Source organism: Lagopus leucura, unplaced genomic scaffold (genome assembly GCF_019238085.1).
Source record: "Lagopus leucura isolate 7727_CA_CO unplaced genomic scaffold, USGS_WTPT01 Super-Scaffold_100019, whole genome shotgun sequence".
Lineage (NCBI taxonomy): Eukaryota > Metazoa > Chordata > Aves > Galliformes > Phasianidae > Lagopus > Lagopus leucura.
The window spans coordinates 6971807-7112360 of NW_024962273.1; the positions used below are offsets into that span (position 1 = coordinate 6971807).

Sequence of the window (140554 nt, forward strand, 5' to 3'; positions counted from 1 at the left end):
GCCCATCATTTATGGCACCGTCTTGCCTGTCTGATTACTGAAAGGCAATCCACAGTTCAAGCAGAGCACTTCACAATTTTTAACCTAACTCACATACCTACTCTGTTTGCCCCTTTCCCTTGCACACACACTGCCTTCCTGAGGAAGCATATCTTAAAAGACAGTCACGGTCCTTAACTTAAGCACAGTGCAATTGTAGCAGTTCTTTAGTATTCATAATTATTTTTGAGGAAAAAAAAAAATCATTCTACTATAGAGGTACACAGAAGAGTAAAACCTGTAATATGAATGAGGACACAGCACATTAAAAATGTAAATTAAGAATTAAGTAGCAAAACAATGGAGTCCTGCCAATATTTTTATAACCATACAAATTGCGCATCAGTATCCAGTGTCATGTTGGCAGCCGTGTTCAACAGGGAGCACAAAGCTGAGACAAGATGACACATTATCCTTTGTAAAGTGGGGACTCAGTGCTGTCCCCACTGCTATGCACTCTCACAGATTAAAGCACAGAGGTGAACACACTTGTGGCACCAGCAGTGTGTCATAAAAAAGAGCTTTTATTTTTTTTTACCATGTTGTGAAACATTAGACTCCTCTGCTTCACATACATTCATCTGTAAGCTTCTGTCACCAAAAATGCAACAGTTCTGGTTATAAAGCCTCCCCACAAGCACTTATGTCAAAACATTACTACCTGCTCAAAGTCCCTTTCATTTCAAACAATGTGGCATGTGGTGAACACATTATTTTCAGGCCAGCACCATTGCACACAGCACTGAAGTTCCTACAGCAGAAGAGCAGAGTTCACCAAAACCTGTATATGGTGTATTCCTCAACAAATAAGTGGATGTATGGGACTTTGGCACTGCGAGTGAATGGAAAGTAGGCAATGGAGATGTGAGCCTGACACCCCAGGCTCCCCAGCACGTTGATACTGGATGTGGTCACTGCCACGGTGGGGGAACAGTGGGAAATGCCATTTGGAAATTGTAAGGAATCCAAAGAGAAAAAATGCAGCCTTCACATCTACAGATGACTATTTACAAAGCAGAAATTGATTTCTCCCTCTGATATCCCTTGTCCCCACAGCAGTGATACGATAGAAGACACAACTTCTTGGACAGTTGAAAGCTGGGTTATTTAGCTGTGCAACCGAAGTCCTCACCTTGCCCGACTGCACACATGTGCTCTTCTCCCTTTATTTCACATAGAAATGAACAGCAGATATTAGGAAAAATTACCATGAGGGTGGTCAGACTCTGCAACAAGCTTCTGAGCATGACCATCAGCGGTCAAGAGGTAATGCCCTCATTGATGTGCTCTAATTTTGGGTTAGTCTGAAGCGGTCATGCATCTGGACCTGATGATCTTCAAAGATCCCCTCCATTTGAACTATTCTATTCCATTCCATTCTGTTCCATTCCCCCCCATTCTATGAGCCAGAAACTTTCTGCATCCGTGTACTTTATCCAAAAGGGTCAGGTGAATGTCATCAGTCAGTCAGGGGCCATGTGTATCATTGCCACAATGATCATACATCCTCATTACACTGGGAAAAGCTGCTCTGATTTAATAAATTAAAATGTGAACTACAGCACTTATCCAGGTGCTGGGTATAGACTTCACATTTTTAGTACTGATTTTTGCCAGCTCACTGAGCAAGCCATGTGTTCCCAAATAAAGCGATGGCCACAGGGAGGAAAAAAAATGAGCTGGATTCCATTACTCTGCATCCATCTCCCTTCAAAGAGTAATTCTCTTTGCCCAGCTGTTTGGCTGCGGGGATCTTTGAGCAGACATCCAAAGGACTACTTCTTCCACTTGTGTCACCATTCCTACCCTCTCCCTAATAGCACCTGGAGACAAACACTCATTAATGACAGAATCATGTGTCAGCCCAAGAGACTAGGAATGAGGAGGAGCAAATCATCTCCTTGCCTATGCAAAGTCAAACACCAATCTGGCAATCAAGGACAGGGTCCCTAAAAGCAAAAGTCATGAACCCCAACCACATCATTGGACTATCTATGCACGGGCCAGGAGGGTGTTACTTCCTGAGCGTGTAAAGCGACCTCCTGTCCTTCCCTGGTGTCCCTCCTATCCCCACAGCCTCCCACCAACCCAGTCAGAAGTCTGAAAAAAAAAGTTCATAACGCACAAGTGCTAAACAATTCTTAGAGATATACACTGATGACATTTTAAACCCCAATGCAAACACTACATAATTCATGATACTCACTATATCAAGGCACGCTGGAAAATGGATGTGCTGCTTTTCTCTCAGGAACTTGACTTTCTATATTATTAGAACAGTTTGGGAGGTGGGAGGAGGAACCTGATAGATTTAAGGTTTATACTTTTCTCCAAGTACATTGCCAGGAAGATAAAATATTTAGTGGTTTCATATTCCCTAACCATATTTTTGACAATATGCTTCATGCTCTATTTGCCACAAAAGTTGTGACACTGCAGTCAGTCTTCAAAGAATAAAGTATGCATTTTTCATGGCAAAAGATCAAAAAAAAAAAATCTCACTTTTTATTATCCTGCCATTGGTTAAGCCAAGCTCTGATAATTAGGATACTGGATATTTATGAGGTGCTATTCTGCCTTTATTACTGCTTTAGGTGCCTGTTGACAGATGCAGCAAGACAATTTACATTGATGTGCGAATTTGCCAGTATTTCAGTAATAATATCCAGGTCTAAGTCTATTAGAAAAAGGGTCTATATTTCAGTCTTGGAATATATATTTTCAATTAATTCTAGTTTTGTAGCACTTCCTCTGGCATGCTGTCATCCAAAGTTCTTATCATTTCCTTGCGCTCCGATAGAATAGTAGCTCAAATTAAAGTCCAGAGGACAACTGGATAAAAGCAGGTTATGAGATTAGGAAGGCAGTGCTAACCACTAAAATCTCCTAGTCTGACCTGCTCAACAAACACGGGCCATTGGACTTTCCTGCAGCATCGATTCCTGCTGTAGCTGATGCACAGAGGAAGGAGAGAGAGCAATGCCATCCCCACACCGTGCTGCAGGCAGGCTCGGGGTGCTGGGCAGTTAGCAGCACCTGGGCACGGAGGGCAGAACGTGCGGATCAGCACAAGCCTCTTTGCCCTGTGTGTCCCCAGTGGGTTTTTGTGCTTCTTAAATTTCACTTAAACTAGGACTGAGGTCTGCTTTCAAATCTTTCTTTCCATTTAGAGGACAGAACGTGCAGTGCATCTCACGCCATGCTCTCTCAAGCTGTCACTCATCTCCTTGCAACTGAAAACAATTTTGGTTTTAGCCCAAAGAAATTTTCAGCTACGCTACTGATGCTACGTGATAAAAGCGCGCTGATCCATTCCCAGTTAATCTATGTCTATTCCACAAATAAATGGTTCAATACTTCCTCTAATGATCTGTATGCTTCAGATTTACTTATGCCTGAAAAAGCTCCAGCAGAAGTTTATGTGTGCAGATCCATAAAATCAAGCATGGAGCAATATATAATTGTGACGGACTCTATGCCTGAGACCACTGATTTAAGCAGAGCTGGGTAAAACCTTAATGCCTTCAATTACAGACACTTGAGACGTCTTGCTTGTCTTGAGTATTTCCAGGGAAGAACAAGACAGGAAGAAAGCTATATCATTACAGCTTTGGCATTTACTCCTGTCAACATCACACACCTTTCCTGCTCGTTGCCAACAACAGTTCAGTGCCTTCCAGAAGTGCTGTATGCCTAGAGACTAAAGGGGAACTCGACTCTCATGGCTGAGATGCCTCAGGGCTTGTGGATCATGCAGAAAGTGCAAAAAGCAGCTCAGCCAGAAGGGTGAGCCCTCGTGAGCCTCTAGTGCTGGGGAGAAAAGGGGAAGAGGAAGGAGAAGAGCAGCAGTACTTCAAGTGGGAAGCTAGGAGTGATTTATGCCAGCAGAAGCCTCTCTCACCACTTCTCCCCTTCACCGTCTCATCATTAATCATCCAGACCCTCCTCACTCAAGATGACAGGAAAAAGTTTTGTATCACATATCTTTCATGCAGCATGGCAAATTACGGCTAACCACCCTAAATAATGTGTTTTATTAATAGGGCATTTACAGCATCTAATGATGCTTTGACATTTTGCTGTAATGGTCAACACATTCTTCCTCAGAGAGACTTAAATTAAGCCACATTTTTTTTGTTTTGCCCTGGCTTACACTGGAAATGCTTACTCTTCTGAGATATTTACAATCTGTACAGTTAGGAAAAGAGCTTAGAAGGAACAGCTGAGTGAAGAATAACACTGCTTCTTACTTGACCTTTAATAGTTTTTCAGAGGGCTTTAATGCATCCTCCCAGGTTTGACAGTGACTGTGCTTCTTTGGCCTCACGGATGCAGAGCTCTGTCACTGGATTAGTAGTGAAGGGGAACATATACTTGAGCTAAGCAAAGAGCAGTATTTAACGCTGCTGTACAGATTACATCTGAATAAGCGTTCTTCACCTCTCCTGATCTCTGTCAAGTTCATAAAGATCTTCCAAAAAAACAAAAAAGCCGGAGACCAGACAGGAAGGGATGACTTACCAGGGAAATATCTGCATTTAAATAATTTGATTTTTTTCATAATGGCCAGCCCTATAAGAGCCATACAAATGACAGTGCAAGAGGTCTGTTATCACTGCTCCTCCGTAACACATTTACTTTGCATGAATTTGCCCGATCATAAAAGAAAAGCAGATTTTTCTCTTGTGCTCCTCTTTTCCTTCACTTGCCAGCAATAATATGAGCAGGATGGAAGCTATGGCAGATGTTAAAAGGTTCAGTTATACCCAGGTAAATGTTTAATTGAGCAAGCATCATAAAAATAGTAAAAAAAGATTTAATGTGTGAATTCTTGGAACTCAGTAACATTGCATCAAATGGATTTCAAAGATCAATAGGGAACAGACAAAGGTATCACAGAAAAAAGCATCACCACTATTACCCATGTAGTTTCCTCAGGACTTGATGCATCCTTTAGATACAGGCATCAGGAAGATGCCTGATAATACTGGAGAGAGTTACTGCCCTGAGTCCACAGTACTACACGTTACATGTCCAGATTGAAGGCAGTTTAGAATGAGATTAAAGCTTTCAGGCTCCAAAGACACCAGAAAGTCTACCCAAAACTCTGGAGGAAGACAAAACATTAAGAGTTATTTTCTATGAGTTTCCCACTTGCAAAAGTATCTGAGGAAGATGAAGAGGCACAGGCATTTTCTACTGCAGAGACAAGAATTTTTTTCTAGTGTGAGAGCAGCCAGTGTATGACATGTTTTTAAATAAAGTAATTGATTAACATTAGCTTTGCTTTTCTAACTGCTTAGGCTAGAGAAGCCACATCTGAAAGAGGTTTGACAGCACTCACATCCCGCTACTGCATCAATTGCTGCATATTAAGGAGATGTTTAAATTAACAAAATATAGACAAGACTGAAGTTCTGAGATGAGAACAGTGAGGATCAGGGCTGCCATGACATTGGTACAGGACAGCAGCCCATGGGGACCACAGCACCATGCTGGTGGCAGATCTGAGGCCTGGGGAGCAGCAGGAGGGTTATGCTGTACTGAGCTAAAGCTACAGTGCCTCTCAGCAGCTTTTGTGCACACACACACAGCATTAGTAGCTAGAGATTAGTATCATTTCTCAGAATGTCAAGATCCCTGCGCCTTGCAGCTCCCAGGCCCAGCTTTCAGAGAGAGACTCATCCCACAGCCATGAACTATGTCTTAAGGCTCTGATCACACTCCTCCGTATTCAGGCACAGTGCAGTGATGTCTCTTATCTAGTGGCTTTATCATCTTTTATTGTAAATCTTAGCTTCTACTCAGGCAGTATATTCTGTTGGTCAGTCCGTGAACAGTGTGAGCCCACCTGATGAGCATTAAACACACCGTAAGCCCCAAATAGCTTGTGCCTGGAGGCAGCTTAAGCCAGCAGCAGCATCTGCGGACAGCTTCGGTTCTGATGGTGACGCATGAAGGGCCTCCACCACCAGAGCCTGTGGTATCTCTAGGGCAAGCTAAACATCCAACCATTCCTTTAAAAATGCAATTTGAAATCTACCCTTCAAGGTACGGGGTAAAAAATGCTTTATTCTGCAAAGAGAATCGCTACAGCTCAGGCCTGAGAGATGCAATCTTCAGGCTGGTGCTGAGAGCAGCCATGAGCACCATGGCAGCCCCTGACTGCACATGGCACTGTGCAGAGAGCTGGAATCCCAGCAAAAGCTTTGCGTGGGGATAAAGTTTGCATCTGCGTTTAACCTCCTTCCGACCTCTGTGAATATGAAGGTGCTTGGAAGCAAAGCAGAAACAGTAATGAAACAGTCTGTCGCTCAGTTCCCAGTAAGCAAGGACATGAGAAACTTTCATTACAGAAAGCAGCAGCTACAGTAAGATCAGTCTATTTGATGTTTGAATTAGAGGTTAAGGGCGGAGGAAAAGGAGAGTTTCACTGTTTGTGATAAAACTCATCCCTCTCTCTGGATATTGCTAAGCCATCCCTGGCAGGGATGGACTTTTATCCCTGGCTCAGACTTCTGAAGAAGAAATCTTTTTGCATTTTGAATGCACCAGATGGTACGCCTTTACAAAACTGGCCTCCGGGGAAGATACCTCTAAAATCCCTGCCTGCAAGGACTTCATTCCCTCTCCCCTCCAAATGACTCCGTTCAGACACTGACGAATGCAGGACAGAAGCATATGTCTTTCCTTTGGCAATTGCATTGTGTTATGCTATTAAGAAATGTGCCAATCTGCCTTCTTTTCAGTTTATTGTACTCCTCCTGGACTGATGCATACCTCAGACCAAATAGTTCTGCATGGCCTAGATTGGGGTAATTGGATTACGTTTATGTGAAACCCAGAGTGCTAGATGTTCTCAGGGGTGATTCTCTTTTTCAGACTGCCATTAGAGCCCCAAAGAAACCAAGTAGAAAAGCCTAAACTAATCTCATATTAAACAGGATATTTTTTTCAATCAAGTTGCACAGAGAGGTTGACTCTTAATGGGAGTTGTGCAGCTGAGGGACTGTCACAGAGAAAATTCCCAATTCTGAACCCCGAGAGAACAACTTCAAAACAAGTGAGGAAACTTGTCTTAATGCCTATAGATGTGCTCGCCCTACTGTGTCCATGGCTGCTGGAAATGGGTAATTCAGGCAAAGGCAGAAGCCAGGACAATTGGACTCTACATTGTATTTTATTTGCTAGTATGAAGAGGTCAAAAATCATTTTCCCTATGGCATGGAAGTGTCTGAGGCACAGGGAGACCATATGGCTTGAAGAAGGTCACACAGCAGAACCAGAGGGGAGCTGGAAATGGGGGCTGGGTCTCAAGACCTTACAGCCAAGGGACAAGGGCATTTAGGGTTGGCAGGACTGGGAAGATGAACTGTTTTAACTTTGCTGTCACAGTGGACAAGGAACCATCCTCCACCTGGAATATAACAAAGGGAGATACTTGTGATGTTATTTGAGTTCCCAAGACATCTGTGAAGTGTTTCAAGTGGCTACCAGGCAAGGCACGTCGATGCATTTAGATTTCCCCACTCATTCCCTGAGCAGGAGCACGCTCACGGTGCCTGGATTCACACCCTGGGGCTGGCCCAGGGCCAAGGCAATTCCTTTGAACTGTATGATTCCCAAACTTCAAATCACTATTTTGGACTGTGACGGGATTTTGTTATATTTCTAAAGGGAAAAGATATTCTTGTTTGGTGATACAATACAGAAAACTCTTTCCAGACTACTTTGAAGCAGTGGGGAGAGCTTTTTTTTTTTCCCTCAGACAGGGGCATTAACTATTTTCCATTATCTTACTAATTGCCTCATAACATCCCCGAAGCATTTATTTTTCTTAGTGTAACACAACTGAATTACATCTGAATGGGGAGTAATTAAACTAGTTTGTGTTTTTATTTTGTCTCTTTCACAGACACAGTCCTAATTTGGGTTCATCATTATTCTCCTTTAAAAGCTTGAATGCTACTGCTGTGGTACGTACCCTATTTAGGTCTGAACGACAGGGAATATGGACTATTAGTACAACCTGCAGGGCAATCTGAAGAGTGACGAGACGTATATCTGTTTCACAGAGTGCAAGACTCCCAGCAGGGAAAGCATGTGTTGTGTGTCAGAAATCATCTAGTTTGTACAGTTTTACATAGGCTCAAAACCCAAACCAGATTCAAAGGAAGAGCCTGCAAAGGCATGGAGTGTTTAGGGATAAATGAACCAAGAAACAGATGCAGAGATCCCACTGAAATCTCACAAGCAGCAGGCATATCCAACTCAGCACTGTGCAAGCATTCTGGGTAGGAACTTCACGGGCTGCTTGTGAAGCACTGTGTGCGCAGTGTGCAGTGCCCATACATAAACTTGGCTTTCAAGCAGACAAATCTGCATGGATCAGAGAACCAGGCCTTGCAATGCAGTGTCCAAGAAGTCACACCATTCAGCTCCTGGCTCCAGGAACGCTCAGTGGGAAGGGAGCAGCAGCTGTCCCTTTTCTCACCCCCACACCAAAGCACAGCAGGGGGCTCCCAGGCACTGTGATGCAGAGACAGTCCTGAACTTCCTGCACCCTCCCTGACTTTTCCTCCAAGGACATCTTTCAGCTCGAATGTCTTCTTCCTATTAGCACCTAGTTTGTCTTTCAGTCCATGGCTGATGTCATTTTTTATGTTTCCAAAGGATATTAGTCATAGCTTGAAGATAACAATAATTGTCAATACCAGCTGACACCTCCGGGCTTGCAAGTGTGAGAAGCAACATCATTGTGCATTAGCAGGAACTGGGGAGTATCACTGTGTGTGAGAGACAAGCTGGAAGTGGCAAGTGTCACCATGCACATTAATACAAGTGGGAAATGGGAGTGTCACCATGCAGGTCATATAGGCTGGAGAGCCCCCACCTGGGCTGTGCCCTCAGTTCTTCCTCTCCTGTGACTACAGATAGGGTGGGAGAAACAGGTGACATTTCAGCTGTTGATTTTGCAGATCCAAATCACCAAGGCGATGCCTTTTGGGTTTATCATCTTGATATATCAGGAGCTTCATATTCCTAGGTGTCAAGCTAAGGAGACCAACAATTTTTATCTTTTAATAAGAAAAAACCAAGTTCACAACAAATTTTGGTCTGAACACCTCCAGCTGAATGAGAAAAAAAGAATAAAAAAGGGGGAAAAAAATCTCAAGGGGAGAAGAAAAAGCCTAGCACTGGAAGCCATGGAAAGAAGCTTATTGAATCATGCATATGCTATTAAAAACACAATGTAGAAAGTAACTCAGTAAACTACCTTTGGTTTAAATGTTGTTTTTTAAAACTTGTTCCAAACTAGGGAAAAAAAAAAAAACTCTGATAATTTAACATCTCCCTCTAAAACCAAGCAACCCAATTAACTCAGACCTACACAGAAAGGATATTCAACGGGGTAGAGGTATCACTGAGAATACTTTCTGCAGGAAATACAGCAATATGACAGTGGATGCAGCGCTGACAAATTTACTTGTAGATATGTGTTATGACAAGCATAAAAATCTATCTACACCACAATACAACTCTTCATAATAGGTTTTGATAGTTGGATATGTAGAAGCTGTCATGAATACAAACGGAGGGAAACCCTTTTCCAGCTATTCTGCAACACAAATCTTTGCGTGTCATTGAAATAATTTCTGCTGCTTTTCAAAAGAAAAGAAAAAGATACAGGAAAGGAGGTAAAACAGATTCTTCATCTACCACCTACACCACTGGAAGTTCTTGTCCAATTTTTTTACAGCAAAAACACAGAGGACCTGAAGGCACAGTCCCTGACTGCAAGGTTTACAAATTTAGCAAAGTTACTGCTAGTAAGCATGCTTATTTCAAAAGGAGTAAATAACAAAACTCCCTAAATAAAATCACAGTAACGGTGCCATTGAGCCGGAACGACTTAAGACAGGGGCTGGAGGGATGAAATTAAAACCTATTTACTTTCGATTTGGGGGAAAGAGTAGAGAGAATGAGGGAGAAAGATTGCTCTAACTGAGCACTGAGAACATTGCTCTCTGCTCTGAAACTCTGACGGGGTAAAAGTAGTTTCATTCTGAGCACCCTAATTGCAAGCAGGTTAAATAATAAATAACCTTGGCCAGGCTATAAGCAAAGTATTGGGTCTTGAGGCAAAGAAATGGTGTCTTAAAATGAAAAGCCCTAAGTGGCTCTGCAAAAGAAAGAAGGAGGCAGCTGGACAGTAGGATAAAAACTTACAGCCATAAAAGCTTTTGGGTGAAGTCAGGATCCTGACTTATGAAAGGAATAAAACCCTTAGTATGCTGCGGATGAGCAATTTCACATATAGAAAATCTTCCTCTGCCCAGTACTTTCTGTTATTAATAGTTCCTGTGTTTCAGATTATCTTCATCTGTAACAGTTAGCAAGTAATGTGGCTTTACGAAGCTGCCACCTCCCTCTGTAAGTGGAGAATTAAAAAGCCTTGCTAGGCTAGGTTCCAAAACAGGAGAGCAGATGACACGAGCTCCTTCTCAATCAGACTATGTAGATTCGGTGCTTGTTTTAGGGTGACTGTCCTGTCTGCTTGAGGAAGTCCACAAGAGCCATAAAAAACCTATTATGGCTAGGATGCAGAAGGGAGCTATAGATTTTATGAACGTGAGACATTACTGGCTTATGGGATTTTATAAGCTACAAAGAGGAAGTTGTCTTCCAAGCATAAAGCAGTAGTCACTCGACAATCACTTCTGGTCTTAGGGGCATTCAAGGGGAAAATACCCTCTGTCAAATCATAGCCTATATAATCATATTTTCCACATACAAACTACCAAATTAAAGGCAGAAGAGAGACTTCTAGCTTCAACGCAATTTCTTCACAGGCAGCTGTTGAGCCAGCTGAGGAGAAAGGGATTGCAAGTAGGGCAAAAAGATGACCAGTCTGCAAAAAACTGGTTAACTGCTCACATGAGGTTTCAAACTGAATGCCAGAAGTAAACAGCACGCATTTATCCCTCTTAGAGAGCCTCTCTATTTGTTCATTGCTGACTGACGTACAGCAGGCGTGCTGGTGGAGAGAAGAGGGAAAAAAGGAGAAGCTTCAGCTTCATTTCTTCACATGTTGGTAAGAAGGACTCAGAAAGCCTGCACTATTACCATGAGATGCTACTCCTCTGAAATGTCCAAAATCTTTGGCTGCCCAGCCAGCCTTACAGTGACACCCAATCAATCACACACATGGCTGTTCCTGTGGAGTGATAAGCACCTGAATTAAACTCCACAGTTCCACTACTTTTGATTTTTCTACACTCCATATAATTCTTTTGTACATGAAACTATGTTTATTAGAAATCTAAGCCCACATCCTACACATTATGGGAGGTCTGCCACCCTAAATGCATGAAGCACAGACCCTTAATGTACCAGTGCTCCTGAATGCACAGAACTATAAACAAACAAGCCTGCAAGCTTCTCCCTTTGTTACTCCAAGATTCAGTCCAAAGAGACTCGCCCCAGAGAGCTGGGATCAGTCCAATTGGAAATACAGCTGTCCATCAGCGAAAAACCAGACAAGTTGGACTACTGCACAGACTCAAAGGAAAAAAACCTCCCTGTATCCCCATGCTCAAAGGAGACAGAGATTAAGTGTTGAAAGCAGAGAAACCCCTTATCTAAGAGACAGAAACCAAGAGGGTTCAAACGCAGATCACGGAGAGATGAGGTTTGCAAACACTACCATAAGAGAAATAGAAACAAGCTGCACCTCAGAGCCTCACTGCAAATTCAGGCATTTGTTTCAGAGACAGAAAGCTAACGTCTAGCCTAATCTGCAAGGCCACAGAAGTTACTTTTCCTCTGAGCAGCTTCTTGCTGATGCAATAAACCACCTCATCTTCACGCAGCAGCATCACCTGGCCATTAAGGTCTACAAGGTGTTTCCTGCTGCTCAAATCCTTCTCCCTAGGACAGCTGACTGTAGTGCATTTTCATCATGCTTGCTCATGATGAGTACCTTGAAAAGCGCAACACACTGGGGCTCTTGATAACAGCAAACTCTCCAAAGAAAAAGATTTGCTTTTAAAGCAGTTTCTTGCATATGCACCTTCAGAAAATACAAAACAAACCAGAAACTGAACATACTATGCAGTTGATGCATGGTTGTCTGGACTTCTCAGAAGTTACTGGGCCAATCTTCTTCAGTAACTAAACGTTCATCTTCTAGTTTCAACCTATTAAAGACACATGCACTAAATATACAATAACTGCATTGTTAAAAGCTAGAGAAGTTCAACTGTACGTGCAGAGTATTCATTTCACCATTCTTTTTGGTTTAACTATACAGATTGCATAGTTTTTCACAGATGCAGATGCTTGCTTTCTTCTTGCCTGCACACTGCACAGCACAACAGACCCCTGGTATCAGATTGGGCTCCAAAATGCTGTCATGTAAGAGAGAAATCAAAGTATGTAACTTAAGTGCCTGTATGTGTACAATCAGTACTGCCTCTAGGTCAGGATAGCTACTCAATACCATTAATTTCTTAGAAGTTGGTGATTACAAGTAAGCAGCATCCAGTTGATTTGGGGTTGTTGGTTTGTTTGTTTTTTTTTTTTTAAATCTTTTTATAGCTACAAATAGGTTAGTTTCAGAATTACATTTTATTCATTAGTTGACTGCACATCTGCAGGATGTGTCAGATTTATTTTAAATTGCCTTTTTACAACTGGTCTGAGGATGAAATTCAACTTTGCGATGAAGTTCATCAGCTGCAGAACTTCTTCCTGTTCCATAATACTTCTTAGACGAGGCTCAAGTGCTTTGGTGGGGAAATTTCCACTATAGATTCTTTTCTATTTTTCCCCAGCTTGTTTTCACGTGGTGCATGTCCCTCTATGGGCACATACACAGAACTTGCACATATTACTGAGAGCTATGCATGTGTTCCTGTGGGATGCAGACCTAACACCAAAACTCTCAGCTCTCACAGTGCTCACACTGACAGCTTATTTTGGCTAGAAGTGCCTACGATTTAGTCTTTAAACTTCTCCTGTGGTTAACCTGGCAAAGCACCACACAGTCGTTCGCTCACTCCCCCCCTTCCCAGTGGGATAGGAGAGAGAATCAGGAATAAAAAACAGTAGAACTCATGGGTTGAGATAAAACTTCTTCCTAAGAGATAAAAAGAAAACAGTCATGACTATATGTATATATACACACGTGACTGTGTATAACAAGTGATGCACAAGGAACTGCTCACCACCCCATGACCAACGTGCAGCTAGCTCCCCGAGCAGCAGCAGAGAGATGAACTCCCACTCCCTTCAAAATTCCTTCCACATGATGTCATATGGTGTAAAACATTCCTTTGGCCAGTTCGTCAGCTATCCTAATTCTGTCCCCTCCCAGATCCCTGGGTTCTTTGTGAGAATGGCCTTGGCCCTGTACAACTCTGCTCAGCAGCAAGAGTAAACATCAGCATGTTATCAACACTGTTATTCTCCTAGGACCAAAAACACAGCATCATACCAGACACTCTGAAGAAAACAATCCTATCCCAGCTGGAATTAAGACAACCTCCAAGTTTTCATAGCAAAGTGGTAGTTAATACAAAGTGCTATTATTATATTTAAAATAATACTGTGTTTAAGAATCATAGTGTTTCTTTTCCTCCTTGCATAGATGTATGTGTCCTTACAGATGATTACCAAGCACGGGGAACTAGAGCAACTTTTAACCAGGTTAAAGGGATTTTTTGCTCAATGCCAACTTACACAAGTTAACAGGAGGAGCAACAAGGAACAAGCCTGCACAAAGGAACAAAGCCTCCACAACTGTACAGCTACTGGCCACCTCCAACCCATGTGGCATCTGTTCCCTTCTTCCCTTTCTCAGTGACAAGGATGGATGGATGGATGGATGGATGGATGGATGGATGGATGGATGGACGGACGGATGGAGAGAAGGGAAGGTGCAGTTCTAGCAAAGACAGATCGAAACAGAGTAACCTACCCTGCCTGGCACAGCTAGCAACATCAGAGAGCCTATGGCAGCTTTGGGCAGCAAGCAAAGAATGAACTGTCATTGGGCAAACATAAAAAGAAGGGCTGACACATAGAAATGACTTTATGGTGATCTGCTAGAAAATAACTCTTGATCCACATAGCATAAGGATAAAAGACAGCAGATTCACCTGTTATGGATCTTATATGAAGAACTGTTTTGTTTTGCTAAAGCTATCAATATCTAATTTAATTATGCTGAATATTGAATTCTACTTGTGTAACCCCAACTTGTCAATACATTATTTCATTCCTGAGCATTTCAGGTCCTTTCCTTCAAGACAATTCATCACAGTTCATTGAATTTCAATGCACTGTCCAATTTTTCTTCTTTGCTTCTATACCAAAATTACTTATTGTAAAATACTTATTTTAAAACAGTGATGATGACAAATATATAACCCCAATGTGATTTCAAGGATACACTTAATAAAAAAAACCTCAGTAATAAATAAGTTGCGTGTTTGTGGGGTAGGAACCAGAATAATTACTCAACTGCTTTAAATAAATTGTGGTACCTAATGTTAATCAGGTTTAGTAACCTCAAAAAAAAAAAAAAAGGAAGTGAATGTACATTCATTTATATTCATTAACTATGCAGGTTTTCTATTTTAGGAATGTAAAAGGGTTATCATGAGATTTTATTTTTTTTTTATTTCACCTACAGAACATCAATCCTTGGATCAAAAGCCTGATGTTTCACTTTAGACATTTTTTCATGTCTTCAAATTTTTTCCTCAAAAATGTATTGAGCAAAAATTATCTGAACTATTGATATATTAAAATAATAGGAATATTAAATAAAGAAGATTTGAACCTTGGGAATGCTGACCTTCTCTACATTGCTTCAAAGGATAAAAGACTTGAAAGCAGTGATGTAAAGTGGTGATTATTCCTGACCTGGAATGACTTGAAAATCAGAGTCCAGGGACTTGTCAACAAGGTTTTTGATACAAAAAAAAAAAAAAAAAGGCTTTTAAAGTTCAAGTTCAAGATACACAAAGACAAAACCTAAGACTAAAACATTGTTTAAGGCTCTATTATGTTGGGCTTCCAAAATGTAACACGCTGCCAATCAATAGTTCTCTGGTGTGTTGTACCTCCCAAGCGTGAGCAAGCGGCCTGAAACCTGATGGATCCAATACTGGAAGGTAAGGGGAAGACAAAGACAAAGACATGTTATCAAGGGCCTTTGCAAATGAATTTCTGTACAAGTGGAGAACATTTCAACATTCCCTACTGTCAGAAAACCCAACCTTCTGGTGTCACACAAAGCCCCAGAAACAGGGCACCTCCTGATCTACTGCTTCTGCCTATCAGCAGATATATCCCTGCCTATCAGCCCCTGTGTGCCCAGCAGCACAGGAACTCGGAGGCTTTAAGGGGCAGTGCAGAGTTTAACGAAACAAAACAGCCAAGTCAGGCTGATCAAGGAACCAAAGTGCTGAGCTCTTAAACTTGCTCAAGAAAGGCAGCTAATGTCTGAGGTAGGAATTGTAAATGCTCTGTGGAACTTGCAAGAGCCTGTTGTGGCTCCTTGACTCTGTCCACGTGTCACAGAGAAGCTGCTTTCCTCCTAACATCTTAACTGATTTGGGAGCAATTTCTCACCTTGATTGTTAAGGGCTAAAACCAAAATAAATGTAATCAATTACGACATTTGAGGCCCAGGAGAAATTTTAAAAGCAGCTTTCAGGGTCAGGCTTTCAGTAAAAATAGATCCTTGCTGACAATAGGCAGAGCTTCTTTGAGCTTAGCAGAGCTGACAGCTACATTTGCAGGACAACTGCACCATGTACATTTTGAGTGTGTCGTAGAACAGGAACTCATTTGGCTGATTCTTGGCACGCAGAAGGGTTAGCCTGACATTTCATGGCAGAAGTTAACCCAAATAAGGTCCATGCTATTCAGTCTGAAGGGAAAATAAATCAAACCTGGTTCCCATGGGCAGAACTTCACCACTTGATTAGAGAAAGAAATGAATCTTTAAAGTATACTTACAAGAAAGGTATTTGCCATTTGCATGAGAGATGGGAATGGCTGCACCCCAAGTTAATGAAATCAAGTCTTCTGTGCCTGTTTGAGGATTTCATCTATTTGAATTATGCAAATATCAAATATAACTTCATTGTATAAAAATTCAAAATGATACTGCTATCCATACATCCAGTGAGGACAAAATAATATCCCCACTCCCCTAGCTTAACAGTGATTGAAAGCCAACAAGAGGTTATGATTTGGTCCTACCGCACTGTGTTCATGCCTTGACAGTCAATTTAGAGGACATTCTTGCCTGTCAGTAAATAAACATTAAGTCATTTTAAATTGCACTTCCATTTGATAAGGTTAAAGCAATTCTCTCTTGCAGAAAGGCACTCAGAGGCAAGTTTCTGAATGCTAGTCATCAGACACGCAGCGACTAATGGCCGTGTCTACTGTGGAAAAGAGTATCAAGGCAGACTGGCATAGTGAGCCTGTGGCAGCAAGGGGAAGATCAACACAGGTGACAGCTTGCCCTCAACTCAGAGATTCTAAAATGCTGGAAATCAATCCTTCATTTACAGACAGGGAGCCACATGTGCAGCAAGTTCTGTGGTCTCAAACAAGATTTCTGAAAGTCCTCTTTTACCAGCAGGTATTTGCCAAGACAAATGTTCTCCTCGGGTAAGCTTGCTGGACCTTCTTTGCAAGTCCAGCACCCTCCTAGAAGAGATACACAGCAAAAAGTGATAAATAGAACCTCCTCCTTTCCACCCAGTGAGGCTGGGGCTTCAGGATCAGGGACATCCCTCCACTCCTGGCATGTCCATTGCAATCACAGACCTGCAGAAACCATCATGCTCTCTACCTCAGAAACCAAATTAGTTTGGTCCATACCTGCACTTGCAAGGTTGTCCCTGAACATGCCTTTCTCATGATTGGAAATTTTCTCATTTCTGTCTGTACTCATTCACGGCCCCTATAGACCTATTAGTTCTTGTGCCAACGCCATCATTTATATCGATGCAGAGAACATGGTAATATTCTGTAATATCAGAGCATTTGTACTGCAGTACAACATTCCTAAATTGTCAATATGCTCTTTGTAATAGAAAATAATTCATTTAAACGTTGGCTTGGACCAGAAGACAAATAGAAAAGGGACATCTGAATTTCAAGTTGCTATCAGAAGGCTTCTTAGAATTCAGCAGACATGCCTATGAGCAAGGAATTGGAAAAGCAAAGGGAATCACAACAGTGGAAAGTTCCTGTCTCTAGATATCAACTTCTAACAACCACCTCCCATGGCTGCCTCCACGTACAGGACACAGGGAACAGACATGAAATACACAGTCAAACATCTCCAGAGGGAAACAGAGATGAGGACTAACCTGGCTTTGCTCAGAAATCACTCTGACTGAAGGGTGATGGTCCCTTGTACTCACCAGATGAACAGATAGCTACTTGAGAAAAGCATCTCTTTTAGCTAAAAGAAAAAGCTGTTCTGTTGCTGGTTGCTCTTTTTATAGAACAAATTAGCAAATCCATACTCAGTATAGATTTAAAGCTCTATATATTCGAAGTAAATCAGGGGTGCTAAGACTTTCAACTAGTTTCTAAGCTGAAGGGGAAGATTCATGCATGTTGGAGGGAAGGTCCCAGGTTACACAACTGAAAAAACAGCAACTGCAAACTCATTGACATAAGGTCTAACTTTAATAGGTTGGGGAGCTCTGGGCTACTTCTAAAGATGCACAGCAAGGCTTTAAGCTTAATTCATCCTACAATGAGATTGGATTGATTGCACCCAGTCACTCCACATACGGCTGTTACTGGATCAGTTCTGCAAGATTTTCAAGTCAGAGTACAAACCAGATTTTCCTCTTTCTCGGTACTCACTGCCCCAGTGTGCTTACATATGACTCAAAGCCAGACATATTCATAGTTTCGCTACATCAAACAAGGTAACCTCATTTTAGTTTTCATTAAAGGTTTGTTCCCCCGTTCTCCAATCAGCCTAGTAACCCTCTTCCATTAAATAAATGTGGTTGTTATGTATCACATTCTTTCAAAAGTTCAAGTTTAAAAAAGGATATACTTTAAGCCTTTATGCTTTAGTAGCAAAGTTACTGCCCTAAAATCAACAATCAGAGTTTCCAAGGGTATGTGTATATCTGCAAATAACAAGAATGCTTTTACAAATCTAGGAGTTGATGCCATCATTGCTACCACTAGAATTTAGGTATTTAGACTTTCAAGACAAAAAGATTACTGAAATATCATCTTTTGAACATCTCTGACACAACCCAATCCAGTCATGGTAGACCTGTGTTCCGTTCAACAGATCTTTATGATTTGCTGAATAAGCTTGTGACAGAATGTCAAAAGGATTTTAGCAATATTTCACTATCTGAAGGGCAAAAGCAAACAATTCCATTTGAACAGCACATTTTCTTTTGCCTTTGTCCTTCACCATACAACAATTGTTCTTATCTGCTGGCTAAAAACATGACATGGTAAAGTTGTACATACAGCAAAGACTGTTTGGGTCTCCCCATACATTACTGCTAAGGGAACACAAGCTTTTGTTACCATGAAGGTTTAAATCCTGATTGTTGCACCAGGCATAGAAACTTCAAGAGCTTTTATTCTCTAGCTAACCTCAAGCATTCCCTTGAGATTCCATTCTTGAACATCTTCATTCTTAATGCCTTTAAGGGATAAATTTAAGTTCAGTTTTCTTTTCAAAATCAGGGAACCCAACACTTTTCTTTACTGCAAAGACAGAATGTGAGGCATGGGAAGAAAAGGTTCAGCAAATACTGAAGGCTGTCAAAAGCAACACATCCTGTGTCTCCCCCTAGATTAAAAAAAAAATACACCCAGGAATGTAAAAATTTTTTTTTTTAAAGTTTATGACTGGGGTAGGCGGTGTAGGAAAAATGACCTGTCAGGGAGAGCATTTTAATTGACATCTTTTTGTTCCACCGTCTTACAAAGCACATGTTCCTCTGTCTGTCTGAAGGCAAATCCCAATTACTAGCCTGTTGTATGGGAACTGCTGAATCACGGCCTGAACCTCTGATTGACCACCTGAGACGAGCAAAGAGGCAGTTCTAGGAGCACAGCTGAAGGCAATTCACCCGTGCTGCCGGGAGGTGTGGAGCCTGGCTGCACCTCTCCTGGACCCATTTAAGAGCTGACTGCCAGTAGGGAAGGATCTCTTCTAGAGATCCCTTCTCCAGAGTTTTGCAGTGAGCCCAGGACGTGGGTAAGCTTTCTATCTATTCTCTTTTTGTTATTACAATCTGCTTTGCCAAACTCTCTTGTTTATTTCGTAATTGTAACATCTTTATATTCATTGACTGTATGCCTGTTTTGACATATACAGCAATATTCAGAGCAGATGTAGTGGGATAAACCTAGCGCTCTTCTCTTTGTAATAATTCCACATAGACGACTGTGGGAGAAGGAGCAATCATAGAGGGATTTTCCTGTGCTATTCACATCAAGTTTCTAGTGCTCAGCAATATGAGGACTTTCTGAAGTAGAGACTGTATCCTTATCTTGACAGCGCTATCCTTTAAGGTTATATTTCATCCCCTTTGGTGCCCACTTCTTTCACATCTTGGTTCCACAATTCAAATATTACACTTCATGGAAAAGCTATGAAACCCACAGATTTTTCTCGGAAGGAACAACCAGGACAGTTCCAAGATGTTCCTCCAAATCAAAAGCACCCTCAGCAGCACCCAGCTAGCTATGAAAAATAAAAGACAAGAACAGAAAGTCATTTATGCTGAGTGAGGACTAGTACAGACAGGTAAACAATACTGTCTACTACACCTCTGTGCCTGGGGTTCTTTACATGAGTATAGGTGAGTTTCCAGGGAATAATTATGTATGTGCACCTGTCTGCAGATGGTCAAGTCAAGTATTTTCTGCGTGCCAACAGAACTGTCTTGCTCTGTAAGTTTCCCTAAGCATACAGCTGATTTCAGAGAGACACTCAACTCTAACCCCATAAGCTATAATTTCAACTTAAATATCTTCTTTAAAAAAAATCACAGAAATAAACAGGGCGAGTACTTTTAAGATAATTAAATGTAGCAAACTGCTTGGAAACAACTTAAGGAGAAGTAAGGGAAAATTAGCTCATAACAATACTAGAGCTGTTCTTCAGTTTCACCTTTTCACTACAAGTTAGTATCTATATGATTAAGAGGATCTCAGCAAACTCATTTAATCCATAATGGTTTGACCTTCATATTACTCATGCATCCGCAACAGGGATCAGAGGCTAACAGCTTCCTCACTTAAGTGTAAGGCTGACACTCAGCAGTACAAACATGCTTACAATGCCCTGAGGAAAGGCTAAGAAGATGCTACATGTCACGCCAACCATCAGCGGAAATCTTAACTGTTTATTTTCTCTAGAAATTCCTTCTTAATGGTTTTTGTGCATGTGGTTTTTTACTATTATTATTATTTAAATCTGCTACCTATCTATTAAATTACATGCTTAGCAACTCACATGTAACAGCAAAAGAGACAAGAATAATCTTTAACCTGTTGGTTGGCAGTTCATCTCAGCTTCTAGCACAAATTTTGCCTCTAGGAAATCAAGAAGTTATTGAGGATAAAATCAAAAGCTTCATATTACTAATAAGTACTCAGATATTAAAGGTCTCTTCCATTAAAATGCAGAGGCTGGCAATCATTGTTTAAAGATAATGGTTTTAACATCAGCTAGGAAAATAAGATTTCGTTTAGTGAAATTTGATATAATTGGAATATGAAACAATAGAGGAATAGATAATGCATTTAATTTTCACAGGTGAAGACTTCAATAAATCATCTGTGAACTTGCCACAAATGAGTCCTGTTTACTAAACTGGGAAGTTGTAAGAGCAATTTGTGCTTGAGTCGGTGTCTGGTTCAGAAGAGACATCAAGACAAAGTGGGAAATTAATGGTGAAGAGAATTGACCAAAGAATAAGGCAGTAGACAAAAATCAGTAGGATGTGGTTTCCCAATGCAGGGTGCTGATTTTTAGCTAAGGACAATCTACTATTTCATATCTGGAGCAACATCTGTATTTCTCCACTTTGGCAGAAACAAAACTTCCTGGTTTTTTTACTCATTCTTCGGAGAACAAGGCAGTTCCCAATGTCTCTGCTTGTGAGCAAACATCCTAGAGAGGCACTGCTGTGACCTGGAGTGGATTTTTCAGAAGATAAGACTATTAGAACTTAGCTCCCCAAATGCAGAAATCCCCCCCCCCAATCCACTTTCCTTCTCCTGTGCATAGCAGGGTGTGCCAGGAGACTCCTCAACCAAAGTATGAGGAGAAGATATACAAATGTATTATCTACAGTTCATGAAGGAGACAGAAGAGAGATAATAAGAGAAAATAATGAATACGTTTAGGGCCAAGTAGCTGTCTTTAATGAGGTTAATACCTTTAAAGACTTTAGGCAAAGGCAAGTGCAGCACAGAAGTACTTAAGAAAACTCAGCTATTCACTTAGCCCCAGGACAACACAGATGGCAGAGCATAAAGATGCTCATGCTGTGCGTGCCACGGGATGAGCTGGGCTGAAGCAGGGCTCCAACACCTACAGCTCATTGTCAGACCAGGTGAAATACCTGTTACCTTGCAGGCATCAGCTGAAAGACAGAAGTATGGCTGTAGTTTTTCACTAAGCACCACAAAAGCATGCGTTGTCCTCACAGGTTTCTCATTCACAGAAGCAAAGACAGCAGTTGCATGCCCACAGAGACTGAGAGGGTATCACATATGGAGAATCATGAGGATTACACTAGTGATGAACTTGATTCTCTGAGTACAGTGTTTTCAGGTTAGGTTGTGTTTAAAGCTGCAGACTTCACTTTGAAGTAATTTTTAAGTACTCTGAAGCAAACTGTAATCGCATATTGATTTTTTCCATTAAAACTACAAAAAGTCCTAGATACGCTGGGGGTTTTGGCCTCAATTAGTCCCCATTCTTATATTCCTTTTCTTTCTGTTGCATTTTGCCATCCCTCAGTGTAAGAGGAGAAGACTGTCTATTTAAATCAAAAGCACAGTCTTCTGGTACATGAGTCCAGTCAAAAGCAGCAGTATATAAATTGCTTTCTCTACAACAGGGAGGAAAGTTAAGCTGGTTTCTGCTTGTGTTCATTTTTAAATTAGTGTGGGAAAATTGAAAATATCCAACTATCTTGACTGGAGATTTTCCTTGAGTGTATTTTCCTGTGGCTGTGTTTGTGTTTTGTTGTAATTTTCTTTAAATCTCACAGATTGTCAGAGTAGGTTGTACCGAATTGGCCCAAGAAGCTGTTATCCCTCAATGCAGCCTTTCCACTGCCACCTGTTGAACTGCTGAGCCTTGGTTTTATGCTACCAGTATGCGTTAGCATCCATTAGTTTTGCTGTTGACATCAGGTTAATACCTTTGCAGAAAAGGAAAGCAAATGTTCCTGAACACCACTAAGAAAATCCCTTGCTTTGATCTCCTTCCTAGAAAGCAATGCTTAAAGCAAAAAATCTTGCTTGCAGAAGAGGGTGGGTGTCTCATTCAGCTGAATAGCCAGACCCCGGTCCTTTGGTCCTAGTGCCTCATGTTGCCTGCTTCATTTTAGAGCACACAGACTCCTGCTTGTTTTATGTATTTTGAAACCCTGCTCAGGGGGAGTATATGGATGAAGACACCACATAAAGCACAAAGATGAAAATCATATGCAGCCTACAATGTATTTATCTTCAGGCACCACTCCAACAAAGCCTCTGAAGAAAGGCAGCTGAGTGGAATGACTAAAGAAATGAACTGAGAGGAGTCAATGAAGCTGAGCTTAAAGAACACGAGCTGGAGCTGTGTTCTTCTGGAATCTAATCAATTATGTTATTCTTTCTATTTTATTCTATCCCCAAGTTTTACCTTTCTCAGTAATGGAAAAAAAAAAAAGAAAAAACAAACAAACAAAAAAGCAGCCAATTTCCAGCCTATGAAGAAGCGTCTAATTTTCCTGTACCAGAAGTCCCACCATTGTCAAGTTATACTGTGGCAACCATGTATTTTTTGCAGAGTATTTGAAGTAATTTGTCCTCCTGAAAATCCAATTGCCAAGTGCCTTGTGAAATAAATTTCCATAGTCATCTTCAGAAAGGTTATTTCTACACACAATACCTTTTTTTCTGAGCAAAACATTAATCTGCCTAGAACTAGAATATAGGGGAAAATTGTGCTCCAGTTCATGTTCTAAGAGATCTTTTAAGTTTTTGACTCTGAGTTTCATCTAGTTTTAGCTTATGGGCAGGTTCAGCTGTGGTCTCCAGTTAAGTAGCTCCAGCTGAGCTCCTGCTGACTGCATCTACGGCAACCATTTCAGAGCAGTTGGATTTCTTTGGTACTTCTCTCTCCTGAAAGAAGCTCAAGATGGACAGCTGTCTCTCTGAATGGCCAGGAGACAGAAAAGCACTGCTCAGCTGCACAGCTGCTGGCTGGCAAGTGGCAAAGTACCCATAGCACCTAGCAGCACATGTAGCAGGACCCCTCTGCTGTGCTAGCAGAGAAGAGCACTGTTCCAGAAGGGAAACTGGATGCATACACAAAGAAAAGCAGTGGCTATAGCAACACTGAAGGACTGTTCTATTTCAGTTTATTTACTGTGGTAGGCCTGAAGCTGCCTCATACAATATAGCTTAGGCCTTCAGCAGAAGCAAAAACTAAAGCTGGCAAGAGAGATACCACAGGAGCTTCAGAAGCAATAAATTTTTCATTTGAGACAGTCGAAGCTTGCTTTTTCACAGAGTACGAGTCCAGGTCAGTCAGATCTAGTCTGATGACAAGCTGCTGTTGTATGAAGACTCTGTAGTAGTGAACAGGTTAGGAAGGAATTAGGTGACACCAGTGCCAGCAGGCAGTGTTGGCACACAGTAGCTGGTGCCAAAGCAAAGCCTGCTGGGGGACTTTGGGGGGTGGAGGGGGGAGCACAGAGGCTTGTCCTGTCCCATCCCATCCCCCTTCCCAGCAAGCAGCCACCTGATAGTGACTCTTCGAGAGTTTTAACTTGTACTGTTTCAGCTAAGAACCAACACTGCTAATTATTGCAGTAGCTGCCTCTGTCTTTTACAGGCTGCCTTAACTCACCCAGTGCCCAGTCAGAATTGCTCCATTCACAGGGATGGGCTGACCCACTGCAGGCAGAGGGGTTCTGGCACCTCATGAGTAAAAAAAATCACAGACATAGGCTACAGGAAGTGTGCCCTGGTATAGCCAAAAGCATGCAATGCATAATTTCAGGAGCAGGAATATTATGTAGAGACTTGCACATGCTATTGTATTTACAATACATTACTGCCAACAGCAGTAGTGAGAAAGAAGCTGGAAACAAGAGCACTGCACAGCCTATTTTATAAAAGCAAAAGTGATCTTCTCCAAAACAGTGGCACAATTTTGCATTCCTCCAGTGGAGGGAATCTACCAAAATTTGAGCTGAACTGCCTCTGGAAGTACTTCCTCTACAGCAATGGGTGTAAAGTTCTTGAACCAATGCCTCCTCTCTACCATGAGCATAGCTAAAAAACACTTCAAATCCTCAACCAGCCTCTTCAGGCTTTAAGCCCAAGGACTTGACCTTCACAAGCCCTTCCCCAGGTGAGCACAGCCTGCCCATCACCTTGCTGCTCCCCTTGCTTGGCCCCTTGTCACCCTCATTCACCACAGCTGTGTCAGCCCATCTGCAGCTGGTCCTGCAAGCCTCAGTATCACCCAGGGCAAGCAGTCTTTCACTTTCAACATTTCCAATTCATTTTCATGAATTTTCTAATGTACCAAACAATAACATGACAATAAAAAAGCACCAGTTCCATCTCGTGTCTCTTCCTGCTTGGCTTTTTCTCATCGTAAGGAGATTTATGAGTTTAATCTCTGTTTTGTTGAACTTACCACTTTTAACAACTAGAAAATGCTAAACTGTTTTTATTGCTGTTAAATGTTCAAAGACATCTTGCTATATGCTGTCATTCACATTTCACATTAAAAGTGAAATATGTTGTAAATGAGCAAATATTTGTTTTAATTTGACCCATCTGTTAAATGAAAAACAAAGAGGATTTCTAAATCACTATATTTAAATTCAGCGATTTGTAAACAATTTATATGTTCATTTATTCTGGGTTAAAACTGCCCTACAGCATCACTCTTATGAGATCTCCAAATTAAATTGCTTTGCATTGTTCTCAGGGATACAGGCTAGAGTTTCTTCCTCTTCAGTTTATTAATTTATTTCCCAACAGAAGTTAATTAGCAAGACTCATATTAAAAGCCATTTGAAAGATGCCTGAAATAGTTTTGGGGAATTCACAGAAGTATCTACTTGTTCCAAAAAGCTGAGAAAGCATCAGATATTGGTGTCGAATTCCCTCGAGACAGAGGACAAGCTGGTTGCTTTCATTTAGCTTCTTAACAGTTCTGCAAGCAGCGATGGATCTGCTCCATTCCACACTGGACTGTCACCAAGCAAGAACAACAGCCAAGGAGAGGAAGAAAAGCCTCAGTAACTTACCTTCACCTCTCAACCTGGCCAGAACTTCTACAGAGTTGGGATCTTAGACTTTGATGTAGCTGTGGATGGTAATTTACAAGAGCAGCCAGATCCACAGACATTTAAGGATCCCACAGTAGCACTTAACTTAAAGAGCAAAGCCTTATCTCTTTTTCATCTGTGTAACATACTGTATTTAGCTGCAGCTTTAAGCTGCTACCCCAGCAGTCAGTACTTCCAGGGGAGTAAGGATATCAAGATTCCTTTCAATCATCGTGACATGGGGTCTCTTGTCCACAGCTCACAGACACCTGGCACAAGATGACTGCTTCTCTAAGTGAACCCTAGGCATGAGGAAGAGCTCTGTGCAGCCTTAAGTGTCACATCTCCCAGGCAGACAGTGAGAGGACAAAGGGGAATGGCTTCAAACTTATAGAGGGGAGATATAATTAGATATTAGGAGGATTTTTTTTTACTCAGAGTGAAATGAGACTCTGAAACAGGCTGCCCAAAGAAATTATGGATGCCCCATCCCTGCCGGTGTTCATGGTCAGGTTGGATCTAGTGGGTGGCATCCCTGTCAACCCAGGACAGGGGGGAAGGAAGTAGGAGATCTTTAAGATTATTTCCAACCCAAGCCATTCCATGATCTCCTATATGAAGCCCTCATCACACTCAGCGCCAGCACAGCTCCATCCTTTCCCCACAACCTCAAGTTACCAGCCCTATCAAAAAACAAAACACTAACAAAAAAGCTAATCTACACAAAGCTCTAGAAGAGGACAGACCCACGAGTTTTAACCCCCCCCTCTCAACATCAAGCAGAGCACCAAAAAGCAGTATAGAAATTCTGGGTCTGTGCGTTTGCACACAAGATGGCTCATTTATTATAGCCAGTATCTTACTGAGCAACTCAACAAAACAAGAACTACCCGTGATTCAGCCAAGGCATGATAAAGCGTGCCTCTAAGAGCATCAACATGGAGAATGCATGGATCACAGCCCGGAAAGATTCCAAGTTGCTGAAATGACAGCTTGATTAGTTTTTGTCTGACAAATGCAGCAAAAGAGATCAGAATCAAATAATTCCAAGGCTACAGACCTTCAAATAAAACCATGAAAAAAAAACCCAAAACCCAAAGAGGGCAATAGCTATTTGCAAGACCAAATCAGCTCTCCAGCCCAGCCTTCTTAATGTTCAAATGCAACACAGCCACAAGAGCCCCAGCTAGGTAAGTGCCCTCCTGAGAGCAACCCGAGTTAGTAAGTAATTGCCTTCAGTGTGGGACAAACTCTAGATGTTGCACAGCAGTCCTCCTTCTTATCAAGAGTCTTACTAAATATGCACGTATTTGTAATTTAATGGGAGGACATGCAAATAGAGCTGCTTTATATCCTGGCAACTGTGCCTACTGCTACCCCACAGGTCAAGCATCAATACCCTGTTACTGCTTCTGCATCACACAGGCATACATTATTATCAGACAACATACCTATTAGACAGTAAATGGATTTTTCTTTCCATGTTCCCTCCCAGTTCTTCTAGCAACACAGTCAAAAACACATAGGGAAATCAGGTTTCTTAAAACATATCACTGTAAACAATAGTATTCCTTTCCCCCTTGAGCCATAGATCCCTCATGCGGAAAAACTTTCTAAGATAGAAGCTCCTGGGTTTCCTTCCCTTCTTTGGAAAGAGGGCAGGGGTGAGGAGTCTCTTACCCAGGAATAAAATGATCTGTCTCCTGGAGTTCTTGCCCTCTGAGCTCTCGCTTTTCCTTAGGTACTGCTCTTGTTGTCCAGGCTCACCCTTCACTGCCACAGTTCCTTTCTTGTAGATCATCAGGGTTTTCATCATGCTGCGGCACATGAAGGCAACTGAGCCCAGCACTATGATGTACACTACAAAGGCACTGAAGATACTGGCCTGGAAGATGGCCCACTTGGAGGAGAGGCTGGTACAGATTGTCATGTTTTTCTTTAGTTCAGGATTGTGGTGTCTGGCAGCTGACTTGGCACAGGCAGTCGCACCTTGATAGTCCTCAATGATTTCCAGTGGATACTCTGTGCCCATGGCAAAGAGGAGGGGCAGAGCCACCATGACAGATGTCCCCCAGACAAAAGCGATGAGGATCTTCACTTTACGGGGCCCAGAGACTGCCTTGAACTTGAAAGGGTGGCAGATAGCCACATACCTCTCAAAACTGAGGGTGCCCACATGCAGCACAGTTGCATAACTGCAGGCTTCGAAGAGGAAATAGTAGAGCTTGCAAGCCACATTGCCATTTGGGGTGGCAAAGGGCTTCCAAATGGCACTGAAGAACTCCATGGGCATGCCCAGCAGGATGACCAACAGGTCAGAGCAGGCTAGGCTCACCATGTGGTCCGTGACCTCCTTCTGCAGGTAGCCTTTCTTCTGCAGGATCCTGGTAGCCTTGATGGTGATGCTGTTGCCCAAGATGCCTGCTATAAAGATGCAGATGTCGAGCAAGGCCAAAGTGATCTTGATCCAAGGAGATACCTCAAACTCAGGGATGTGGCTGTGGTCAATGAGATGAGAACAGTCTGAAGAGGGTGTCTGTTCAGCCATCAGCAACCTCTAGGAGGAGGAAAAGGGAGGAAAAGCCACTCTGATGTTCGATACCACCGCAAATCAATCTTTTCTCACCTTGCTCCCTACACAAATACACACAAGTCCAAGCAGTCAGGTACGATGAAACCGTCTCAACTAGCCACACCTATGGGTTTTGTTAGCAACAACTGTTGAGTCAGTAATCTAAGTGAGAAAGAAAGTATCTTGTTTCTTACCAATCTTTACAGCAAACAGTTCTTGCTCTTTTCGGATTTTCCTCCTCTTTTCTCTATTGCGTGAAGCTACTGCTCCCCAGTCCCTCTGTGATGTGAACTGCTCAGCTCTCGTCTCTTCCTCTGCGAGCAGAGGCAGTTTTCTGTCCTGACCTCAGTAGGAGGAAGTCAGAGTTTCTGTGTGGCCCTGTTAACCATTAACTTAAATCTTGCCTGCTCCCAGTCACTGATAGCAAAGGAGAGTTAGGGGAAGGAAAAAAAAAAAAAAGAAAAAAAAAAAGCCCAAGTCTGAAATCACTTCCTGTAATAAGAATTCCTTCTCAGGGACAAAAAAAAGGTGCTTCTCCTAAACCTGTTAGATTGGTGGGGTGAGGCTGAGTGCGTGAACAAGCACTGAGGGGAAAATATCTGCTCATAAGTTTAACATTAACTGGGCTGCAAACTTTACTTCTCTATGCAGTGACACCAACGCGCCTCACTACTTTACATATCCTTTAATGAAGACCTCAGCATCTGTGCTGTGGTGTCTGTTATGCAGCTTCTGTGGCCATGGACCAATTTACTTCAACAGAAGGTTCTGGTTTTTAGTTCCTGCTGATGAATCTTCTCACAAGTTATAAATTGAACTCCAGATTTAGACACATTGATTGTCTGCCTTTAAACTTCCATCTTCTCACATCAGATAACAAAAAGAGTGAAGTTAGTAGTCCCAATTATGCTCATACTTTCTACTAATCAGAAGTAGCAGGGGATGAAAACGTACTTCCCTCTCGTGTCTCACCCCAGGGAGAATGAATTTAATGCGCTCTTTAGTTTTAGTTTCAAACCATAGCACTGAAGGCTCCCAAGGTAACCCCTGGAAACATTTAATTAGAGGGTGTGTATATGGATTAGGAAACCTTTAAATTACAATGCAAAACAGCAGAATAACTTTTGCAGCTATAATCAAAAGAATGGCCCAGTACAGCAATCTTCTCCAGCACCAAATCTAAGAACAGTGGGTTCACAAAGTGATTTTTATTAACTAGACGAGCTCGTGTGACACTTTCAGCTCATGATAAAAGAGAAACATTAGAAAGCTGTTATTAAGCAGTCTCCTCACATTCACTGGTTATCACTGTACCTCAGCAGCCCAAGTACATAAGGAACAAAAGATGCCCAAAACAGGATAATCAGCACCTGTTTCTATGCATTATTTATGCAGCTCTGTTTTAGAAAAATCACCTCAAACCTTGCACAACTTCAAGCCCTGTAGTCCCAGTCATCTTTCCTTATGTTTGATAATTCACATTTGTTCTGCTCAGACAAGCTTTCTATTATTACCCAATTTCTTTCACTTAATTTTACTTTATAAAAGTGTGAACAAAGATTACATATGCATGACTGAATTGTGGAAATGAAGCTAATTAAAATTTGCTGCTTACCATCAAAGGGGAAAAAGGGAGAGAGAGAGCAATAGAGAGCAAAGAAGGCCCAATAGGATTAGATCTCCTCCTTTTTTCCACACCAATTATAAAATGCAGAACACAATTTTGCAGTTTTCAATATTATCTTTAGAACATACACAAAGTTTATTAACTTTCTAATAAAAAGCTGGTGCCTCAACGGGAATAGGAAGGAAAGAGACAATTGTGGATATTCATAAAGTAAGACCAGAAAAATCCTACTTGATTCAGTGGACTAGATAAACTAGCAGTGAGCGTTCTAGAAATAGGTAAAAAATCCCTATCATGAACAATTATAAAAAAATTATCTTCCTGGAGGGAGACATTCCTGCCCAACTAAATGTGCCTAATGCCTCTATGTGGCATGGAGCCTGCAAGCACATAATCTTTATTCTGGCAAATACTGCACCAGTTTATAATCTTATGATTTGTAGAATAATCTAATTTGAAGGATTCTGCTAAGTTTTCCTTGAGATTTTGTAGCAGTGAGTACAAGTTAATTTTTGTGTTGCTGTCTTTCCTTAGCAGTCTTGGAAGAGCATGCAGCCTGTGTAGCTGTACCTGTAGCTGTACCTGATCCTAACCTGATCTGTTGCAGTTGGACTCTGCAACTTCAGCCCCCAACATCAAAGTCAGGAGAATTAAGGACAGGCATCATAGTGTATCTTTCTAAAATCACCATATGTGGCCGCTGCACACAGCAGACAGCAACTTGTCAGCCCCTCAATAAATAAACAGAGCGTTCAGAAGATGCAGGCCACAGCAATGCTTGCCTGCAATTACTGGTAAAGACACCATGCAGCAGTACCAGGAGAAACATGGAAACGGAGCACACACTGTCGTTGCTACAGCATATAAGGTGATTTTTCACTTTCAGTGATAATAAAGCTGCAGTGATCATCCACCCTGGTCTGTTATCTACAAGGTTTCCTGAAGGACTGTTTGCTCTCTTGCCAGCTCCTTGGATAACACCCTGCAAGGCCTGCTGGGACAGAAGAGTGCAGTTTTATGGCCTGCCCTTTGGGCTGCTGCACAAAGCTCACCTCCCCTTGCGCTGTGCACCTGGCTGAGCTGAAGGGCAGAGCAGCAGGGCATTCAGGCCTCAGTCATCTGCCATCTCATAAAAAGCCACGCAGCCCAAAACTCCGGACGAGGTTTGAGTCAGCACAGAGTGGTAGCTAGCACAAGTTGTAGCTGGAAAGAGTCTTGAAGAACCAACTCATCTGACAGACGCTGCTGCATTTTATGTAAATGGATTGTAGATTAACCTTTTCCAGCGTGCAAGGGTGTCATAAAGCTTCTGCCTTGTGAATACACCTCCCTCCCAAGCTGCACGTTGCCAGCACGTGGATTGGCTGTGGGTGCCCAATCTCAGACTCATTCCGTGTTTGTTTCTCAATTACCGCACAGCACAGGAGCCAGGATGCACTGAGTGGCAGACAGGCATTGCCACGCTCACATTATCTCTGCAGAATTATTTCTCGATAGTTCTGTTTTGAATATGCAAATCCACCCTAATTGGCTAAGCTAATCACACTGCTCTGACTGGTTTCTGTTCTCAGACTGTTAAAGCTACTTGACAGGAACAAAGAAAACACCTTGGCTTCTCAGTTCCTTTGGATGAAAAACTCTAAAACTTAAATGAAAAAGGAGAGCTATCTCTAAAGCAAAGAAAATGAGGTTGTGAAAAGGATTAACTTTTTTCCAGATAAAAACACACTGACTCTTCTTTTCTTGCCAGTCTTCACCGTTCTCCATCTCGACAAACCCTTTGTCCCTAGAATAGCTGCGATACCTTTGTCTTGCCAGTATTTGTTTAGAGAAGGCGAATCCTGGGCTTGTTCAATTCTCTTTGAAACACAAGGTAAACAAAATGAGATTGCTGTTCTGCAGAAGGCAGCTACTGTGATCCTCACAGGCAGAGGGAAAAATGTTGCAGGAATGGGAGGAAGAAAGAACGCAGACAAAAGTGAAGAAACGGAATGATTTTAAATATTTTTAAAAAATCAGTTTGCTGGAGACAGCTCATGTTGGCTTTCTAAATTATTTTTCATTAAAAACATGATTAATTCAGCTAACTCATGGTTTCCTTCAGCTTTCTCAGTATCTAACAAGCCTCTTCTTTACTGTTAAGGTCCCTTTATATTATTCTGGTGAGTTGTTCTTGAATTTTCTTTTTCTTCATTGGTAGACCATGTTGACAGTTAATACTATATGTAAGCAGAATTCATTTGCAAGATGTATTTCCTCTCCATTTCCCTAGGAATTCATTCTTAGGCAACACAGTCTAACAACTGCTCTGCTCTTTCTGGCAGTGTGAGACTGGGTTATGCAATCACAGCAATGGATGTGACACGTAACCTGCATATCCATAATTAATTCTTATCTAATTAGATTACCTCTAGAAAGGTGACATATGGAAAACTGCCATCTTTTATTTAACTACATACCGTGTTATCTGCTGTAATGCTATCCTCTTGGAATATCACATACTGTTTGCTCATCTGCAGGATAGAGAGGGGGTTTTCAAAAGTGTTTCCAGGACATGTGGTAAAAAGTGATCTCTGTTTGAAATCATTCCATATAAATAAATAGATCAAAGCACTTCACTTCTTCCAGTATATTTTACAAATTGGCAAGCAACAAGGGGAGAAATTGGTGGCGCTGATGAGACTATGTGATTAATCCAAGACACCTGAGCCTCCTAACTGCCACCCTGGATTTCAGCTAAACTCCTTGCATAACCTGTAGCACGCAGAACAAGAAATGTATTTACACAGCTTGTAACTACTCGTCCTGGTGGCTTAGCTGATTTAATTCAAAATAATTCAAATACATTTACAGGGCCAAAACAAGCAGTTATTGTGCTTAGTTGTATCTGAAATTTTTGAACAAGCCCCTTGCTTTCTGATCACCTAGGTAAATTAAAACAGTGAAGATGATCAAAGCTTTCACACAAGCACAATGCTGTCTGGAGCAAACCAAAGACTCCAGTCTGCAGGTTGCTGCAATCAGGTCAGAGTGCACTTGGCCTGGTAAGAAAGTGATTTTCTACTCCTGGAGTCAGGGAGGAGAGGTACTTCTCTGCCTCCCTTGATATTGCTGTAGCTGTTAGGAGGCAAGAGGCCAGCAGCTGTGGCCCCAAACAGAGAGAAGCTGATTAGAAAGACTCGGAAAAGAAAGTCTGCTCCCAAAATGTAACAGTCCTTTTTGCATCCTTTGGGAATGAGTTACTGAAGGAACAGAGTCTGTTTATTTGATTCAGGTTTGACAAAGGAGCTGTGACTTAAAAACAAAAAGCATGCACATTGTATGGGAACTGCTGAGTCACGGCCTGAACCTCTGATTGATCACCTGAGGAGAGCCATGAGTCAGCCAGAGGAGCACAGGTGAAGGCAATTCACCTGTGCTGCCGGAAGGGGTGGAGCCTGGCTGCACTCCTCCTGGACCTATTTAAGAGCTGCTACCATTGAGGAAGGATCTCATCTGGAGATCCCTCCTTCTGGTGTTTTGTGATGAGCCCAGCAAAAAGGTAAGCCTTCCATTTATTCTCTTTTGTTAACATAGTCTGCTTTGTCTAACTCTCTTGTTTATTCTGTGATTGTAACATCTTGATATCCGTTGATTATACACACATGCTAAGTTCTCAATAATAATGAATCAATCACATTGATCACGTTTCCTGAAATAAGCCATTCAGGCAGCCCTTTGCAGCACAGTGGCACCGCCACACAACATCTGGTTCATGAAACTGTGAGCCTTAGGGCACAATCCCCAACAGGTGGAATGAAATCTTGTTTTTCTCCAACTAACTTCTAAACTGCCTTGTCCAAATAGATGGCAGTGGCTTCAAAATACATGTCAAAGCTCCTTTTTAAGAGCATACTTTGTTCCTTATGTCCTATTTTTAAGCTGACAAGCAAGATCCTTACAAACAGTGCACTATTCCAACCTATCTTTAAACAAGGCTCATCCTTTTGAATCTTCTTATGAAAAAACTTCAGACCTCTCTCTGAATACAACTAGTTGCCTAAACTTACCAGATAGAATGAACTTTAAAACTACAGCTTTGAATAACTTGAATTCTCCATGACTTTGGTTATGCACCTGTCAGGTCAGTAATCTATGGAGATGGCTGTCACATGCAGATACAAAAGCTGCAACTCAAAATGCATGCTCTTCTTTGTTAACAAACCAAGAACCTTCTACAAAATATTCATGGTTTGCTCTTTGTGATAGTTGATTGATGGTCTCCTGAAAATTCTCTTTTTAACTATGCTAAGCTTTACTATTGCAAAGAGAAACAAAAAAATGGTTTCTTGCTCCCTTCTTGTGCTTGCCACCTCATCACCATCAGCACTTATGCCCAGCTGAGCTATTATGGAATCATTTTGCCTCTCTTCAAAACTCAGCTGATGGAGTTCAGCCTGAAGCAAGCTAATGATGGCTTTTTGACCTTCATCTAAGGAGTCCTAGCAGCATGTCACCATGGCAAGAGCATTTCTGCCACTCTGTTCTTTCTCATTTACGATATGTACATAATGCCAAAGCTCACACTATCTAACTTCTCATTTTAAGGAAATTGTATTTTATCATTACATAGCTCTTTCCCTTGAAGGAATTTCAACAAATTCAATTTCAGGTAGCTTGTAAGGGAAAGTAAAATGCTTCAACTATTGCTGAAATGATGCAGATACCTCTGGGTAGAGCTGGCAATTAACATTACATAGCAATTTATCGGTGTAGGGAATGCCACATCTTGGCTTATAAGTAAAAAACACAGAATCTGTCATACCTCCAATTTGGCTAGAAGACGGGCTTCAGTTCTTATTTGCAGACAGAGCACTAAGTGAATTTTTTGGAGTTTTAGCTCCACAATGTGCCATTGCTGCAGGGTCTGTGAGGCACTGAACTCCCATCGCTTTGACCAGCTGAGACACCAGACTCCAAATACTTCTTCAAGCTGTTCTCACTCCTGCTCTCACTCTGGTCCATATGAGCAGGGCTTCTTGGGGCAGGTGTTCTGTGCTGCTGCATGCTGGGCTATTGCCCTGCCTGGGCACATAGTAGTTGGGAAAACCTGAGAAAGTTTTGGAGGATGTGTGCTTGACTATTAAGGCTACAGACTTGCTGCAGGTCAGAAGCAAACCAGTTTGAGCTAGCAGCAGCATGCTGCATCTGATGTAAAGTCCCACATGTACTAGTCACTATGCAGGTGACTGGGGAAGCAAGACTGAAGGGCCTCAAATTGCAGCCTGAGGACACGAGAGATGATGCAGAGTTCCAGAGTGGATCACTGCCTCAAGCCAGGGCCCCACCAGCACAGAAAACTTGTTTTTGCTAGTCCTCAGCAGCTCTGCCTGGCTCCTACCCCCCACTGACACTGAGCAATGTCCTGAATTAACCGTGCGGCAGTGACATACTTCCACACTGCCTCCATATTGACTCATGGAAGAGCTGCACTTTTTCTTCTCTGCATTTAAGCTGTCACTGAAATGCAGAAGCAAATATAAACAGTGTAACGGGACCATTTGGCAATTTAGTACTATACTGGTTACTGTAAGTCAAGCAAAAAAAAATACAAAGCAAACAAATGCAGAAGTGAGCTGATCTAAATTTAGAGCACAGCCTATACCTAAGAGTTGACAATTGTGATGCTTGTAATGCTTATTTTCCGCATCTCTGAGGGGGTGCTCCTCATATGCTTTAGACGTGCTGTTTGCCTAACTTTATCTTTGGAACTTCTTTTACTTCTTTTTTAATTCCTCTACTAAATATTGATGTAGGAAGTGGCTGGTCACCTTCCTACAAATCCAAATCTTCAAGGTGAACATGGAAATGATAGGAAATGGGATCCCAAACTGTTTTTTCCACAGTATTTTCACCTTTGTTTACTGCAGTACTATATTCTAGCCAAGTGGTTGTTAAAGTACAAACAGAACTACCTTACAGTAGAAATAAACGATCTATAAATCGTGGTAACTTCCCATACTAGGTAAGCAGAGCTTTTTTTATTTTGGAAAAATACAAAAACTTCTTTGTTTGAAACAGACTAACTGCTATTAGGCAACTTTTGAAGCATGAATTGCATAAATTTCATGTGAAAATATTTTAGTGATCCCTATTTTTATTTTGCACTCTCAATCTGTAATTTTCTCCCCCTCATTCCCTTTCAACAACAGCTTTATCCCTGATTTTTGGTGAGCTGTTCACAGTACAGAAAGAGGTACTTCCAACAGCTCCAATTGCCAACCTGCTCCCACAAGGCCCACTCTGACATCAGGCACCACACCACAGGATTGCCTGAAGTCAGTGAGGATTTTTCTCAGAGGAACCTTGACCCAGTTAATGCCATCCTTAGGAAGAGGTGCAAAATATGCCTACAGCCCTATGAGTACCTGTTTCTCTGCTGACAAAAAGTCTCCTTGTGCCTCCCTGACTATGGCAGGGAGGTGGAACTAGATGATCTTTAAGGTCCCTTCCAATCCAACCTAGTATATGATTCTGTAATACAATTAACATCTGTAATATAGAGAGAATATGTAAAGAGACAAATACAATCACTGTGTACATACTGGCTTCCAGTCTTCAATTTGACTCGAGCTAGCAGGAAGAATTACTGCATGCAGAAAAGAGCTAGCAATACAGACTGCTCAAGAGTCACCAGTATTACAGGACATTGATTTATAGAGGTAAAAGCCTTGGCTCTAGGCCAAAAGAAATGATTTTCCCAGGATGGACTTTGCGTGGTTTGGTCCTAAATAACTTCTGCTCCTTATCAAATATTTATCTGGAGATACTGTCCTAGAAATAGAATCTCTCCAGATGTTTGCTCCAGATATTACCCAGATAGAAGGAAATGGACTTTGTAAAAACACAAAGTTATCACTCAGATTTCAGCACACCTAGAGAAAAGAAAGAATGTCTAGGAAGAAAGAATCCTGGGGCAGCAAAATACCAATCAAAATCAGAAAGGAATGCTAAGTCAGAAAGGGCTCTTAAGAAGTGTTTTATATGTAGGCAGTTGCAAGTTGGAAAGTCTGTCTTGGGTTCTTTGATGTGTAAGTTGTGTTTAAAATGCATTAGCAAAATCATGAAACTTGTACAGAAGACTCCAAATGAATGACTGACTCATTTTGCAGTGTGACTCTAGTGCAGAGGCCATGAAGGAATAGCAAGAAGCCATATTCCGATTTAATCCAGGAAAGATGCTTGGTAGAAGGCCTGTACCCAAGATGACATTTCAAGAGACAAAGCCAAAGACCACTTTTTCACGCACGTCTGACTGTAGGCCTTGACCCTTTGGCAAGTGATGTTGATGTTTCTCTCCTTCTTTGGGCTCTGCCCGGCACTTGTAGTCCTAAGAGGTCAATCTCACTTGATTGACCTTGAGGTCAAGCTAGACTGCAGGGGTTTTAGGAAGCTCTAAACTGGAGGTTGCTGCTCTAGAAGTTACATAGTACTGTAGTAAAAACAAATGTCAGCATTAAATATAAGTACTTTATGTCTTTAACACCACTATGGGATGAACCCAGTGAGAAAGAGCTGAGGAAGCACTAAATGTGGTCAGAACAGCCATTTCCTTTTGTTACATGAAAATACAAGTTAATTTATTTGCTCACTTTGCTGTTATTGACCGAGATCATTTGTCTTCTACATTGAAACATACTGGAATAGTGTCACACTTGTACCCTTTCTGAGACTGTGCTGTGTAAAGCACTGTTGTTTTATTTCCACTTCGACTGCAGCATTGCTCATGGAGACCTGCTTTCTCCAAGGCTTTGTGTGTCTTACTTATAAGATGTGGGAAGTGATAGATCCAGCTTCTCAAACCAACGGGAGGCATGTCCCTCTCAGAGAACTTGAATATGTCCTCAAAAATGTTCTCTCCACAATGCCTATCAGAAATGCAGAAAACTACTCCCCTGGGGAGAGGAATTTCTCCCCCACCCTGAGGCATAAAACTTCACCTTTCTCCTGGTATTTGCTACAGGGTGAACAGAAGGGTCAGCTCAGTTTTCAAATGCTGATAAGCAGAGGAAAAAGCCTCGTCTCTGCAGTATCATACCGATGTTGTTTTCTGCAGTGAATCTGTTAGAGCCAGCTACTGCCAACTGGAGGGTTTCTGTTAAGAGTGCTCCTCCCTGTTATGACCTTGAGCTCAGCAGGAGCAACAACCCCTTCTGATACCAGGTCACACAGCTGAAGGCATTGCTGTCTTTGCATGGGATTCTGCCTGAGCAGAAGAGCCACTGCACAAGATGGTAACACTCATCAAAGCAGGGAGATTCTAAAAAAATCCAGATGGATAACTTTCATGTATTCTGACTTTCCAAATTTCCCCGTATTCTGACTTTTGGGGAACAAATTATGGATTTTTAGAAATACAGAAACTCTAGCATGTTGCTGCTCTTCTTTTTTGTCATCACTCTTTTTAGTCACAAGGTTTTTTGAGACCGTTTATGCATCCAGTACGTTACAAATTGCTTAATAATTGTTTTTGACAGGTTAAACTGCTAATGAGCATAAAAGAAAATAATCCCAAAACAGCAAGCTGATCAGTTCGGTGATTCTGTAACACATCACTTTATTGAAAAGCCTTAAGGAACTGAAAAGAATCATATAGATATAAGTTAAAAACCAAAATTTCTCCCCAGCCCCATAGCACTGGGAAATCAAAACTCTTCTGCAGAATTCTGTGCTTGCAACATTAAAACACAGCTGCATCAGAATGCCATGATTTGTCTTACTAGTCTACGGAAAGACTGTAATTCCTTTTTATCTCCTACAAGATCCTTCCCATAAGGATTTCTCTAAATTACACCTCCTGTTCTTCAGTGTTGTGGATTCATAATGCTGTGCTAATTATAATTAAGTAACTCCAGAATTGTGCAGTGTGTGCAAACAGCAGGACTGTAAGGCAGGATTTGTATTCAGAACCAAGAATTTTGTCCAATTCTCAAAAAATAGGAATTATGCTGCAGTACTTCTCCAGGCAAAATTTAACTGTCTTCAATGAAAGTTCTGCTTTTTCATTCATAGGTTCATTAAATTTAAGATCAGAAATGAACAGGTTAGTTGGATCCCATGACAATTGCCAGTTTCCCTGCAGTAAGAACATTAGCTTCTGTTTGGCTAACATTTCTATTCCAGCCTTAACCTGCAGACCTCAAGAGATGAAGACATCGACATTTCTCTTTGTAGTTTCTTAAAAATGAGACTCTAGTTTCACATTTGAACTCATTGGATTTTTGCCTCCAAACACTCGTTCTTGTTGTGACTCAAAGTTAAACTGCCTTTGAAAAAGTAACTGCAGTGTACCCCAGTCACCCATACAATCATCTCCGTGTGGTCTTCCTGATTACTTCTTCCCTAGTATATCAAGGCGTTACCTCCAGCACTCTGGTCACATTTGTTTGTTTTTCAGGGTCGTCGACTTTTTACCTCTTTTAAGCCAACATTTCACTTCAGAAAGCATGACTGCCTTTAGTCTCACCAAGGCAGCATGCCTTCTTAGTCCTGTTAGCTGTCCTTCAGCTTGCGCTCCTTTCTTCCTCCCCTTTTCTGCTGCAGTATTCCATCAAGTTGCACTGAATTTCATTTGACCTCCTAAAACATCTTTAGAGTTGTGGTTCTTCAGGGAATTATTTCCTCTGAAGACATGAACTTCATAGCTTATCCTTTTGCACTGGTTGCATTCTGTGAGTGGGCTCAGATTACCAAATGCCACACACAGCAAACTGGTGTATCTCACTCCCACCTTATATTGCTGCCCCAGCCTTTAGTTCATGTATTTATAGCTGATGCAAACATCCAGTACTTTCAGGTGTGGTTTGAAATACAGCCAAGCTTCCTGTCCCAGATACTTCCCAGACTCCAAACACTTGATTGCTTAAGATTCCCTGAGCTGACCATCCTAGAGCACCTTAAGAGTTCAGTAATAATTGCCATAATATCTCATTTTTGAGTTCCACCCGTTAGCACACTTTAAATGCATGTTTCACTGAAGCTGCAGAATGCAAAATTTTTCATCAGAATATATGAAAAATATTATCAAAATCTGCACAGCCATTATCACTTCCATTTGCAAATTTAGCAATGCTGATTAGCATTTATTATATTTCTGTCCTTCGAATCTCTATCATTTAAATCCCTTAACAACTTTTCCATTATTTTGCCCAAGACTGACATAACTCTAAGAATATTGTTCCTCACCCACATAAGGCTTTTCAAGCTTTTGTAATATGCTATTACATTAACAACTTTACCCCACATTTCATGATTAAAAAAAGAAAAAATAATAATCACAAGGGCAGAGATGGCCTTTTAAAAAACTCATTTAAAGTTTTGTGGAGTACAAGATAGCCAAATCTGCTGCTTTAAGTTTGTTATAGTTCGTCCTTCTGTGGTACTGAACAAAAAACTTCACTGAATATTGAGTATTTCTGAATCATTACAAACAGAACCTGCCTAATGCCTGAACAGAGTCTGAGGGATTTGGCTATGATTTGATTGGAATATTCTATTGCACCACATGGCTGTATTTCACTTCTAAGCTCTTCTGTGTGTGTAGGAAAGGGCCAGATAGTACAATCCTACTGCAATCAACTGCAATAATTCTTCAACAGGTTTGGGTCCAGATCCAACTGAATTATGAATGAAAAAAGACGCTGTAATGAGCTTTTCTAGCTCCCCCACACCTCTTCACTGTTTCTGAATTAGTAGTAGGAAGCCAGTACCTGAAAGAGATGAATCACTTCCATTTGCAATTTTAGCAAATTGATGGATTAGCTTTGATATAGGCTTTTTTGTACTTCTGGGTATGCGTATTTTTTGGTAGTCATGAAGAGAAATGCAGACTGAGGAGGTCAAACTTCAACAGAATTCTGCTAAACTTCTTCCTGTCTGACATAACTGAACGTATGTATACTGAAGTACCACTTGCTAACTTATTACCTAAGAACTGCAGTAACTGTGTGAAATGACTCTTCTCTGTCTTCTCTTACGTTGCTTATAAAGATAGTTGACCACTTCTGTAACAATAGAAAATTAAGCCTTTTGGATTCTGCTGAAATAGACCTCAAGCCTTCATGCTGTAATTTCAGAGCACTCCACTAGAAGAACAGACATAGTAAAACACACAATAAATATGTTATCAGTTTCACCTTATCTGAATAGCCACTGCAAGCACACTACTAGAAAAAGTATACTTGTTGTTAATGGTGCACAGGCAGCATTTTCTGCACCAATTTTCATCCCAAAGGACTCAGATTGGCCTGAAATGCCCAAAGGATAGCATGTGACTCTCACATATGTTAAAGAAGTTGTTAGTGCATTTCTCAAGCAAAAACTGCACAGCTAGATTTCACATCCTACAATGGACTGCCAAACAATATCCTTTGTATCACAGTAATGTTTCAGTGCCAAGGTATATAACTTATCCTACAGATATCTTTGCTCTCAGATTACTGTGAACTTCAGGCATTGGTATAAACATTTTATTAAGTTGTTCTACTATATTGCAGCCATGATGAACTTCTTGAAATAAAATTTTTGGCTTGAACGTTCCAGATATTTCACAATGACCTTCACAGTTATCCACAGTAAAAGTACTGGTACTTGAAGAAGACTTTCAACACTCAGACTTTAAAGGGAAAGGCCATGCAAGAACAGAATCTCTGCCGTGGTGGGTCTCTTAGTGAGCTGTGTAAAACAACGTACTGGTTCCAGGGCAGCTCCCTGCTGGCAGGGCTGCATTGCAACTGCTGCCCAGGTGCTAAACATCAGAGAGGCAATCATTAGAGGAGACTGCTATGAGGCAGGTGACCTGCCTCACAGACTCACCACAGTAAGATGCATTCTAAAGGCTTCTCTAGCACGAGATTCATCACAAAACCAGGCAGGGTGGAAGGTCTAGTTACAGGGGATTAGAACTGAGATCAACCGCATCCACTGATGCATAAGACAGTAGTGAATGTTTGACTTACACTGGATTACATCTATAGAATAAGGTTGCTGCTACCTAAGATGTACCTGAGCCATAGTTCCAGCAGATGGCAGAAAAACTGGTACATCCTGACCATGCTCTTTTTGGGCTTTCTATGTTCCGTTCAGTTCAGCAGGTAAACATGGATAATATCCACACAGCATTGGACTCCTTCTAAGATGAGAGCAGGAGGAGGAGGAAAGTAGAGCTGGCCTCTTTCTCTCCCAAAATATTTGGCTGGTCAGGATAATGGTGACCACTTTAAATATCCTTATCTTTTTATCCCTCTCTTCCACACTTCAGAAACAGCAGCCAACTGGTAGAGAAATTAAAGGAGACTGAGAGCAGCCAATGCCTGGTTTTCCTGGAAGAGATGAAGAATATGATTTACCTATTGAAAGCAACGTGACCTTAAGTAAGAATCTGCAAATTGAATTTAATAATCAGCTAGGAAAATACATGCTGACTGTACTCGAAATTGAATCCATACCGCCACTAAAGAGTTCAGCAAATTGCTCCCTTCACATTTATGTGTGTGAGTATCAGTGGTCAGCTCCGTAGGCATTGCCAAGACTGCTGTTCATTTCAGATAGCCTTTTGGCATTTCAGCTTTGGAAAAATCTTGCTTTTTATACCTCAATGAAGTATTATTTAAAAGTCAAAGACTTCATTTATAGGTTGCCAGGTAACCAGAAGTCTTTTGGAAATGGAACCTGGAAGGAGGGACATATTGAATATTAGTGTTATTTCTACACTGACAATGCAGCAATTTCATGAAAGATCTTTCCACTCTGTAACCACCTTATAGTTAGAAGTATTAGCAAAATACAGACATATAAAAATGCTTATATGAATAAATAAAACTAGTAAACCTTTTCACTATCGTTCCTCAGCCTGTCACTTCAGTTAAGCTACAAAGAAATTTCACTCCTCTTTCAAAGGCTGTGAATGTTTAAGCAAATTTATCAGAATTAGATAAGAACATTTAAAGAAGTAAGCCTGAGTAGCTAGTGCAGGCCAGCCAACTGCTGTTTTCTTCAAGATTCGGTATGGAAAAACTGCCTGATCTCCCACCAGAGACTCATCAGGACCTTGGTGCTGGCTTCTGTCCAGTCAACAACATGTTGAGAAACCAGTTTTAATTGCTTTTGAAATTCAGAAGCACAACCTGACTGTGGATGCACGCTAGAGAACACGATGGCTGTCAGAGCAAGAGGGATGAAAAGAGTGAAATGCCAAACAGACCTTTCTGAATCAGGTGGCAAGCCCAAGCGTGGGAGCTGCCCCTCCCCTTTCCATCCCTTGCTAAAATCACAAGGAAGCTTAGGCTGTTCTCTGCAGATGCTGCAGCAGCACCACACATGGAAGCAGTTGAACACGTCTAGCAAACAGATGTCTGGTTTGATATTAATATTATTTGAGACGTACATTAGAGGGGCAGATGGATGATCTGGGACCGCATCCAGATTCTCTTCTAAGGTGGTAAGAAAATCAGTAAGATTTCCTTCCTTTTTTTTTCTTGCTTGTTCCTACTCCTGTCACTAAAAACTAAAGCAAGAAAAAATAAAAATAACACAAGAACAGTCTAAAAAAAAAAAACCAACCAAACCTGACTGAAGCTTTACAGTTGATGCAATTCTATAGCACATTGTCAAAGACTTGATGATCTTGACACAATTATCATTACACTTAGTTGAAGTGCTGTAGCTTTTGAAGTAAATAGATATTTAAACCTGCCCTACAGTAAAGTGACCTTATTTAGCTAAGCAGACCCACTTCACAGTTACTGCCTCTAAAGGAGGGAGGTCTTAAAAAGCATTTAAATGTCTCCTTTCCCTCGTGCTCTCCCAGAGATTGTGGGAGCACCACGAGAAGGCAGGTGTCAGGCAGGACGTGGGGCTTGTACCAGCACTTCCCATTGACAGAAGCAGCGTAGCAAGAGCCATAAGAGCTAAAAGCACTGATCACCTCCCTGGTAAAATCCAACAAGAGTAGGGTGAGATGCCAGTGATCCTGCACTGTTCCCAAATATATGCATTCATTGTAAAGAATCGTAAAGTAATTAGTAAATTTTTCACATGTTCCCCTGAACTGCAGAAACCATCAGGTACAGGTATAACGATGCAGGAAGGGGACAAAAACTCTGCCTAGCTTATCCCCATCTGTAACAATATTCTTCTGAATGCCTTGGAGGAATACTGAAGAGATGATTAAAAAAAATAAAGCCTTTCTTGCTTCTTCAGGAACAACAGGAACAACAAAAAAGGCTTTGCAACAGTGCAATCAAAATCCATTCTTCCTGTGGTTTGTTCTTTGAGGCCAGCTGAAGTTGCCATGCTGGATGATGCTAACAAGAACAAGGAGTACTGTAAGGTGCCTACGTTATAAGGATGGCGCCTTATCAATACAGCTAGGAAAAAGATCTGCTACAGCTCCTGTTTGTTATCCAGTACTTTCATTCCTGACAGGGAAAGATAACTGCAGAATCTTTTGGTAGAGTCATTACAGAAATGTCAAGATTATTTTTTTCATTCCCCCCAAAAGCCCAAGCCTCAAACCCAAAGTTGTTTTGCCACAGTAACATCACATCCCACAAACATCATAATTAGGCTTTTTGATGAACAAGAGCTGTGACATTAAATCTGTGAGAACAACAGTGTGCTGGCCTGAGCTCTGTTTTTGTAAAAAAAAAAAAAAAAAATGGAGGAAAAAAACAGATCACTTTTGATGGCTTGAAAGCTTAGCAAGAGGAAATAAAAAACAGCACAATGGGATTTTGTAATCACTGGGTCCACAGCGATGAAAATATTTTACTCATGGAAGAGGAAATAAAATTTCCCTAATCCTGAATCACAGGCTGTGTTCTAACTGGATGCAGTGGTCAGAGCCAGCAAATGGATCAGGAACAAAAAATAATTAAATTGGAAAAGCCTACTACTGATTACTGAAGTAAGAAGCTGAACGTCCACCAAGTATCACTCAGTCTGAATAGTACACAGACAAATGTACGAAAACAAAACAAAACTGAACTTTGTATTATTTAAAGAAACTCCTAAGCTCCGAAGTCCTTTTATAAGATTCTTGCTGCTGAAAACAGAAATAAGATTCCAGTTAATTTTAGCAGAAGCCCACAGGTAGCCCATCCAATACAATTAGTCACCTGAAAACAGTGAAAAAATAACAGAGAAGTATTCTATTCTAATTACTTTCATTTTTCAAAGAAAAAAAAAAAAAAGAGAGAGAGCAAATTAAACAAACATCTATCAGACAGTGTTAGGTACACTTCTTCACAGACTTCAATAAAATATATAACTGAATGCAGTGGAACATGTAGAATATAGTCCTCTGCACCCTGCAGTGCAACAATTACGCACAATTAAGGCCTACTGTGCAATTTTGTTACCATAAAAGCTCACTGACTCACACCAATTGAAAAATCTGAAACGACCTGTTACAGAATCACTTTCCACAATTAAACGCCAATTCACAATTTTGTCTCTATGGCCCAAACGCATTTCTCAATTTGGTCCAATTTTTCCACAGTTGTGGCGATTAAAGCTCAAGCTCTGAAAAAGTGTATAGAATTAGCATTAAAATAGCCTAGAAAAGACTTCCAGGTTTCTCATTTAGGAAATGTGCTCCTTATTCCAGTCTTAGGGGCTCTTTATAACTACTGAATAATTACGACCATCGTGACGCCTGGTAAAAAATCCTAAAAATACAGGAAAGCTGTGCTCACACTGTATGAGAATGAACAGTGCACACTCACTCATTTGTATGAAATCTGCAGTGTTTAAGTGCACACCTGCGCCTGTTATTTGATGCCTGGCAATCATTCTGCCCACATGTTTGCCTGGAGTAACGACACCACACAGAGGGCAGCTGAACGAGGCTCCATTACAGAGCGCATTACTCAGATGCCCAAACTTTCTAATAGGTACTATAATGGAGACTGGAAAGGGAGCGATCTCATGAGGATTTAATAGTACCATAGCTTCTTGTAATAGACAGCATTTTTGTTCTGAAGGTGATGTATAAAGATTCATCATATATACGCTTGCATTTATGGATGTCCAGCATTTCCCAAAATAGCATTCTTTTATCCCTGCCTTTGAAGATGGTGTTTTCTCACCATACAGTAATTTCTTTCTCTGTACACTCTCACAACTGGGCCTGTGAGGCCTAAGCTTCACTGCTACTGTATGGACAAGGCTCATAAATTGTCCATTACCAGTCATGATGGCTGTTATCAAACTCCCAGTACAAGAAGATCATTAGGTCTAAATTTATAATAAAAAACCAAGTTGATATTACTAAGAACTGCATTTCATTTATAAGTAAAAAGAGAATCAACTAGAAAATCAGCAGAACAAAGATGATATACAAAGATTAAAAAGGAATTCATCCAACACACAGCAGTACTCACTCATTGCTAATCCTTCTGGAGTAGCTACAGAATATCTTTATTAGACACACAGATAGACGAACTCCAGAAAGAGTTTGCTCTTTCTCCTTAAGAACTCCTGAGATAGCATGCCACAATCCAGATCTCTTGGCCCTAATATTTAAGGAAGTCCTCACCAGACGAGAAAAGAAAGATAAAACCATCAGAAATATCATCTCCATCAGCTTGAGCAACCCGCAGACCACCAGGAAAATAGATACTGAATTTCTGATCCTGTCCTCACCCCGATGCAAATCCTTTTCCCTCTGTAACCTGCTCTCCTACTCTATCTCTTTTTCTCTAATGAGGGTTCGGCTTAGGCTGCTAAGCCTGTGTCTTTGGCAGCTGCAGGCCAGGAGGGCAGCTCTGAAAAGCAACAATTTCCAGCAGCCCAGCTCTCATGTGAACTTGCCGACAGTCTCCACACAGCTGATAAGGCTGCGTGCTGCCCTATAATTCTCCAGCAGTAAGGCTGCAAGCCAGAATTAACTCCATACAAGAAACTTTTATTTTTTTTTCCCCAATCTGTATGCTTTACTGTATCTGTATGTTTTACTTCGTTTTCACAAAAGGTAATTCCTGAAGCAACAACAGCTCTGGTCTGTTTGAATTCACTTCTTTTTTTCATGCAAAACGTCTTGCTGTAGTCCATAGCAATGCTAAGAGTACCTCAAAGACTATCATGCATATGTGATGGACACTTGCCAAAAAGGCTACAGAAACACAGGTATGTTCTTCTGGTAATATTTTGTATGTAACACTCCACATTTCATTATCCTTTAGCTCTTCTGTAACTTGAAGCCCCTTTTACTGAAGTAGCCATTCTTGCTTTTGGACAAGGAAACCAGGCTCACTTTCTCAGAAAAATAATGACTCCAGATTACAAAATGCAATCAAACTCACTCAGGCCTGGCTTGCAAGACAACGTTCTGTCCTGCAGAAGGAGGACTTATATTTTAGAACTTAATATACTTTTGTACAATAAACTTCAAATTGGAGAAGCTGAGCCCCCACGCCATGCAGCCAGGCCATGCTCTGCAGCAAGTGAGCCAGTAATTTCTGTGACATTTTTCCTTTCAGGTCTGCTTATTTCTGCGGTCACGTCAGTGATCACAGCACACTTGCTGTACGGGATGGTTCTATGCTAAAGCCAGTGGTAAAACAGATTTAGGAGGCGTTTATGCTGTAACATCCAGATGAGACAAAGGCAATGTCAAAGCAAGCCTGCAGAGACACGTAAGTAGATCAAAATGAAACAGCACCAATACGAGCTTCTGGTAATGTGATTACAATTTCAAGGTCATGTTTTTGCCAGACCTTGGGAGCTGCGTTGTATCATTCAAGCAACAAGCAAAACGCGTTTTGCAGCAGAGCTTATGGGCTGCCAGGCGGGAGCAGGACAGCCACGTGCACCGAGGCGGGAAAGGCGCTTCCTCACAGCGAGAGCACAAAGCGCACAGCAGGCTGCCATGTGAGCTGCAGATGGCACCTCCAGCTTACCTCAGCCTCCTGCAGCGTGAAGATCGAGCTCAACCGTCGATTCTCCTCCTCAGACACTGGTCCCTCCCGCACGCGGTGGTCCCACCAAAGGGCCGTCCGAGCCCTTCACGTGCAGGCAGTGCCTCAGGGCGGGACAGCGAAGCACTGCACGAGCACTGCTGCCTGCTTGAGGCACGGGCACTGAGATAACTGGTTCCTTCTACCTAAATCAGTGAGACTGCCCTTCGAACTGCCTGTCTGAAGTGGTCAGGAGGAGGCCGGGACAGCACAGCTGAGGCTTTCCTTCCCTTAATTGTCCTGGCTGTCTGCATTCCCGCGTGGTGTCTCTGTGGCACCAGCAAAAACCCGGGCTGGAAACCCGGGGCTGTGCAGAATACCTACACAAATTCACCTACTTGGCCTTCCTTTGTCATCGTACTTCCTTTTAATTTGCGTTCTGCCACATAGGATTGCAAATTCTAATCCTATTAACGTCAACCCATACTACAAGTGATTGCTTCATTTTTGCACTTGCCATACCTGGGCCCGTTTCCTAAGTGGATTGGAATGACACTCCAACATGACAGTCCGTGCTGCAACATGTGCACCTTTCGACTGGCCATGCCTCAAAGCCAAGGAGGAGCATCCAGCTGTATGAGAGGGAGTGTGCCAGCTATCAGGTAAGACGTGTATTTGTCCAGTAATTGTCTGAACCTTTCAGTGATTGTGCCTACAATGATTCTCACATAGTGTATATTTGATGTAACCTACACAAAAACTACAAAACAGAAAGTAAGTACCATAAAGGCCACGTTACTTACCCACTGTAGGGCATAATCCTTTAAAATCACGTTTTTATTTGATGTAATAAAAATTCACATTCTGCGCAACTCCACTCTAAAAGAAAATTAAAACAAAAATACAAATGGGGCCATGCCTTTTTGTCCCAGTTGATGACCCAACTTGTAACTTTCTTGGAATACGTGGGATTTTGTTCATCTGATCAGAGACTCAAGGGGATGCTGCTGAGCTCAAAGTTGAAGGCGGTGTTCACAGCAAGCAGCTTCACACCATACCTGCAGAGAATTTTCAACTATCCCGAGTTCTCCAAAAGCCCACTTTGTCTGCAAAAGAAAGTGAGAATACCCTCCCAGTGCAGCAGCAAATTAAGAATGAAGGTACAGACATCCTATTTTTAAAGCCCATAAACTGCAGAAACAGCTCGATGGGAAGTTGAGTGTGTAGGGAAGGGGTAATTTTTGAGATGCATCTTCAGAGAACTACAATTTATATGTTGGTAATTAGCCCTTCTGTGAAAGGCACACATTTCAGACTTCTGGAAGCTAGACCATCTCCAAGGAGTACATTTGTGCATACAAAGATGAAGAGAAGAAAAATGCAGTAGGTTTGTGGGACTACCACGTGATTAAAAAACAGACAAAAACCACACAAGGGTACCACTATACTCAGTCCATTTAACAGCAGAGGAATTTCTCCTACCTACCTGAGCTTGGTGATTTGCAGACTGCAGCAGAAGCAGTTTTAGAGGCACGTGAATTGGCTTTGAGGCAGTGAGGTAGCTCAGAGGAAGCAAAAATTTAGTCTCAATAGATTGTAGGTGAAGAGTGATGAAATACTAGTGCCACCAGGATGTTTGCTTTTTTTTTAATTATTATTAGATGCAAATTTTTCTAGGACACAAAAATAAATACGCAGACAATTCTCAGGTGTTTTGATGCTGCAAGATGGATCTGGGCTAAGGGATATTGGACATGAAAGTAATTTCAGAACTTTAAAAAAAAAATCTCAAAAATTAACCATTGAAAACATTGCGTGTAAACTAGGCTGAATTTTGTCATGTTCTCAGAGTTGTCTCCTCATTAAGCTAAGTAGGTGGACTCATACTAGGGTAAGGCTGTTGCCAGAGGCCCTTGCACTGCAGCAGTAAAAGCAGAGCTATACAGAAGGGGATGCTGAGATGGCTCTCCAGGATTGCAGACATCTCTCTGAATTTAAACCTAAATAAAGAGTGCTGTGTCCAGCATGGTCCAACTGGTCTAACAGTATTTGGCTGTGCTGTTGACAGCTTTGACTTCATCTAAGCTTTGTACAACAGCTTGCGAGGCTCTCGTGAATTTGATTTAAACGTTACGGTCTCTCCATATAGTCATCTCCAGAGATCACTCCATCCAAGATAACATACGAGTGCTGGAACTTTCAGACTTGGGCTCAATCTGACCCATCTCTTCTGGCTTTGGGAGCTGCCAATGACTCTAAGAGGCAGAATTAGAGAAAGGAAGGTGGAGAGGCCTAGCATGGCATTAACTTGTCATTTCTTATCAACTGCAACTCCATTTAGTTCTCTACCTACCCTCCTTGTTTTATTCCTTTCCCTAGTCTTCTACACCTTTTTATTTTCAGGAGCCTAGGCCAGTTCCTCGGGCACTGACTCAAGCAGTGCTGACACTGGGCTTGGTCTAAAGCGGTAGTTCTTAGTTAAGAACAGCTCACACTAACACTTCGCTATCACATTCTTACCTGACAGGGAAGAAAATTATAACCACTAATCTATTATAGAGAAGAAACCCAAATTACAGAAATACAAAAGGACTTTCCTAAGTATAATCAGTAATGAGGAGGAAAGGGAAGTATCGTTCTCTGTTCACCCTCGATGTTCAAAGCACCAACATCAAACATGGAGTCCATGGTACAAGCCAGATTTAGAGGGAACAGTATGGAGTTTACTGAAAGATCACAGTTTCCCAGGAGTCCATTTTGTGTTGCATTTACACAAAACATTTACCTCAAAACTATTATCTGCTGGAAATAAAACTAAGTAGAGAACAATGTTTTTAAAGTGTAGAATAACAAGTTCCCAAATATTATGTGAAAACAAGAAGTTCTGTTAGGAGTTTTCTTGAATATATAGTTCAAGGCTATCAAATACATTCAGATTTAAACAGTATGCTATGACAGGAGAAATACTCCAAGGTGGTATTCTCAACTCCGTACTTGTGCCTCTGCATTATATTGCTAGCATGCCTCTGTTGCCAATTTTGCAAGCAATTTAGCATTAAGCACTTTAAAAATATATATATATATAGCTGTGAGGAGAAAAGGAAAAAATGAGAAATTTAAAGGGAAACATAAATGTGGCAATTTTAAAAATCACCTGCAAAAGGAGGAAGTAGATTGGCAGAGCGGTGCCAGCAAGCCTAGACGCATCATTGAAGACATTAATTTGTTTGGAGGAATGACTTTGCCAGAGAGCTGATGCATTGGCATTATTTCATGACAGAAACTGTCTCAAAACCTCTTTATCAGACCCCTCAAGGCACTGTCTATTATTATGTATTTACAATATATATGTATTTTTTCCTACCATTTCAGTTTTGGGGTGATTTGAAATTTTTCATCCAAAAGAACTTTAAGCTTATTTATTCACTATTCGTGTAACAGTTCAGATTCTCATAAAATTGTTTTGTCTCGAATCTTTATCACAAGCTTAGCTGACCCTGACTCAGAAAAAGAACGGATAGGATTAGAAATAATTTTATCTCAGGCTGTCTCCTGAGCTACCTCATATATGGGAAATCCACACCGTGTCTCCTCTTAGTTCTGAAGGATGTTTCAACATCCCAGCAGTAAAATCAAAGTACCCTAGTAAATGATACAGCGCTAAGCTTCCCACAAAGAATAATCAACTTAGGTAATTAAGGAACTATTACAGTATGAACACCTTCAGGTTGCAGCCAGTTGTAAGACAGTGGATAAACATTACCAAAAATAAGTCCTCAAGGCTTGCAATCCCACAAACTAGAACTGGATTTTCTTATACATAAGCTCATGGTATGGGAGGGAAGGAAGGTGAAAAAGGGGAGGAAAGTAAGAAGAGTTCACACTGACATAATAAACAATGACTTTTTTGGAAACCTTAAGCTTTGCTTTTTTTTTTTTAAACAGTACAAATGAGATATAGTTGGTTTGCAGGTATAAATAAAAACAATGTCTCCCACATACATATTGCCAAGAGTAGAATAAAATCTTTGAAAATGGTTTGAACATCATCTTTCTCAGAAGCTTTAAACCTTCCCTAGCAGTGACATTAAGCTTTTGGTAAAAAGGCTGTCCCATGTTTGAAGTGCATCTCCTAAAACTGAAGAGAATACAGAGTAAGAGAATATTCTAACAAATTACATCCTAGAGAATGAAAAGCATCCTAGAGAACGAAAAGCTAACCTGCACTAACTTACCCCCTCATATACAGGAAAGTACAAAGTGCCACAATACCAGACAAAATAAGTTTAGATCTTACTAGCCTAATGGAATGAAAAGTCAAGTTTTAGATAAGGCAGGGAAAAAACAAACATTTCTCCTCTCAGACATTTAGCCCAGTAGCTCCCACACACTCTGGGCTAATGAATGATGGCAAACTGTAGTGCACTGCCAACATTCCTTATGGGCCTCAACACATCTTTATCAAACTGCTGGGAAAAAGCCTATTTAATACGGTTTTGTGACCAGTTGCCCTGATCATTTACACTGCCAATCGTCCACTCCACGATGAACTACTTAGGTTGCTAGGTTTATGTTTAGGGGGAGAACTTGCTGTCATGGTTCTATGTTTTTGTTTTTTTTTTTAATGGTTTCAGTATTCCACATCAAAACATCATGTAGTGTACGGGGCATTAAAGTGTCACTGCCCCAATTCCAAGTACCTATCCCTGTACATTACAGCAGTCACGGGATCTGACCCTTCCAGGTGGGGGGGGCGCTCTCTTGCTGCCTGGCAGTGGGTGCTGGCGGGTGCTTTCCTAGCCGTTCCAAGCTTTTCAGGTTTGAATCGGTCCCGGAAACTCTCTCTCTCATCTTGTCTGATTTATTAATCTCAATTTCAATTAAATTGTATATATTGTGTTATCTTGTATTCCAATATTATAGTAAAATAAGTTTTCCTCCATAGATTGTTGCCGCTGCTCTTTTCCTCCCTTCCTTCCTTCCCATTTTCGTGGGACTGAGGTGGGGGGGGGAGGGCAGAGGCCTATCGCCCCTGTCACGGACATGGATTGATCTGATCAACTCCGTGACACTTGCCACGAATGAGAGAGTTGCTCCACATTTTTATGCATTTGTATAACTGAAAATGGAGTGATCACAAAGCAGCTGTGATGTCAGCCATCAGTTAGGACTCTAGGAAGAACAGGCATGTAATTGCCAAGTTCCCCTTGCAAGTATATAGAAATTGCTAATACCAGCTTGCTTCAGATTCTTAATACAAGTTCAAGAATCCCTGTTGCTTGCCAGGCACTAATGAGATGAACTATGTTAATTAGCTTTAAAAAAAAAAAGTCCATTAAAACTGAAGTACTGAAGTGCACTAGTGTTGAGTAAGAGATTTTGTTTCATTTACTGTCTCTTAAAGTTCTTTGCCAAATGCTGAAAGACACAGCAAAGACCTTCCCACACTGGAGGAAAAAAAAAGTAATTACATGATACATGTCCATTTGATGTCAAGAATAAAATGTTGCATAAGTAACAATTTCAATCGATTTTTACAAGTCTTTCTTGGAGTAGAAATGATTCTTAGCACAATTCATTAGTCTACTGTATTTAAAGAAAGCCTGCTGCTCATCAATTTTAATAGTTCTTCCTGGTAATGAAACATACACAAGACAGTGCAGCCACTGTAATTGCAGCTTCCATTAAATAATTGTCTTGATTACATCATGCTTGTTTATTACAGGTAATTAGATTTCAGAAATCAGCAAACATCAGTGTTACTCCTTTCCTTCTCTGCATTGTTATCTGTATTTGGTATGTGCTCATGTCTATATTTATCATTTTTTTCTACCACTATAGAAATCCACTATAAAACTCATTTACTTGATATATGCATATTTACCAGGGCTGCTCTAAAAGTTATGCCTCCTATTTTGTTTGTCCACAATGTCAGAGGTGGATGTTGGTGGTATGGCAGGAGAGATTGAACCTTCCCACCAGTACTGTTACATCTTACTGCCTTGTGAGATGGCAGCAGAGGGGCAATCTGACATGGAAGTGCATATGAAACAAAGGGGTGAAACCGAATTCCTCCACATGGAAAAAATAGCACCCACTGACATTCATTGACACTTGCTGAATGTTCGTGGAGACCAAACCGCAAATGTGAGCACAGTGAAGTGGTGTGTGGAGTGTTTCAGCAGTGGTGACAGGAGTCAACTCCTCTAGTGCAGATTTGTGCAAGCATGGTATGTAAGCTGCTGTTTATTGCTGGCAAGAATGCAGGGCTAATGATGGTGACTGTGTTAAAAAAAAAAAATAGTGTCTTGTAGCTCAGAATTTGCTTTAAAGAGTGTTATTGTGCTCCTTGTATGTGCTGTTGTTTCCATGGAATTAGCTAGGAGGCATTACTTTTGGAGCAACCTAGATATGTCACAGCAAGTATTTTCTCGCTTCAACACCAAAACCTGCTTCTTGCTATACCTTTGCAGAACTGATTCAATACACTGATTAAACACAATTCAGAAAAATACTTGGACGAGCTTACGGTAGCAAAATACTTTTTCTAATTAAATATTCAGGTGAGTGCTATGATCCCAAGGTGATTTTTAATAATTAATAATAAGACACTGGAAGTCCAACTGCATGAAAATAAGCCTGTTTTTAGTCCTTTTTAACTATAAGAATCAAGGATGATAAACAGATAAGTTAATTGCATTTTATTGCTTTTGTCACTTCTTAGAGTTCAGGAATGCAATAGATGGATATTACAGTAGCTCCCCCTGCTGATGAAACACAGCAGTCTTCCAGAATATAATGCATTTGTGAGTAAAATCATTGTAGCCATGAATTAAAAATTGATACCTCACTACTTAATTACCACATCAGTCTGAGACAGGTTATATAGCCTTTTGACATCCCAGCTGACTGCAGATAAAAGATGACGTCCGCTGACTCACCTTTAAGAGGGAAAAGGGGGAATTCAGTGGACTAATTCAAGACCTTTCTGCCTCTATCCTGTACTCCCAAGGTAGCAATCTTTAGGTGACCACTCAGTTTTTCCTAATCGATGGTATGAAAGACATTAAACATAAACCCCAACCAAATACTAATTCCTGTTAAGAAAATATGATTTATAATCTTTATTGGCTTACTTACACATAATAAATATAATACAGAACAAAAACATCACACCCATCGATTTTATCAGGATACATTACATTGTCTTTTCACTAGCCCTTTTATAGGGTTTTGGTATTGGACATTAATAATTTCAATTTATAAATCTATCAACATAAGAATGATTTCCCCATTGTCACTTTTATACATGTGTCAAATAATCACATATATACCCACTTTGTTAAAAAATATATAAGCAGTATTTGGTATTTGCAATATAGGCCTATAATTTTCATTCATTAGATCTCTATTCATATTGAGAATTTCAAAATTATTAATAGCTTAAATTTGATTTTAATTAAAAATACTCATTCTATACTTCTAATTTAACTGAATCCCCTTCAGAAAACGAAGTGATGTGACAAAGACACTAAAGGCCAAAGTCAGTGTTCACTTCTAAAAAACAAAAGGGTAAAAGTTCTGGTCCTTGCTTCACCTGTATAAATCAGGAATAATGAAGATACTTATTTAGTACAGAAGGAAGGAAAGAACAAGAAGCCAGAGTTTCTGAAGAGACTTGCATCTTCATTTCAGAGTTACTGCTGCCATCCTGCTGTTTTCTTGCATAAATCACTGCATCAAGCCAAGATTATGATTTTCCTCTGTGTGAACATACTTATTATTAAATGAAAACTGGATTAAAATGCTGTTTCTTATAAAAAAAAATAGACATGGTTTAACACATTCTGAAATCAAGTACTCAGGTGCAAATGCAGGATGCATCAGGCAGTTCAGGTTCTGATCTTACTAAGGAAAATATTTAAAAACTTATGCATTACACATTTCATAACAAATGTACACCTGGAACTGTCCGTGCTCTCAGAACATTTGAATTATCATACAAACTTCATGCAAACAAAAGTTCTTGTCATGTTAAAGTTTTTCAGTTGAAGCAGTTTCAGAGTTCAAAATTCTTCAAATTGCAGAGCGGAAACTAAGTACAAGACATAATGCCAAAAGGTACTAGCGATTGGTTCCACGCATCTTTCAACGCATGAGTTTTAGAAATGTAACAAATCAGTCAGTATAAATATCTAAACAAAAGTTCCAGATGCAATTTTGTTTTACTAACACCCATTCCAAAGAGAACCTGAATAAGTTTCACATCTCTACAAGGACCCACTCAGTTGTACTGTGCTGAAGTTGGTACTGCATGCTCATTATCTCCCCTAATTCTATTCTATTAACATCAACTTGAAACAACTGCCTAAGCTTTCATGATAGCTTTACGTAAATGGCTCCCCAAATTTTCAATTAATAGGCAGATCATTCAGTTGTAACTGGTTTGTACATGGAACATGTAGGTCTTCAGAGAAGAAACCCACCAACCTAAGAGTGCAACCAAGAAAATCCTTGGCATGTACGTTGTAGTTCCAAATAAAATTCTCCCATGATTTTTAGAGTCACAGGACTTAGGCATTCAGCTTCAACACAAATTGATGAGATTTTAAATACCTACATTCCATATTAAATCAAGATCAGAGAGATCAATCCATCGCACAATTATAAGCATGTCCTATATTTAACTGTGCTATACAGGCAATTACTTCAGTGATCTTGCAGCTGGATCTCATATGCTGGTCAATAGGATATTTTATTTTCAATTTTTTTTTCCCCCTCTCACATAAGAAAAAATACTGTTTGAGTGGAAATCCCCTGCTGTTCCTCTAGCTAAAGGTTAAAAGGAAGAGATTCTGAAATATTTTAAAAATCAATCATTGTGACAGAGGATCTATTTAATTTACATGAAAAAGTTTCCATTTATAGAGAAGAGAAGCATCACACTTAACAGACAAGAAAAACTTGATGGCTGGCAACATCAGCAATACACTGAAGGATACGTAATGAGAGCAAAGTAATTTGCACGTTATAAAGTTAGCTCCACACTATATGGCTACTTTCTCCTCAGCCCAATAATTAGTTTTTTAAAATGAACTGTGGAAAAACTTCAGGAACATGTTAAAAGCCATACAAGCTTCTCTGCAGTTATTTCTGAGGCCACTGCAGTATCAAGTCACATACATTCTGTGGAAAATGCAAAGAACTGCACGCCTTCCCTGACAAAAGTCAAAAGTTAATTAAAAACAGAAGAAATCCAGATACAACTTTAGAAACTGAGAAACAGTTACTTAACTATTAACTCAGCAGCTAAAGAACTAAACAGCTACTTCCTTTAAAATCCCCAGAGAAAAACCTTTCATGCTTTCAAAAAAACTTGGAGGGGACAACTAGATTAAACTCTGGATGCATTCCTACCATGGGGGGTATTCCAGCCTATTAATACCAGATGTAATGATGCAATACATCAGCTGATGTAGAAGACATAGCTGAATGGTTACATTTATGTAAGAATTACATGTTTCATGGCAGGTATATGACAGTACAGATGATCAGGGCACTCAGTACAATAACAGCTGTTTAACTAGCTAGGAAATGTTCTGTTGCATTCTTTGCCAAGCAAATAGAAGTGTTAAATCTGAAATCATCAAGAAGTTAATCCTCAAAGCTGTGATCACATTCTCACTATGGACAAAAAATATTCTGCTAGTATACAACCAAGCAAAGCGGTCAACATTTCCTACACTGTTGATTCTAAAGAAAAGTCATGTAGCAAGACAAATCCACCTTCTAAATAATTAAGCTGCATGCTGGCTATAGGGACATATATTTCTGTGCTCAGTAACAGCAGTATGTTTACCATTTTCACCAACACTAAATCCTTCAACTTCTATATTAGTGAAGTCTTTCAGGAAACTACTTGCCATGTATGCTGCAGATAAAAACACTGCAAAGGCATAAAGGTCAACCTGACTGCTGAGTATTTCAATAAAGTTTTATTTTATTAATGCTACCTATAATGCTGGTGGGCTTTGGATCAAATCCCAGTCTAGACAAAGTAACTTTACTGGAAAAGCAGACAAAAATCCCCAAAGTAAGCACACTTTGTAAAAATTTAATGACACAAGTAAATATGTTAGAATATTTATACTACCCCAGAATCAGACTGCATTATAGCATTGTCTGACTCTGGAAATGAATGTATCTGTTGTGTCTCAGGCAACTATTAATGTATATGGCACATATTACGCTAAAGCAGGACAAAAGCCACACAACTTGCAGAGTCAATTTGAAATGGACGTATATCCAAAAGCTAATGAAGTATCGGGCAGAATGCATTTTACAGACACCTTAAAATGCTGTTCACATCTTCATCATGATTCACCTGGTAAATCAGAAGCAATTCAACTTGAAAGTCATTTGATGTGAAGTGTTTGAGTGCAACTGGAAAGTTCACAAAAATTTGAAAAGCAAGAATTAGCTTCCAGCTCTTACAACTCATGCTATTATCCATATTTCCCTGAGAAATCATGTCATGCAATAAACGTGTAAAGCTAAATGCACAATTAATGCAGTCCTGGATTAGAAAGAAAAAAAAAACAAACATGCATAACAACTCTTAATGAACCATCACTTAAATACTATTGCAATCACAGGTATTAAATTGCAGACGCTATATAACAGCCCTAACAGGAACTGTAACTCAAAGCTTGCATGGAATAAAGAAAACTGATTAAAAGTACCATTTTACAGTCGTATAACTCAACTTTCTGTTTTTAACATCAGTTTGTTTCTTGATTTTTGAGTATGCAGCTTCCTACAACTTCATTTATAAACACTGCCTTACTGAGGCTTATCTATTCTCATATGAGTCACAGTTCAACTCTTCAGTTTAACTACTCTTTCTCCTCCTCCGATAACCTTAGCTTAAGTTCAGTAAATCCATTTTCCTAGGATAGGATGTTCTTTTTAGTAGGGAATAGCAATGGCAATATTCATTGCAGAGATTGAAGTAAGAACTACACAAGAAATTCTTACATCACTTTACTTAAGGCAACTGTACTAGTAAATAGCAGTGCCTAAGCACAGTGAAAGAAACTGACAATTACAATAGCACACACACAGAAAAAGCAATTCAGTGGCTCTTCTGTTTTTGCTAGGATGTCACAGGGTGGTATTCAAAACGTGTAGCAGCATACCAGGTCAAGCATCACATGCAGCACTACAGTTTCTCATTTGAGGAATACCACTACTTAATACCATATTGTGACAAAATACTTGTGCATTTGCTCCACCCCACGCTGTGCCCCAGCCTGCAGCTTCTTGGTTGACGCATGCAGTACGCTAGCACAGCTCCTTGGCAGGCTGGATCAGCTGCATGCTACATGCCCCACATCAATTTCCAAGCCAACATGCAAGAAATGTGCACATGGACAACAGAAATATCAGGCTCTCCATGTCTTCAGCAGCATTCTTGTGCTCCATACTTTCCAAGTAACAGCTGGATCAGTACTACAGCTACAGCACCTCTCATTTTTGGCATGACTGAAATCTAACAAAGTAGCTAGAAAAACTGAATTGGTTTTTCCTCCTTTGTTCTGGATTGCAGCACGCAGGAGACATAACTAGGCAAGACTCACCAGAACCCTAAAAGCTAAGACAGGCTATATTAGCACTTAGCAAATTGTCCTAATCTCTTCCATATATAAAAACAGAACAAAAACAAAAAATTCAATCACACACAGAAGAGATTCTTAGTTTGTCTCATAGCACTGCAGGAATTAGTTAAACTGTTTGACAGAACAGTACATGTAGTACTCATTTTAGGCATGGGAAATCACTGTTGTTTAAGCATCTCATGGCATTCAAAGAAATGCTTGGATTAAAAATTCTTTTTTCCTTGTTAAATTGCATGTGTTTCCTACAGGAAGCAAATCAGAATAAAGACATCCCCAAAGCGAAACAGTAAGAACACCAATTTATGCTAGCACACAGCGGTAAAGATCTGCAAGAGCCCCTTCACATTCCAGTTGTGTCATGAGGAAAAAAAAATACCAGTATGTCACCATTACATCAGAGGTACCTGAGAATCAAAGCTAAATCTCTTGTGCATTTACCAAGCACCCATTAGAGAACTATGCAGTTTACATTTCAAATAAGACAATATATTTATAAAATATTATTGTACTAAAAATCACAAGATTTTATAGAAAAATCTCATCGCATTCTATTAAACAAGGAACAACATTACATATCATAGCTTCAGTAAATAAAACTGCAGTGTATTTCTTGTAACCACAGGGGCACCACTGCTTAGAAATCCATGGTGTTTCAAGAAGAATAGTTTCCTTTTTCGTCTTTATTTTATCTTTTCTTTTTATTTTTTAAAGGGCTGTAGTTTAACACCAAAAATCTGTTCAAGCTACAATGTGCCATAAGATCATAATAGTAAATATCTTGAGAAAAGATTAACACATCTTTTGTCAAAAAAACAAAACAGCAGGAAGGCCCTAACATCGAGTTTGCTGAACAGAAAGATTATTAGGTCTGAAGAGCATTCTCATAGTACTTAGTTTCAAGTCTAACATAATAATGCCATTTAACATAAGTCATACACATAGAAAGCTGTGATAAGCTTTCATTTTAAGTCATGAACATTAAGACAAATATGAATAGCAACTGCCCACCATGCATTATCAATCCATTCTATCAATCTGAATGACCAGTTTCAAAAGACGGTGTTAAAATATCCTGCTGAAAATACTATTATTGGCAATTTGAAAGCAAACTCAGCCTTCCTAGAGTTAACAAAGCTGTCCTAGAGTGACAAAGCTGTCACTGATTAGATGCTATATAGGAACAGGTTAAAGTCTGTAGTTAATGGCTGAAAATAACATCCTCTAATCTGTCCTAATTTAGAAAAAAAATCCCACTATAAACTCCTTTTACCAATGAAATCCCTGAAAACTCTAATGAAGTCAAATATAAAACTAGTTTTTCTTACTGTATTTTCACCTACTGTACTATTGGGCTTTCCAATTGAAATGAAAAGTTTTTCAAAATGCCTAGATAAATTTAATAAACTTCTGTTTTTCTGCTTTTGCTTTTTTTTATTTTAAAAACTATTTCAGGTATACAAATATAGACTTACTATCTCAAAAGACACCTCAGGTAACTGAAACGTTTAATGTAGTTCAATATTAAGAAATGGAAGGAAAAATTTGATAAAGGTGCACTACTCAACAAGAACAGCCCCCAGATTCACCTTTTTTTTCCCTGGTATCTTTTTCCTTCTTTACATTCAGAATTTTACATTCTAGCTGCTGGTTGAATCTATCATTCTAAAACTCACTAAAAAACACTGCTTTCTTGAATTCTATCTAGTCTACCAGTTGTATCATCAAATCACCTCTTGGATGGATCTAGAGGTTCAAAACATGAAAAGGCATTTGCTTGGTTATCCTTTCATATCTGTATGGAAAGATAAGAATACACTGTTATTAATAGCCTTATTATGTGGAAGAGAATATACTACCAACTGAAAATCTGTCCTACATTCATTATAAGAAAACAAAATCTATCAAAAGCCTTTTTTTTTTTTTTTTTTAATAGAAGTGTCTTATTGGCCAGAAATTGGAAAATGTCACTGATTTATTTCAAATATCCTTGAACAAAATTATTCATAACTTCTCCGAATCAAATAAGACAAAAGCTGCAGTAGAAGGAAGATACAGGTTGTGAGGAAAACAATCAGTTTTAGAATAAATTTATTAATGCAACTGGAAAAAGAAAAATCAATGCAGTTATTTTTAGCTTTCACATTGTTTAGTAGATTGCTGTAGTGCCACAGCTGAAAAACCCACAGCTGAAAATTTTAACAACTTATTGGGATCCCTTTCCTAAGTTGGCAACTACAGAAATGAATATTTTCAAATTAAGCCTGCTATATGAAATCATTTGAGATCTTGATGGGTTACAGAAATGGTCTTCTTAAGGGATTGTTTTTGAGAATGTACACCCAACATACTGCAATTATAAATATTCTTTCACTCACTAAGATTTTAAACATTCCAGATCATTAGAAACAAAAGGTTTTTAAACAGCGGCACCCACTGCCGTTACAAGGTTTCTCAGAATGGGATAAGACAATATGTATGTAGTGTTCCAGGACTGTACAAAGATCTTGCCTTCATAATTACAAGAATTCACTTAATAAATTATTTTACTATTTCCTCTATTAATATGCAAATAGTTTATACAACATAAAAAAGTTAATTTGTACCTACTACAGGTAACGTATCTATTTAGCTTTTCATCTGAAAGCCTGTAAGACGTGATGACCTGCAAACTTATTTACATAACTCATTTGAAAGTGTTTTTTAAAATAACCTTGTCCAGCATTTAACAAAACCGAGAGTTAAAAAGAGAAAGAAATCACTTAACAGCATTCATTTTCTTGATTTTGTCAAGTAACTTCACCAGCTCAGTGTAGTAAGGCAGGTTGGTTGCTCAGATGGACTAAGATCCCCTACGTTGATATGCATGGAGTAAATTTGTTCATTTATAAAATCAGATGAAAGCAAGAAAGATGTTTAGAGTTTCACAAGAACAGAAGCTTCTTATTTTTACTAAAAATTCAGAATAGGCACTGAAACATTACTCCTTTGGGACTTCTCCAGAAGATTGTCTCTTCACTAGGCATCAATCCATTTTTAAACTAAGCAAAAAAAAAGAAAAGTTATCAGCACTACACAATTAAAAATTACAACAAATTGCTATGCATGCTAATTTCCATCTTATAAATAAACTAAGGAAAGAGCTTGTACAAAGTTTAAGACATTATGATAACTCTTGTTAGTACATTTTTGATTTTGCTGTTATATTTAAGCAACATTGGGAAAAAAAGCACACTTCTGATCATTCAATTTTCTATGTTATTTGGCTAAAACAGTTCTAAACTAAGTCTGTCTCCACACTCTAAGACAAACTCAACTATCTGTAACTTCAGAGCTTTGTGTAGTGCCCCACCTTATTATTTTCCAAACTCCCAAGGTATTCTTAGGTAATACTGTTGTAATATACTGCATCTTTACCCACTGAAGGCAGAAAAAAGGTAAGAATAATGCTTGGTATAGAATAAAAGTAATTTTGACATTTCTTTAAAATTTTACCTATCAATTCAGAACAAGATTAACTGGATGCTCTGGAAAGAGGTGTTTTTACGTAACAAATGCCATCATGAAAAATCAGTCCTCACTTTTTACTGTATTGCTTATTACCTTTTGCCTATGAACAGCAGCTATCTCCATCTTGTGAAACACTATGCATAGGAATAAGACTTTCACACTGCTCACTTTCTTCTGGCATTCTTAAAAGAAAAGAAATATTTTTCAATTACACGGTAAGATGTTGGCCACAAAACAGCCCATTTATTAAGTACTAAGTGAGTGACAGATGTTTGAACTGCAGCCATAGCCAAGACATACAAACCCCACTCACAGAGTTAACACATTTTTCACTGTATGTTCCTGGCTATAGCAACTACCATAACAACATTAAATAAATAAAACTGTGATAGCTACTAGGAAACTTCTTTGGAAATATGAACAGACTTCAGGTATATACAGGTAGATACAGTATGAGTGCTGTGGCTTACAGAAGGCTACGGCATATCGGAAAGGCTAAAGGAGATATGAGATCGGGAATGGGATTTTGTGGTTACCCTACCTCTGAATTCGATGTTTTCTACAAATAAAGGCAAAAACTCTTCTGATTCCCACCATCACAGGATCCCAGTTGTTATAATGACATAACAGAGTTACGATGAAAAAAGAAAAAAATACAGGGATCGCTCCTGCAAAAAACAGCCAAGAAAACTGCACCTGGAATCAAAATACAAACATCAGTCACTCAACAGTGTTTCTAAAAAAGCATATTGTGCATTAGAGTAATTATTATCAACCCGACTTATGAGCTTACAGTGCACTTTCAGTTCTTTTAAATTGGTTGAAATACTACAAATATTTCCACAAGTTATTTGGTACAGTTTCTACAGTCACTGCTACTTCTAATAAGTGAATAACCTTTCTTCTGCTCCATACAGCCAAAAATACAGTTTGTGCTGCGGTGTGGATACGCTCCCATTTTTAGGCTGTAGCTATCTATTGGATCCAAATAAGGAGGTCTCTTGGGACACTTTGATAAAAGCTTTGACAAGCAGGTCAGACAGAAGAGCTCACCTCACAAATCTGTGCACCTGACCACTTACTGTGAATATCCTGTCTGAGCAGTCACTGCTGAAATCACTGCCCACAAATAAGACTATGCAACTCAAAAGTTACCATATTTTTTTCATTTAAAAAAAGCAGAGCACATTACTTGTCCAGTTTGAACTAAATTCTCCTTGTACCTTTACTACTACAAGCAATCACCATCTGATACAGTTTTAAACTTACAAGGTTACAGAAGTCAAGGGTGCAAGAATTCTGAGTGCATAAGAAACATCTGCAGGGCTAACAGAGCAATGAAACATAAGCACAGCTCCCTCTGGTGGAAACACAATTGGAGATTTCAGTGGAAAAAAGTTACAGTTTTGATGCCCGATATCAAGTACTGATGCTCACTCTCAAAATCTAATAAACTGCAGTTGTTAGATGTGGTATGAGGCATCACCTGGCAGACAGATGCCTAAGAAAAGTGAGGCATTGGATTTACCCTGAGGAAGACAAAGCAGCCTTCTCAAACAAGGTAAAGATGATTAAGAAATAGGAAACAGCAAGTACCTGGGGCAGAACCTCCAGGAAGAGGCAGGTGTGGCAAATGGAAAAAGGGGGGGATGAGTGGAAGAGGCAGTGAAGGTTCAGGTTATGAAAGATGCACATAAACAGAGACAACACAGGGAAGTGAAGATTTAATAGTGAGAAATATGAAAAGAGCAAATGAGATACAAGATGTGAATGAAGTAGATTGACAGTTAACAGCATGTGCTTGGTTTTGTTTTTTGGGTTTTTTTTTTTCATAAATACCAAATACACATTAAATGGAGTAACACAGTGATAATAGTGATAATTTTAAAGGGAGTTTAAAATGTCAGTTCCCCTCAAGTTACCAATATCAACCGAAAGTCATCCAACAAAGTTTTAAGAAACGATTTTATTTCAAATGCCTTGATATTGCATGAATACACGAAGAGATTTGTTTTTAAGGATCTGGGCTCTGTGTTTGCTCAGGTTAAATAGCCTAGAGAAGAAACGCTTTCTGGAGAATTAGAAAAGCACATTCCAGTGTTCAGCATGCTCCAGAAGAAAGTTTAGATTAAGTACTCCAGGTTTTAAAACTTTAAAACATTAAAAACTTGAAGGTTTTAACAGCAAAACGAATGCACTTATCCTACCAGCAAGTGCTTTATTACAGGTGGAATAACTGCAAGCTTTTGCTGTATTTCCATGTTGAATACTTAGCTAATACTAAACAAACTGAATCTTGAATGTTCACCACGTAAGTATTTATTCGGGGTTTGTTTCTCCTTTTAATTTCTAATTTGACTGACTTTCCCTTTATTATTTCTATCCTTATATTTTTCTGCTTTACTTCCTCAAAATCCACAATGACATTAGGCAAGAGTGAAATACAACTTTAGTGGGTTCTTTTTGGCATGAGCTATTCTAAGTACAAAGTTCATTGACTAATTTCTGCTGTGTAAGTATTGTGCAAAGAAGCACAACAGAAGAAAGCTCATATTTAGTAAATGAAAACAAGTCACAGACTGTACTACCACAGATAACATACGAGCCACTTTTGTTCAGGAAAGATACTACTCAGGAAACACTCAGTTTAAGTTATATTCCAGATATTGCCAGAATTTTTGTCTCCTCATATTTTCATATTGTAAGCTCTGTGTGCAAACTCAACACAGCCATATTTGCAGTCAAGAGAAAAATCAAAGCAGTGTAAGCAAACAGAAGTCAACAGACTGCAACCATCGGTCTACCTGAAAATTCAGGAGTACTGTATGCTTAGTTCTAAGTTTGGATAGTTTGGTCATTTAAACTTCTACCACCTTCAGCTAAGCTATTATGTGACTAATTCCTGATTCACATGAAGAGTTGTCATCCCAGTTCTTTAACTTCTTGTATTTTGGTCACAGACCAAAAGGCCAAGGTGCTCAAATGCTGACCAATTCACACTTTTCAGCACAGAGAACACATTACCAGGCACATCTTTTTATCCCCAGCTTTCTAAATTTAAAACAAACAAACAAACAAAAAAAGCCACCCATAACGCCCTCTTGCAGCCTCTTCATCCCACACAGGTATATGCACACCTACTGTAAATGAAATACAGGTGTTACCAACGGTCAAAATGCAAGCAAGCATGCAATGGCAATGCTTACAGTTTAGCAATGCTACAGACACCTGTATCTACACTGAGAGATGTGAAATTTGTAGCCATGTTGGAGGATGGGGATGCCCTGTCAAAAAAGTCACTATCATGATTTCAATGAAGATCACTTGAACAATAAATGTGTTAGAAAGAAAATGAGTTTTGAAAGCTATTTCCAAAAAGTTAAACAGATGGCTTAACTTCCAAATTAAAATTTAACTTCGGAAATTAAATTTTTAACAGTATGGATTTAAATCCAAAGTAGAGACCAGAAACAAGTAACTGATCCTGCCTTCAGGAAATAGAAACAATTCCTTGACTTCAACTTAAAGACAAAAAGACAGTAATCGTATCCTTGCAGGATACGCAAAATAATAATTATTCATATTAAATGAAGAATTTTATATTCCCTGCCACTGATTAAATATTAAATTCAAATATTCAGAACTGGAGTTCATGCATAAATAAATACTTAAAAACTGAAAATTCTACCCAATCAGCACAAGAAGAAAAACATTGGTAAAGCTATAAGAGTAAAATAACCTAACTTCATATAGCTTCTATTCTAAACTGGTTATCTGATTCTTTTTCTCCCATGTATGCAGGGTTTATCCACAGCTACTAGCTCAGCAAGAATTGAAAGTTACCAACTCCAACTGAGGACAGTTACACAAAAGCTAACATCCACAGCAGCATAACAACGTGCAATTAAGCCTGGTAGCTTTTACATGCCTCTGCAATAAACACATAGGATTTTGATTTCATCATTAATTTCAAGATAGGCAATTCTGTGAATGCCTTGAGATGCACTATACTTTAATTCTGAAAAATTCCTGTTACAATAAAGCATTTCACCAGGCATTATCAGTGACTTAGGGTAGTTTTCATCCAAGCATCATCTTAATCATATACATATATATACACACACACACATATATATATACACATATACATATGTGTGTGTACAACACTGAAGTATGCAAGTGATAAAGTGCAAAATTACTGTAACTATCAATATAAGAAAAGGATTAATGACAATGCAGTTCAACAGTTCTTAACAAGTGACAGTAAAAGCAAAATACTACTCATTGTATACATCATTTAAAATAACTCTGCCATTGAATTGGGGGAAAAAAAGGAGAGAAATCTGAGCCTGTTACCAATGCTCAGAACTTAGCAATACATTACCTTTTGCATGCACATGTCAGCTATTATGGACAGAGGTATCGTAAGGCTTAGAGCAAGTGTGCCTATCAGTGATGAGGTAAGAAAGCAGCCCCTAGAAAATAATAATTAAAATAGTAAAGAAGTCTTACCTCAAAGTCAAAAAACAACTAAAGTAATACATCAAGCTGCAGAAGGAATTTGATCAAGTTTAACTTTCAGTTATTTATGTAATAATCAGAATTTGTGACATCCATACTGTCGAAGATTTATAAAACTATATATACTTCTTATGTAGACTACTGATGCCTACAGGAATTAGGTTTATTTCCCATACAAATCTTCTGAGATGACTGAGGATGCACTACCTCACACACAGGGACTTTAAGTAGAAAAATCTGCACTGTGTTCCCATCTTGAAATAATTTAGTATCAGCAAATAAATCCAACTTGCCTATCTCATCAATTTTAAAAAAAAAAAAGTTACCTGTGTCAAGAAATCTTATCCAAAAAGATAAATAATTTTGACCAATAGAGAAATTAAGCTAACAGACTGTGTCTGCTACAATGCATCCTTCAAATAATTCTTCTGAGTTTTAGTGAGACTTCTCTGCTTGGTACAAGTGGTCTCATCATATTACATAAACAAAAAATGTAAGTCTTCTAAATCATTTAGGTGCAAAAAAAAAAAAAAAAAAAAAAAAAAAACCCAAAAACCATATTATTTCTGTTCTTAAGTGACAGAACAACAAAACTGTGTGCGTGTATCAGCAGCAGCCACAGAAAACTAACCTTTCTTCCCAAATGTATTTGCAAGTAGTATTCAGTTTTGCAAAGAACCGATTTACTGAATAGAGTTGGAAAGAAAAAAAAACCTCAAAAGAATATGCAACTACAGACCTAAGATAATACGTGAGCTCCTAGAGATCTTCTGCACTTCAGTGCAACCCAAATGCTCTATAAATGAGTCTAATTGTCTGAGCCATGTTGATATCAAGTGAAATGCATACAGCACAATTAAAATACGACTGCCTTAGTCAGAAATTGCCAAGTATAAAGTGAGTCTCATTAGCAAACACTTCTGTATGAAACAGTGTGTTCTACCATGTGAAGAAAATGAATACAAGATGCTATCTACCCATTTCAAATCAATGACGGTCACTAGTGGGCTGGGGTCTTCCATTTCAAAGGTACCTGGATTATTTTATTTCTTTGTTTAAAACAAAGTCAATTGTTCTCATCCTTGAGAAGCACTGAAAATCAGTGCTAGCACATTCTTACCCCCATGCCAGTACTTGATTTTGAGATGAGCCAACAGTGTTTTCATTGTCTTTGTAAGCTTTTTAGTATTGCTTATATTGAAATTGCATTTAACCTTTTAACAACCAATGCTGTAGTCTACTCTAACCTTATACGAAGGCATTAGCATCACAAAAGCATGTAATCAATAAACTAAGCAAAGTTAGATGAGAATATATTCTGCAATGCTTTTTAACTAGGATTGGTTAAAAAATTGCCAATAAATATAAAAACATCATTATGAATTTTCCTAAATAACACTGTCCCTCCAGGAAATACACAAAAGTTTTCAGATCTGCTATAGTTTTTGAGCTTTTCACCTAGAAATCTCCTGTTCCACCCTCTGCTGCAGACCAAGCCAGACTTATGCTATCATTAAATGAACAAAAAGTAGGCTGATGTATGAATTACCATACTTTGGTGATTAGAGCATTTTAATGTGATTTGGTGCACTATTTCTCTGAAGACTTAAAAAAGCACATCAACTACAGAATTCTTATTTACTGGATTCTGACTCATATTTCCACACAGCCTCAGAAACTGAAGAATGTTAAAGAAGAAATTCATGCTATCCTATCACTACTGTGACTCTATACTGCCAAGTCTTTTCATCTCAAAATTTGAGTTCTGTAGTGAACTATGCACACAATATCTTAATAAATTCTCTATATAACACACACATCACTTGCTCTTTAAAGAAAGCTGCTGCTCTTAAACAGGACATCATGATTGAATAGATGACACCCTGCAACTCAAGGCTAGAAAGCAAAAATCCTACCAATTTAACATCCCAATATTTGCTGACATAGTTAAGACAATTTAAACTGTAAAATTTACATGAACAGTACATACCATAACCACAGGAACTCTGACAGAACTGTTCCAATAAGGCCGTTAATGACAATGCACATCCATATCAGTTTACTGGGAAACTCAAATGCCTCAAAGCCAGTATAGTGAAGCAGAAAAAACCCCGGCCATAGCAGCAATAGATTGAACAGTCCTACAAAACCTGAGTATAAAAGCAATATTAAGTTAATGAAAATAAATATCGTTCAGCATTAACAACTGAAATCTTGAACTCTGCTATTCTGACAATGCATATGTGCAGCAAATCAAGATTTTAGGTCTTTCAGAGAGAGGAATATAAGAAACTTTACCTTACACTAACAAACACCGCTTAGAACAGATATTCACAGTTTTGAAACTGACAAGAAAGAAATCCACTGAATCAAAAGGGTCTGTCCACGTTCCTACAGGTCGCGTTATCTGTGACCGTTGGGAGTACAAACAAGAAACCTCTCACACAACTAGTTTCCTAAGTACTCATTAACCACGGCAAAAGCAAGCCTTCTCTACTTGCACTGCTATTCTAAGGCCTTTAACTGTTTGTATATGTTAATCACCTGACAGCAAAGAATTTAATCACACTGAATTAAAATTTTCAGTAACATTGTTTTTATTCTTACCAAAGAACATTGGTATATCGAGTTTATCTTCTCTATCTACTTTTCTTTTTATCATCACTATGTACACAGCATACAGCATTGCTCCTACAAGAGACCAAAGGGAACCTGTAAAGATGAAAAACACCAGCTTAAGATACGTCCCTTGTCACATGCATTAGGATCAGCTATTCAAAACATGCCTATTACAAAGTTGTCAGAGATACAAACTCTTTGTTATGGAATCCATCACTATGTAAAGAATATGGAAAATGCAGAAAGAAGCTCAAAAATGTGAACGCTGAGTCAGTTAAGCTATAAACTAGCTTTAGAAGTTGAAACTGCAGAGACAGTTTGTGAAGTGTGAAGTATGAAACACAACTTCAGTACAACACCCTGAGTATTATCAAGAGATGGTACTCATCACCGCACAATCTACAGTTATAAAGTAAGTAAATACCTATTGTATCTCTTCCAGGAGATTTCTCAGATCCAGAAAGGTTAACAAGTACCACACCACCAATGCTAGCAAAAAAGAAGAAATGCAAAATGCTACTTAAAACACAAAAGCTTTTTTAAAAAGATGAAAAAAAGGAAGGAGAATAAAAACTTCATAAAAGAGTTCAACCTTTTCATGGTCTTAATTAACCATAACAACTGACTTTTGGCATAGCCAAAAGAAATACTATATTGTTAAGACCTGATCCAAAGATATAAAACAAACAAAAAAGCTCCCCCATATAATGCACCAGGCATCTAATAAAGCAGGCTGACAAGACATCATATGTCAAGTCACCTCCATTTTTCCAATATACGTTGAGAAATCAGAGCTTAAAAAGTAACCCCATATTTCCAACAGAAACTTGATTAATCTTATTTTCCTATGCAACCATGAACTTGATAACTGTTCATAATATGCAGTATTTAAAAAGACATTTTCCTCAATTTCTCTGAGGAGCAAGGATTTAAAAGCACATCAGTATATTGTCACAGACACCATAGGTATCTTTGCCTTCTCAGCATATCATGGAGTTTTTGATTAAATGCTCTATTGCATTATCTTACCTTAGAAAAACTGCCAATAATTTGGACAGAGTAAATCTATCTCCACTGTTACTTGGAAAGACTGCAGCTAAGATTAAAGTAAAAAGCCCTGCAAGACAAAATGAGAAGAGTTTATACAATTCAGTTTTGCTCTAGTTTGCTCAGAAAAGAGCACTGATGCTTTATGCTTTATATTTCACATACTCATTTCAAATACATGATCTTAGCACCCATAATAAGGATATATATATATATAATATTTAGATTTGGTTTAAGATCTATGCACCCAAAAAGTCTTCTATTAAATTACCAAGATAGCTTTACTCTGGGTTGTATCTATTTGACAAACCTTATACCACCTTCCTTCAAACTCACTTTAATTATAGACACACACACATACACTCCTCGATAAGCAAAAAGCAGTGAAATCATAAAGAAAGCCTAAGACTTTGTAACTACATAGTGACATTTAAAATAGATCTTCTCGAACAGTTTTAAGCCTCATCATTTCCCCAAAAACACAGCTAAAACATTACAAGTAATGTGTACACAACCAAAAATAATTCTATGTTATAAAGCTTTATAATGCACATCTGACTGTGTAATTGAAACCTACCAGAGGTTGAAGACAAGATATTAACTATGGCAACTTGGGTATCTGATAGAGCTTCTTGGTAAGAGAAATTTGCCAAGAACCACTGGAGGATGAGAAAAATAATTTTGTGATTACATTACATGACAGAGACAAAATTAGAACAAAATTAAACCAACCACATTCAGCTACATGTGTAATGATGGAATAATATACTTCAGAACTTCAACATAATTAAATAACATAATGGTAACACATTATCTAAAGGTACTTTTATCTTGAAGAACTTGCAAAACAAGATAATTACTGCGGATGGGCTGCAAAGAAATTTCCCAAGATACATGGGACATTAGTCAGCCTAATCTTCGTTCTAAAAAGCAAACAACACTTACACTTAATGCCTCAGAAAACTTTGGAAAGATTCATGTTGGTCAGTTCCCTCAAATATAAAAAGCAGCAAGTGCTTAAACATTTCTTCATTTACATCTCATTAGGAAAACCTCAGATGGACAAGAAAGTTACTCTCTGAAGTCTTAGACAAGGCTATTTGTACAGTCCAAGAAGAAATACACAGACGTGCTATTAGCAGCATCCATGAGTGGGATTTGTTTTGAACGTAATAACTTCAGTCTAGAAGATCTGCATGTGTATATAGATGGAAATACATTCAGATCATTTCCATTGAAGCCTGTGTAGATGTAACTCCAGATTTTGCTGCATTAAACATATCCAACATTGAACAATTGGACCTGAAAGCATGGAAATCACTGTGAATCTTTTACAACTGCCATTACAGCTAACTGTAACCCCAGGATTTCTGTTATCCTCCTTTCAAGGAGTTGCACACTTATGTTCAGCATGAGGCAGGTTTTACTATTGACAATATTTTTTACCAAAAGGGGCATGAAGAATACAATTCCTCTCAATACTCCATAGATAATTTTCACTACTACTGTACAAGTTTTAATTGCAATCTACAGTTTTCTGGAAACAAACAAACAAACAAACCACCAGAGCACATACCACAAAGCAAAAGAAAAAGCTAATCTTTGCTACTTGAGTTGCAGTGAGTTTTCCTACAGTTTTTAATATTGATTCCTGCTCCTTAACTGCTGGGTAAGACATGCGAGACAACTTTGCTTCCAGCGCGTGGCTCGATGGGAGCTGCCGAATCTCCATGATATTACTGAACCTCACGCGAGGCTTTTTGGGAGCTTAAGAGAAAAGAAAAGTTGCACGGGATCATTAAACTTCTCCAGACAACACAACATGCTAATAAAACTATCATGTTTTAATATAGCATTGATTCCCAATTTATGACAAGTTTTTATCCAAATAGAAGACTTCCCACAATTTTTATTTCTTACAGTACTGTTTTGCTATTTGGTAGGTTGCTACTGAGGCAAAATACAATTACTGCTTTAAATCAGCATAGTTGTCTATTAAAAAAAAAAAAATCCACATCATTGAAAACAGCATCTTTCCTGTCAAAAATACCCACAAGACAACAATGAAGTTTTAGTTAGGAATTATTCTGATAGATATTACAAGCAAGATTGACTATTAATCTAATAAAGAAAGTTAACCAAAAACTACACACAACTATACCTAACTGCAAGGCCAGTTATTCAGAGTATGAGAGTGTCCAACAGTTGTCAAAGCTTAGCAGAGATCACAAGATCACTTCCTCATTTGAAATCCCTAACTAGCCAGAGTATCAGCACTAGACATTTCCAGATTTCATTTACAAGATTACCATAGTATTATTTTCCTATGGAACGAAAACATTACACACTACATATAAGTATTAATTTGATTTGATATGAAACAATACCTCATTTTCCAAAATACCAAAAAAAACAAACAAACTTTCAGCTAAAGCAATCATCAAGTGATTCTTACCTGCTACCACAGGACAGCAGAGCCTAACAAAGCAATTTTAAAAATGTCATTTAGAAACTAACAAAGAGACTTTCCCCTTTATAACCAGGGACCCTTTTGCTGAGGATCAGACAACTGGACTTTTTGACAGCCAATACTTCTTTAATTATCTGGGACAGCTAGGCCTGCTTCAGCTACTATCACATGATAGTAAAGCTCAAATAAAATCAGAATGCACATAGACTGGTAAAATTCTTACTTTGACTGCTTTGCTCCTGCTCTAAAAAGGACAATAGCTTGTTTTTCCAGAGGCTCACTGCTGCTGGTCATACAAGCCCAGAAGGAAAGAATCACAAGTACTGAACCCAGCTGGTCCCTTGAGATAAACATAGGCTGGATCTGTAGTGACCAAGAAAGGTAAACTGAACAATAGGCCTATGTTTTCTCTACCTGAAAGTAAATATGAGACTGCAATTCATGCATCATGAGATTTAAGGGGAAGAGGGAGAGAGAAAAGAAAAGGAAAAAAAAAAAGGTAAGTCCTGCAACATGACAGCAGTTATATCAGTGAAGAAGAAAATAAATCAAAGAACTAGCATTTCAGCATTCCAGAAAATCTTTACTCACTTTTCTCTGTATCATTATTATTACTGCCACTCTTTTCAGTTGGCAAATCGTGGAACTTTACAGGAACATATAAAGGTTCGCTCTGAAAAGATGCAGTGTAAGTAAAATACAATTAAGCAGGATATTTAAATTATAAGCAGAATTAAATTCTTCAAAACTAAGCACAACAAAAAGATTGACAAATACTAAGAAAATCATTTTTAATTGAATGTCAAGAATGCTCATGTATTACCTACGCATTACATTCAACATACTGGCATTTGACAACTGTGTGCTTTTGAGTATATCCCTCATGAACACAAAGGTCATCCCTGAAAAATGAAAACCTACTGATTTAAAATTAGAAAACAACTCAAAAATCACAGAAGTTTCATAGGTCTATAGCCTCTGTCCAAACACAAAACTAGAAACAGAAAATATGGCATATCCGTACAAAAATGAATCTATTTGAAACTGGTGAACTACAACTAAAGGTCAGAATACATGTTTGGGAACAGAACTCCAGTATTCAAGATACTTTGCAGGAGTTTCAACAAACTTCCAACAAGACAAGAGTTAAGCAGCTTATTAAAATTAAATTAATAAGCTGTAGGAGTGAAATAATAAAGATGTTCCAGTAGCTGCATTTTTATCAGGCTCCTTGTTTAGGACCTGAATTTTTGTGAGTGTTTAACACCAAATTGTTTTACAATGAATCCTACTTCTAGGGTCAGATGATCACAGTGCATTGAGCAAACTAATAAGATTATTTTTTAAATGCAGATGAATAAATTCAGTTCAAATAACAAAAAATGAAATCTGAAAAATCTCTCTTCAACTTCTCATTTGGTATAAGATACACATTACATATTGTAACTTGTCAGTGCTCAATTGCCATCCCTTAAGCTATTACAGAAACAGCGTGAGCTTCAGATCAAGTTCTGCGTTTTGAATTAATTTCTGGATGTGGCCTCCAATTTCTGGATGCAGATTAAGCAGCAGTCTGTGAGCAACAGAAGCATAACAAATTGTCATTTATGGACAATGAAAATCACTACAAAAATGCCATCTGGCTTATCAGCAGAATACCAGTAACAGCATTTGATTCAGTACACTGCAATACTTCATCCAGTGGAAGGAGGAGGGCAGTCCATTCGTCTCCAACTGCAATGCAGTAACACAGCATACAAGATACTCAATGAACTGAACACTGTTTATTTGTCTTGAAAGTTGTTTGGCTTTAGCACTCGTTCTCAACATTTTGTTTTGACAGCTACTGATCTGAATATCTAAACATTTGCTTTTTGCGATATAAATATTTATTTCATAAAGTACTACTGAAATATTTAAATATGTGTTTCATTGAGCTGACAATCTGTATTTCCCATAACGTGTGTGTATGGGAACTGCTGAGTGACAGCCTGAACCTCTGATTGATCACCTGAGGCGAGCCATGAGGCAGCCAGAGGAGCACAGGTGAAGGCAATTCACCTGTGCTGCCGGAAGGGGTGGAGCCTGGCTGCACCCCTTCTGGACCTATTTAAGAGCTGCTACCAGTAGGGAAGGATCTCTTCTGGAGATTGCCTCTGCTGGTGTTTTGTGGTGAGCCCATCATAAGGGTAAGCCTTCCATTTATTCTCTTTTGTTATCATAGTCTACTTTATCTAACTCTCTTGTTTATTCTGTGATTATAACAGCCTAATATTCTTTGATTATACAGTGTAGTAACACTATTTGCAGTACTTATTGGTAATATTTAAGTTACTATTTTCCTTTGCCAAAAAGTGTTACATAAAAGTAGATCACATTTTAAAGGCAAGAAGTCAGGATAATGGTGTCATGTTAAAATATAAAGCACCAACCTTCATAAATTAAGGAACTTACCAGAGAACTGTTTACAGCATTATCTGTTGTACAAGCAGCAAAATAACCCTCAGCATCTGCAAACTAATTAAAAGACCCTTAAATATAACCATTTATGGTGACACTATTTTGAGATCAAGTTTCTTAATGTTTTTTTTTCTATAGTTCTGTTACAATTCTTTCCCCAGCATCCCCACTCCAATAATCAACAAGGCTTAGAAGTTCAAAAAATAACTCTATTTCAGCAATTCCCTTTATCTTGAGTGACCCCACTGAATGCCATACCCAGGTCCCCAGCAGGACCAGGCTGTTAGAATGCCAAAACTTAAAAAGTTTAGTTAGTGAGACACTCCCCTAAGTTATTGCACATACATTACAATATTCTTTTTGTTTCTTTTACTGAGACAAAACTCCTTTGCATAAAAGCATGGAACTCTTGACTTAGTTTTAACAAGATTTCAATTAGGATGAGTCAGCTATTATTTTTCCTCTTCCTTTCCACAAGCTAACAAGGCTGTTACCCCTGTTCCCTGATTGGCAGTTGATTGTTCTACAGTTCTGGTAATAGATAGTATCTGCTAAATGAAGTCTTTGATGTGGAAAAGGGCTTACAGTAAGGTGTCTTTACCTAAACAATCATGGTTGAAATAACAATCTAAGTTTGCCATTTTTGTTCAGATTGATAAACACAAGGTATTTTAAAGGCACTTGCAGTAATTATATTGTTGAATATTTAACTAAACTGCTTGAAAAACAAAAAGGCTCTGCAAAAAAATCAGTTCACAAGATGACTGCATCATTACCTTTGACACAGCACTGCACTCAGCAGTCTGTTTAACCACTACAAGTACAGCTATCACTATCAGGGAAGTCTGACATATTCAGAAGGACTGAAATCAGTTCTTTTCATACAGCTCATTTCTATGAAGAGATGTTATTAACTACATGTTCTCGGATCACCTTTTCTGTTACTTGAGTGCAAGAATAGCATCAGGCCAAATGCTTTACTGCTTCCTGAGTCCTGCTGCTCAGCATTCTGAAACTCTGGCACAGAACAAGCACTCTTCAACATCTTTCACTTCCTTAGAAAGTGCCTCTGTTTCTGTAATAATTTTAGACTCTAGCACAAACTGTGCCCAGTTCTAGGATGAGCAACAGAAGGCCATTCACATGCATAAAAGTTACCAAGTACAGGGTTAAGATCAGGAGAAAAAAAAAGAAATCATGGCTCTAAATACAACTTTAAAAACCTCAAAATCTCTTCAAAAAAAAAAAAAACAGTTCACAGTTCTGCTAGATGTAAAAAGGGTCATTAATAAAATTTATGTTCGAATACTAATTCAATTGGTTACAGATGTAGGGGAAGTAGAAGGGCCCATAGCAGTGAGGCTCATCAGCTCTTATTGAAAAGAATCATCCCCTGCAACCATTTAAGATTAACTACAAGGCTAAATGGCCAATGCTCTGGCTCAGTAGAGCATTTCTTATGATTCCTCACATACTTCATACTTTTCTACTTTCAGTTTCTTACTCTTGAGGCTATTATGATCGTCTACTCTGCCTGTGCCACGATTCAACTTGTAAATGCTTGACTTAAAACATTTATTTAAGCAAGCATACAATTTTTGTTTGCCTATTTTAGATTATTCTATACAAACTTCTACAACACTAAGCAGTTATAAAGTTAAAATACTTACAAAAGCTGCATGCCTTCCACGAAAACCACGAGTACATTGCTGCCTCCACGGTTTCCAAACAATAAATCCCAAGAGGTATAGAACAAACATAGATGTTTTTGCAAATGTACTGAAAAAAGGTTTGTTGTACTTTGTAAAAACGTACTGTGGAAAGAAAATAATTGCAGTATCCAAAATTACTGGTTATGTTGGAATTCGTGACAGCAAATGAACAGATTCAAATATATATAAATAAATGAAGTTGAAATAACAAAGAACGAAATGATGAATACTTCTGAAAAAATCTATCTTCAACTTCTCATTCAGTATAAGATACATATTACATATTGTAACTTGTCAATGCTCAATTGCCATCCCTTAAGCTATTACAGAAACAGTGTGAGCTTCAGATCAAGTTCTGTGTTTTGAATTAATTTCTGGATGCAGATTAAGCAGCAGTCTGCAAGCAACAGCAGTATAACAAAAGCAGGACAGTCTGGTTTCCAAAAATCAATGCCCCAAGTCCTGGCAACCACAATCAAAAGGGGTCCCACCTATTCTGGGGACACCGTCCCCCAAACTATCTAAAATAGCATCTTTTAAGGTACTATACCACCAAAGGAAAGCTACTTTTTACTTACTAACCAATGTATTGATTTGCTATCGAACTCAATTAAGACTAAAAACACACTTATATGCAAATATTCCTAAATAAAAGACCAATTTTATAAGCAGTAACACAGTGACCACAGACCAGAAAACATTATTTTCAGTAACATTTCAGTATCAGCAGCGTTTCTACCAGGTCACTGGAAAAAAATGTCATATTAATAACAGCATGCTAATGCACACACACTTTTATATGTCTCCTTTCAAAACTGATAACAACCATAATTCCAACTGTTTAGGAACCTGAATTATTTATTAATTTAGAATTTATTAAAAATTCAATTTCTATTGCTAAAGCTCTGCTTAAGGTCCTAAAGCTTAATGTTAAGTCAATACCAGGCCAGTTTTTGGACTGACAGACAGAGCTGATTACCACAAACTTTTCCACAATTACAGGCTGCAACTCCATAACACACAAGGCCTTTGATCCTAGACTTGTGGATGTTCTAAGTCTACCATACCACCTAACCTGCAGTGCCACAATTCATTTACTACTCACAGAAAGTTTAGGTATTATTTAATCAAACTGGCAGTAAACAAAGTGAATTCCCTGATTATAGTACATTTTCATGAGCTTACTTTGTTTTGTTTTAAAACTGTCATTAACATCTTCTATACTGAAGCCAATAGTCACCAAGTTGAGCTTGTTCATAACTTGTAGCATACACAGGTGACTTCAGTAACCAAAGGCCACTGTCTTCCCCTTATTGAAAAGAACATAAAGAGGTTCAAACCTACTGAGTGTGAGAGACTATACTCCCTCTGAGCTTTTCCTCTTAAATAGGATTCGTTTAAGATGCATGTAGCAATACTTACAGAAGTGAGTTCTGAAGAGGCAACCCATATCACATCAACAAGGAGAAGAATGACAATTCCTAGAGCCATTCTTCTACGCTGAGAAGATGAACTGCTCTGGGAGCTCATTCGATTCATGATAAAAACCCACACCATTTGTAACCTATTCAGTGTTAATAAAGGAATAAAACCCAGGAGATTACAAACAGCAAGTTAAAATAAACAAAAAATAATTAAACAAACAAAACCCAAAGCATTTCAAATATGAGATGGACCCACTATGCCAGGAGACACATGTTTATGTTTATTATGTTTATTATAAGTATATATATAATATATAAATGTTTATTAAGAGGTCTATCTTTGACAGATCTGGTGTGAGACTTTCAGAAAGATGTGAGGGATGATTACAAAGTAAATCTAGACTTTGCAATAATTTATCTACTGGTCTAGCACTGAAGCAAGCAGGAGAAGCGTGCAGCATGCAAATTCCAAAATCACGTTGTAAGTTCTGCAAAAGGTAAAACTGCATTTCTGTAAATTCAGATACTCCAAGGAATTAGTTTGACAAAAAATAAAAATAAAAAACAACACAGATGACTTATGCACCTCAAACTATTTGAGGTGTCTATTTGATAATTCATGAGGTATAGGCATTCTAGTGAAAATCTTTCAAACAACAGGTAAGCACGCGTGCAAGAGAAAGCTTTGCCTGTTAAAAGGAAATGCTCGAAGAGCTACGATTTTGACAGTGACTTTGCTGTGTTACTTATAGGAATAGCCACTAAGAACACTTTATATACTGAAAAATCAGAACTACACCTACAAATTAGGTTTAAGTTTGTCAACTAGCAAAAAAAGTGCCTTACGAAAGCCGCACAGAAATTACAACTTGACATTCAGATTTTTAATTACAAAAGCCCGTTATCTTTTTCATAGGCACATCTCACAGACCTTAGAAATATTTGTTCACGGTAGCAACAGTTCTCAATTAGAGCAACTCTGGTGAACTGTCAGCTGGGTTTAAATGCTTACAGGTCAACCGTTTCTGTTGAAAATGAAAGAGTACTGAAAGAGCAGAAGTATGCGGCAAAAATTTGCATTTGGAAGATGATTATTTAGAATGAAAGCAGTAAAATTATGTGCAGGAGATGAGCACGGCAGCAGTGCACACACCAACCTTCTTTCCTTTTCTTTCACAAGGCAGAGTACTTCTGTTTTATTCAAAGCACTGAGTAACCACAAGGAAACAGAACTGATATTGCTTGGGTTGGCCAAAATAGTGGCACTACTGACTTTAGAGGTTTTGACTTTGCAGCAGTTTGCATTAAAATTAAATGTGAATGTAGTGTTTTCATTGTGTTAAGAGTTCAAGAAATTCTTCCAAAAAAACCCTTGTTTTTCATCCTGCTTGTGTTTTAACTCAAGCATTAATCAGGAGCACAACAGATCTACATGCACTGTTATTTTCAGTAGTGCTATCAGAAAGTGATTCAGTCTTGTCATATTATCTTACAAGTGCCAATTTTAAGACTTAAACTTAGGAAAACCTCAAATTTTGTCCTTAAAAGCCTCAAATACAAGTTTAGGTATGGGACAGAGTTGGATGTCTCATAGTTCTGTCTTCTCATAGCAGAGATACTGATTTTCATTAAAAAATACGCATATGGCAGTTCCATGATTAACATTAATTTATTTGCCATTTTAATAAAATGTATTAAGAGTTTATTTGCAACAGAACATATATAGTGTTTCTTGCTGTTTATCAGCATAAAAAACTCAAACATGCACTGCCATCAAGTAGCCAAAGAGTGATTCTCTTTTTTGGAGCAAATCCTGACTCTTATGGTAAAGACAGGTGAACTGCTCTATTAATACAGTTATAGGAGTTTAAATTGCACTTTGATTATTCCACAAGTTAACAATCATTCACTGTCTTTTCATTATTAATGCTTTTTTTTTTTTTTATGACCACGCCAGTGCCACTGTCTTCAGTGAGGAAGCTGCATGACTTTTTGTAATTTTTCTTTTTCAGACAAGCTTTTTCTTCAGATTAATCACTTACATCTTATCTTATCACACAACCATAGGGGTTGGAAGGGGCCTCTGGAGATCATCTAGTCTAACTGTCCTGCCAAAGCAGGTTCCCTAGAATGCTTTTGTGCAAGTGCTTTTGGGGTCACAACCCTATTTCCCACTTCTGTTTCATGTCTTTGCCACATTCAAACACTGCCACTTTTACTAACTCCATTTCTCAGAAGAGCTTATTTCCAAAGAAAAAGATTACCGAGCAGAGTTCCTGAAGTACAATTATACTACCAGACCTATACTGATACATTCCATGTGTGGGCATTAGTTCTGGGTAATTATTCTGCTTTCCTGATAAAATGGTGGGTTTGACAAAAGCAAGTAAAAGTCTGTAGGACAGGAGCAAAGTTATGAAAGACTCAGCAAGGAATTGCAATCTCTATTCAATACAGAATAAAGGAGGAAACATTTCTTTTCAAAGAGGAAAAAATAGGGGTATTATTTTAAATCTGAGCAGTCCAACAAGAAGGTGCTTAGAATCTTGTGAGGGTTTTTGAGTGCTTAGGAATTGGTTTAATAGATACTATCTACTATGGTGTACCAGCTGTGTTGCCATTTTATTATGACTAATCACCCACAAGCCATTATATTAAGTTTTGTTAAATATAGCCTACAGATCACTCACATGGTTGCATAACATGCAGTCAAAATTGAAGCTGGGCTTTAAAAAGTTACAAAGGACTTTGTAAGGACTTTCTTATAAGAAAAGTCCAATTCCTTGTCAGGCTACAGGGTGACAAAAAACAGTGCCGAGATACAGCAGAAACAGAAAACTACTCCATCCTTTCATCACTTACATGCTGAGGATAGTTGATAGTTTCATTCACACAGAATGAAAGCCAACCAGTATTATAAGTTTTAGACATGTTATCCTACTTACTGACAAAGAACAAGTACTCCCAAACTTGCAGTGGAATAGAGTTATACACATTTCTCCATGTTTGGCTTCTGCACAGTGTCAGCAATCAATTCTAATAGAAATGAATATAGGAAGATCTACTCGTACGTACCTTCCACAGTAAGCGTAAAACACAAACAGAAAACACTAACACATTTGACAGATCATGTCACAGTGACGATAATCTCCTAGAGGAAAAAAAAAAGCTCTGTCTGTATATTATACACTTAGATTTGCAAAATATTGTCTAAAATTAAAAGTCTGGCTAGCATCGACTGCAGCTCAAGTCCTATTTGTTAGTGGCATATAGACAGAGGACCTTAACATTCGGTCCAATCAAAACACTGGTAAGTCAACACTGAGTTGCATGAAAGCAGGATCATTTACTGTAAGGTATGTTCCAAAGATCACTGTCCCTTCCTTCCTTATTAACAGAATGCAGGCGGCTCCTATGAGAAGGAAGCCAATAATACTGCTTCTATCAGACACCTCTCCTGAAGAGCAAAGCTTTCTCCTTTCAGAATATTCAATTAATGAAGTGCATAGAGTTATGATAAACTTCAGCTACCAGAAAACACACAGTTTAAACAGAAGTGGTGAGTTATAAGTAAATGCAATATTTCAGCCTGTTACATCCAGCAGATACTTTAGCCTTTGTTTGCTTTCTGCTTCCGTTATTAGGAAATTCACTTTCCATGTTGTATGACTTTTAATATACTGGGTGAATGTAAATATTTAAGGGAATGTTCATTTAAATTCCATTCTTAATATCATTATAATTTTCAGCAATTACTATGGCTACCTTTTTTAAGTCTTTCCAATTTTTATTTACCATTTTAATAGTGTTAGAGTTGGGATTGCCATCTCGTGGAACCATTTTTCAGCCAGCTGCATGAAGATCTTCTGGAAAAAAAAAAAAAAGAAAAGCATGTGAAAAAAAGCACATTTATCAATTCTTGTCATGTTGTTGCATTTTGCTTTTCAAATAATAACAGTATCCTATATCACTTCATTCACCACTTCAATTTATGGTACTCAGAACCAAAAAAAGATTTAAAAAACAATATCTACATAACCCCTAGTACGCGCTCAGCTTGCTGCTTGCATTGAATGGGCTCAAAGTGACTGACTACAAAGGACACAAATGTATAACTACAGCGATACTTGATGTGCAAACTTGTTTCTACAGCACTACACATATCAGTGGACACATCATCACTTTTTCTGCTGCCCACCGCGCATCAAAGGTTCAGTCCTAAAAGAGAAAACCACATGAACTTCACAAGATACGTAAGCACTTTTACTGTACTGATGATTAGGAAAGAGATCCTTATGATTGAAAGAACTGAAAAGTCGTTCTAACACAGGAGGTGTTTTTATAGGCCTAGGTGGTTTTATAAAGAAAACTAAACTCCCAAAGAAGTATTTTGGAAGAATAATGATACCCAGAAGAGAAGTTCAGTCATCCACTATAAAGAGAGCAAGTCAACTTGAAATTCTTCCTTGTGTGTGAAATAATCTTGTGTAAATATAATAACGAGAGACAACATACCAAGGTTTAGCCACAGAAGGAACAGCTTTAGTTTTTCCAGTTATACTGGCTGCTCCAATCCCACAAGTTCTGGGGGAACCCCCACTCCTTGAACATGTACTGTCACCATCAGGTGATTCTCATTTCATGTTTGATTACTTTCAAGATAAGATAAACAGAAACAATGCATTGCCTCTTAGTAGAAGAAAAAAAAAGCTGAAAGTAAATTGGCTGAAATGTTAAAGTCATCCTTCTAAATCTGGAAATGTACATCACAGCAATGTTAGTCTAACACAGCTTTGACCTATGCTCTCAAGAAGTACCACTGGGTAATAGTAAAAGCCAGAGCCTTTAGAAGAGATGGAGAGTTGAAACTTATGCAGCTTGACAGCCGTGCTCACTGAAGCCCTGTAATCCTCACTCGGAACAAGCTTCCTGCAGAATACAATGAGGCAAAGGACCTCACTTAAGGATTAAACCTTTTCATGCCAATATTGTGTGCTGTAAGTAAAGATCACCTTTCTCAGCTACGTAAAAAGTTACACAAGCCCAAAACATGCTGAGATAACACTCTAATTCTATTACCAACAACAAAAAGAGTTAAAACTTAGTTTACATAAAGAGATGCTTTAGAAATCTGCTCGCATACAATACTGGAAAACATACATACAGCATCCCAGCATGACTACGTGCTGCTGGGCATGGGCATCTATCGCCACATCAGTCATACACGGCAGCTTCAGGCTGAAAGCCGGCAAGTAGAACCGATGTTGCCTGGTTCTTCCTTTCCTCCAAGAACAGAAGAGAAAAAAAATTAACGTCAGGCTGCCTAAGCTCTTTCAATGTAATCACGTGCACAGCAACAGACGTCTGTTAGACACCTGTAATTCCATACTTGGAGCTCGCTAGGAACAAGCGACATCTTCCTCACCATCTAATCGAAAGCGAGACCTAAACATATCGCCGTGTGTCACAGCACAAACAGCCACGGGCCTCTGACAGCAGCCAGCACTGCGGCCTTAGAGCCGCACGTCACCCCTCGGCCCTCCGAAGGCCGAGCCCTGCGGGCACACCGCGAAACCACCGCTCTCACGAACACGAGTCCGAACGGGCTCTTCCTTTCCTGCCCAGTTATCTCCGAGTGAAAGCGGTACGAACAGAGGAAGGGGAAGCGAGCGAATTCCCTGAACGCGCTCAGAACGCAGTGGAAGGCTGAGAGCAACGCGGGGACCGTGAAGGGGGAAGCGGGGGAAGCGCGGGGTCTGTCCTGCAGCCACGCGTAGAGCGAGCAGGGGCGAGAGCCGGACAGGACGACCGGACAGAAGGACGGCGGGCGGACGGCTCGCACACATGCGGCTCCTCCGCCCGCACGCGACGGGAAGAGGAAAGCCTCCCTCGGGGCAGGCGGCGGAGCGAGGCGGGTCGGGCCTCGCCCCCTCGGCGCCGCGGAGCCGGGCAGGGAGCCTCTCGCCCACGACGGCCGGTGGGATCTGACAGGTGGCGGGACCGCCGGCCGCCTCCCCAACCCCGCGCGCGACCGCCGGGACGCGCCGCCGGCTGCCCCCCGCCCGCGGAGGTACCTGAGCGCCGCGCAGGGCCCGCAGCACCGCCGGCACCGCCCGCGCCCCGCCCCTTCCTCCTCCCCTCCCAAAATGGTGCCGTGCCGATACCGGCGGCCGAGAATCCATCCCCGAGGCAGCGAGCGGCCGCCCCGCCCCGGGGCCGGGCCTGGGCCCATCGAGGCGTTCGGCGCTCCGCTTGCCGGCCTGCCGTTGGGAAGCGCTCGGAGCAGCGTCTCGTTCGGCTGCGGCGTTGGAAGTCCGCGGCCGGCGCTTCCCGGCAGCGAGCGAGGGGCTGGGCGGCACTGCGGTTCCTTCTGACGGCAGCGGGGAGCAGCCGCGATGGAACAAGATTTCCTCCACGCAGTCGTAATCGAGCGTTTCGGCAGACTCGTCAGTGAGATGCTGGGGGGAGATGAGGTCAAATAAATAAGTCGAGGAACAGAACACGGTCACAGCACGAACTGGGGGCTGGAGGAGTAGTTCGGAGCTTGAAACGGGCACGTTGTATAGACCTGTGGTCTGAGCGCTCCAGGGAATGTGGTGAATTAGCTCTTGGTTCAGACTACCTGGTTGTTGTAAAGCATTCCGAGTGTATGTTATAAATAATACTGTATTGATTCATTGTCCTTCTGTCCTTACTCTTCTGCCTTCGAGCCCAAACATGCAGTAAGGTGCTTTTATATTGAATGTTGACTTCACGGCTTTGGAAGGAAATCATGGATAAAATTCGTTTATTAAAACTGGTAAAACAACAACCCTCTAGAACTTGTGCTTTCTGTAGAACTTGAAGGACCTGAAAACAATGCAATATGTAATTATGAAATCGTGTGTGCATCTCACAGCATCTAATTTCATTTTCCTGCCAGTGTTTATGCTGGGACTCAGTAAACTTCCACGGCTCACCCAAGGTCGCTAAGTTAATGTGTGGCAAAGAGATCCAAAGAGCTGTGACTGCAGCACGGACAGAGAGACTGCAGATAATGCCTTTTTATAGCTAATGGCGCTTAGTTACTGAGTAAATGTTTTGAATCTTTAATGCATAATTTAAATTAAAATGGAGTGACAGTTAAATCCTTTGCTAATATCAAGCTGTGTGTGTTCATGTGAAGAGAGACAGCAACTAAGGTGAGAGGGAAAGGGCACGTTTTCAGCTTTTTCTGTCCTGCCTGATCATGCAGCGTTGGAAAAGCTGTGAAAAGGTGTAATGAAGCTCAGCTCTGTTGCACCTGGCAAAATATATGGAGATGCACAGATGTTATGTGTTTTCTTCTCAGCCATTGATAGTGGAAAGCATATGAGGAGGAACTTAGGCTGTGGTTCTTAAGGCATCTGAAGAAAAGCAGGTCAATATTGTAAGAAATCCACAAGCCTGTATTTTTTAGCACCTAGAAATATCATAGGACTCTTGCATTCTTAGCTCTTGACTAAGAAGTTTGCTTCCTATTGTAAAAGTTCACATGATGATCTTGTGTCCTGTCTGAAAGCAACTGCTGTAAGAATGATTTCCCCTCCTCCCACTTTTTTTTTTTTTTTTTTTTTTTTTTTTTGGCTGTTCTTTTTTTAGAATTATCTTGCATAATCCCATGCAATAGAACTACCTCTTCTAGTGTATTGCAAATCCACTGTGTATTTATTTTTGTCATGGTGAGAATTCTAAGTACGTGAATCTCAAGGCAAAATTAGATTTACTTCTCAGCAGCGCTGTAGTATTTTCATGAGAGAAAATATCCTCAATTTTATTTTACAGATGCATAAATTACATTTATAAAGAACATCAGAATTTAGTTTCCGCTCTTGTGTGCTCAGCTTAGGAGAATGTAATGGATGGTTTGAATGAAGTAGATCAGATCTCAAGAAGGAAATTTAATACTTCTGTAAGCTTTGTGATAGATCTTTGCAAAGGAATTTCATGTGCTTACTTTAGAGAAATGCTTTAGAAGGATTTGGATCAGATCTTCGGTGAACAAGATAGAAACAAGCCAGCAGTAGAAACTGAGTTTCTCAGTTTACATTTTAATACAATTTCAACCCATTCTTTTTTTCCTAATGAAAAGGATGCAGACTAAGCTTGCAAGACCAGAATGCATTGCAGCAGAGTTTTCTCTGGTCTGTTGAGTGAGACCAAAAATCCATCCCACTCAGGGTCACATCTCCACAGTGACTGGTAACAGGGAGCTGGGAAATGGGTTTGGAAGCGAGGCAGTTGCAGAGGAGTTGGTACGTGGTACATCCTTGTGGTTTTAATAAATGGTTTACAGCATCCTTATCTGGACATCTGTAATTCAGCCAGTGTGTTTGACAGCTCTTGGCAGACCTGTTAACTTGTCCAATTCCTTCTTTATACCAGTTGTTGTGCAAAATATTAGTTGATAAGGGTTTATTTAGGTAGTTTCTGAGTGCAAAATAAAATACTTTTCTTTGTTAGCCAACTGGTTGATTGTCATACTGCATAACTTCTGCTAGTTATTCCACTCACCATCTTTGCACCATCATTTTATGTATTTTAATGAGTCTTATCATACTTCCCACTTCGGTATGTCCTCACATCCTACGCTTTGCATGAATCCACTGGTGGCCAAGGGAATGGCTCTATTACTCCATATCCTCGCTGCCTTCCCAGACTTCTGATCCAATTTTTGAGATACTGAAATTAAAACATCAAAATCTGGGCATATTTTGAGTTAAGGTTATGATTATTCTGGTATCCGTTTTGTTACATTTACTAACATATTGTATTTTTTGCTCTTGCTGAGCTGTTACATAGTTACTGTTTTTACCTGCTCTCCCATATGCCAAAGCTTTTAAACTTCAGTCCTTAGAAGTCTGTTGTTTTCAGCAAGACCTATGCTTGTTAGTAATAATACTACCAGTACTTGCAGGAAAAATGTTACATTGCAGATGGCTTAGAAGCAAAAACCACAAATATTTTTACAATGTAGCTTCTTATCAAGCCTTACTTTTAGAAGCTTTAGAAAATTAAATGAAGTTCAGAGCCTTTTCTGCTTCTTCCTGAACAGTTCTTGCAGATATTATCTAGTAATGAGATTACAGACAAGGTAAAAACTCGTCTGACCAAATTGATGCCTATCTGAGTCTCTTTACTCTTACAGGATTTTTTTTTTTTAATTTTTTTTTTTTTTTGTGGGGAGGGCATTTTAAAAATTGGTTCCTAAACTGAAAATATGACTAAATTGCTATCACTCTTTTCAGTCAATAAACTGTGATCATAATTAATGTGTTAAAATGGCATTTAAAAAAAAAATAAAGAAAGAAAGAAAAAAGCCTTCAGAAATGTTCTGAATCACAGATTCATCACGCTACTGGGGAAAACAATCTGCTTAGGAGGGGACTCGCACATAACCTTCAAACAGGTTGGCAAGGGGGAAGCTATGTGAACACCAAAGATAGCAGAAGCACATGTGTGGGTACCTGCTCTGCCTGGAGAGTCAATCAGAAGGAGAAATGAACCTTATTTTAGAGTCAAATGTGATTTTTACTTGCATTGAATGCTCCCACAGAACCTAATTTCTAGAGGTCAAGCCAGGCAGTTTGGCCAGTATAGAACTTCACGGTATGTTCAGGAGAACACAGAACAGATTTTGATATTTGTGCTTTTGTACATTCCTGTATGAATAATCGCAGTGATTCACTGAGGCTAATTGCAACATAAGGTACTATTCAAAGTGAATTGAAGCATTGCCCAATATGGTAATAGTTAACTGATCCCTTGCTGGGCAAGCATGATACTCAAGATAAATCAGGACTCTCATAAAAAGGGCTTAAAGCAAAGGAACAAACGTTCTATATTGATTCATAAAGTATTAGCATTGCAGGCACACAGCTCAAATAGGTCGTATCTATAGACTACATAAAGGTATTAAACTGGAAATTGTTCTGTGGGGAAGTACAGGAAGGAATGTTTCTATTTTTCACATCCTGTAACGTAACAAGTACCTCTAGTCTTTCCAGTGCAGACTCCTATATCTGAAGTTTATCAGATGAGAAATTACACTGATGGAACTATTTGGGGCTTTGTCAGTGCCTTGTCTTCAGATAGAAAGATGTCAGAATATTTTGTCATTAAAGGTTAAGTTAGTTGGCTTTCAAGTTGGTACACCAGTTTGAAAAAGAATGTGGTGTTCCAATTAAGTATGTTAATGTAGTCATCCTTGCAATAAGGGGTAACATAATGGCCCTGGGCAACCTGATCTACTACCTCACCTAGCCCTTGGCAATCCTGCCTGTGGCGGGGTGGTTGAAATAATGATCCCTGAAGGGTCTTCCAACCCAAGCCATTCTATGATAATTTGTGTTACCTGTTTGTCCATAAGACTTTGGCCAATTTATATAATCCTTGGTATCCTTGCTGCAGTATTTGTCTAACATAGTTTTTCAAAAACAGTAGAAGGAGTGAAATGCTTGGATAAAGTATTTCTGTTGGTTTTGATAGATCTATGATACTACACAAGGGCTTTCTCACAGATATCTCTGTGAGATGATCAGAGATACCCGTACGATCCTGGCAATGGCTGACACATCATTGTAGGGCTACAAATTCTCTCATTCTTTTTATGATCAATTTAAAGTGTCATTCCAGCAGAATTTCCTACAGTCTTTCAGCAGGGCAAGCAAGAAACATCAACTCCATAGAAAGGAGTTCAGAGTTTATTTCCCTATGTATTACAAACAGACTGAATAAACCTAATTAGAGGTAGTCAGCACTCAGAAATAGAGATCTGAAGTAGTTTCAATTTTTACACATGCAGTGTTGTCACCAAAAATAGATTTTTAGATTTTTTTTTACAGAACACAGTACTTTAGAAGTGTTCATAGTCAAACTTGGGCTCCAGATAGTTGTGCTAACTGGGAAAGATACTGCATGAGCTGTTCATTGCAGTCTCCCAGCTCTGCTGGAGAGAGCGTTCCTTATTCTGCTGGAGAGAAAGCAGCCACATCATTTAACCATCACAGAGTGATATTTTTAGTTACTTCTCTTTTTGTCTGAAACAAATCAGGGAGTGCTCACTCTTGGCTCAGCCATTAGAAATGTGGATGCTATAATATTTCCCAGCTGATTGGAAAGCCTGTGCCATTTTTAACAAGCATTCTGCTTGATTCAGAGAGGGACATCTGTCTATGTCAGTTCCAAATGTTCCTCCTCTACTTATCTTCAGCTAAGTACAAAACAAATAACATGGCACTACATCAGTATTTGTGATGCAATGGTCTTTAACTTCTGTTGTCTTCTAAAAAGCCAATCAGAGGGGTCAATAGTTTGGATCAGCTGAAGAGCTTTTTTTTTTTTTTTCAAAAGTCACAAAATAAGAAAAAATACTTAAAAGGTATAATGCAAATGTTTCTAAAGCATCCTTTTATGAAAAGCAATTTAGCATGAGAGGTCCAGTGTTGGCTACAAAACCAAGATAAAGTTTTCAAATGTTTCAGTACAGAAACTAACTCATTTACCTCTCAGATTCAATTGTTTTCTGCTTCAAGTGTTTGAACAGCTCCAAAGCTTTAGCACAACATGGGTTTGGGTCAAAAATCCACAGCACCATTTCATGCCCTATGAATCATCATGCTCCTGCTTTTGTGAACCAGCCCACTTGGAAGCTTGTTTCCTCTGTTCTAAGTACCTATGATCTGGCACTTCTCTTGCATTTGCCACATTTTTAAGGCTTGGTTTTACTCCAGTGCTTTGCTGCAAACATCACTGGATACAGATACCTGCAGTGGACTGCTAAATCACACAATTACAAAGTCACATACTGGTGTGGTTTAGCACAATTGATACTTTTGAATAATATATATTTTATATATATTTTATATATATTTTAAACCACTAAATTAAATAAGGTGTTTTACATCTGTTTGCAAGTTATCTTTAATTTTACGTCCATCAATGCTTTGTGACTAGGTGAACACAAAAGCAGATGCCTAACATCCATCCAGCCACTAAGGCAAGTAAATAATCAAAGCTGTGACATTCTCTTCTGTTAAGCATATAGCATCTAGAAATACTATGAAAAAGGTAGTAATACACATTTGTTCCAGAAAAATTTACACATATATATATATATTTGGAACACATAAGGAAAGTTAATTATATTAGATGAGAAAATACCGGTTTTCTGATCAGGGCCAAGCTACGCTTTACTACTTCCTTGCTCCAAGGTGTGACTGTGGGGAATCTGTGCAGTATGGATAAGATACAAAGGCAGAAAGTTTATGGCATTTTGCTATTCTGGGAATACTGCAGTATCCCACTGCTAGTTTCCTCACAAACATCATCAAAGAAAAGTTGTATTTGTTATGATTGACCACAGAATAATTTTGAATGAAAATGCAAGCTTTAAATGAGAATTCACAGTTCCTCCTCCACATTTTGCCTCTGTTCCGAATATCAGTATTCCTATTTAAGTCACCACATTGTGATGTGAAATTCTTCCTTTATATTTTCTGGTTTGTCTTTTGATGTACTCTTAGTTGCTCTTCCTAGCAAATACAATGGGCACTAGAGGTGTCATCACCATAATATTAAATGGGAGCCTGCTTATATCCTTATCACTTAGCACTTTCCCCCCCCCCCCCCCCCCCCCCCCCCCCCCCCCCCCATTTGTTATTTTGAAAATAAAATAGTTCATTTAAGTCAGAAACCTTGGAGAGCAGCCATGTCAAATGAGATCCTGGTAATTGCAATGACTTTGCCATGTGCAGCTCCATGAAATTACATGCCTTCCATATGGCTGTTGCTAGAGCTATGCCAAAATCAACCAGTAACATTATAATTTTGCTTGTGGTCCTTCCTGGAAGAAGTCTACATACGTCAAATATCACAGTAGATAGGGTTTTCTTCTTTAGCTCTCTGTATTTTTCCACCACTAATTACTAAAACTTATTTACGGTAAAATAATCAGAACGTGATGGATAAATTATTAAGCAAAGTGCTTTTTAAGAAATACATGCAATAAACATTGCATCTCATCATTGTATCTAATGGATAATCTTGAACTGATTTTCCTTGATTGTTTCTCTAGCTTTTATTGTCGGTTTTATCCGGGCTTAAAAGATATTTGGTGTGATGCAGTGGAAATTAACCCACCTGTTAAATTCAATTTATGCCAGTCTGAATGGCAATGTGCTGACCCAGGCAAGATCAGGTTCTCATCCTATTTTAATCACACTCTCCTCAGCATTTCCAACATCCCTGCACCCCGGCACCTTTTTCTTCCTTTTGTTTCTTCTTACCCCTTGCACTTCACTGTGCCTTGATCTTTATGTGGATTCATAGCATTGCTCTTTCTGCATGCTCATTGGCAGGCCATTACCTGCATGAAAATGATCTAGATTGAGAAGACTGCTGAAAAGCTTCCCATTTAGCTCAGCATGTGATCTGTAATGCTTTTACCTAGGTGTGCTCTTCTTCGAGCTGAAAGACTCATGAAATTTCAGTACACAATACTGCCAAAGCTGTGCAGTATCATGAGAAAGGGGCCACAAGACATTTTTTAATATAAAATTGAATGAAGCTGTTGTCTGAAAATTACCTCCCTCCAAGTCAAGCTGTTAGATTGCTCTTGTGTTTGCTTGTTGACTAATGGTATCACTTTTCTTCTCAACTTTTCTCATTCCTTATGCATTTGTATTCATCTGCATTCTCTCGTTCTCTATTTACACTGTGAACTGCCTCAAAGCAGTAACAGCAATACAAGGAGTATGCTCTGCAGTGGTAATTATCTTATTGTGGATATCCAGGAAAAGGTCACCTGTAATTCAACTGGGTTTATAGTAGGTAGACTCTGATCCATCACTGAATGATGATTTATGGTGGATCATGGCTGCTGTACAGGATAGTTCCAGATAAAGGAAATTTCGAGGCTTACTCTGGTTCTGCTGGAGAGAATGAGAGCACTCTAAAGCATTGACTGAGATATCCACCAAGATAACTGAGAACCCAATGCGTGAAACTACAAAGGGTCCGTACAGGAATTAGAATTAAAATTTAGCTTGACCTATTTGAATTTTGCTGCAGGATACAGCAAACATGTCTATGGTAAAGTGGAATAATACTTAGAGAGAAAACTTGCACCTTTAGTTTATTAGACTGGGGCCTTGGTCTACAGCCACTTGAAGACTAATAAAACAGAACTCAAGCTCACAGCCAGAGAGTTTAGCCTTCCAACTCCTTTTCTTGCAAAGCTTCAACTGACTTAGCGCCTTGGTATGAGAGAAGTCCTAATCTCTTGTTTTCTCAAATGTAAATTCAACTATAATTTAGTAAGACAAAACCCAACAGTGCTGCTTTTTACAGTATTATTCTTAAAACAGCCTCAGTAAGAACAGAAACTGATAGCGAGAGATTTCTTTCACTTTCTGTGCGGTATTCTGAACCTCACAGAAATGCTCCTACTGATAGTGAGTAAAGTAAATCCAGCTGGAGGATGTTTCCTATGGAGTACCTTAAGGGGATTGTTTGTGGGCTTGATTTAAACTTCTGTCGTGAAATTATTCTTCTGTTAGCAAAAAGTGCTGTTCTATTCATAATTTGCTTTGATATTAAAATAAAAACATTAATATTCTGAGTATCTCCACTCCTTGTGTTCTTCAGGAAGCCATGGCAGCACTTAGAAGCCAGATGGTAGCTAGACTTTGTAAGGGAAGTGTTCTAGCAGCTAGAAAAACGGATGTTTTGTTCCCTCCAATCTCAATCCCAAGGACAATAAGTTTAACCCTTCTTCTTGCATTGGTTCTGACTCTTACCTAACCCTACAGTAGAGGTAACTCAAGGAATGAGGCAATCCTTATTTAAAGATAGTTTAATGTAAGTGAGGAGTACCAATGCTTGAACAAGGAAGCATAGATGGTTGACAGTTTCTCTAAGGGAAACAGAACTAAGTGCAATAACAAGTCACAAGGCAGGGACCCACTACCCAGAGTATATCCCACAGTATCTAGTGAGGTGAGTAAACCCAAAGATAGCTACCAGGTTCAAGCAGAGGATTTGCATCACCAAACAACCTCCTGAGGCAGGTCCAAAAATCAAACCAGAAGGTCAGCCTGCAGATAAGGAACAGTGCTAGCAATGGCAACGAGAGTCAGAAGCAGTCCTATGATCACCAGGGTTATCTAGTGATGCGTAGGAACAAAGCAAATTTAAGATACAAACCAGGAAGCCATAGTCAAACCACAAACTGAATGCAACTAAGGTCTATGAGCTAACAGCCCAGGGCTTTTATGTGGCTCCTGCACCCAGGGGCAGGGAGTGTGGGTGGAGGCCTCTGGTGAGGCTGATTAAAGCCATTAAGGGCCATTACTTAAAGCCATTAAGTCCCAAAGAAACCGTGAGCCCTAATAGCTCCTTCTTTGGATAGGCAACCAAATTTGTCTTTGGCAGGACATCAGATTGCATCACCAAATCTCCTATTGCTAAGGCTGTAGCAACTAGTAAATGACAGAGAAGAGCCCACAATATCACGTGGGCTGAAACATTAAAATACATTGATAGCAACCAAAAATAGTGTGTGTGTACAGAATATTACGGGGCCAGATCTGCTGAACACAGCAGTCTGTCTTTAAAACACCAAAGCACTGTGAAAGGTGAAAAGGAGAAGGGTGACTTTTCGAACACCCTTTTTTTTTTTTTTTTCTACCTGAAGACCAGAATCCCAGCAGGCTGGCCCCTTTTAGGATGAAAATATTTTCAAAAGGAGGATGTGAATAGGATGAGCTGCACAGTCAACCCCCTAGCTGCCCATCCCTCACTGTTTCCAGCCAACAGCTAATGCCATTGGTCCTGCAGTTTGAGAATATATTAATTTAATTTACCCATTCATCCTATTTCTGCCATCTCTATTGTGGACAAGCGTATGATCAGCTCTTAGCTGAAGGTTTGTGTGCTTTTGCTTACAAGAAAGAGAGGGTAACAGAAAGGGAAAGAACATACATGTTGCACGTGTGAAAGGCTGATAGAGGTGAAGCTAATTAGTCATGTACTGCTGCTGCACTCAGCAGAAAATAACAGCATGGTACAGGAAACTGTTAGCAATTCATGATCCTGAGTCAGAAACAGCCTCCCAGCCTGCCTCAAAGCACTGCCCCAGGCCTACGACTAAACACAAGAAGGGGTGCATGCCATCGATCCCTTTGGTGGTTTTGTTGGGATGGCTGACCCAGGCAGTGCCCATGATTTGTGACTTGAGATAGCAGCATAGAGGTCTTATTTAGTGGACAGAAGGGTAAGATGAGGACCTCAGACCACTCCTTTGGATGCCTATGGGTAAGGAGATATCTGAGGAACTCAAATGTCAGGAGGCAAGCAGGATGCTGGGCAGTCAGCTGCAGCTGGTTCTCTCCCACGGCAGTGTTTTACTTGTTAACAGTGCTGAAGGAAGCCAGGGAGCATCTGTAGCACTTCTGGAAACACTAAAAAGCAGAAGAAAGAGTGAGACTTCTGCATTTGCCCTTTGATGACAGCGTCTATGGGGAAGGCTCTCCATGCCCTGGCAGGGGCAGTTGTCTAAAGCCGCAATGGCAGAGGCTGCAGGAAACCATCATCTTGTCATTTTTAGCACTCTTTTCCCACCACAGAAGTCTGCCCCGCCTTCTCTCGGCTTTCCAGCATTAAAATACAGTCTTCCCCGCCTTCCTTCTGGGAGTCCTTCAGGCAGCCAGGAATTGAGATTTTAAAAAGCCTCCCGCCCGCTCCACTTCGTACCGCCGCGCAGGGGCGCGACCACGAGATCGGACGTCAGCGAGAGTTTGTTGCGCCCGCCCTCGCCGCCGCCGCGCGCAGGGAGGGGCGGGTCAGCCATCTTGGGCTCGCCGGGCCGTGCGTGCGGGCGGGGAGGAGGAGCGCCCGCCTTGCGGAAGTGCCCTCGCCCCCCGAGCCGGAGCCGAGCGAAACCGGAGCGTGCCCAGGGCTGCCCGCCGTTCCCCAGCACCGTCGCTACCGAGGAGCATGGCAGGGCGGCTTCCGGCCTGTGTGGTGGACTGCGGCACGGGGTGAGCGCCACTGACAGCCGGGTTCCGGCGGGGAGGGGCGGCTGCCGTCGGAGATGGCGGCGAGGGGCGTGCGGCGGCACGGGAGGGCCGGGCCGGGCGGGATAGCGGCGCGCTCCCCTCGCCCCATCCGCTGTCGGGCGCCGTGCCCGCTGCTTGCAGCGCTGCGGGCGCGGTGCCGGGCGCTGTGGAAGCCCCGCTGAGGGCGGGCGGCGCTGCTGCTGCTGCGGAGCGCGCTGCTCGGAGCTGCCGGCCGGCCGCGCTCGTGGCGGTGATTTTCTGTGCGTGCGGCTCGTGTCATTTATCCTATGTTACTTCTCTCAGTGGAAGGGGAGGAAAAAAAAAAGAAGAAAAAGGGGGGAAAAAAAAAAAGAACCCCTCCCCCGCCAGTGAGCAAGCGCAGAGGAACTTCCTTAGTTTTGTCAAAGCCTCTTCCTGCTTTCAGGCTTTTATACCTTATAAGGCAGTTTTCAGTGTCAAACCTGAAGCAAATCCGTTTTAGAAACTCTTCTTTTTGTTTAGCAGCGCGCAGAAAGGTGAAGAGGACGGTGTGCCGGCCATGTGCCGTGTGAAGCGCGGCCCTTTAGGGAGGGAGCTCTGCGGGTTCGGCTCCTCCACCGTGCGCTGGGTGCTGGTTGCCTTGCTGAGCTGCAGCACGGCCTGGGTGCTGCTGGGGTCACTGGCAGCTCACAGCAGCGCTCAGGAAGTGAAAACCACGCCGCAGCAGCTCTCTGCAGTGCGGTCGTACAGACAGAATGTTTCGTTTGAGCCCTTCTGTGTTGGGTTCTTGTTGGGAGGAGAAGTACTGGTGTGTGGGCTCCTCTTTGGCTAGCGCTGATGATTCTGAAGCTTGTCTTTCTGTTTTGTTTCTCGTCTGTCTTCCTGCAAGTAATGGGGGACGTTTCTGAGTGAATGCAGCCTAGGGGTAGATATTAACAATACACTTCAGAAGGGATGTGCTCATCTGAAACTGAAAGCACGTCCTCATCTTCTCTTCCAAAGAATGCGTTTGGTTTAAGATATTAGTAATTCTCTTGCAAGAAGAGCAGCTGTATATGTCTGTAGTGACTGTATGTTTAATGTTTGTGTACAGAAGTCATATTTATAGTTAGAGCAAGAGCAAAACCCGAAAATCGTGTGGGATAAATGCAGCAGGAATGAGAGCGTGTGGTTGCATGTATTCGAAGCAATGCAGGCATAATATGATGGATTGGCCTCTGTTCCCAGGTAATGAGCAATAAAACGAGATGTGACAGCCTCAGGTTCCACTAGTGGAGGTTCACGTTGAATATTAGGAAGTTTCTTCTCAGAAGGAGTAATAGTGAATTGGAACAGGCTGCAGTGGAGGTGATGGAGCCAAGAGCTGTGAGTGATATGGTTAGTGGGCATGGTGGGGAGGGTTGAAAGTAGAGATTGTAATTACTAGAGTCAGGCAATTTGATCAGAGCTTCTAGTGATGCTAGCCGGAAGCAACATAGTAGAATTCAGCTGTGCAAGAAACCACACTGTCTTCTTGATGTGAGAGGCATACCCAGGGACCTGAGAGTTAAGAACAAATCTTCCTGGAGAAAGTCAGTACACAAGTGCACCATTAGTCAACCTCATTGTGTAGGGCATGGTCTAATGTTCAGTTGTAAGCTGCTGACCAAATCTCCCTACTGTTCTATCTTATTTATTTTGTTCTTCAGAGATCTCTCTGATGTGCTGTTTTACTGTCAGTCTGTGTTTCTTTGAAAATGACACAAACAGTTCTGCTCTCTTGACTTCTGTTTTTGATGCATTTCATAGTGTGAGGTTCCTCTTTCTTGTTCTGTTCCACAGAATTGTGGAAGGAGACTTTAAATTTTGGAAACTGACAGAGAATTTGGCATGTTTGAATTTGCTGATTTTAGTAGATAAAGGTGTGAAGTGGAGAATTAACAAATTGAAGGGAGGAAAAATCTAATGCCTGAGACAAAGGGGGAACAAGTGTGAAAAAGGATGTAGTGAAATAGTAGCAGTAGTGAAATAGGATGTGGTAGCATAATTGCATTGAGTGCATCTCCCAGTGCAACCCTCCCTCTCTTTTTATTTTTGTCTTCTGGTTCACCCCTCCCTGCCCCATCTTGCTTTGTTTGTATAAGCAAGGTTACTACACACAAACTATGTAAGTGTGCTCTGTGAAGATCAGCTGAGGTCTCAGCTATGGCATTGTCTTGCCTACCAAAATCAAAGAGAGAGACAAGTTAGAGAGAGACCCTGAAAACAAGAGGAGAGACTTAAAAAGTATAATCAATACAAAAAGGTTGAAAGGAGCTATGTTGCTAAGAGCAGGCAAGATTTTGTGCCCAAGTTTTCCAATAAGTACAGGACGTTTTGGAGAGCAAATCTTCCTCTGTGCATGTCATGCATATAGGCACAGGTTCACCTGGGTGCAGTTTGATGTGAGTGGTTAATGTGTGTTTTGTTTTTTTTTGCCAGCTAACATTGAGGAGAAGGAGAAAGCTGAGAGAGGGGGCAGGTGGCTCACTTGTGCTTCTCAGCATCAGCCTGCACAGATTAGCCATATGTTAAGTACCCCTTACTAAGCATGAAGGGAGCAAAGCACAGAAAGGGCTATGGAGGGAGTGCCCTACCTGTTGTCTGGTGTTTTAACAGTTAGTCAAATGTTTTAGGGACGGTCCAGGTGCATGTCATGCAGCTGGAGCTGGCAAATGGGTGAAGTCACTGACATGCCAGTCAGATTATGGGTGCAGCAATAATTCTTCCAATGTTACACTTGTTATTTGGAGAGGTGAATTCCAGTTCCTGTGCATTCTTTGCTTGACCAAACCTGCTATCTAGAAAACAAGGTAATGAGTGCCTACTAAGAGCAGGTAAATACCTGACTGCTGCCTACTTATTTGAAGCTGCTTCTCCTTAATTACATAATGAGGTTACAGATGTGGAAATGACGTATCAGAAGAGCTCAATTAGTTCAAAGCAGTTGTTAAAAACGGTTATTTCTTCCTATAATTGAGTTGGCTGACTTAACTTTAAGTATATTGCAGTTGTAACACAAGGTTGTAGATGTTAGTCAGGAAGTCACTGTCCACGTTAATACTGAGTGTGATTTAACTTGGCTGTTGTGAATGCTTTTCTTTCCCTTCTCTCCCCACAGTGCAGGCACCCTGTCTCCTCAGCAGTGAGCTGAGAAGTAGCACCTGTGTTTTAGATGTCCAGAATTCCAGTTCTCAGTCTCAAACACTGGTGGATTATGATGATGATGATGCTATGAATTATGCTTCACAATTAGTGTGTGTGAGGATTATGTACATTTTAAAACACACGCAAAAAAGATTTATATCCATAAGGTATATGAACAACGCATCAAAGAAAGGAAAAGCCTCTTAGTCTGTAGTCTTCTACACTGTATTTTTGTGTGTTTCAATCATTCTTGAAGTCTCTATGGGTGAGTACAGAACAGCCTGAAAATCGTGATTAAAAGCTCTTCCTACGCCACTTCAGAATTGAGATTGATTAGGCTGACATCTAGGTTTTAGCTGTCTTTCTGTAACTGTTGTGAACTAATTTTTTTCTTAGTATGAACTCGTGTAACACTGAATTAGCTCATCTGGGTGGCAGCTAATTGCAGGCATTCAAATTAATGCCTCTGCAGTTGCACTGAAGTGGCTGTGTAAACTACGGTAGGTCCAGCATAAGAACTTAATTTTAGAAGTGAAAGCAATTTGTAGGGAAGCATTTGTATTTTCTGTACTAACCCTTCCATTTTCTACAGGCTTTATGCCGTTGTAGCTCTCAGGTGGATCCATTAGCAACCCATATTTGCGTGTTGTCAGTGAGTAACTTTCTTCTGATGTACCCCAGAATTTGTTCTGTAGGCATGGTTATATGTTAGTCTTCTGAGTAAGTGGGATTACGTGATTGTGTGGGAAATATCTTTTGTAGTGGCTTTTTGGCGTCTCCTCTGATATGTCAAGCTGGTCCCTGCTTTACACTCATTTCTGTAGCCTGTATAATGGAAGTGTTTTTTCTTCCCTTTCTTTCCTGTACTCTAGGGGAGAATTGAAGGTTTCAGAGCTGATTTGAGGAATCCATAGTATGCTGTTCACACAGGGAGTACTTGAGGCCCTCGAAGCCAGTTGAGAGCTTGGGAGATGGAGGCTGCTCAGCATTTCCAGGCTGTCTTGAAGCTACCAACTTACTGGGGAGATAATTGTCTCCCTGTGAGTTTCCTGTGGAGTTCCTGTAACCAGCTTTCCTACAAATGAAGGAAGGCTGATGTTCAGTGTATGGTACTTCAGCTGGAGCTGTGTCTTTGTGAGTTCCTTGGGGGTGTGTGCAGCAGAGCAGTTACTTCTCTGGTTAATCTTTATGCAACACCTGTGTATCTTCATACTCTTAAATAGAGCAAAGTTTTTATTGGTTGAGTGCTTTCTAAAGGGAAAAATGATAAGACAGTGCTGCTCTATTTCTCTTTTTGGTTTTGACCTGGTAGTGTCAGTGCGTGACATCCATGAAGATTATTAGATTTTCAATAGGCAGAAATTATGAGGTGAGAAATCCAGTGCTATAAAACCAAGGTAAAGGGGAGGAATAGCCTATATTTTAACATCTTAGATACTTGACATAAATTTCCTTAAACTTTATCTTATGTCAGGCCTAGAAAAGCCTTTCCAAACATTAAAACATGGACTATTTCTACAGATTTTCAAATCCTAACTGCTGTTTTATGTATTATTTCAGCACTATGATATCCTAACAGTTAACATTTCCATTAGATGTCTTGTCCTGACCTTTCAGAGGTTCCAGCGTTCATAAAAGCATTCTCTTTTGGGATGATTTTCTCTACTTTGTGTCATCCCAAAAGTCATTTTTCAGAATGGAAAGCATGAACAAAGTCATTCCTTAATGGAATATGGAAAAATAGGCTCCCAGGATTTTAAGAACATCTTTTGCTTGCCAGCGAATGAGTGGTCAGGGAGGAAGGAGGAAATGCTTCATCCTTAGTATGAAAAAAAAGGGGTTATGCTGGATTGAATTCTGTGGTTTTAAAAAAAGAAAACAACAACAACAACAAAACCCATTTTAAATAATTGCAAATGAGTTCTGTGGACCCATGGTGACCTCTGTTGCCTGTTAGTTCAGTATATCACCATCTATGCATGTTATGCTATAAAGACACTGTGCAATATAATCAGGAATTACTGGAAGTGGGTTTGAAATGTGTATTCTTTACTTACATGGTCTCCTTTATATTCTTTTTTTCTCTATATAGGAATTCCATTACAGTGAATCAGTTTACATGCTAGATGGCTTCTGACGTGCTTTCAGATGAGATTTATGATACCTTCTGTCTTTCTGATCCTGCTTTTCTCCCACTTAAGCTTGGTATTTAAAAAATTAGAAGGAAAAAGACAAGGGGTGGGATGGAGGGAAACACTTCTGAGTGGAGGGCAAAACTGTTTTGGATCAATGGGCTGAATGTAATGATAACAGAGTCCCTTTGATGTGCAGCACAGCTTCTAGTTGTGTGTGTGGGATGCTTGCACAATAAGCAGGACTTCAGTGTGACCCTGGTGGTGATGAAAGGCCTGAGGGACGGATGGGTGGCACAGGGCAGGCTCTCTCCCTGTTGCTTGGTTGTTGGTTATTGCCTTGGCTGGACGCTTTGCCTAGAAAGCATGTTGGCTGCACCAGTGTGATATGTGTTAGAGCGTCTGAATTGCTGAAAACACATATCAGTGAATTCAGAAATATTGTACTAGTTCCTGAGTAGTAATCCATCTCCTATGCTATTGTATAGGCACATGTAAGACACACTACACTTGCTCTTTTAGTTTATGCAACTGAAATCTTCAGCGTGATGAAACAAAATGTTGAAACATTGCTGCAGACTTTCTTTAAGAAATGTAAAAAAGCTTGGACTTCTGACTTCTTTTTTTTTTTTTAGTACTTGGACATTCTTCATTTAAAGACTTGAATGAAAAAAGTTAAATCCAAAAGCAATCTAAATAAAATTGTAATCATAAATAAATGTTCTGATCTTTTGCTTTGCTTAAATAAAGGGAATCTTTGTTGTAGTTGTTGAACTAAAGCAGACATATGTTGATCTACAGATGCAATGGATATCACTGAGTAGACCCTTAAAAATACAGCTTTGAATGCAAACCTGTGGTTAAAATAACTCTGATACGGGCACTTGTAAGGGTGAAGTTTGTCATTTCCAGGTGTTCTGCTAATATATTTCTTTAACTCCTTTTAAATGAATCGATTGCCAGGGATGATTACACCCAATATGAAAAGTCATTATTTCATCCACTGATATTCTGTAGGGTAGGATTCATTTTTCATCATCTCGTTCTGAGCGTGAGCTTGCATTTTTAAGCCTAGACATAGGAAAAGCTCTGGGTAAACTTGGATTTTTTTTTTCTCCCCTCCTCGGGGCTTCTTTTCTCTTTATTATTCTCATGTGGTTGCTGCCTGTGGCTGCAGCTGTGTGCCGGCTGTGTTTGGCACGGCCGCCTGCAGCCAGGAGGTTGTCTGCTAATGCTCTGTTCCAGTTGTATCCTGCTACCACTGAATGAATCCAAGTGGTAATAATTTGGTTGATGCAATGTCTCATCAGTCTTTTCAGTATTCACTTTTTTGTCATAACTTGCTGTAGGTTTCCTCATGCTGTTTATCATCTGCAAGAACTTTCACAGTCTGACTGCTTGCATATTTGCAGACTTGAGAATGTGAGTGATCTCACTAAATGAGACCTGCTTCTTTTATTAAACCAAAATTCAGTGATGTATTTTTGTCTGCAGCTCAGTAGGGCACATCTTTCTCCAAGACAACTGTTTCTAATTCAAAGCCATTTGAAGTAAGCATGGTGTAATGTGATATATATGCACACTGGTATTTTAATGCAAGTGTATTCTTGATATCAAACACCTGGCTACCTGCTGGGGGTGGTGGGCAGTGTTCTGGGCCCAGGGTATCTCATGGGACTTGCTGTGGGCTCCTGAGCTCCTTATTGTGACATGATGGCCTGCTGAGTTTCAGAGTAATGCTACTGAGGTTTTGCTATTGTGATTGGGATGACAACAGAACACTTACTGATTCAGGGCTGGATAAATGATCACCTCTCTCTCTTTCAATCTGAAGTAACTCCATGGTTTTAGCTGCTGCACTGCTTTTGTTGAGAAGAACATCACAGTTGTTCAGGTTTCTGTAAGCTGTGGCTCTCTGCATTGTGGCTTAAACGTTCTGCCCATTCTGTATGCAGGGAGGTGCTGGTGATAAGTGGTTTGTGTCCGTAGAAATTGTGTTTGAGCTGATCCTTCTTGTTTTAGCTGTTGAGAATTTATAGATAGCTGATCTGTTCTCTTTTTTAAATGTCTGCAGTGTTTGGCTTATTTTGGGCAAATGATGTAGAGAACTGCCAAGTCAATCTCCTCCTCATAATAAATGTACAGCTAAATGTACAGTGTGAGGGATTAGTTGTGATGACTTCTGAACTTGGGGTATTGTTTCTGCACTGTTTGGACACTTCACATGGAGTAACGAGGCTGTCAAAAGCACTCAGAGAAATTACATACAAACTGAAAACAAATTTACTAAAAAAAAAAAAAAAACAACCAAACAAAACACCAGCAATATCAGTTCGTGTTGTGTGGGTGTGGTGTAACACAGAGGCACTGTTAAGATGCTTGTTAAAATTATTTAGTGGAAAGGTCTCATAGGAAGTAGTAAGAAAAAAGAGAGCATTCTGCTTTTGCCAACACAAACTACTTTCATTATACAAAGATAATATCCAAGGCCTTTTGCTTCTCTCACTTTGAAGAAAATGTATTGAAAGCAAAGCTAACTCTTTTCTGTGCTAAAGGACATATTAGCATTAAATATCTGAGTTGGACAGCACATATATATAAAATATATGTATATGTAAAATTGACTGGGACTGCATACTGAGCTGTTACCATCAGTGTCTGACCCACACTTTGTTGGTCTTCGGTGTTTAAATACAGGCTGCTTTTCAGGTATGCTTTTTGTGACTCACTTGTACTGTGGAGTTTCTCATGATAAATGCATCGTGCTGTTTACATGACTGCAGAAGTTCTCCTCTCCTCAAGTTCTTGGTGTGGTTGGTGGGTTTTCATTTAAATTACTGATGTAAGTAAACATGGAACAAATTTGGAAATAGATTCTCTTCTGTTCTGCCCAAATGTTAGTAAAGCTAGGAGCTGTGCTGTGTGGCAGTGCTGTCACCACTCCAGACTGCTGCTAATAGGATTTTCCAGGTGACAGTTCTAACATGCAGCTGAACATGCTCTGAATATCCTGTAGTACCTGGCTGTGCTGCTGCCACCTTTGTGCTCCTTGTGTGCACTTGGAGGGTTCTGTTCATCTGTGTGTGGCCATGACTTTGTGCTTGTTATCACCTCCTCAAGCTACATTTCACACATAGACAGCAGTGCTGTCTTTACTTTGAGTTGTAGATGTAGCTGCTAATTAAAAAAAAAAACGGCATTTTTTGTCATTATCCAGGTGTGCTGAGTGATGTTAACCTTTCTTTATTTTTTTTTGGGGGGGGGAGGGAGGGGACACCACCCCATGGTGTCTCATCTATACCTTAACAGGATGTAAGGTTGTAAGAGCACTTCTAACCTTGTGTTTTTCCAGTTGTAGAGCTAATTCTTCAGCTTTCACTATTGATTCCTTGAAACATCTGATCAGTGGATGTTTTAAGACTTGATCTGAGCAGTTGCTATTAAAGAAGTGAAGCAATGATGTGTGAAAGATGAGCTATATTCACTGAAGATATAAAGTGGTGTGAAGGGCATGACTCATTCCAAAGACTTTTGCTATCTTGTGCTTTACCAAGGACACTTGAAAAGAGATAGTATACTAACTTATTAATGCAAGTCCCATTTTCCTAATATAATCAGTTCCTTCGGGGACTGCTGGTGATCTGCTGCTGCTTAAGCAATTTGCACCTGGTGCTGGAGCTTTTTTAAAGGAGCAGGATGGCTTTCCTTTGCTTCACCATCTATTTCCTGTCATTTCTCTCCATGGGGGCTCAGGAAATAATTGCTTCCCAGATTTTTCAGTCTCATCTGGATTTCGAGAAGGATAAAAGAAGAAAAGCAGCAAATAAAACTGCAAAGGCTTGTTCAGGCTTTCCAGTCAGGTGAGGCGTTGTGTATAAAAGCTCAGGATTCATCCTTCCTCAAAAAGTTTTTTGCTTTTTGAAGTCAGCTTTTTATCGGAAGGCACAAGACAGCTAATAACTTATAAACTGTGACAGTGTACCAGTTAAAACAGGAAAGGATATTTAGTTGGTTTTGCTGAAATTGTTACCCTTGTGATTTATTTGTTTTGATGTGCAGCATTCCTGCTTCAGCAGTGTGGGACCCCACGTGTTTCTTGTAGTTACCAGGAGGCAACAGCTTGCTGGGTTGCATGAGCAGACTATAAGGAGCTGCAGACTGACAGCCAGAATCCCTTTCCTTTTTGGTAAAAACTTAGCACTTGGCCATTTGATGTATTTCATTCCCTTTTGAAAATATAGCATGTGTGTGTCCCTTTAGAATTGCCTTATCTTCTGAGGCTATTAGGCTGGGTTTTAAGTAGAAGATCAGCAGGCTGTGCTAGTGAAGGCAGTTCAAGTGTAAAGGCAACAGACTTGATATTATTATTCACTGTTCAGTGTTTACGTAACTGAGCCCCTGTTGGCTGGGAGCTTCTCTTTGTTCTTGGTTGTTCTAAGAAATGATCCCATGCAACTGATTTCTCAGTTATGTTCCTGGGGTTGGATCCATGAAGTAGCCTTAGTGCTGGGAATGAGACTGAGGTCAGCCCAGGGATCAGAGAAGCTGCTGGGGTCAGTGGCGATTGGCCAGGAAGGACAGCGGGAGCACTGGAGTCTTGAGCATCTGGCTTCAAACTGGAGGAAAGCAGTTTGGTTTAACCCCAGTCTTGGAACTCAGGATCTTCATTATCTATATCAAGTTTCAAATATTATAGGGGAATGGCTTCTTTTAAACCATTCAGTGTGTTTCTTTTATGTGGCTAGGTTGTTGTCCTGTGCACTGGGTAACACACAGTGATCATTGCTGCTCTTGCTGGCACAGTAGCATTTGCAAAATTCACATGGGCTGCATCTTGCAAAAACTAACGTGTCTCTGTGGTATGCATGTCTGTGCTATGCTGGAATAAAATAATTAAGCATCCATTGAGGAGAGATCAGAGCTCTGACTGTACTTCCTCTCTGCCTGCACTTGACTATCTGTGTTTTAGCAAAGGGCTGTCTGCAAAATTAGTAGGATATGGCTTGTGTTGGGCTGCTGTGCCTCATGTAATTCTCAGAATACAGGACAGATACATTATCCAGCAAAACAGTCATCCCCAAATTCCTTGGCCTTTTGTTAGAACTGCAGTTGTGGTAGAATTAGGGTGTTTAATTTGGGTGGATATAAGCAAAATGACATTTATTGCAGACTGGAAAAAAATAGAGAAAAGGCACGCGGTCATGGCTTGCAGACAAGAGGCTTTTTAATGACATTCTTACTTGAAGCTTTTGCTCTAAGTGTTATTTCCTTTCAACTTTAAAGTTATCTGCATTACTGGTAGGTAAGTAACATTCAAGTGAACTTTCTGCTTTCGTGTCATAGTCTTAGAGATGTCCATTCTAGGTGAGAGAGCAGGAATGAGAGAGATCACATTGGTGCAGCAGAGAGCTTTGTGAAGAGCCTTGTGTCTGCCCCTTCAGCAATCTCCTGCAGATTAGCACAGATCCCCTTTCTAATGCCAGGGTGTGAATTTGAGGTGAGTGGCACTGTACAGATGCTCCTGTGTTGATGGTGAGCTGCAGATTAGCAAAGTGTGGAGGAGCCTTCGTTAACTTCCCCTTTTTGAGGGGTGAATATCCCCCCCACAAAAATGTGTTCAGCATTTCAGATGGAGAAATGGTCAGAAAGGAAACCACCTTTACTGTGAAGGTTGGATGCAAGTTTTCGCCTTGGGGATCTTGTCAATCAGTTCTGCTGCAGACTTTAATACAAATCTGCATGACTAACTTGTGTTCTGTATGAAGCTGCACAGTGCTTTCCTCTTCTACTGCTTCAGTGCCTCCAATTCAGTGTTGGAAAACTGAGTTATATCTTGTGACCACCTGTCTGCCTTCCTTCATGGAAGATGCTCCTGTTGCCTTTGTGGTGCATGCAGCAACAAGCAAAGCTGTGACATGCTGGGAAATGTGATCCCCAGTTGGTACTGCCTTATCAATCCTAATATCAGCATTTCTTCGGTCTAAGACAGGGTGTGCCTTGTTCCCCTGTGAATCATCCATTACTCAGACACATGTTGCTGTGTGTGAGCTGCTTTGTGGAAGTCATATATTGTAAAAGCCAGCTTGCCCAAGGTACTGCTGCTTTTTCTGTGTGATTTAAAAGCAGTTTACTTCAAATGGGAACAGTAGAATAGATCAGATCAATCTGAGCAGTACTCTTTTTTTTGCCAAAGCAAGTTAAAGAAAGCTTTTATTAGACTATATATTCAGAAAGCTGAGGATTTGTATTCACTTCTATATATTTTTAAACTTCTAACCTCATTGAAACTTGAGTGTGTGTGGACGTGGTGATGTGCTGCTGAAGCTCGCTGTTCACTTGGTGCATTACCCTGCCCACGGCAGCCCTGGCACTGTGCAGAGCCCAGTGGCACCAATCACTGCAGGCAGGGAAATGCCTCAAGGAGCAGAGGGGGAGGCCGGGTTACTGCCCTGACCTGTGCTGGGTGATGCTGACATCCTGCTGCAGGGAATAGCCTGGCAAGGAGGCTGTCGTGTACTGGAAATGTGAACCATTGCACTGGTAGCTACATTGGAGAGCTGCTGCACTAATGCTTTGTATTCAGACACCAGAATCCATGTGGTTTTCTTCTTTGTATTTTTTCTCCTTATTTGGAAATCTAAAAATGGGAAACTTCTTCCCGTGTGTCAGAAGACTTTTTTTTTTTTTCTGCTGAGTAGGCCATACTATTTTTAGATGTGCTGATTTCATGTCTGAATAGAGTCTTTTTATTTAAAAATGCAGCTTGACTGTTTTTGGCTCGCTGGATGTGTGTATGCTGGGTGGTTTCCAACACCACAAGCAACCAAACAGTACATTACCTGCAACAGATCAGCTTTTCTTTGCTTTGAAAGATGAACTTTAACAGCCCAACAGTGAAATTTCTCTTTGCTTGTGAAGGCACTTCTGATTTAGTGGGAGGCGTATGTAGCCTTCAGGGTCCAAAGTTCCTCTGCAAGGTTAGCTTTAACATCCTGTGTGCTGCAGTTCCTGGTATGCATGGCAAGGTGGGGGGAGTGAGTCAGTATTTGCTGGCCTTCTTCATTTTCTTTCAGAACTGAAAGCTTTATTCTGCATTGATGGTTATAGAAGCATCAAATTCAGGAATTCTTACTTGAGATTTCCTTTAGGAACTAAAGGCTAAGACAGATTGCAAAAATGGTTTTCATATTACTTGAGTCTGCAAAGGGTGAGTTGCCTATCCCAAGTTCAGCAGTACGTAGTGCTGATCTCTGCATGAAGTGTATGTTTCTATTTGGTGTTTAACTCACTTCCATTAGGTACTGTATTTTGACTTTCCTTGTTCAGTGCGAGTTACTGTTGGTCAGTTTGACACCAAACTTTTTGCAGGAGTGAATTCAGTCCCTTCCAACTTGAGATATTCTGTTGATTCGATAACCTGTTAGCAGGTCACAGAGAAGATGGTTTTTGTAGTTCTTAAAACATTTCTCTTGAAAGTGCTTTTCATTTCAGATGAGGTCCTGTTTAAGCACCTGATCCTGTCTTTAGAATAGCACTTCTGGTCCTGCACTGATGTGCACAGTTACTGTCAGCAGTAGAAACTGTGTAGGTGTTTGGGAACGTGAGCAACCTGTGAAGCTCCTCTTGCCTGGGAAAACCCAACCTGTTACTATAGCCGTTGCCTACTGCTTTGATGTAGTGTTGACACAGATTTCTGGGTTATTAAAGTTACTGCTGCCCTGTGTTGCCTAAGGTCTGCCAAGGTTTGTATTCCATTTCTGAGAATTACAGAGGTACTGCTGTAGTGCTCCTTGCTTTTGCTGACTGTGTTGGTGCAACTACCCATCAATATAAAGAAACTGCAGTCTCTGTTAGGTCTTTTGTACTTCTATGCAGGCTGTTGCCGAAATTCGATGTGTTCCTTGCTTTGCACGTTTTGGAATCTGTGTTGCTCCAGTCTTTTGTAATGCTTCCAGCAGCTGGATAGGTTTGGTACAGTAAATTTAGTAGTCTTTTTTTAATTGGTAATCTTGTCAGTTTTTGTATTTGGTTATGGATAGGTATATCATTTGTCATAGTACATTCTGGCAGTGCAGTGGGTAGAGCTCTGTAGCTGTTCTCTTGCTTTCTGTGTGTGAGCGGTGCCAGTCCTGCACCACACCTGGCTGGTGGCCCACGGGCAAGGGGGATTTTTCTGTATGCTTCTACAGCTCACATTATTTGTATGGAAATACGCTGGATGGACCTACTGATGGCTGAGCAGGCAGGAACAATCACTTCAGTATTCTTCTCCTAAGCATTGATAAACTGAATGATGTACTTGGTGTTTAGTAGTGTAATTCCACTTGAGTAGAACTCAAAGCATTGCTTTACCTCTCAAAAATGCTTTTGGTGAACACACCTCTTTCCACATTAAAATGATCACATTTCCCTTCTTTTTTTAAAAGACTTATCTTTGTTTGTGATATTAAATATTATAACCTAAGCTTTTCTTGCCTTAACAGGTATACGAAGCTCGGATATGCCGGTAACACTGAGCCACAGTTTATTATTCCTTCCTGTAAGTATTTGTTACTCGTGTTTAAATACTGATGTTATACTTAACAGTTCAGTGATTTTTTTTTTTTTTTTTTTTTTTTTTTTTTTTTACAATGGCATCTGCATAACAAAGGAGCAGTTAGTAACGAGCAAATTGTCATTGCTCAGAGGTCTTTTCAGATCTTTTGCTTTTTGTAACCGATTCTCAATTTAAGAAGATAAATTCATTAAAATAGTGTAGTAATATAATTTCAGTCTCTTAGGAAGTTGAATTCAAATGTGAAACAGTAGCACAGCTATATTTGTTGTTAGCAGGTTCTTCCTCTGCTGATAGATCAGAAAACACTTCAGGTGATCGTAACCAGTGAAAAATAATTATTAAAAAAATACAGTATTTTAATCTCTGGGGTTTTAGCTGTTACACTTTCCAGGTATATCTCAGTACCACAGCTGTGCTAGTTCATTCATTATTTTGCAGATGTAGAAGTAATTTTACTTATTTTATGTAAAACTGCTTATTTACTCACTGTTTTCTGAAATGCTTCTGCCACTTGAAGGGATGTGGCTCCAGTCTGGAGAGTGGAGCTCAATCAGTTTTCTTTAGAAATGCTTCATGTAAGTGAAAGAAGTGACCTTCTACACTACTTGGCATTTTGTTGTTGTTCACCTCAGCCAAAGTACTCAAGTATTACATCCTGATTAAAAAAAATAATCAGTGCACCCAATTTTCCTTGTAAATACAACAGGAAAGGAGCTGGAAGTAACAACACTTAAGTGCAGTCAGTTCAGAAAAGAGCTTCTGGTAGTTCAGGCTCTCTGGGTGGGTACAGAACACGCTTCCAAAAGTGGTTTTCACAGAAAGATTTTCTTCACATTAGAGAAATTGGAAATATAACAGCAATTATCTTCAAATGTTACAAAATGCTGGATCTTGTTAAGGTGCTCTGATGTCGTAATGTTTTCTTAATATAATTCAGTTAAGATGTGTTTTGGTTTCATCTTTGATTTCCAGGAATGGGCATGTGGTCATTTTGTTTTTCTTCTCAAAAACTTCTTGCTGTGGAACCAGTCGGAGCAGCATTCCTTCACCCTTGCTCACTTGCTGCTTATCTTACTCACTCCTGTTCTTAACAAAGTTTTATCTCGCTCTTTTTTATCGTGGTTTTGGCTTAGTTCTGAATATGCTTCTGTAGAGATGACAAATGCTTGCATAAAAAATGAAGTGGGAATGCAATGGGTCAGTTCTTTGAGGAAACTTGTTCAGTGTTTTCATTGCTGTCTGCTTTTAAGATCTAGCAGATTATTTGTCTTGCTTGATTTTTTCTTTCATTTCATCCTGTTATCCTGACCTGTTTTAAAATAGTCAGCTTTCAGTAAGCCAGGAGTTCTCCAAATTTATTATACATTTGAAATTGTCTATGATAATTGACGTACTAGATGACTCTTTCTTTATATTAAAAAGGGGGGAAATGACTGAATAGTAGCTAAACATGAAAATTATTTTTTTCCTGAATGTTCATATTATTGTGCCAAGCCAGCCAGTGCCAAAGGCCCTACAGTAATGTTGGAGTGCTGCCTACCTTCAGCACCGTTAAAGCAAGGTTTATGTTCCTGTTTGTGTTTTCATGCTGTAGTTCTCGATTCTGGTTATTAACTTCTCACTTCTGATTTGCATAACCAGCACTGACCAGCTGTGTGTTGAGATCTCTCAGACTGCAGCAGGCTGAAGCCCGTGGGATGTGAAAGCTTTCAGAATGCTGTGGCAAGTGCTGATGACTTACTTGAAACCACGTGAAGTTAACATACATCTGGACAGCAAAGCTGTCCCCGAGTCTGCAAGCCCTGAAAAATATTTGGCAAGATGCTGTTTTTGCTTGCAGCAAACACTGGCCTTGCAACATCCCCTGCACAAATTCAGCTTCTACTTACCTACCCCTCTGCTTTTTGGCTCCCACCCTCTTGCTTCCTCTTTCCTCTCCTGTAAGCTGCTACAGAAGTTGTGGTATGATGCAGTTTTCCTCCTGAGGAGCTCAAAATAATGCCTTTTGTCATATTTTGTTCAGTTTTCTGCAACGCTTCAGTTTCACTGGCTGCACAGCTCTTCTGTTGCTGCACAGAAGGGAGAAAAGGGGAGAAGAATGTGGCTTCCCAGTGCACTGGGGTGCATTAGCCTCACGTGCTACACGTTTCCAAATCCTGTAGCTGTGTGTGACCGCAGGCTCTGTGAGCTTGTCTTGGTTCTGATCAAACAGCACTTAGGTAAAGGTGAGGATTGAAAGAGTTTTGCATTTGAGAGAGTTTTCAGAGGACAACTTTTAAGTAAAGGGGCTGACATTAATGCTTGGTTCTTATTTCTGCAAATTTCCCACTTGTATTTTAATGCTTGGAAAAAATACAGTAGGTTTTGCTGGCGCTGTGACCCTGGTAGTCTGGGAGTTGATGTAAAAGAGGAGAGAAAAAGTCGTCTGTGTTCTTGTGGTATTTCATCACTGATCCATCTTCCCTAGGTCCCATGTTTAGTCTTCCCAGTATTTCTGTTTTGTTTTTTTTTTCTTTATTTGCAATGAGTAATTATTGTGGAAGAATAAATTACCAAGGTGCTATCTCTTAACTTTTGCCAGTTATTCCTTGAAGTGAAAGATTTATACTATAAATTATTAGTGTATCAGCTTTTCTGTGCTTATGCCAGAGCCAAAGATGAATATAATTGCAGTATTTTCCTATTTCACAATGCTAAGATTCCTTTTTTTCTCAGTGCTGAATGTATAATCTAAAATACCATTTGTTTTCTTTGTTAAAGGTATTGCTATCAAAGAATCAGCAAAAGTGGTTGATCAGGCACAACGAAGGGTTTTGAAAGGTGTTGATGATTTAGACTTCTTTATTGGAGATGAAGCAATAGAAAAACCAACTTATGCAACCAAGGTACTGAGCGACATTTGGATTTTCCACTACTCTTAGAAATCGTCAAGCATACAATAAAAAGCTTGTAAAATGCTTTTTGAATTGTAGTTTTATTTTCTTATAAACTATTGTAAACGTTTGATATTAAATCAGTTTTGCTGACCTTCAAGAGTTTGTGGGAACTGGGGGAGGGATCCCACAGTATTTCATAGCAACGTATTTCTTTTGAATTGATGAGTGGCTGAGAGAGTGTTAGGAGGAGATAGAACATCTCAAGGAACAAGAAAGAATCTATCAGCCATTCAGAATCAGGATACTGGCCCATGGTTTGTCCTCGTACCACTATTCCTGGTACCACCATTCTGTTGTACTGAGAAACACTTAACATATTGTTTTTTCAAGATCAGAATTTCAAATAGATGTCAGGTTGGGATAGGGACAACCTAATGCAAGGTTTTTAGGTGTTGATAATGTACCTCTAATGCAATTGAAAACATTGTTTTTTAAGTTTGTTTTCAGTTACACTTTGTTATTGTTCTGTAACAGTGGCCCATCCGCCATGGTATAGTTGAAGACTGGGACCTGATGGAAAGGTTTATGGAGCAAGTAATCTTTAAGTATTTAAGGGCAGAACCCGAGGACCATTATTTTCTTTTGGTAGGTAAAATTATTTTGTGCCTGTGAAATAGTATATGACAAGGGTTTTGTGCTGATTTGTGGAACAATTCTCAAATACAAATGTGCTTATCTTGAAAAATAAAGGAAATATAAATTACACAAAATTTCCTAGCTTGGCTTATCACATTTACATTTCTTTAACTTTCTGAAAATGCTGAAGGCCATTGAGTCTCAACTGCAAGCTTTCTTTCACACCAACGCACTTCTGTCTTCTCCCTCTATTATTTATGCACTGAACTCAGCAGTGGTGCTTGCATTGAGCATCTCTAGGTTTTGAGTTCATGTAATTGCAAGAATTTTGTTTTTATAGTACTGTCACCTGGATAGTGTATCTAGGGTGAAATTTCGTGTCATTTCTTTATGAAATTCTGAAGGATTGATTGTGGTACACGGACATATCAGGTTTGAATTGAGATCAGATATTCTGAAGCCTCTCCTGTTCCTTAGCATTTCATTTAAAGCCATTGAAATAACAGTACTCTTAAGTTTGAATTTTATAGCATAAGTTTGGAACTGAGTGCATTGGTTGTTCTTGTAGAAACTCTAATACAATTGCACTCTTGAAGATGTAATTAGATCTAGTTGCTCAGGGCCCTTCATCCAAGCTTTGATTGTCTCCAGGGGTTGAAGTGCCATAATGTGGGCTCTTCTCCCACTGCTTCACCAACTCTCATGCTGCCTTTTTTTTTCCCTCCTGATAGTTTCCCATGTGGCTGTTGGTCTCTGTGACCTCCTGTTGTGCCACCTTTATAAAGAGTCTGACTCTCTCCTGTCTTTACACTTATGTGGTTGATGCAACAAAAGATAGATGCTTTTTCTCAGAGTACTGTTCAAAATGCTCTTTTAGAGGAGAGGGCTGCTAATATGTATGGTACTTTTACAAAATCTACAGTATGTTATAGCGTTGTGTGCTGTTGTCAATTGCTCTGTTAAGCACATTTCAGTTATAAACTTCTGTTTTATAATCATTGCCTCTTGAAGAAAAATAGCTTTTTTTTCTTCAGTGAATTTCTGATTTTTCTTTCATATCTGTACTTTATGTACTGAAGCCTTGCATTTGACATACTTAGGTTTATAGTCTTTGATTCTTTGTGAAAGCATGTATTATAATAAGCTGACCAAGCCATAAATGGGACCACCGATGTAAATTCTTAAACAGTAATTATTTTAATGTTTCTCATTTCTGCTTTTTGTTTGCATTCAAATCATTGTGCTTTTACAGTGTGACTTGTAATAATTCTGTTCGTGTCATGGGTGTTCCTTGGTTTTCTTCATTACACCATTTGCATTTAACAGCACCCTTTGCACTTGACTATTTTTACATGCTGTTCTTGAATGACTCATCTTTCAAAACTTAGCTCTAGGTGATTTTTGAGAGAAGTTGAAGTGTTTAATTTGAATGCAAGTAAAATGTCTTTCTTTATTTCATAGACTGAACCTCCATTAAATACTCCAGAAAATAGGGAATATACTGCTGAAATCATGTTTGAGTCTTTCAATGTTCCGGGACTATATATTGCTGTTCAGGTAAGAGCAGAACTATTTAAAATCTTGAGTGACTCTTGGAGCATTCTTATGTGCTTTTGGTCACCATTTCCACTGCTAGATGTTTATCTAGGTATGTTACTCAGCTCTAGGTATAGAGTAAGAGCTCTTACTGCACAAACAAAGCCCCCTACAACTGTGGTAGTAGGCTAAATGCTGTGTCCCTTTCAAGATGAAGTAGCTAAAAATGGTCTTCATTTTGGACATGCTTAAAAAGCATCAGAAGGCAAAAGAAGGCAAAAGCTATGCTTCTGCAGTTGTTTGTTTGAAAACTATTGTATACACACATTACAAAATTAGTTTTCCTTACCACAAGAGAATTTCAAACACTTTTCACTAGCAACTGCTAAGAGGGAGTTTCCGTCAACAGGGGAAAAAATTGAAAGCAGACTAATGGAACCTGTTTGGTAAACAAGACTTCAGACGAAGGTTTTTCCTGTTGAAACACATGCTAAAATACTTCAGGCTGTCCTAAGAAGGCACTTATTTTGTTCCAGTGGATTTTAGATATGAAAGGGTAATGTAATTCTGGGAGATGTTTGTTCATAACCTGCAGAACAGCCAAGAATCACACTTGAACTGGAAATTTGTAACTTGGAGATAAGAGGAAGAAAGTACTTTTTAATGTAAAATAAAACATTTTCAAATGCCTGGAATGCTCATTAGCTGGGGCTTATCAGAAGGCAACGTTGGAAGCTGTGACATCTGCAGTGCAGTGTTTTTACTAAGAATCACTTTCTGTGTTCTCTTTTTACAAGGCTGTCCTTGCCTTAGCTGCATCTTGGACGTCAAGACAAGTAGGAGAACGGACACTGACTGGCACAGTTATAGACAGTGGTGATGGTGTCACTCATGTCATTCCTGTGGTAAGTATACTTAAAAGCTATGGAAACAACAGGAGAGCAGTTTGTCCTTCAACTTCTCTGAAGTTTTCATTCATACAGTCTTAATATGGCTAGGAATCGTGAGAAGTGTCAGACAGTTCCCAGGGTTGGAGGTGTGGGGTTTTTGTTGCTTATTTTGTGCCACAGGAACACTTGGAAGAACTTTTCCCCACTCTGAACTAGCCAGAGTGTATTTTTTTCAATTGACTGATCCTGAAAGATAACTTGTAAGGCTGTGCTAAATGATCAGTGAAATCACATTGCCTTATCATATTTGCAGCCTCTTCTGCTCATAAGAGTCAGTGTGCTCTTTGCAATAGTCAGACCAAAAAGTTTGGAAGCTGCTGTTTAATTCTGTCAGCTTATAATAAAATGTTACATCTGCTTTTAAGTATCTTATTGTTTCCAGTTTTTCTCCCTCTGTGTCATTTCCTACCTGAATAATAAAAAAAAAAAGATAATGTTGAATATCTGTTTCAATATATTGTTTTCAAAACCAGAAATTAGTGTGATCGTTTACTTTAACATATACATCTGTAGTTTAACTGACAAATTATTGTTCTTATGGTAAGTGTGTGTTTCCTTTTGCAAAAGGAATTAGAAATTTTATAATGGCAGCATTCGATAGTGTTCTTTTATTTCCAGTGCCCATCTTTCATTGAGGATGTAAATGTAAATCTGGGCACCATTTTTGTTAGAAAAATGGAGCTAGATTGCATAGATTTTAGTCTGTAAAAATTCTAAAGCATTATCATGCTGCAGTAACCTGAGGTGGTTTTTTATTTGTTATACCAAAATATAGTTTAGATTGTGATTAAAATTATGCTGTAATGTAGATATTTCTTAATGATTCTTATTCTCACGGTGGTAAAGCGTGAGATGGCATGTTTTTAATAAGCCTTACAAAACAATTTGGGATTTCAAAGCTTGTTTAGCTGTTTTTTAGCATTGTACTGACAATAGTACGAATTTACATTGAACTTTTCATGTGTTGCGGAGTTTTTTGAATGCTTCTGGTTTCTGCATTTAGACTGGATATTTTCAGTGTCCCAGTACTGTCCTCTAGGATGAGTATGACTTGTAAGGGTAGACTGATGGATGAGTTTGTGCCAGCCTGATGCTATAAGCCATCTCAGTTAATGGGCTCAAATGATGCGTTTTCCCTTTGCTCACAGAAAATTAATCTTGGTTCACGTGAGTTGTATCATGACTGTGACTATGGAGCCACATCATTTATTCTAAAGTAATGCTGCATGCTATATGGCTCCTTGACCTTTTTGGTAAGAGCACCCTCATTTTAAAGAGAAAATAAATGCCAAGGAATAGTGAGTATAGCAATCTGTCTGTCTTATGTGTCAGTGACCTTTCTTTTCCTTCTAACCTTTTAATAATTATGAACTAAATGCAAAGCAAAACACTTCACCGAGTGATGTAAGGCCTCCTGAGAAGTGGGCTTCAGGTATTTAAGAGCCAGCTTTTAAAGGCTTGAATCTCATGATCGCAGGTAGTGAATAGGAGTTGACACTCTGTGACTCCCCCTCGTTTCTAATCTTTGTTGGAAGGAATGCTTACCAATGTCTTTCTCCCAATTAATTTTATTTACAGGCCGAAGGATACGTGATTGGCAGCTGTATCAAACACATTCCAATTGCAGGGCGAGATATAACATACTTCATTCAGCAGCTGCTGCGAGAGCGAGAAGTAGGAATTCCTCCTGAGCAATCCTTGGAAACAGCTAAAGCAGTGAAGGTAGTGTGAATTTTGCAAGTGTTAAAGCTGTTCTAGAGTTGAGTTTGATAGCAGTCGCTTAAAATCATTTCCTTCCACCTAACATTGCTGTTTCTAATGAATATAAAAATATCTGCGTAACAGTAAGCACATACATTTTAAGATGTGTTATTGAGTTATATTCTCCTTTGCCCAGGATTCAGTCTTCACATGACCCTCCCCCATTATTATAATATTATTGTAATATTAGTAGAAAGTATTGTTAGTGGGATGTGTAATGTAAAGAGGTGTAATTACTCTTATTCTTGCTTAGTACTGATGTGTTCTTTTTTATAGTACAAAGCTATCTTGAAAGATATTCAGCTTCAAGTAGGCTTAAGCATTGTTTCTATGGCAATTCTGCAGTATACTTTAGAACTCATTTCTTAATGTTATAGAGATTGGGGGGGAGGAGGGAGGGGGAAAAAGTAACTTAACCCAGCAGGATGTGCTGCTTTCAGTGCTACACAGAAATGATCTTTACTAGCAGAGCCATCATCAGACTGTATGCAGTAGATATCAGTTCAGTTTTTGAGGCAGATTCTGTATTTGCCAATTTCAAAGCTTTTAAGAAAGAGTTACTATTCTTCTAAAAGTATGCTTTTTTTAATGAATAGCAGAAAACACTGTATGACCTTGGAACTGTACATATTTACTTTTCAGGAACGTTTTAGTTACGTTTGCCCTGACTTAGTAAAAGAATTTAACAAGTATGACACAGATGGTACAAAGTGGATTAAACAGTATACTGGAATTAATGCTATCTCAAAGAAAGAATTTACCATTGATGTTGGCTATGAGAGATTCCTGGGACCAGAGATATTTTTCCATCCTGAGGTAAATTGATATGAATTGTGTTTACTTCATTCTAGGCGCGTTTTAGATGATTCCCTACAAGCAGTATTTGTAAATTATTGAAATGCTTAAGCGAGTTTAAAATTTCTCTTTGTTTCTGAAAAGATACCAGATGTTGGGTGTTGTTAATCTCTGTTCCTGTGTAGGGAAATCTTAAGCATAAAGCTATCCCCTGCACTGACTCCTTCCAATCAAAAAGTTGTTTTTTTCTGTCATGGTATTTTTCTTCAGTGCTTGTGATCTGGAAGGGCTTGTATTCTTTGACCTGTTGTGATTAACAAAAGCTATTTAGGAGAATAGCTGACAGAACAGATACTTCAAGTTTAATATTCTTTCAAACTTTCTGAAAATGGCAGCAAATACAGCTAATGTATCTAGTCCATTAGTTTTTTTTCACTACAGCCCCAATGTAGTAGTGTGGTTTGTTCTTTTCCCCTTATTTTTGACCTTCCTTTCTTTGCTGTATGTGGTTCTGCATGCTGACGTGGCTGTTTTTGTTCTTGACTGTAGTTTGCTAATCCTGACTTTACGCAACCAATCTCAGAAGTAGTAGATGAAGTTATTCAGAATTGTCCCATTGATGTTAGACGTCCTCTGTATAAGGTCAGTAGCTGGAGTGATATTTTTCTGTAGTACTTGTTCTGGGAGGATGGGGGTTTGTGTTGAAATCTGTTGAAAGCCGGCATTAAGAAAGAAAGCATTTTAAAAGTAGAAAGTAAACCATTTTTCTGGAAAGCAGAAGGCTTTACGTTCACATAATTTTTTTCAGAAGGGGATGTGTCATTGCTCAAGTGGAACTTTAATGAAACAAAGGAAATTATAATCTGAGCCAAAGAAGTGAGGTGTGCTTAGCTATAAATGGATTTTAAATCACAGACAGTTCTAACAAGATAGCCTCTTTGAGAATTCATAATCTGTCATGCTTCAGGTGTTAAATAACTTAAAGCAGGGTAAAAGCACACCTGGATGTTTGTAAATTTGTTTAAAAGAAAAAGCCAACAAAAAAGAAATTAGGAAATTTGTAGAATTTAAGAACTGGATAAAACTGGAGATGTGTATTTTTAGAAATTTAATACAATGTAAAAATTAATGTATTTATTTTTTCTCTAAACAGAATATTGTCCTCTCTGGAGGCTCAACCATGTTCAGGGACTTTGGGCGCCGCTTACAGCGAGACTTGAAAAGAACTGTTGATGCCAGACTGAAACTTAGTGAAGAACTTAGTGGTGGCAGACTGAAGGTTAGTTCTTGTAGCTAATGCATTTAACAAGAATCTCTCTCCTTAATTTGGGTTCCTTCTATTTTTGACCTCTGATCTGCTGTTTGCATTTTTTTCTGTTAACTCAGGATACATAAATGACACTAACAGGTTAAATTTTTTTAAATTATTTTAAGGCAAGAATGAAGGGATTTTCTCATTCATTTTTAATGATTGAAATAACTAGACAAGTTCAAACAATACTATTTTTAAATGCATCTTTGTAATATGCCATGTAGACAAATCTGAAGTTTGTTATACAGTTTCCTAGCTCCAGTAATGTTCTCATTTCTATTTCTAAGACAGGCTTCAGGTTGTGATTCTGAGCACAGCTATGATTTTATTGGCTATGGCTACGTTTTTTAATCAATCTGCAAATAATATGTTGTTAAAATCATGACAAATTTAAAAACATGTTTCTATAAAGTGGTTGGTTTTTTTTTAAAGTAAGTAGTATGGGGTTTTTGTTTTTTTTTTTGCAATTGAAAAACAGTACTTTGAGGAAATTAAGCAGAAAACTGAAGGTGGATAATCAGACAGGAGGAACTGGAGCAGAGCTCTTAGGAGAAAACAAGCATGAATGCAAGTATCTTTTAATATCTGATAACATAAATAGCTGTTGCTATGAAATCACCACTTCATTCTTAGTCAGAGTTGTACAACTGAAAAACTATCATATATTTACATACCCAGCATTTAGGAAAATGATAGTTTGTGAGAGGCAAACTTGGAATATAAGGTCCTTTGAAATGATTTTTTTCTATGCTGAGAATTAAATATATTTAAATACATTCTTTTTTTTTTTTTCTTTTGCAGCCTAAGCCCATTGATGTACAAGTCATTACACACCATATGCAAAGATATGCAGTTTGGTTTGGAGGATCAATGCTGGCTTCCACAGTAAGTTAGCTATAAAGCTGAATCTGTCTGGGCCCTGCGTGTGTTTTTGGAGTTCTTATCTCTCCTTTAGTTCATAATAAATGCAGTTGGGATTTTCTGATGATTTTTGAGTAACAAATGTTACCTGTTGCACCTAGGCTTTTGCATTAGGCTTCAAAGATCTGAAAAAGCAAATGAAAGGCTTAGAAGTTTGCTTCTTTTCCCATTTGCTATATAAATGTTAGTATTGTTAAGCTGAGATATGAACACCACTGATCTTCTTTCTCTTCCTGCTTACAGCCTGAATTCTACCAAGTATGCCATACCAAAAAAGATTATGAAGAAATTGGTCCTAGCATCTGTCGTCACAACCCAGTGTTTGGAGTTATGTCTTAAAGCTGACCTTGCAGGGGTCAGGAATACGGAGGAGGGGAGGAGTCTTTCTGATTACTTGTTTGTCTGATGGCCGGTATTAAGATAACAAACATGACTTGACAATAAGGAAAAGACCAAACACAATTAAATAAGGTTATTTTAATAAGTGTCTCAACATGCGGATGTAGTGGAAAGCCAAAATGATCACGTTTTTTCTTTAGATTGATTATTTGAATCTGTGCGTAACAAAGTGGATTTTAGTTCTTTCTGTGCCCTGATATTTTGTATATTAATGAATTATCCAAGATTTGATGGGATTTGACAGTGTATAGATAGTCAGCTCTCTAATGCTTCAGTTGTACCCTTTCATGGGTACAGAGCTGGAGTTTGTTTATATTTCTTACTTTTTTATACTTTGAGGGGGAAAAAAAAAAAAACGGATTAAAGAAACTGTAATATTTGAGGAAAAAAGAATTTACCAGTGACCATCTTGAAAAATAAATTAAAAAAAAAAAAAAAAAAAAAGAAAAAGTCATCATGATTCCTGCAACTAGCTGTTGCAAATCACAGCCAATCTAAATCCCGGGTTCCATGCAACGCGAGTGCTTTTGGAACTAAGAAGCTCCTATCTTGGATTAACCGATGCCTGCCTAGTGCTTTCTGATTACTCGGTGCGTTTTCATTCTATCTCTTGCTTAAACAAAAAAAAAAAAAAAAAAGAAAGAAAAGACAAGACTTGGACCAGTATTGCAGTTCTGTAGTGTCATTTCTAATTAAAACCAAATAATCAGGTTATCAAAATTGGTGTATTTAAAGCCTAACACCATTCCAATAAAGGCACAAAATTTCTTTTTATGTTTGTGTCAGACTTGTTAATGTCATTACATGGGAAGTTGTGAGCATGGGTTCCTACGTATCTGCTATGGTTTTTGAAGAGTAAGATTGGCTTGTAAGGTAGAAATCATTATGTGCATTGTATAAACTGAAGTGTGAACTTGCTAGAATGGCAGTTGATATGTTCATCTGGACAGCGCTTACCTATAGAAATCTGACATCTTCTCCATCGTTAGGTTTGTTCATATACTTCATTCTGTAACGGTTTTGTTTTTTTTTTTCCCATTTCCTTTCAAGTGGTGGCATACAGGAGACAGTTCTGCCTTTGAAATCTCTGGTTTTTCTGCAAGAAAATACCATGTAGATAAAAAGTGAAGTGAAAACAGTATCTCTCTCATTCTTTCTAGGAAGAAGGCTTCATATACTGAGTGAAATTACTTGCAATTTCTGTTGATATTTGATAGAAAAATCTACTTTAGACACTCACAAATACAGTTGTTTACACAGAAGACCACAAGAGGGAGATGTATTGGTTTCTTCTCCTGAACCGAAAAGACTTCTCAAGATCTCTTTTTTAACAGAGCTTTCAGTTATGTCAAAACATGATAAATGAGGCTCCGAAATAAAAATGAACATGGAAAGCTCTTTTTACAGTTAATATTATAAAAATTCACATGCTAGATTTGAATAGAACCTTGGTGCACACAACAAAGCTAAATAATTGTATTTACAAAACAATTATTAACCTTTCCTGATCAGTGATGCAGTTCTTTGTATACATAGCATTGAGTTTTCAGATAATGGCTTTTTGAGTCACAGCTGCTGACTAATTCATGTGGTAAGCCCTATAAGCAAATATATGTAAAATAAAGAGATTAATATAAGTTCTTTTCCAATGATCCTCTGGTTCTCAGCTGTACCATGCTTTAATGACTGAAACCCCACTGCAGTCATTAGGCTTTCAATTCCTGAAGATAACACAACTATTTTTCCACTGAAATCAGGTCTTGAAAATTCACTCTGAGGAATCATTCATGCTACATAGATGCACACATGGAGTCCTCTTAAATATGGGTAAGACTGCCTGGTAATGTTGCATGGCAGGAAGGGGGACTAGCTGCCCCAGGTCTGGTGCTTTTGGGGGCCCTGTGTTTTTGTGGTTGAATTTCTGGAAAATGATATGACTAACAAACATACCACCTGGTTTGTTGTGTGGCCATCTCCCTCCAGAGCTGAAGAGGTGGGTATCCTGTGTGATTTGAAGTAAATGGCTAAAGAGTGGTACTTGTGTTTTTGTTTTCAATACATCAACTTTATTTCCCTGGTCTTTAATAAGTAAGTAGAAGGTATTTCATAGCTAGGGTACGTTTTCACTTCAGATAAAGCTCCCTCCGTGTTTTGTAGGAGTGCTGTGTAGTCCTGGCTTAGATGTGGATTCAGTTTTCACTGTTTCTACATCTCTAATGTAGAGGCAGTAATGTTGGGCAATGGATAGCTTTGGCTGTGATTTTGTACTTAAACCTCAGTTCACATATACAAGATCCAGAAAGCAGTGTGCTATCAAATAAAAGCACACCTGAACTGAATCACTTTTTTAGTGAGGATGTGTCAGAAGACTGAATGCCAGCTTCTTTCACAGGAAGATGTGTATCTTGAGCTTGCACTTCTAGAATTATGTGCATATCTGTGTGCCCTCTTAGTGGAGGAACAGACCTAGCTGTATGTTAGCTGCAAATTGTGCTGCAGCTTGTCCTCTGTGCATTCATAGCCCTGGAGAGTGCAGCTCCATTAACTCCTATAGTACGTGTTTATCTCCTGCTTTGTTTTGCTGTTACATTTAAGGTGTCTGCAGTTGTAGCTTGGAGGAACCAGGACAGTCAGTGTGGAGGCACCATCAGTAAGAAGGTGGTGCACGAGGAGCCCAGGAGGTGGAAGCTGGGGCAGTGGTTAAAGGAATGGGTCACTGCGGGGTTGGGGTGGTCCTGGAGGGAAGCACAATGAGACTCCAGCAATTTTGGCTTTGGTACAGGTCCTTTACAGGCTGATGAGTGGAGTGGACTGGAAGCAACGCATGGCTTCCAATAGCTGCTTCACTTTCATAGTTTTGGTGAAATATTTAAATGAGAGAAACTGTAAAAGGGAGGTTGACTTCACTTCAGGGCATGCAGTGCACCAGGAAGATGTGCCACCCTTCAGGGCTGTCTTCTGGCAGGCTGACTGGCATTGCATGCAGCAAAGGGGGTGGATGGTGGTGGGGTTGGTCTGCAAGTCGCTGTCTGGGTTAGAGCAGAGGCATCCAAGCATGCGGAACCTGGCTATGCTGGGTAGCAGGGGGATGGATGCAGTTCTCATGTAATGTGCTTTGGCAGCTGGGATCTAGCTAGAGAGGGGATGGGGAATAGGAGAGAGCAGGCTGTGCCAGTGAGGGATGGTGGCCCACAGCCTAGCAGTGTCAGGCATTTCTGGGTGAGATTTCAGAAATGCCTGTTCCCAGCAGCAGAGAGCCCTCGAGGGCTGGATGCTGGATTCTGTGTCTGGTTCAATAATAACTGGATTGGAAAGCAGCTGTCATGTCAAAGAATCAAGCCTGTTCATACACAAGCTCTTTGATGGAAGGAGGAGTTGACATTTGAGCTGTTAGGCTGGGAACACGAGTTGATGCAAAGAGTAAAATGGGTGGATTTTGCCTTCTAGTTCTACTTTCATTGGGAGAAGTACAGGTATGCTGAGTCTTTTAATCATAGATTTGGTACTTGGAGATGTAAGGCCAGGATATTTCCTGTCAACGGTGAATAAAAACCACTGGAGCAGCATGAGGCTGTGTGGCTTTCACCTCCTGCACCAAACTCTGGATCCTGGTCACAAGGGTAGATGTCTCGCGCTGCAAAGAGGAGCTGCATAGCCTTGGCCACTTCACTGTGGCTTACACAGCACAATTTCTTGTAGCTGTACTGTAAATAACGTTTAACTTGCCATGCAATGAAACGTGTGAGTCTTTCAGGATGTATTTTGTATTTGTTATCGATTGCTTACGGTGGCTTTAGCTGCAAGGAGCTCTGAAGAGAAGCAGTGAGGGTTTTGCGTTTAGCCACGGGATGGCACCTTCCTACAAGAAATCCAGTGCAGCCAGGAAGGGCTTTCAGCACAGCCGGCTGGGAGCGAGTCTGGAGGAAGGAGCTGACAGAGTTCAGAGAGAGGTTGTAGCTTGCAGAGCTGGAGCTGTGCTTTGATGTTTCCACGCTGAGACGGAACTGAGCATCGGGACTGCGTTGGAGGGGATTTAATGTAAAGGGAGATGGCGTTTGTGGTGTGTGTGGAAACAACTGCAGGAATGGTCTGTGAAGAAAATGGTAGTGGGGCTGCAGCTGCCAGTGAGGGATGTGGCTGCTATTGGACCCAGTGGCTGGAAAATAAGAGGAGATGGAAATTTAAACTGCACAATAATTGGTCAGGAAGCTGCACAACAGAATTCTTAATTTTACCTCTGTCAGTAAGATATCTATTGATGCAGCCTCTTTCTGCTACTATCTTATACCAACTCCTTTATTTGTGAAGTCATCCCCATCATTTTGTCTCACTTGAGCTTCCAATACAGTTTCTTCTTAAACCAAACCCACAGACAGCAGGATGTAATTCAGCTCACACTTGTGCTGCCCCAATCCTAAAAAGATCAATGGGAGGGTAAAATCCTGTAATGAACCTATTTCAGGTGGTGGCTTCCTGACCAAGGGCTGTCAAATATAGGTGATCTGAAGCACATCTCAGGATAGCTCTGGGATAACTCGATTAGATACCTTCTGTTCTCAGGTATCTAATAAGCAACTGATGTAGCTGCAAATTAAGCAGGAATTATTATCTGCTGGATACCCAGCAGGGGAAGGGAGCGACGTGGGGGTGAAGCTCAAAGTGCACCCACTGAGGAGGGGAGCTCCTGTCTTCATATCCAGCTGCTTGCAGCTGCCAAACATTTGGCTAAAAGGATGCATGAAAACGGCTATTGAGAGAGAGCAGGAAAAGAAGAATATTAAAAAAAAAACAAACCTGCAGGGTGTTTGGGCTTAGTGCACAGTGAAAGCTCCCTTAAAGTGCCCACCTGAGGGACTGGTGAAAACTAGCATTGTTGTGGGGATGCTCTGTGAAGGCCATGTGGAATTACATCTGCAGGTTTGCAGAGCGGTTCTACTTGCAGAGATGCACTGCACCAAGGGCAGCATCCCTGTTCACTGCCTCTGGGATTGGTGTGCTTGGGCAAAGGGGATGCTGTGCCTGTGGAACACCTTGAAAATACACCAGGAGCAGTCCTGGAAAGTAGTGCCTTGAGAAAGCAAGCAAGCAAAAGGCTTTGGTGCAGTAAGGCCAGAAAGGGGGGAAGTCAGAGCTATGAAAGTTCTTTTAAAGCTCCATTTTCATTACTGCTAACAGTACTGCTGCTAGAGGTAGCTCTAAAGAAAGAGCTTTCTAAAGAAAGGCTAACTCCAGTGGTTTTTGCAGGTAGGGAATGTAAGAAAAATCTCAACAGCCATTTAATAGTGAGGAAAGTCATTATTTCTTGAGAAGAAAAGTATGTCATCTTGCTGTGGGCAAAAACCAGAAGTTTTCAAAAGATGGCATTTCTGTAAGTGTTGAAGCCACTCCAAAACTATACAGCAAGGTACCTGGGAGCGTTTTGGATTTACCACTAGGGAAGCATGAGGCTGCCAGAGATGAGGGTCTCTGCTCAATGACCTCACTTAATTTACTGCCCATTATTCTTTCATCTCTTTCATTATTGCTCTATAAGCTTTCCTTCTTTCTGAATAAAAATCCCATGCTTTAATTTGTATTTCCTGTGTACACGAATTGGTCTTTTCACAGTCTCATTTAGTTGATACCCATCTAACTTCATAATCCTCTCTGGATTTAGCCTCTGGGTTCATCTCCTACAAATGTCACTAATCTGTGACTAATTGCCCTAGTCACATGTGATGGAGTGAGTTAAGTAATGCTGGTCCTAAGTGCTCCCTTTGGCACCCACTAATGCTTCAGCCAGTATTACTGCATTAAATTAGAGGCAATGAAACCAGGACTGCCTCACCCTCTGCTTTCTCTTTGGGGCTGGGAAGAGGAGGCAGAGTGTTGGCATTGCTCAGCCTGCAAACCCTTTCCTTAAGCAGTAACATGGCCTGCACCTATTAATTGTCTGTATTTCACATGCAGTTGAGTTAGAAGGGGGATCTCAGACTTAATAAGAGAAATAATGAAATAATGATTCAACAGGGGATGCGACTCATGGGAGTAGAATGTAAAGCCTTCTTGCCAGATGGGCTGCACAGCTTCTCTGTATCCTGGAGAATTTCATAAATCTAATGAGGCTTTCCTACCTTGAGGGACAGGGCTGGTGCTGCTGGGCTTCCTTTTCATCTTGGGATCAATAGTGCAGTTAAGTAATAAAAAAAAAAAAAAAAAAAAAAAAAAAAAAAAAAAAAAAAACCAAAAAACAAAACCCTGCAAATAAAGAGTGCAGAGCTGGGAGTGCAGCTCAGCTCTCACGCGGGAAACAGAATCATAATCACGATGCCCACGCCAGCAGTTTTTGAGGGATGGTGCTTCTTTCCCAGCAGCAAAGCAGCAAAGTGATGGTGGAGGTGCAGAGACGTTCATGTACAGTAGGACTCACTGCTGGAGTGGGAACAGCACATGAGGGGGTGTGCATTTCCCCAGGGCTGTGGAATTGATTTTCGTTATAGCCCCAGCAGTGGGTGAGCACTGATGAAGGAGGGGGAATTAGGTTTATGTTAGAAGAACAAATTAAATTTTTGCTTTTGCCTCTGCAGGGAAAGAAGAACTATTCATTTACTTCTCTAAGAGGTCATCACTTGGTAATGTTGTGCCTTCCAGTGGGAAAATTGATGTATTCCAGAGGCTACAAGGCAAGGGACCTGACTGTGGTTGTTCAACATACTGTGTATTTTGGGAATATCCTGAGAAGGTTGGGGTCAGCAGGAAAAGAATAGGAGAAGGGAACACACGTCCTGGTGGGAAGTGACCCAGCAGGACACAGAAGTTCGAGCCAAGGTGCGTAGAAAATGACCTGAAATCACTTGGAATGCATAGGGCTACACTGAAGGGTGAGCTAGTCTAAAATGATGCTGCTCTGAATGTGATCCTTCAGGAGCACTGTAGCTATCTGACTCACCCAGCCAGCTGTGAGGGCTGGAGCGGCTCTGATAAGAGCTGCCCAGAAGGGCAGAATCCCTTTCTGCTTGCAACAGGACAAATACTGTCCTGCGGGTTAAGAAATGGTGCAGCGCTGTGTCTCCCTGCAAGGCAACCTAAAGAGATTGCAGGAGGGAACAGAGGTTCCTTTGCACTTGCCAGAACAGATAGAAGAACGACCAAAAGGAAAAACTGTAGAGTTACCTTGGCCATCTTTCTTTACAAAGGAAGTGGGAATAACTACTATTTTTTTTTTACTAAATTGCTTGTGTACCATAAATGCTGGACAGTATATCTTAGGGGAAATTTGGCAGATGGTTTCCTCACTTCTTGGAGCAGCTGATGCATGGGCACAAGTCTCCCGAGCATCACAGCTTTGTTTGTGTTTGCTAACTACTAATCCTTTCCTTTATGGGCTACGTCTCCCTGCAACCCACTGCTCTGCAGTGAAGGACAGGGAATGAGATCTATCATGGATACAGCCTCAAATTTCATGGACCATCAGAGTCCCTCAGTGTGCAGGGCTGTGTGTCTGAGCTGTCAGTGCAGCTGCTCCCACTGCAGGGAGTGGGGCTCAATCATCGCTCCTTCTGCCACGCTGCCTCCAGGCAGGATCTTATCTTAAGATGCAAAGACTTTAATATATTCTCTTTTTTTTCTTTTTTTTCTTTTTTTATTTTGCTTTGGTTTCCAGTCTGACACCAGAGCTAGAACTTCTCCAGCTTGTGGATGTATTATATCCACAGGGACAGCTTGTACAAGACTAATGACCAAAAAGCACAAGATCTACTGGTAACTGCTTAATAACACAGTGATCTGAAGTGTTTCTCTGGCACTTCTATTTTTTATTTATAGAATGTGAAACACATGCAAATACAGTGTCCTTAGGATGGCATGCTGAGCCCTGGGGTGTTCAAAGATCCCAGCTATAACTCAGGAATAAGGCAGCATGTATTTGCAACACATATGTGATATTGCTACTGTTGTATGAAACTCAAAATGCTCTTTTCACCCTTTCCTTCATTCAAGGTACTGCAGATTACTATTGCCCAGTCTGGTACTGCCATCTCCAAACTAACACATCATCCCTGAGCTGCTGCTTTCCCATTAAAATCACTGGAAATTGGGGCCAAAGTTCTCAAATGCATGTGGTCACCCAACCCCAATAGTGGTTATTAGCAGCAGAATTATTTGGTATATCAGCACCAAAACCTTGTCATAAAAATAAATTACTGGGCTGAAAAACTTAAGATCTGTGAGAAGCACAAGGTGAAATGGAATCAGTAGGGTAATCATATAGTCGAGTCAGGAGGAGGATGTAGAACAAAGAAACTAACAAAAATAAGAAGTGCCTGGAAGTATAAAATAAATGATATGAAATAAAACTATAGGACCATGTGAGAGGAGTTGCATAGGAATATGAGTTCTGTTGAAATCCTGTCTAGCAAACTTGAAAAGACAATAACGGAGGCAGGCTTACGGAGTAGACACTATAGAGAAGAGTGGCGGCTAAGATTTAAGGCAAGGGTTTTTTGGGCTGCAGTGATAATGAATAGAGATGCTGCAGCTAATAGATCATAGGATCAGAGAATAACTTAGGCTGGAAGGGATTTTAATGATTTTCTAGTTCCACCTCAGCTCAGGCTGCCCAGGGTCCCATCCTTGCCTTGAGCACCTCCAGGGATGGGGCACCCACAGCTCTCTGGGCAGCAGTACCATGGCCTCACCACCTTCTGAGTAAAGAATTTTCTCCTAACATCTAATCTAAACCTCCCCTCTTTTAGTTTAAAGCCATTCCCCCTTGTCCCATCACAGTCTGCCTGTGTAAAAAGTTGGTCCCTCTCCTGCTTATAAGCACCCTTCAGGTGCTGGAAGTCTGCCGTAAAGTCTCCCTGGAGATTAAAAAATGGTACTATGCGGACTTCGAAGGAAATCAGACCTAAATTTCCCATCTTATCATCTCCACAGCATGGGAAATTTGTCTCAGTGATCCCCTATCTATGGCAACTGAGGCAGTGTCCTGAGCATCCCAGGAAGGGATGCCTGTGGGGCAGGCTGCTCTGGAGCAGGTAGAAGCCATGGCAGAGTGTTCTGCAGTGGGACAGCAAGGCCCCTTGCTGAAATACTGTAGGCAGTAATGAGACTGGGCCTTAATTGGCCTAGCTGCAAGGTCTTGCCTGGGAATGCTGGCAGGCAAAGCCATCTCTTGGATCTGTAATCTGTTTCCCAGCATGGCTCTTGAAGGATGCTGAAGTACAAAATGTGCTTTATTGGTAAAGTGAATGGTATGTCTATGCTATCCTGGGGCCTTTGCTTTGCTGTGCTCTGGTTCTTGTGAACAGATCCGGACAGGGCAGCCAGAAGAAAAGTGTGCTGCTGGTAGAGAGAAAAATAACATGGTCTTGTGAGCACCACAGGAGAGGAAGTAACCATGCCCTGGCTCTGGGTGAGCTGAGAAATAGCAGAGAGATGGGCTTTGCTTGTCCTTCCCTCCTGCAGACAGAACCAGAACAATTATCTTCCTGTTTGACTCAAGCATAGATGGAACTCCTGCAGCCCAGGTGCTCCTTGTGGATCTTTCATGAAGATAACTTTTTTTGTGTGTATGTGTCTGAACTCCCACTTAAAGTCCACTTGCATTCCTCTGCATCTCAGCTTGCTGTGTGAAAGAAACTGTTCAGATGATCTATGCTTGTGATCTATTTAGTGATTAAAGTACTGTGTCCAATTTTGGGCCCCTCACTGCAAGAAAGACATTGAAGCCCTGGAGCGGGTTCAAAGAAGGATGACAAAGCTGATGAGGCGTCTGGAGCACAGGCCTTATGAGGAGCTGGGATTGTTCAGCCTGGAGAAGAGGAGGCTCAGGGCAGACCTTCCTGCTCTCCGTAACTACCTGAAGGGAGGTTGCAGTGAGCTGGGGGTCGGCCTCTTCTCTCGTGTAACTAGTGATAGAACTAGAGGGAATGGCTGCAAGCTGCTCCAGGGGAGATTTAGGCAGGATGTTAGGAAATACTACTTCTCTGAAAGAGTGGTCAAGCACTGGAATGGGCTGCCCAAAGAGGTGATGGAGGCACCGACCCTGGAGGTGTTCAAAGAATCCTTGGATGTTGTGTTGAGGGACATGGTTTAGTGAGAGCTATTGGTGATAGGTGGATGGTTGGACTGGATGATCCTGTAGGTGTTTTCCAAACTTTGTGTTTCTGTGATTCTGTGATTCACAGAATAAAAATGGCAGAAACTCTGAGTTCAGCCATTCAGCATAAAAAGTTGATGGACAATCTGAACTTGAGTGAATGAGAAAGAAATAAAAATGTAACCAAAATGGAACTACCTGCCTAAACACATCAAGTGTGTATCACAGCTGAAGATTGTGATAGTCCACTGAAGTCCCATTTGAAGCACCAGAGGCTTTGCATTTGGCTCCTTGGCAATGCTGTGCTCAGGCTGAGTGGGGTCACACAGGTCCTTAGGCTGCTGTAATGTGGAACATTGCAATGCTTTTAATTTCATTTTTCTGGTAAGATACCAGCAAATTAAAATTCTTCAACAACATACACATCCCGTCTCTTTGCAATTTGTGTGTAAATGATTCATGGTTAATAGGAAGAAACATGACCTGGTGTGTACATGAAAAGGCTAATTGCCCCATTTCTAATCTGCTGGGTGTTGGAGCACACAAAGCCCTGAGAGACCCAGTGAGCCCACGTGAGGAGGTGAACCCAGCATGGCTCAGAAGCAGCAAGTGAAGGCTTTTGGGGTATAGAAGTATATTTTGAGTTGCTACAGCTAAAGCTAACAGGTCTCTGGAACCAGATTCCACATTTTCTGCTTGGCACAACACTGCAAAGCCCAGCATCCTCTTTCCCCATCCCAGGGAGCTCCCTGTACTCCCACATGCTGCCCCAAAGCCCAGGGGGCTGATAGGGCTGCGACCAGGCTTCCTGCCAGGCGGTCACTTAGTACTGCTTTCTACTGTTCTGTGGCTCATGATGTGCATTTCTTGTAAACGTTGTTCTTCTGGGAGCAAAGAGAGCTGATTTCTGTAGCTGCAAAATGAAAAATGCATTCCAAGCTTGAGAAGGCAGAAATGTAATGGCTGCTCCTCTCAAGCTGACAGGACGACCTGGAGGTGGATTCATTTGAATTAAAAATCAGTTCCAGTAAGTACCAGACAGGAGAAAAAGCTTCATCTGGGAAAAAAAAAATAATAATAAAACATGAAAGCTTTAGAAGTTTACAAACTGTTCAAAAACCTTATCATTTGGTGATAGTTTCTCTGCTATCAAGCTTACTCCCCTAAAAGCTATCTTAAAGCATTAAGTCTCCCCTCCTGCAGCTCTTCTATCATCTTTAGTTATATACTCCAAGCTATTAACTTGTGCTTTGCTCAGTGCTGACCCTGCACCACAGAGGGCATGGGGCCAGCAACTGCTGTTGTTTCTGTCTGCATGTCCCTTCCTTGGCAAGTCACAAGCTACAGAAAGTCCCTGAGAAACAGTTGCCCCAACTTCAGAAAAGGTGAGAAACAAGGAGGTACAGAGAGCTTCTGAGAGAGGTTGTTCCCCAAATGGTGTCAGTGATGGAAAGATGCTGCCCTCCTAGTTCCTGCAGGAAGCCCATCAAGCTCTGCCTGACACTTCGATTTGCAGAAGCTGCCTTCTGCTCAGATGAGAAACAATGTCTTTTGGCACTTGTTTTTATTTTTGTTATTTATTTTGGCTCTGCTTTCTAATTCTGCAGCTGCAGATCCCATAAAATGTAGAAGCTGAAATGTACTACTTGCTCCAGACTCGAAGCAAGACTAGGGGTGAATGCTGGTGGGATACAGATGAAAATACAAACAGATCTTTCATTATAACCCCATTTTCTTTAATTTCTTCAGAGATGATCAAAATGCCATTGAATTGCAAATATGAACTCCGTCAGGATGGCATCCACAGCCCTGGCAATGTGTGGATGTGGAATCCACACTTCTTCTTCTAAACATCTAAGTCCAGAAGGTTAGCTTTGCATCCAGGGCCATCCCCTCATCCTTCTTCTTCCTGTGTCCCTGTTGTGTTGCAAAGTGCAACATCGGCTATGCTATTAAGATCCAAGGAGTTATCTTTGACCTATTTATCTTGAATGAATCATAGAATCATTAAGATTGGAAAAGACCATTAATATCATCCTGTTCAACCACCGACTCACTTCCACCATGCCCACTAACCATATTCCTCAGTGCCACATCCACAAGTTTCTCAAACACCTCCAGGGCTGGTGACCCCACCACCTTCCTGTGCCACTGCATCGTCACTCTTTTGGACAATAAATTTTTCCTATTATCCAACCTGAATCTCCCCTGGTGCAACTTGAAGCCAATACTGAAGTGGACGTGCTAATAGTACTGGAAAGAAAAAATAGATAGAGTACTTGTAGAAGTATTGTAATGAAAAAGTATGGCACCTATGGTGGTTAAAAAAAAGATCAATAAAATATTAAACGGATGAGGTTGGTCTCAGCTGCACTGACGCTGATCTCCTCATTAGCAAAGTGGAATTGTTGTGTGGCAATGAGGCAATGAGAGCTTGGATTGCACCAAAGACACATCAGCAAAATATCTGTGTTGTGTGCCTTGTTTGTTCTGTTTATCACTCTGCCTGCAGAGGAAGTACCTCAAGAGATGCAGGGGAGTGTAGATGCCATACATGCACCAAGTGGCTCAGGTGAGATGAGCTCTGCCTGCAAGTGGAGGCCTTAATGAGTTTAAATCGTTTAGATTACCCAAAAGGAGATGTAGAGGTAACACGACCATTGTGTAAGCCCACTGGGAAAAAGTGATGGCTGCTATAGAGTTAGATGGCTCAGGGAGAAATGGTATAAAACAAATGAATGCTGAAGCCAAATAAATTCAAATGAGAACCAGCACAGTTTTTAGCAGTGAGGATGATTAATTGCTGGAACAGATTACCAGGGGAAGCAGCTGATTCGCAGCCTCTCAATACTTTTGAATTACAGTTGTCTTGAGCCCAGAGTGGATGTCTTTAGTTGACCAAAAAATATTGGGCTTAATAGAGAGATAAAAGAGTGATGCTTAATTATTCTGGTGGGTCAGGCTGGACATGCAGGTTTTCATAGTCAGACATGAGGTCTATCTCACCCCTCTCCTTCCTCCCAGCGTTACATAGAAATGCAGACATTTGCACCAGAGCTGTCTCTGTGTAGGAAACCCATCTGTATGCACTGAAAAAGAAAGATTCCCACATGCAGGGCAGTAACAGACAACTTCTGTTTTTCTGCAGCTCCAGTGCTACATTTATAACATTATGTGAAGCTATGTGTGGAAATGAGCACTGGAGCCGTCCTCCCCCAGCCTGGCACAGAGTCCATTAAGGAATCCGCTTGCCTCTCCAGAGAACACTCATAGCACAGGCACTAAGATGCTGCTTTTAGAAAGATAATGGATGAAGATGAAATCAGTTTTTCAGACGAGTTGTCTCCCTCCATAGGGGCCATCTTTATGGTTTCGATGATGTAGAATAAAAAGAAAGAATATTCACTTCCTAATGAAATGAAAAATTTCATTAATTTGGGGATATTCATTCCTTTCAGAGGTTTGCTTCTTGAGTTCATTAACTCCATGGATGTGGCTTGCTCTGGTGCTGTCCTGCAGTCTGTGGCAGAATCTGCTTTCTACTCACTGTTCAGAAATAGCATGAGATTTGAAGAGCAATTCTGTTTACAGCAGCTGGGTTGGGCCATAGGAAAAGCATAAATACTTCACTTACAAAAATGATCTGTGGATTGGTTTTCTGTGTAGTTAAAATGAATAATAATAATAATAATAAATCGAACAAACAGTGAATAGGAAGGCGCTAACAAGGCTTAAAAGGGAACGTCTGATTTTCTTCCTCTATGTTTTCTGTCCTATTTCTCAGCATTCTTGAGTCTGCATGGTCCTTTCTTAGCATAGTTTAACAACTTTTTTCTTATTCATCCTCAAGGGGTAACAGGTTTTCTGCAATAGAAATGTGAAGCCTTGAAAGTCGATGAATGTGCATGCATAGCTTTGCACTGTGGAAATCAGCTTCACTGCACAATTTTACAGAAAACAAATTCTAGAAATGAAAAGAAATGCAATTCAGGACCAAAACCTGCTATTATTCCTTAAGCAAAAATGCAACTTTGTTGAGTAGGAGTTCTACTGTGAAACAAACATTTCTGACTGCAGGACCATTGCTGCCTTCTGATGAATGGCTCTGGTTAAATTTGACCAGTTTATGGCAGAAGCTGTTTCTTGCCTCTAATATCAGCAATGCATTACTTAACAGGGTTGAATTCCCTAGAAAGCTGACAGGGGGCAAGGCTCGGCCTGCTTGACACATAGGCATGTGCATAAGGCATACCAAGCTATTGTATAGCTATAAGGGCTAATAATCTTGAACAATGCTACACCTGCACCTGAGAGCTCAGGGCTCTTCTCCCAGTGTTATTCCGGGAGAATTGCAGCTCTCAAACACCTGCTAGGTGATGGGTTCCCCAGCTGGGCCATTTAGCCTCTAGCAACAGCAGGGTTGGCTGAGGTAGGTGAGGGGAATGGTGGAGAGGGTTGTGTTTATCAGCTCGTCTTGGGCTTACAGTCAACCCTAAAGAGGGTGGAAGTGGAAGGAGGTTGGGCCTTAGGTCTGGGGAGGGGCTCCCTGAGCGAGGAGGAAGAGGAGGAGAAAAATAGATAAAGGGATGCATGCACATGTTTTGAGAGTTCAAAGTGGTGAGGATAGAACCACTGAATGTAAGTAGCTGGTGTGATGTCACAGTTGATTTAATTAAGCTCATCATTTTTTCTAATGTTGGATTTGGCCAACCATCCACACTGAGCAGCGTAAGAATTTATCATCAGTGTGGGTGTTTCCAGTAAAATAGCAAATCTAATAATCCGTAATTACTTCTTGGCATTGGGATTGCTCTGTTGAAACTCATTATAGTAGGCATTGATTTTTGACTCTAAAGAACGTTAAGCATTTGTTTAAAAGACAAAAACATTGGCAAAGCGATTTACCAGGAAAAAAATTAGTTGGTTTTTTTGTTTGTTTGTGGTCTGAATTCCTGTGGTGTGGTCACAGTTTTGTATAGTTTTGCTGGCAGTTCGTTGCATAAGGCTGAAAAAAGCAAACGGGCTGCAAATCAAATAGATGATATTATCATTGTTAGCAATCTTCTATGTTATACTTTTGTGTTCTTTTACTGGATAACTTTATTCTTTCCTAAGTGTTTTAATTCTGCAAGTGTTCCTGTTATTACCAGTGAAAGAAATTGAGTTTTTCCTGAGTGTTTGGTTTAGCTAAAGTTGTGATCTTATGCAGTGAGGCAGCAAGTGAGCAGTTCTAAAAAAGCATATGTGAGCATGAATGATAATACAATCATGTTTCAGAGTGCGTGAACCTAGCTATGCAAGCTCTGAATTACAGCTTCACTGGCTGATGGCAAACACGGACTTTAAATGTAAGGTGTCAGAACTCTTTTTGTTATCCTCAAATGATTAGATGTGTTTGAGGTCTGCTATCATTTGAATGCTGTTATACAGTTCAGCAAGCACTTAACCTCTATCTGCCTGTATCATAGGGTTTAAGCATGCACTCATATCTGGCAAGTCTCTGGCAACTTCTCTGAGCCTTAAGAGCCTGGAATTGCCCTTCTATTAGAAACATGCTGAATGAGTCACCTGTATGAGAATTCCCTCCTGACTGGACATCAGCAGATAAATGTGTGCTAGCTGGGTGTGATAGCAAAAGTGCTTTCTTCCAACTTTTAGATGAAAATGATGTATTTGTCCAAAAGCAGTTTAGGAGAGAAAAGCTTCTGACACTTTTTCCTTGTGCTTTCAAAGACTGATAAACATAGCTGTAAATGCTTTTACTTTGTAATTTTAATGAAAGTGTTGGCCTGTGTACCTATACTCTTTAGCTCCTTCTGGCTGGTGAAGCCCTTAGTGTTCCCCAGGTGGTGCAGCAGTCCCAGTGTTGGTTCCTCCTCAGGTCGTTGCTGCTGCTGCTCTGTTTTCAGACCATCTACTACCTCCCTACCCTTCCCTTCAGTGTGAGCGTAGCTTGCAGATGCAGACAGAACCCCATGCTTGTGTTCTTAGCTTCTGTTCATGCTGATTGGTAAATTAACACTCTTCTTTCTGCTAGCTCCACGATTTTCAGTAGAAAGTGTTGAAAGTGAGATTTAAAGTTTTACATTTCTTTGCAGCTGGGCTGTTTAGTGTTTTTTTGTTTGTTTGTTTGTTTTTTAATATTGCTGCACCTGGAACTGAGGATTTTATTCAGCTGCCCAGGAAGATGCTTTGTAAATTTAGAGTTGTGCCATGTGCAGTTAGCTCTTGCAGGATGCCTCGGCTTCCATTAGTCAACATTGATACTTAACTGTCTTCTGTGGGTAAATTAGGAAAAACTAACAGGGATATATTAGGAGGAACTTCTTAGAAAGAATGGTGAGGTACCAGTGCAGGCTGCCAGGGAGGTGACAGAGTGACTGTCCCTGGAGATGCTCAAGACCCATGGAGATGAGACTCTGAGGGACGTGGTCAGTGGGCATGGTGAAGGTGGGCTGGTGGTTGGACTTGGGGATCTTAGAGGTCTTTTCTGACCTTAATGATGCTGTGTTTCTATTCTGTGATTGTAAAGAGGGTAGAGGAAGATTTGAAACCTAACTTATTAACAGCCTGAGCTCTTGAGTGCATGTTTTTCCAGGTTTCTCAGAGATGAGGAAAGCAGAACCTCATACAAGCCACTTACTCTGCAGACACCACTTTTTGATTACTCTACTGCTTACTGTGCTATGAGAATCTTGTCTTATAATTATGGTTGATCCACTCAAGACATATGTGTGTCTGGCTTTTGACACTTAAACATAGTAACTTTTCCTGAAAGCAGATTTTAAATCTGATGGAGCAGGAATGTGCTCTTCAGGCCTTCTAAACAGTTTTCCTAGCTATAAACTGCTTTCATATGAGGAGGTGTGCATGATTATTGGTTCTCATTTATTTCACATTTGGAAATGAAATAAGACTCTCTGCCATGCAATAGCACCCTTCCTGCACTCCCTCCTGTGTTAACCTTGTAGTGGTTTATGCATATCTAACATCTGAGGATGAGACTGTGTTGAGTGTCCGTCAATAGTAACTTGCCTCTTGCTAAGTGAGCTGCTGTGGAGCAATAAATAACAACTTAGACCAAATGCAGCCTCAGCTGAACTGCAGCTGGAGAAAGCAAGGGAACAGCTGGAGGGACAATATTCATCAAAAGTCAAGTAGAACTTTCATGAAAATATTTTTGAATGCTCTACAGACATCTAGATGAGATTGGTGATCCTTCAGATGTGAAGGGGTAATGTGAAATAACGAGAAGCATCTTGTGTTCTGTGACATAGGGAATATTGTAAAAATAAATCTTTCACTGCTTTGGGTTTCATAGATGGAAAATGGATCTCAGCTTGATTGAGAGCTGCCATTAAAAGTGTTGTCTGGGGTAGATAAGCAGGCATGCCTGAGGTTTAGGAGTGTGGTCTCAGGAGGTGAAAAGTCACAGAGACACCAGAGCACCAAAATGGTGGAGTTCAGCTACTGGATGTGAGTTTTTCCCACCTGCCTTGCACCTGCTCTGGCATTTGCTGTATCACCTTCACCACAAAGGCAAAAGCAGCACAGACAAGCAGGTAGCAGTCTCTTAGCAGGCAAGAGGGAATTTTCTGCTTTTTCTGTTTCTTTTCCACTTTCTGAAGTATACATCCATCTCAGTTATCTTTTCCATTAGACATGAAATCTCCTTAGAAAACACCTTTTGGAGCTGTATGCATTGCCTGTTTTTGTCTGTGGTGATGTTCTCTTCAGCCATCTGTACCTGATAAAGAAGTAAAAAGCAATTCTCATCTAAATACATGTCTGTGAAGTTTACTGAAACACTTATTTTCTCATCTTTCTTTGTTAAGGCCTGTTTGATATTTTCACTGCACTTACATTGCTGTACACCCGTTTGTCATGGTATGCAGCCTGGTTTAAGTCTAGATTTGTGATATCCTGAATGAACAGGAGTCCTCCCCCCGAAGTGCCTTACCCTCTGAAACGTGCCTTCTAAAATGTCATCTCTGCTAACATACAGAGTAGAAACATTTTAACAGAGCACTTCTGTGGCAGATGTTTAGTTTGCAACTAAACTTTTTAGAAAGAAGTGTGGAAGTTTCACTGTGTAAGTGACTGCTATCATAGTCATCATATAATAATTGGATAAGGATGTGAAATAGAATGTATTGACCTAGAACTCTGTTTTTTAAAATATCTTCAGTGCTAGTTTTGATGATACTTAGCTTGCCTCGTAAAGCTGCTCATTGCTTCACACTGATGTTTTACTGTTCTGCTTCTGTATTGGCACAGTGAAATGCTTTCAGTCAAGTTGCTCTCAGATTATGTCAGTCAATACAGAAATCAACCGTGTTGCCAAATTTCATGCTTCAGCTCAAGGACTCAGTGAAATGCAACATCCAGCTTCTAACTTCCAGTAGTTTTATTTTTGTCCTTTCCTTCTTCTGTGAGTTGAGGTTTTCTTTGGGGTGTTACTGGGAACAGATAACAGCACTAGTAATTACTGTTCACTTCTCAGCTTTGTTAATTCAGCTTTTTGTTCCAGAATGGCAGGGCCAGAGAGTCAATGAAAAGAGTAAGCAAACAGATTTTAAAATACTGTAATTACAACTGTGTGAGTTTTTTTCTATTTCCTTGAAGAAGCTCAGGTATGAACCGTCCTGTCATTAATTTTCTAGTGGGCCTAAATTAGAGTATTTGTGCCATATAAATCAGGGCCAACATAATCACTTCAAATTATTGAATGCATTTTTCTTCTATTTAAATCAAAGAAAGTAAAAGATCAGTACTTTCTTTGTTAGTGAGATCTTTGAGAATCAGTATCTGAGTTCTCTGCCAGCTTGCTTCTCGTTTCAGTGGGGAATTGCTAGGTACTGATCTCTCTGTAATTACTTCTCACCGAGTCATCTCAAGTGTATCCATAATCAGTAAGGCTAAAATTTTTCTACTGCGTCCCCAATCATCCATTTCTTCTGAAGATGAAATTCTAAATTCTGTGAACAAGCAAATATGCTTTGCAAATATCAAAGTTTTATTAAAGTATTTCAGATGGTGCTAAAGCACCAATCTCCTTTACAACAACTGTTGCATGACTTTTGTATGGTAGAGACTGAAAGAACTGGACAACCCCGCTGGTGTATCTATAGGAAGGGTGAACAAGTTGCTGCTTGAAAAATCTATG

General features: G+C 40.0%; 3 protein-coding genes and 1 long non-coding RNA gene across 10 annotated transcripts in view; 2 read left to right on the forward strand and 2 right to left on the reverse strand.

Moving 5' to 3' along the window:
• Nucleotides 1-28537, reverse strand: part of GPR39 (G protein-coupled receptor 39) — a 65987-nt gene extending 37450 nt beyond the window's left edge. The window contains exons 1-2 of one of the 2 annotated variants that reach the window (XM_042877832.1): nucleotides 28407-28537; nucleotides 27321-28197 (exon numbers count right to left, since the gene is read on the reverse strand). In XM_042877832.1, coding sequence (XP_042733766.1) covers nucleotides 27321-28188 — 868 coding nt within the window. In that variant the 5' untranslated portion in view covers nucleotides 28189-28197; nucleotides 28407-28537. Of the gene's footprint in view, nucleotides 1-27320; nucleotides 28275-28406 lie in introns of both variants that reach the window. The other variant, XM_042877833.1, reaches the window with a different exon arrangement.
• A 26347-nt stretch (nucleotides 28538-54884) lies between these two features.
• Nucleotides 54885-85334, reverse strand: SLC35F5 (solute carrier family 35 member F5). 6 transcript variants are annotated; one of them, XM_042877790.1, is made up of 19 exons: nucleotides 85288-85333; nucleotides 84378-84491; nucleotides 83009-83079; nucleotides 82289-82364; nucleotides 79212-79353; nucleotides 77748-77891; nucleotides 76072-76134; nucleotides 75277-75351; nucleotides 74209-74290; nucleotides 72724-72914; nucleotides 71725-71806; nucleotides 71130-71217; nucleotides 70525-70589; nucleotides 70089-70193; nucleotides 69472-69631; nucleotides 67345-67435; nucleotides 63502-63656; nucleotides 63054-63142; nucleotides 54885-62491 (listed from the first exon to the last, which is right to left on the reverse strand). In XM_042877790.1, exons 5-18 carry the CDS (start codon nucleotides 79344-79346, stop codon nucleotides 63061-63063), a joined length of 1518 nt encoding a protein of 505 aa, XP_042733724.1. In that variant the 5' UTR covers nucleotides 79347-79353; nucleotides 82289-82364; nucleotides 83009-83079; nucleotides 84378-84491; nucleotides 85288-85333; the 3' UTR covers nucleotides 54885-62491; nucleotides 63054-63060. The 6 variants fall into 6 exon arrangements, with proteins under 6 accessions (XP_042733724.1, XP_042733727.1, XP_042733723.1 ...); XM_042877793.1 differs by having other exon boundaries at nucleotides 75301-75351; nucleotides 84378-84496; nucleotides 85288-85332; XM_042877789.1 differs by having other exon boundaries at nucleotides 84378-84496; nucleotides 85288-85332.
• A 10786-nt stretch (nucleotides 85335-96120) lies between these two features.
• ACTR3 (actin related protein 3) lies at nucleotides 96121-121649 on the forward strand. Its single transcript, XM_042877867.1, has 12 exons — nucleotides 96121-96270; nucleotides 110048-110103; nucleotides 112882-113006; nucleotides 113532-113642; nucleotides 115095-115190; nucleotides 115967-116074; nucleotides 117698-117841; nucleotides 118523-118696; nucleotides 119225-119317; nucleotides 119829-119954; nucleotides 120789-120872; nucleotides 121152-121649. Exons 1-12 carry the CDS (start codon nucleotides 96227-96229, stop codon nucleotides 121245-121247), a joined length of 1257 nt encoding a protein of 418 aa, XP_042733801.1. The 5' UTR covers nucleotides 96121-96226; the 3' UTR covers nucleotides 121248-121649.
• A 14321-nt stretch (nucleotides 121650-135970) lies between these two features.
• Nucleotides 135971-140554, forward strand: part of LOC122183645 — a 41253-nt gene continuing 36669 nt past the window's right edge. Inside the window, exon 1 of the long non-coding RNA XR_006180301.1 lies at nucleotides 135971-136026. This is a non-coding gene — a long non-coding RNA (uncharacterized LOC122183645). The remainder of the gene's footprint in view (nucleotides 136027-140554) is intronic.

What these genes read in the sequence shown, in the direction of transcription:
- SLC35F5 (XM_042877792.1), bottom strand. Translation starts at nt 79,346, where the DNA reads ATGGTGTGGGTTTTTATCATGAATCGAATGAGCTCCCAGAGCAGTTCA. An exon ending in TGAATCAAATGCTGTTACTG is followed by an intron (nt 74,291 to 75,276) that starts GTATTCTGCTGA and finishes GCATCTTTTCAG; the next exon opens with AGCGAACCTTTATATGTTCC. An exon ending in TCCTGGAAGAGATACAATAG is followed by an intron (nt 70,194 to 70,524) that starts GTATTTACTTAC and finishes TCATCTTTACAG; the next exon opens with GTTCCCTTTGGTCTCTTGTA.
- ACTR3 (XM_042877867.1), top strand. Translation starts at nt 96,227, where the DNA reads ATGGCAGGGCGGCTTCCGGCCTGTGTGGTGGACTGCGGCACGGG. An exon ending in ACAGTTTATTATTCCTTCCT is followed by an intron (nt 110,104 to 112,881) that starts GTAAGTATTTGT and finishes TCTTTGTTAAAG; the next exon opens with GTATTGCTATCAAAGAATCA. An exon ending in TTAGACGTCCTCTGTATAAG is followed by an intron (nt 119,318 to 119,828) that starts GTCAGTAGCTGG and finishes TTCTCTAAACAG; the next exon opens with AATATTGTCCTCTCTGGAGG.